General features: G+C 51.2%; 6 protein-coding genes across 8 annotated transcripts; 2 read left to right on the top strand and 4 right to left on the bottom strand.

Annotated features, from left to right (window-relative positions):
• Positions 1-6,605: 6,605 nt before the first annotated feature.
• Positions 6,606-17,046, bottom strand: TOB2 (transducer of ERBB2, 2). 2 transcript variants are annotated; one of them, XM_060113498.1, is made up of 2 exons: positions 16,617-17,046; positions 6,606-10,585 (listed from the first exon to the last, which is right to left on the bottom strand). In XM_060113498.1, exon 2 carries the CDS (start codon positions 10,487-10,489, stop codon positions 9,458-9,460), a length of 1,032 nt encoding a protein of 343 aa, XP_059969481.1. In that variant the 5' UTR covers positions 10,490-10,585; positions 16,617-17,046; the 3' UTR covers positions 6,606-9,457. The 2 variants fall into 2 exon arrangements, with proteins under 2 accessions (XP_059969481.1, XP_059969480.1); XM_060113497.1 differs by having other exon boundaries at positions 16,621-17,043.
• Positions 17,047-24,347: 7,301 nt separating this feature from the next.
• Positions 24,348-34,290, bottom strand: PHF5A (PHD finger protein 5A). The gene is made up of 4 exons (XM_060111665.1): positions 33,878-34,290; positions 33,425-33,448; positions 32,759-32,925; positions 24,348-25,093 (listed from the first exon to the last, which is right to left on the bottom strand). The coding sequence occupies exons 1-4, from the start codon at positions 33,927-33,929 to the stop codon at positions 25,004-25,006; spliced, it is 333 nt and encodes a 110-aa protein (XP_059967648.1). The 5' UTR covers positions 33,930-34,290; the 3' UTR covers positions 24,348-25,003.
• Positions 34,291-34,408: 118 nt separating this feature from the next.
• Positions 34,409-88,332, top strand: ACO2 (aconitase 2). Its single transcript, XM_060111663.1, has 18 exons — positions 34,409-34,500; positions 64,025-64,161; positions 68,687-68,945; positions 72,249-72,341; positions 76,191-76,349; positions 76,574-76,724; positions 78,064-78,168; positions 79,118-79,209; positions 80,260-80,365; positions 82,470-82,627; positions 82,837-82,910; positions 83,437-83,548; positions 84,445-84,567; positions 84,796-84,951; positions 85,882-86,073; positions 86,534-86,666; positions 87,168-87,289; positions 87,789-88,332. The coding sequence occupies exons 1-18, from the start codon at positions 34,465-34,467 to the stop codon at positions 87,924-87,926; spliced, it is 2,346 nt and encodes a 781-aa protein (XP_059967646.1). The 5' UTR covers positions 34,409-34,464; the 3' UTR covers positions 87,927-88,332.
• POLR3H (RNA polymerase III subunit H) lies at positions 88,204-102,526 on the bottom strand. Its single transcript, XM_060111664.1, has 6 exons — positions 102,096-102,526; positions 99,305-99,401; positions 93,132-93,218; positions 92,598-92,661; positions 90,986-91,187; positions 88,204-89,744 (listed from the first exon to the last, which is right to left on the bottom strand). The coding sequence occupies exons 1-6, from the start codon at positions 102,204-102,206 to the stop codon at positions 89,691-89,693; spliced, it is 615 nt and encodes a 204-aa protein (XP_059967647.1). The 5' UTR covers positions 102,207-102,526; the 3' UTR covers positions 88,204-89,690.
• Positions 102,527-111,270: 8,744 nt separating this feature from the next.
• On the top strand, positions 111,271-123,447 carry CSDC2 (cold shock domain containing C2). The gene is made up of 4 exons (XM_060112729.1): positions 111,271-111,418; positions 120,438-120,736; positions 121,998-122,120; positions 122,709-123,447. Exons 2-4 carry the CDS (start codon positions 120,561-120,563, stop codon positions 122,869-122,871), a joined length of 462 nt encoding a protein of 153 aa, XP_059968712.1. The 5' UTR covers positions 111,271-111,418; positions 120,438-120,560; the 3' UTR covers positions 122,872-123,447.
• PMM1 (phosphomannomutase 1) lies at positions 115,935-133,091 on the bottom strand. 2 transcript variants are annotated; one of them, XM_060112728.1, is made up of 8 exons: positions 132,957-133,091; positions 130,729-130,846; positions 129,504-129,580; positions 129,278-129,369; positions 128,983-129,082; positions 126,772-126,847; positions 125,846-125,961; positions 115,935-116,190 (listed from the first exon to the last, which is right to left on the bottom strand). In XM_060112728.1, exons 1-8 carry the CDS (start codon positions 133,041-133,043, stop codon positions 116,089-116,091), a joined length of 768 nt encoding a protein of 255 aa, XP_059968711.1. In that variant the 5' UTR covers positions 133,044-133,091; the 3' UTR covers positions 115,935-116,088. The 2 variants fall into 2 exon arrangements, with proteins under 2 accessions (XP_059968711.1, XP_059968710.1); XM_060112727.1 differs by lacking the exon at positions 115,935-116,190 and adding an exon at positions 124,942-125,472.
• Positions 133,092-139,295: the final 6,204 nt, after the last annotated feature.

Below are 139,295 nucleotides of genomic sequence, written 5' to 3'. Positions count from 1 at the left end.
TGGTTGAGAGTCCGCCTGCTGACGCGGGGGACACGGGTTCGTGCCTCGGTCCAGGAGGATCCCATGTGCCGTGGAGCGGCTGGGCCCGTGAGGCATGGCCGCTGAGCCTGCGCGTCCGGAGCCTGTGCTCCGCAACGGGAGAGGCCATGCAGGGAGAGGCCCGCGTACCGCAAAAAAAAAAAAAAAAAAAAAAAAAATCATTTATTATTTTTCCAAATGTTCAATTTGATTTAACTTTTTTTAAAAAATTTATTTATTTATTTTTGCGGTACGTGGACCTCTCACTGTTGTGGCCTCTCCCATTGTGGAGCACAGGCCCCGGACGCACAGGCTCAGCGGCCACGGCTCACGGGCCCAGCTGCTCCGCGGCATGTGGGATCTTCACAGACCAGGTCACGAACCCGTGTCCCCTGCACTGGCAGGCGGACTCTCAACCACTGCGCCACCAGGGAAGCCCCTGATTTAACTTAAAAAAAAAAAAAAAGTCTGTTTATTTATTTATTTGGCTGCAGCAGGTCTTAGTTGCGACATATGGACTCTTAGTTGCAGCATGCAGGCAGGATCTAGTTCTCTGACCTGGGATTGAAACCAGGCCCCCTGCATTGGGAGCGCGGAGTCTTACCCACTGGACCACCAAGGAAGTCCCTTAATTGTAGCTGTTTTAATAGGTGTGCTCATTGTGGCTTTAGTTTGCATTTTCCTAATGATTAACGACGTTGAACATCTTTTCATGTGCTTATTTGCCATCGATATATCTTCTTTTGATATAGTCAAATCTTTTCCCAATTTTGTACTGGGTTGTTTGTTTTCTTTCTTTCTTTTTGGCTGTGTTGGGTCTTCGTTGCTGCGCACAGGCTTTCTCTAGTTGCGGCGAGCGGGGGCTACTCTTCGTTGCGGTGCGCGGGCTTCTCATCGTGGTGGCTTCTCTTGTTGCGGAGCACAGGCTCTAGGTGCACGGGCTTCAGTAGTTGTGGCACGTGGGCTCAGTAGTTGTGGCTCGCGGGCTCTAGAGTGCAGGCTCAGTAGTTGTGGCACACGGGCTTAGTTGCTCTGCGGCATGTGGGATCTTCCCGGGCCAGGGCTCGAACCTATGTTCCTTGCATTGGCAGGCAGATTCTTAACCACTGTGCCACCAGGGATGTGCTGCTTGTTTTCTTATAATTGAGGATTTAAAAAAATTGAGATATAACTGACTTTTTTATGATTTATTTATTTATTTTATTTATTTTTGGCTGCATCGGGGCTTAGTTGCAGCATGTGGGATCTTTGTTGAGGCATGCGGGATCTTTCGTTGTGGCGCACGGGCTTCTCTCTAGTTGTGGTGTTTGAGTTTTCTCTTCTCTAGTTGTGGCATGCAGGCCCCAGGGCGCATGAGCTCTGTCGTTGTGGTGCACAGGTTCCAGAGCATGTGGACTCTGTAGTTTGCCGCACACAGGCTCTCCAGTTGAGGCACAAGAGCTCAGTAGTTGTAGCACGTGGGCTTAGTTGCCCCGGGACATGTGGGATCTTCGTTCCCTGACCAGGGATTGAACCTACATTGTAAGGCAGATTCTTTACCACTGGACCACAAGGGAAGTCCCGAGATATAACTGACTTTCAAAATTATATTAGTTTCAGGTGTACAGTGTAGTGATTTGATATTTGTATACACTGTAAAATGGTATAATTGAGTTTTGAAAGTTCTTCATAGATTCTCTATAAAAGCTCTTTTACAAAGACTGTATTTTGCCTACATTTTCTCCCAGTCTATAGCTTGTCTTTTTATTCTCTTAACAGTATCTAAGGGAAGTTTTTAATTTTGATGAAGTCCAATTTATCAGTCTTTTCTTTTATGGATCATTCTTTTTTTTTTTTTTTTTTTTTTTTTTTTTTTTTTTTTTTTTGCGTTACGCGGGCCTCTCACTGTTGTGGCCTCTCCCGTTGCGGGGCACAGGCTCCGGACGCGCAGGCTCAGCGGCCATGGCTCACGGGCCCAGCCGCTCCGCGGCATGTGGGATCTTCCCTGACCGGGGCACGAACCCGCGTCCCCTGCATCGGAAGGCGGACTCTCAACCACTGCGCCACCAGGGAAGCCCTGGATCATTCTTTTGAAGTCATATCTAAGAAATCTTTGCATAACTAAAGATCACAAATATTTTCTCTTGTTGTTGTTTTTTTTTCTTCTATTTTTTGGCTGTGCAGCATGCAGGACTTTAGTTCCCAGACCAAGGATCGAACCCGCACCCCCTGAAGTGGGAGCACTGCATCTTAACCACGGGACCACCAGGGAAACCCTCTTTTGTTTTCTTTTAAACATTTTATAGTTTTAGTTTTACATTTCTGCCCTCTGGATATCTCTGTGGCTCCGTGAAGGGGGTCATCTGCACTTGCTGTGCCCATGGCTTTACCCCCTCGCTCCTCCGCTCAGGAGTCTTGTTTCTTTTCCCATCTCCGTGCCCACCGCCTGGAGCCCCTCAGTGTAGAGTCCAGGTGCCATCGTACCAGCCCAGCCTGAAGTACTTGGCATGTGTACTGGACCATAGCTCCTACCCCAGGAGCTTCTATCAACCCTCCGAAGAGCCTTCCGGGGCTGGATAGGTGCCTCCCGCGGCTCGCTGACCTTCCTTCTACCGTGGATCTGATCAAGGTGTTGAAGTCATAATGACCTGGGTCTGTCTTCCACTCCACTTTTCTACCACTAGAAGTCTCCCTATCCTCCAGCAGGCCCGTGCCCAGGGTCCAGGTCAGGACCTCGCACAGAGGAGGGGCTCTGGGGGAGGTTTGCTGATTGAATGTGTGAGGGAACTCTCACTATCTCTGCTCCTAGCCACAGATGCGGCAACCTGGGCATGAGAGACTTAACTCTCACATTGGAGCTTAGATCCCAGCTTGCCATCTGGGCTGTGGGGCCCATGATGTGGCCTTGAGGACTTCTTCCACCTCATCTTGTGCTGCTTGCCTGTCTCTCTCTCTGTTTTTTTTTTTTTTTTTGCTGTACGTGGGCCCCTCACTGCTGTGGCCTCTCCCGTTGCAGAGCACAGGCTCCGGACGCGCAGGCTCAGCGACCATGGCTCACGGGCCCAGCCGCTCCACGGCATGTGGGATCTTCCCGGACTGGGGCACGAACCCATGTCCCCTGCATCAGCAGGCAGACTCTCAACTGCTGTGCCACCAGGGAAGCCCCCATCACCAGTTTTGATTGTTTTAGTGGAACATCCTCACCATCTGACAAATTCTTCACTTATTTGTTTGTGGTTCCTAGAGCATCACTTCAGGAAGATGCCTGGAACAGTGTCCAGCACTTATGGGGCCTCCATGTTGAATGGTAAACGTTGAATGTTGAGTAATTTACTAGAGTCAGTTAGGTCAGAGCCAGCCTCAGGACCCAGATGTCCAGGTGGCGGGACCAGGCCTCTTCTCCTGCTTGGCCTCACCAACCCTGCCACAGGTCAACAGTATTCTGATCAGGTCCTCATGCCTGCGGGGGTCTCGGCTGGTAGCCCTATGGTCGCACCCAGCGATCAGCCCATCACTCTTTTCTCCCCTCCCTGGGGAAGGTGCCACAGCACAGGGTCCTCCAGGGCCCTCACCAGGGCTCAGGAGCCAGTGGGGCAGGAAGAGGTGCTGACCCAGGCACCAGCCCAAATGGCCTAGCTGGACAGGTGCCTAGCCTCACTGCCTCTTGTACAAATGGGACAGATGTCAAGAGGGGAGAGAGAGGGGGCTTCCCTGGTGGCGCAGTTAGTTGAGAGTCTGCCTGCCGATGCAGGGGACACGGGTTCGTGCCCCGGTCTGGGAAGATCCCACATGCCGCGGAGCGGCTGGGCCCGTGAGCCACGGCCGCTGGGCCTGTGCGTCCGGAGCCTGTGCTCCACAACGGGAGAGGCCACAACAGTGAGAGGCCCGCGTACCGCAAAAAAAAAAAAAAAAAAAAAAGAGGGGAGAGAGATATTTGAGGTTACACAGAGTCGGCAGCTGTGAGGACCCACTTCTCTCGCTGGCAGTGAAATTCCCCAAATTAAAACCCAGTAAATCAGCAGGTTCCTGTCGCCCAGGGCCTTAGAGACTTCCTGGCTGGTCCCAGCCTGTCCTTAGGCCCTGCCCACTCAGTACTTGGCTGAAGTGGCCAGACCCAGGGAAAGGAGGAGGGAGGGCAAGAGTGTGCCCCTCCACCCCATGACTCACTTGGGGGAGGTGGCAGTGAGGGGACCAGACAGTGGCATCCCCTTGGCCCAAGGGCGGACGCTGACTCAGGCAAGCAGTGATGAATGGAGCAGGGTTCTCCTGCCACCATGACTCACCCCTACCCACCCATCTGTTCTCCAGGAGAAACTATTTTGAGGGTGATTAGTATACGTCCCAGGATGCTGCCTTGCTGGGGGACAAGCAGCTTCCCACTCTTGCAGAGGGCAGACTGGGGACCAGCCTAGTGTCTGCTTCGAGAATGGAGTTTCCTTTTCCACCCCAGCCTGGTCCTGCTGTTGGCAGGGTTGGGTTTCGACCTGTTTGCTGATTCAAGGAAGCATCCTGGACTGGGTTGGCTGCTGGTGTTTGAGGATGAATGATTATGGCCCTGATGATGAAATGGTATTTGTCATTTATTCTGGGCCAGCTACGGTGCTCAGCATTTTCCACTCACTGTTTCATTTAATCTTCACAAGTAGGTGTAATTATTATACCCACTTTAGAGGTGAGGGAACTGAGATGCCTGAGTAGGTGGAGTGGTTGCTTGAGGTCACCCAGCTCAGGAGTGGCAGGGCTGGGATTGGAATCCTTGTTTTCTCAGGGAGCAGAGTCTAGACTGTTCCCTGATGGGCGCCCTCCTGACACGTTCCCTGGGGAGGGGACTTGGTCTTGCTTTTCTCCTTCCTGGCTCTTCTTCACCTCCTGATCCCTGGGCTCCCAGGCCCCCTGTGTACACCTCTCCTGTAACTGCTGTCCCACCTGTGCTCCCAGGGCAGGCAGTGGGTGCTCATGGAGTGTTCATGAATAAATGAGCCTTTTTTCCAAGAAACTCTGAGTCTACCAGAATGTTCTTTCTCCCCTTACCCCCAGGTCTCCCGCTGCACCTTTTCAGAGCCAGCAATTGGTGAATAAATGGAGGCAAGAACGTACAAATGAATCATTTCTGTGCCTGAGCCATGGAGAATTTGGAGGTTTGTTCAAACCTGGACTCTCTGTTCTTTCAGCTGGAGGGGCTGGCCGGGAGGGCGATCTCGGCACCTGAGCTGAGCCTCCCCCAGGCCTGTCGGCTCCCTGGCACGTGCACAGGGAGTGGGAATGAGTGAGTGGGTATGGGTGAGTGGGAGTGGGTATGGGCCCCTACTCTAGTAGAACCTGTGCTAGGTGTTTTATTTATATTAACATAAATAGAATGAGTATGTGAGGGGACCTGGGGCCCACAGGCAATGGGCAACCTGTGCATAGGGACACTGAGACAGGCTGGGCTTCTCCCTGCCAGGGCAGAGGAAAGGGAGACCTCTGCCAGGGCCTGGGCATCCTGGACTGGGGCCTCTGTCTCCGCGACAGGCTCTGTTGGAGGAAGCGGCCCATGGAGGGGCCAGACATCAAGGGCTCCTGGGACCTTGTGCAGATGTGGGATGTCTGGCCCAAGAGCTTCTAGGCCCAGTTCACACACTTGGGTGGGGAGGGATTGGTGTTGGCCTGTTTGGGGGGTGAGGGGCCTGAGGAAATGCCGGTCCTTTTATGCCCCAGAAGAGCTGCTTGCCCCCTGCTCCAGCCTGGATGGAGGTGGCATCCCCCAGGCCTGTCACCTCTCCCATACCCAGTTGCAGCCCCCCACCCCAGTGGCACTCTTCCATAGCAGTTACCACAGTTTTATACATGAAAAGGTCACACATGGGGCAAAATCTCAGCTTCCCCACTTACTAGTTTTATGAATTTTGCAGGTAATCTAACTTGGAGCCCATTTCTCAGTTGTACCATGAAGATAATACCTGTTATCACCAGGTTGTTGTGAGGGTAAAATAAGATTCAACAAATACCTAGCTGACATCTTCAACCCGTGGGCCTTGCGAGGCTGATGTACATCACTGCTGGGGAGGGGGCACCAGGTACCAAGGAAGAGGGAGGAGACGCTGATTTCCTCCCTAGCCCCGGGCTCAGGCAGGCCACGTCACCCCTGAAACAGCTCCAGAATTGCCAAGAGAAGGGTCGAGAATCTAAGCACCAGGTTTTTGGACGGAACCTGACCTAGGTAGGCTCTTCTCACCCTTGCCCACTCCTGAGGGTCTAGTGGTCTCTGATGGCCAAATACCAGACGGAGAGCAGGCTGGAGGCTGATCCCTCCCTGGCTGCGATTCCATGGAGAGGTGTGTCCTGTTCTCGCCACCTGTCAGCAGAGGGAGCGGGGGCCGTTCACAACCTCGTGGAACCTGCTTCCGTGTGGAAAAGGCCCCGTGGGAGTGGGCACCTGGAAGTGTCCTGTGCCGAGGGGAGAGGTAAAAGGGGCCTGTGACACTGTGCCCACCCAGGGGTCAGGTGAGGATGACCAATCGTTTCGTGAAGTTAACGGGGGCTGGGTCACTCCAACTCTCCCTATCCCAAAAGGGGCCCCAGAAACAAAACAAGCAGGGAGCAAGCAGAAGGTTATTATATATCATGCTTTTAATACAAACTTAAAAAAATCTGGAACAATATAAACTGTACAGATTTGATCAATCTTTTTGTTTTGTTTTTAAACTAAATCTCTAAACACACCAATGTTCCATTCCAAAATATTGCACAACATTCTGAATACAAAACGCTTGATTGTATTCCTCCTTCACTAAAGAAAACAAATTCATTACCCTGCTCCCCCGAGCTCCTCAGTGCCCCCCCTTCCCATCCCCAGGGGTCAAACTAGAGAACCTACAGCTCACTGCATTGGAAAAAAGACATCATTCTGGACTAAAAGTTTACTTTCTTTACAAGACGATCCACCTTTTGACTTGTTCCTGGGAAAGAGGGGTAGACAGAGAGAGGATGGGGAAAGGGGAGAAATAGGTTTTATTCTCCTCTTTTTTTATTTTAAAGTTTGTTTTTCCTGAAAAAATATCTTTCTCTCCTCTTAAGAAAAAATCTTGAAAAGAAAAAAATTACTTTTACGTTAGAAATATACATATATTATATATACCTCTTACATTTTACAAATGTAGCAAATTATTCAATACAAACGGACACCAAAAAATGTAAAAAATAAAAAAAAAGTTTTCCTACGAAACCAGGTAAATTAGTGCAGATTTTTGTTTTGTTTTCTTAAAAAAAAAAGTTGAAGCAAAAACGCCTAGATTTGAGACAGACAGACTGAAGTGGGCCCAAGAGCCCAGCACAGGAGACATGCTCCTGGTCACACATTTTTCTTCGTATTTCAAAAGACACTAAGGGGTTGGTCTCCCCCTCCCTGTATGTGGTGAGGAACAAGCCGCCCAGGGTGTGGTGGGTGCCTGTGTGCATGAGTGGGGGAAGAGGGGCCGGGAAGGGGGCATAAGGCAGCATCCAACCTTTCCCAGAGAGCAGCCTGGGCCTGTCACCTGTGCGGGAGCTGAGGGCTCGGGAGAGGGTGGCCCAGACGGGGCCGGCCCCTGAGAAGTCTAGGGCGGACAGACGGTGCCGGGCCGAGGAGCCAGGGCATTGCCCTGCGCGGGGGAGGTAGAGCTGGTGCCCACTGCAGGGAGAGGAGGCCAGCTGGCAGTGTCCGTCTGGGCCGGACCTGCTGCCACAGCAGTTGCCCACTTAGGGTCGCTGGGGAGGAGAGGGTGGGGTGCCAAAGGCTTTGGTACTTTCTGGTGACGGGGGCCCTGATGCTACGTGCCCACTTGCCAAAGCGTCATGGCGTGGAAGCTAGCCCACTAGGGTTGGGTCAAGGTAAATTCTCTCCAGCAGAGGTGGGGAGGGCTCTTCAAGAATCCAGACACACCACCTGCCGTGGCCAAGCGCCTGTCCAGCCCAGCCTGCTTGAGATCAGCATTGGGCCCAGTGGGCCTGGGTCAGGCAGTGAGGGGATGGCAAGAGGTTCTCAAGCAGGCAGGGAAAGAATGTATTAAAGCAACATCTACAGCCAAAAGACCAAAGTCTCAACTCAAGGCTTCGGACTGCCCACTCCAGGCACTGACCCAAAACTCCCCCCCACCCCGCACCAGGGCGCTCAGGTAAGCGTTTCCCACCCCAGGGCTAAGGTCACACAATAGGAGGGTCCGAGTCCAGGGACTTCTCTTAGGTATCAGAGGCTGCGTATTCCCTCAGCCCCTCACTGCTAACCTTTTTTTTTTTTTTTTTTTTTTTTTTGGTCAAAAACAAACGAAAGTGCAGATCCCTCCGCAGTCTGGAAACCAGTTCCTTCTGCAGTGCTTTCCTCTGGGAGCGTCAGGTTCAGCCAGTCTTGCGCCACCACGTGAAGCACCCCACAAAAGGACTGACAACCCACCCCCAGTGCATTCCTCACCCTCACACGTAAATAAACACTTGCTGCAACCCGGAATCACACCCAGAGGGGAAGTTTCACATGGCTCGGAATCCTTTAAAACAGGAGAGCAAATCACGCACGCACGCACGCATGCACAAGCACACCTGCACTCACCCCACCTCCCTACCCACGAACTCAGGCCCAGGAAAGAAGGGGCTACATGAGAGAGGCCACATGTGCCAATGGCTGGGTCTCCAGGGCCTCGGTGATGGTCTGGGCCAGGTGGGAATGGTGGCACGGGGCAACAGGACAGAGGTGAAAGGGATACCAGACAGTGCTAACCTCCCTGGAGTCACAAACTTCAGCTCTAGGGGGAGGGTGTCAAGTGGCCAGCTGGCAGCTCCCTAGGGCCCAGGCCTGAGAGAAAGCGGGGGCTGGAGTCAGACCTATCTGGGTGGCAGGGCCCGAGAAGGCCTGCTGAGGTTGGATGGCTTTGAGTGAGAGGACAGCTGGGTGATGAAGGCAGTGACACGGGGCAGTCTCTCCCTATTCTGAAGAGGGCCAGGCCCCAGCCGCGGTTCTTCCTTCCCTGTGAGCTGGGACACACCAACCCTAAACCAGGCGTGTGAAGGAGGGAGGAAGAGAGAGAGAGAGAGAGAGAGAGAGGGAGAGGGAGAGGGAGAGGGAGAGGGAGAGGGAGGGAGGGAGGGAGGGAGGGAGCAGGGAGCAGCAATTCACATCTGGACCATTCTTAGCACAGGAAGCCACTAATTAAAGATGTTATATAGAAAACTACATGTAAAAAAGAAAATAAGAAAAAGAAATATAAAACCCAAACCAACCGAATAAATCAGAGGCAGGCAGGAGAACAGCAGGGGGCTGAGCTAAGCACGATTCGGTGCTTCAGGAGCCCCCTCCCACTCCATGCCTGGGCTGGATCTTGTTTCTAGAAGTTAGAGTGAGAAAATTGGAAATATTTTTGTGTATTTTTCTTTTCCTCTTTTTTTTGGCCTTTCCTTTCCTTTCTCTTTTCTGTGGTCTTGGGTGCTCCTGGCCCCACGGGCAGGTGGGCGGTCAGTTGGCCAGCACAACGGGCTGAAATGGCTGGCTGGGATACTGCATGGTGTTCAGGTTGTAGCTGAGGCCTTCCACGAAGGGCGCCTTCTCCAAGAAGAGGCTGTTGGCACCACCTCCAAATACCTGGGCCATGTCGAAGCTGCTGCTGTTGCAGGTGCCAGCCCCACCGCCCCCGAAGGGGGCCGGGGTGCCACTGCCCTGGCCATCGGCCCCATCACAGAAGAGGCTGGGAGAGCCACCGCCGTTGTACACAAATTCCTTGGCATTGGGTGAGAGCTGGGACTGAGGGGCCGGGTTGGTGGCGATGAAGTTCAGTGAATGCAGAGACAGAGAGAGGCTCTTCTGCTTCAGCAGGCTGTTGGTGGGAGAGCGGGCCATGCGGGGCTGCTGCTGGGGGATCTGCTGGCCACTTGCCCCGCCCCCGGCCCCCCCACCCGCTGCCCCGCCCCCCTTCTTCATCTTGGTGGAGCCAAACTTGGTGGCTGCGAAGGAGGCGGTGGTAAAAGTGATGGGCTGAGCGGAGCGGGGCATGAAGGTGGGGCTGGGTGACTGGCCAAAGGACGGTGACGGGGAGTTGGACAGGGAGCTGTCCTGGCTGCCGATGGGCACAAACACCTGGGCATCGGGATTGAAGCTGCTCTTGATCTCCTTGTCCAGCTCTGGGGCGACACAGCCCTCGCTGTCATCCAGGTAGAGCACTTTCACAGCCCCCTTCTCACCGATCTGGTAGGACACCTCGAAAGGGTCGATCCAGACGCTCAGCTCCCCGGGCACGTTGGCCCGCACATCCTCCACCGCCAGCCCGCTCCGCTTGGCGGCCAGCTCCACCACGGGGTCTACTATCTCCCCGATGTGGACACAGCGGAAGCCAGAGCCCTTCAGTGGCTTGTCAGGGTACCAGTGGCCTTCATATTTCTTTTTCAAGAGTCGCTCTAGCTCTTCACCAAACAGGTCTGCCCGGCGCCGGGGCAGCTTGTTGTACAGGTAGGAAATGATGAAGTTCAGGGCCACTTTGATCTCCAGCTGCATCGTCCTCTCCCAGGCAGAGAATCAGCACAGGCACGTGCACAAGCCAAGGACAGTGGTAGGAGATGTAAGGTGGGCAGGCTTGGGCTCCAGACAACGCTGAAAAATGAGAAAGAAAGGCTTCATGAGTAGATATGCAGAAAGCCAGCGGGGATCAGACAGAAAAGCACCAAGTTTGGATCACATAGCCTCAGGGTTCCAGTTCTGCTCCCCTAGTGACAGGTTTGTATGTGTGACTGTGGGCAAGTCACTTTTTTCTGAGCCTTAGTTTCATCAGTAACATGATATTTTAGTCGGCACTTGATAAGTATTTTTAAGTACTTCTAAAGAAATAGGGGTACTGTGGTTTCCACTATTTTGAGAATTCAGGTCACTTTATGAGTGACACCAAAAAAACTGAGTTCCTAAATCAGATGGAGAATGGAAGGCTCTTGCTAACTTGTCTCTGCAATATCTCGGTGAAGTCCCACTCCCAAACTGTCACAGGCCAAGACAGGAGTTTAAAATCTTTAGTTTCAACCCCTTAAATGGAAAGGGATACAGGTCACTGAACAGGAAGCAGCACTGCCAACTTTTCACGGGAGGCCGGGACTCCAATCACATCCAATTTGTTATCCTGAGCTCCCTGGGTATGCGTGTGCTCTGGCTCACTCTGGGTTTGCAGAGCTGATTCTTTTGCAGGACAGTGTAACCAACATGAGCATTTCCATCCAGACAGCCTCCAAGAATGGAGACTGGGGCATGATCCCCAGGAAAAAGTCAAGACCTATCACAATCAGAGGCATGGACCAACAAGGAAACTACTGACTAGGGGCTGCCCTAGGGAAGCAGAGGAAAGGAGAGGGAAGCGGGCCCTGTAGGCCAACAAAGCCTTAAGAGCAGTACTGGTATGGCCTGAGGGAAATCTCTATAGTTTCTGGCTAGAGTGTAGGTGATGAGGCGGGCAGAGAGAAGAAATTTTCCATCACCCTACAGCCTCCAGCTGGGGACCCATCATCACTCAGTCTCCCAGGGACTGTCTGACCACCTGTCCTTGGCACAAGACCAGACTTATCACGTGTTTGGAGATCCCTGGAGAGGAGGCAGCCCAACATAAACACTCAGCTTGTTATTTTGGGATTCTCTCACAGCCAGATCCACAGAGGTCAAAAAGGTTTATTCCTGAGGTCTGGGCCAGCCTCATTTCTCAGGAAGATGATCTGTGAGGTCCTGAGAGCCAGGGATCCTAATTGCCTCACTTTCTTCAAAAGGGCAGATCCAGGCTCATGCCATGGCAGAACTGAACTGCAAAGGGCCATCTTGGAGGGCCGACAGAGCCAGAACATGTTCCTAACCACACATCTGGGTGAGAATGTGCTGCTGAGCTCAGCACAGAGACAGGACTGATCCACTATCCGTCAAGGGCATCTTTTGTCCCTGGAGCTGGATTTTGATTAAAATCCCTTCTGGGTCCAGCACACAGTATCCAGGTGCTAATTCTAGGCTTGAGGATCTTGAGCTTTCTGAACACCTGACCCAACTGGCTACACTGTAATTCTAAGGCCTGGGACCATGGCTCCCCAGGGCGTTTTAAGGACAGAACCCTCAGGCAAAGCTCTCCGGGGTGAGTATCAGAGAAAACTGCACTGGGTTAATGTGGAGTATCTGATGACACTGGCCATGTCTAGCCCCACCCTCACTTCACGTCTGAGTAGACAAAGGGTCACGTGGGGCATCAAAAGAAGTGCCACGAGCATGGCCTCTCCTGAGCCCTCCACAGGGAGGCTCAGGATTCAGATGACTCTTTTCTCCCCCATCTATCCCAGCCTCGAATACAGACAATCTCCACGTGTTTTCACATGTCTATTCCTGGTGGCCAAAGATCAATTCCAGGGTCCTTCTAGGTTTAAAGAGAAGAAGAATGATAAAGATAAGGAGCTTTCTGTTTATGAGGATTGGATTCATCATCAGATGCAAAGATAGCTACCAGGACCATGGGCCTCCCCTCAGGAACAAAGGTCTGTAAGGGCCACAGTGGCCCACTAGAAGTGTCCAACACACAGGAGACTAAAAAGCTGTAAAGAAAGCTGGCACTGGTTCCCGAGAACGGGCCTGGAGTTAAATACAGTGTCTTCAAAGTATTTTTGAAAAGTAGAACTTGAACATGACATATGACCCTTCTCCCAAGGCACCACATGGCCTCTTGGCATGTTACACAGTCCAAAGGGCTCCTGCACCCTGCTATGCCTTCTCAAACTCTGCTGCGTAACTGCCTTCTAAATCACCTCCCCTGAACAGTTCAGCCTCAAAATGGGAGCATTTTAAATGCAGGCCAAAGTCATTGGGAAATAAGCCTCCCACCCCAAAATACAATAGAATCACTGTCATCAGCCCTGCCTAGCTAACCATTTTCTGCAGCATTAGCAACTAAAGCTGCACGCCAGGGGCTTCCCTGGTGGTGCAGTGGTTGAGGATCCGCCTGCCAATGCACGGGATATGGGTTCGAGCCCTGGTCCGGGAAGATCTCACATGCCACGGAGCAACTAAGCCCATGCACCACAACTACTGAGCCTGCACTCTAGAGCCCACAAGCCTCAAATACTGAGCCTGCGTGCCACAACTACTGAAGCCCATGAGCCTAGAGCCTGTGCTCCACAACGAGAGAAGCCACCGCAATGAGAAGCCCACACACTGCAACGAAGAGTAGTCCCCGCTCGCCGCAACTAGAGAAAGCCTGCGTGCAGCAACGAAGACCCAACGCAGCCAAAAATAAATAAGTAATAAATAAATTTATTTTTTAAAAAAAGCGGCACACCAATTTATACCTCAGTGCTGCTGCTGCACAAATCAGAAGTAGATAATGCCACCTTCACTTCTTCAACTGGAGAACAGGCCAGGCCAGATGGCTGTGAGGTGGAACCTTACAAAATCGCCGGACAACCAGAATGAGATTTTCTGCTCTAGCAGCTCAGGCTCTAATTTTGACTTCAAGAAGCTTACGGAACAGAGGATTAAAGCACTGGTGCTGTCTTTAACTAAAGATAGGAGTGACCACTCACATCAGTTTGTTCATTTTTTTAAGGCTATTGGACAAATTCTAGAGCTTATATATTAAATATTCATACAATGTGGTAAAATTAGATAGCTTAAAAATAACCACCCTTCAATAAAAGGAACAAGTAGATTCAAGTTAAGTCGCAGGAGAGGACTCAAAGACTTTCTCCAACCCTGACTCAGGCACAAAAGGCCAGAAATGTGGCAAAAAGAAAAAAAAAAGCTAAATGCTTAACAACAGCAAAATCTACCTTTTGTCAATATATTAAAAAGTTGCAAATATGAGAGTAAAATTCTGTCCCCTTTTATTTAGAATCTTATCCTCCTTCATTTGCTTTACATCCAGCAACAAAGTTCATCCTGGATTCAGATCTGTGTTGCGTTTTAAAGGAGTAAGTGCTCAAGAGAATGTCAAAAAGGGGGGAAAAAAGAAGCTGGAAGGAGGCTGCAAGTCAATGATATGGTAAATGGAGACGCCATAGAACTTCTGACAAAAACTCGAAGGACAGTTTTTAGGAAGAAAAAATTGTTTTAAAGGGGAAAAGGAGGGACAGTGAGGGAACCCACTGGGCCCCCAAACCCTGAGCACCTGTAAAATATTCAGGCACCTCCAGCCTTAACATCCAAATCATAGGACAATCAAGCACTACCAGATTCAAATGAGTGTGGAAAGAGGACTCAGGGTCCTCAATTTTGACAAGGCCAGTAGGTGTCACAGACCGGGTGCTGGGCAGTGGGAGCCCGGCTCTGGCGGGACAGGGGGTGGCCCCACCACACTGGTCCCGGAGGCAGACGGGTGGGTGTGGTTGAAAGGCTACCAGGACTTGTGCCAACTGACTGCACCACCCCGCCCAGTGTCCCACACCATCTCCCCGAAACATGGACTATGCAAACCCAAGTCTGACTACAAGACTCCTTCCGACTAAGAGGACCCTTTTGGGAATTCCCTGGCAGTCCAGTGGTTAGGACTCCATGCTCTGACTGCCGACGTCCTGGGTTCCATCCCCAGTCGGGAACTAAGATCCCACAAAACCCCGATGGGCGGCCAAAAAAAAAAAAGGGGCCCTTTCTAGGGCTCTCCAGGTTCCTCTGAAGCCAGGAAGACTTGACTGAACCCCAACATACACGGGGAGACCAGGGGCAAAGGTGCGCTCTGCGCTCTGGGAATTGTAGTCTTCAGAAACCTCACACTCAGGTTGGAGCAAACGACCTACTTTCTCTGCACACTACACTTCCCTGCGTACTTTGCGAAGACTCAGCCGGGGAACTACGCATGCCCGGTAAGGGGAGCTGGCGGAGGGTGGTAGAACCGAGGAAAAGTTTCCGATGCACATGCGCACTGTGGCAGACTGGCGCCCCCCCCCCCTCCCCCGCCCACCGCCTAATACATTTTATATAAATTCTACCCATAAGGCCTACTCCCCGTATTGTGTCGCCCACCATATCCATGTCTCGGCTTCCCGAAAAACTGAACTTTTCTTTCTTCCTTTCTCTTCACTGCCTAGCAAGACCGTTGAATTAACGAACAGCTTCTAATGAGTTTTTTCTGGGTGAAGGCGGTAGGCCGGGATAGATAGGAGTCACATCCCTCCCCCTCCCCAAACCCCTGCCACTTAATCTGTATTCCTTGGGCTGGGTGGTTTCCCTTTGGAGTTGCTGCAGGGACGGTGGATTCAAAGAGAAAAGAGCCTTTTCACTTAACGCCCAGCGGGCTCCGCTGTAGCCCCTACAACCAGCAATGGAACAGCAGGAATAAACCCAGTTCTCCCGTCCTCTCGGCCAAAGAAATTCCCAGTTTTAAGCTGCGGGGAGGCGCCGGGCCGACAATCAGAAGGCCCGACGCCAGCAGGGCCCAAGCCTCACCCCTCTTCTAATCCAAGTCCGAGTAACCAGACCCGGCTAGGTAATGGGAAAGAGTTCCCGGGCAGGGAAGGAAAAACTGTACATCTGACAACATTTTCTAATACTTAAAATTGTTTGTGAGTCTCCTCCCACTGCAAGGCCTGCTCTATTGACCAGACTTACCAGATCCTCGGCAAAGCTCCCCTGCAGGGTGTTAAACCTCCCTAATCCTTCCTCCCACACAAGCTTCTCTCCCCCTCCGCTTAAGAGGGGGATGGGGGCAGGCACCCAAGAAAGCAATAGGGGTGTTTTTCTGCTGTTAAATCAAAGATGAGGGACCCACTCCCAGGGTAGGGTGGGTAGGAAGAAGAAAGGTTAGATACTGAGCAGACACCCGGGACCCCCCTCGGCTAGCCCACGAGTTGACGCCTACTGTGTGGGGTTCTGGTTCCTCTAGGGGGTGGGAAAGGGCTGCCAGCTGCCCCTCCTCTCTCTGTTCCCTCCTCCTCCCCCTCCCTTTCTGGTCAAGGGCACAGTCCATCCTCTGGACAGGAGCTTAGGAGTAAGGCTCTTCCTCCCAGGCACCTCACCAGGGTCACCCAGAATCCACTCACTGATACTGCTGTAAGGGTACTTTTTTCCGCCCAGTTTTCCCTTAAAACACTAACGAGGATAAAGAGCTCAAGCCAAATGGTAAATTCTGGCTCGGCGGCCAGAGGACAGTCACCACTGACCGGTCCAAAAGGGGGGTGTCCCCCCTCCATCCCTCAGGCTCCACAGGGCCAAAAATAAACCCTATTAATTATTACCACCCTCCTTCCCCGCAAACGGGAAAAGCAGAAAAACAAGGCCTGGATCCCCTTCCTTCTTCTGATTTTATTTAATGGTGGTGGGAGTTATGTTTTCGCGGGGAACGAGGAAAATCTAGCGACTCTCTAGGATATGAAGAACGGAGGGAAAAGGGAGGAAATGCACCGCACCCAGGAGGTGGCCACACTTGGAACAGGGAAAGAAAGGGGCTCTGGGATACCCCAGTATGAGAGCAAACGTGAGGGAAAGAAGAGCACGGGGCAAAGGTGGGGTCCAGTGGGGAGGTGGAAGGGGAAAGGAAAATGTTGGCCAGGTGTAAGGGGGGGGGGTGACAGCAACGTGGAGCGTCCACCAAAGCGGAGAGCGGGAGTGGGGCGGGGGTGGGGGAAGGCGTCGGGCCTGTTGGGTCTCGGGGGGGCCCCCCGCCCGCACGCCCCCCACTCACTCACTCGGATCTCCGCGGCGGCGGGGCGGTGTGCCGGCCGCGGGGCGGCTTCTTCCTCCAGGGTGGTCCTGGGCGCGAGGCGGAGGTCGCTCTCCCTTCCCGGAAGCCGATGTGTCCTTTTCTTCGTTGAGGATGGGGGAGCGAGTGAGGGGGGTATGGGCTATGACTCTCAATAATAATTCTTTCAGCTTTTTGGAGGTCGGGCTCAGCGGCGGGGGACAGAGGGCGGGCGGGCCGGCCAGCGGCGACGGCGCGGGGATGGAGGACCGGAGGGTTGCTCGTGCCGCGGGGCGGAAGACGGTCCCGGCTGTGGCCGGCGGACGGTCTTGCCCTTGTGGCCCCGCGTCGCCCGAGCCACTCGCTTCTCTCCGCCGACGACCCACACCTTCCCGCGCCCCTGCTCGAAGTGAGCAAAGTCAATGAAAAGTTTCACCCTTAGCAACCCTGCGCACGGATCCGGCTTCCCCACCCCTGCGTGATGCGTCCCTCCGCCCTGCAGGGGCGGGGCCGAGCGCCGGGCCGGGACTACTTCCCAGCCGGCTGACTGCTTAACCCCTCAGGGCTCGCGGCGCGCGGCTCCGAATGGAATCCGGGGGTCCCCGGCCACCGTCCTCGCGTCCCACCCTCGGTCGGCCGGCCTGTTTGTCTCATCACTCAGATCCCGGCTCAAACGTCTGCTGCTTCTGGCCGGCCTGTGTAACGCGGTCCGCCTTCCCTCCCCATCACGACGCTGCTTCGCAGTTATTTTATTCATGTCCCAAACCACTCAAATCGTGCTTATAGTGTTAGGTGTTTCCCTAGGTAGACAGCGAGCTCGGGAGGGCAGGGGCCTGGCCTGGGACTCAGTTGCTCACTTTAGGTGTGTTGGCTGAATGGATGTCGCGGGGAAGGGAGCTTCCCCGCTGTGTCTTCGGCCCTGCACCTGCCCCGGCGCCGACGGTTCGTATGCTCGTCCGAACCGTACCCGCAGGCCACCTCGGCGAGTCGCTCCAGCTCTGGAACCTGACCGTCCGACTTTCCCCGTGGCGCTTGCACCGGCCCAGATACGGTCTCTTCGCGGGTGGGGGAGCTGAGGGGACGACTCGAACTCTGTAAAGGTTTCGGACCTTTATCAACGCGGCTTAACCCGAATCTTCCGAGCTCCTGGTGCCTCGTCGGGGGACGCGTAACGTCGAGGGAAGGGTGAGGGGGAAACCTGGGCCCGGGCAGAGCGGGAGGAAGAGGGGGCGAGGAGAGGCCGAACGGCCAGGAAAAGGAGCTGAGCGACACATTAACCTTCCGCGTGCCGCCTCTGGCGCCAGTTAACCTCGCGGCGCGGACGGGGCCAGCGCCGGTTCCGCTCAGGCGCGCGAGCCCGTCCCCTGCCCGCTCCGGGCGGGGCTCAACCCCTCTGCGGACGCACCCGTAGTTTCTCCCAGGTCGGCGACCCCCCCTAAGGGGCACCGGAGCCACATTTCTTCTAGTAACAGCCCCCGCCGGCGGGGGTGGCGCCTGCCCGTGCCAGAGGCCCCTCGCTTGCGCACCCGACGGTCCCTCGGGCGGCTGACCCAGGTTCGCCGAACCCGGCACCCTCGCGCGCTCGGCGCCCCCGGCCCGGGCTATGGCCACGCGGGCCACTCGGCTACTTTGTGACTGTGCGGGGCGCGGAGTTGGGGATAGGGAGGCCTGTGCCCAGTGAAGTCATAGGGGGACTGGACTGCCAGGTGGTAAAGCCCGGGGCCGCTGGGAGCTTGCGCCTGAAGTCTTCCCATCCCTTCTTCTATCGCCCATTCCCCAACTCTCCCCACCCCCGGCCTTTATTTTCATTCCAGACGGTTCCAGCCCAACAGCCGCCAAACCCACGTGGGATGGCGAGATGCGAAAGTTTCCAGCTACGAATGGTTTGCAGTTTTTTTTTTTTCCTTGATCACTTTTTTTGGCAAGGGCAGAGAGCAATGGTAGCGTGCGGGTTTAAATGCGCTTTCTTTGACTGCTGTAGAGAAACGCTGGACTGGAGGGCAAACTCCAAGGGGACAGAAAAGGGGATGGAGCCTGAGCCCGAGAGCTCCCATCCCCCACACTCTGAGCGCTTCAGCCCCTGGGGCACCTCAAGGGACTACTTGCTTGTGCGTCAGCGAGTGCCAGAGCGTCACACACACGCCCCCTCCGCCTAGCCCCACTCCGCCCCTCCTCTTCTTTTTCCTCCTTCACCTTGTTCCCCTCCCCTCCCCTCCCCTCTCCTCCCCTCTCCTCCCCTCCCCTCCCCTCCCCTCCCCTCCCCTCCCCTCCTCTCCCCTCCCCTCCCCCCGCGTCGCGAGTTCCAACCGGGCAGCGAGACCCGGCCGACTCAGGGTGCCAGAGTACTGGAGAGCTAAAAATATAACCGGTACGTTAGCAACAACCTTCCCATTGGTGGGGAAGAGGGAGCGGCAGCATCTGATTGGGTGTTCGATCCAACCTCTAGGACGGGGAAGTGGGGGCCGAGAGCCAAGGAGCCTGGCCCTTGGGGAGAGTGCGTCTGCGCATTGGGGCATTGCAAGGGTTGCTGGTATTTGTAGTCATTTATTAGAGGCAGCTGTGGAAATAGGTGGGTTTGAATCCCAGTTCCGCCACCAACTGTTTTATCTTGATTTAACGGCAACAAATCTCTTTACATCATCAAACTTGTTTTCTCATCCTTAAAATGGAGATCGTGCGGGGATTAAATATGATACTGTATGTAAAGCCTGTCTCAAATAGGTACTATTCTTAATTTAAAGGTCACCGTTCTGTCCAAATTGCATCCTACATGTGCTGTGCTCAGTTCATTGTGTATTTCCCAATAGGAAACCTTACAAGACAGGATGAGAAAGGTGAGAGTGAGTTGAAACGAATTCTCCTAGGGTATCACAGGAAGGAGGGATGGAGTCCATATAAGTAGATAAAGGGTATACATTTCCTACCGTTCACTGCAGGCTGTGGGAGAGCGGAGTGAATCCCTGGAAGGAAGGTGTTGAATTTTTGCGCGTTCCTATATTTATTCGAATCTCCCCTGCAGTGCTGAAAACACACCAGCCTTGAGCAATATCACTGAAACAAAACTGAGAAATCTAGCTTCCTTGGTAAATGGGATCCCTGGGTAAAGGGTTAGCATATAAATAGGAAAAAATAAAATAGAGGGGAAAAAGGCAATCACCACTCTTAACTGCTGATGTCTCCTTTTATCATGTGGTGAGGAGGACGTTTTTTCTCTCCCCAGCGTGTGATTTCATCTTGCCCGGGCTTAATTGTGAGTTGAATTCCTACTCAAGCATTCGAGAGTCCCCTCCCATTTGGAATAATCATATGTTGACAGGCATACGCTTTGTTTTCAAAATGGTGAGCTTCAGGAGTAAGCGTGTGCTTGGGGAGAGGGTGGAGGCAGCTCCCTTGTCTGAGAGTAAGCAAGTTATGCCAGATGTTTTGTTGTGACAAGTCAGGCTAGTCATAATTAGCCCCAATTAACTCTCAGGGGTGAGTCACTCTCTCATATACACATGTTGGAGTGAGAAATTTTGTAGTTTAAGTTATCCAAGAAAATAGTTCCTCAGTTTGATTCTTCAGATCCACTCCTCCAACTGGGCAGGAGCAAAGACAGCCACAACAGAAATTAGCTTTGGAGAAGAATGATTGGATGGATGCCAAGAGCAAATGATTTTCTATGTATTGACCTGATGTGAGTGAATTCCAGTAAACAAGGTAAATGAACAAACCTGTCTTTGGCTAAGACACTAAAACTACCGTGTTCAAAGAAAGTATCATTGTAGCCTTGGTGGTGGCAGAGAGACCACTTGGGGATAGAGTTGATAAGGAACTGAATAACTGGGAAAAGATGGGAACTGGAGTCCCTTTTTTTTTTTAAGGCAGGAAAATTCCAACCAAGGCAAAGAATCTTTCACCTTTATGTCCTTGCTTCAAACTATAAGGAGCTACAGGTCAAAATACAGTGACATACAATCTCTTGGAAATTTAGTCAGTTGAATCTGATTCCCTGGGAAGTTCATTTTCTTAATTTAGAAGCTGCTATTTGGCAGGCCAAGGTCCACATCTGGTGGATGTATTGCCTTGGCATATACTGACACATTAAATTTCAAAAATGAGTTGACAGGGACTTCCCTGGTGGTCCAGTGGTTAAGACTTCACCTTTCAATGCAGGGGGTGTGTGTTCGATCCCTGGTGGGGGAGCTAAGATCCCACAAGGCTCGGGGCCAAAAAACCAAAACATTAAAAAAAAAAACAAGCAATATTGTAACAAGTTCAAAAAAGACTTTAAAAATGGTCCTCATCCAAAAAAAAAAAAAAAAAAAAGAGTTGACAACACTTAAAACTTGGGAGATTGCACAAAAATATCTTAATTTGCCACTTGTCCTAAATTCGGAAGATCTGTTAACACTAGGTATTCAAGCTAGCAATTGTCTGGACTTGAACAGCAACTGTCTTCTTTAGACAGGGCCTGTGCTCTCTGGTTCCAAGGTCCCTACCACTCCCTATTGTCCCCCAGACACTGAGGCCCAGTGCCACATACCGTTGATCATCATGCTATTTTTTTTTCTTGGTGGCAATGCTTGGCATGTGGGATCTTAGTTCCCTAACCAGGGGTGGAACCCGTGACCCCTGCAATGGAAGGGCAGAGTCTTAACCACTGGGCAGCCAGGGAAGTCCCACCCCTCCCTTTTAATCACTTATATTACTCACCCAGACTTTTGACCCCTTTTTCTAATAAGTGTTTTTGTTTTAAGAACAGAATAAATTGAAAATACTGTACACACAGTAAATGTTTCATGAATTTTTCTGTTATATGTACTAGGCATGAGAGATTGTTGTGGGGTATGGTGCATCTGGAAGCATTCATGAGATGTTAGGAGCTTAGAAGGAAAGGTACAGACTTGGCTGGATGATGTGACGGTGGTGGAATGGTATTTCAAACAAAGGAAATAGCCAAGAAGATGGGCTGTGTGTGAGGAATTCCCTTCAGCTGCCTCATGAACAGCAGAGAATGAATAGAGAAAAACCTGAGGGGTTGGGAAAAGAGGGAACCCTATGGAGGATCTTCAATGCTAGAACTTAAATGTTAATCTACGAAGTAAAGGCCCACTGTAAAATAGCTACAATTTATGATGTAAAGCCTTCCCAGTAAGGGTCAGGCACTTATGAGGTTACATTTAATCCTTACAACCCAAAGAGGGAGGCATTAATATCCTTATTTAATAGATAAGAAAAAAAAAAAGCACCGAAAACCTCACTAAAGGTCAATAGATTAGAATTCAAATATAGGACCGATTATAAAGCCCACACATTTCTCTTTATACTTTTTTTTTTTTTAGCAACAGCACATGTAAAGTGCAATGTTTAAAGGAGATTAAATTACCATATGTGTACAGAGTATATCTGAGAAGCTGGAAGACACCCATCCTTTTTAGAGCCTAGAAATCAATGTATCAAACACTGAATACTTAATAGTAATAATCATAAACCTAGGAAATGGAACCACTTTCTTAGACTGACTATGATGAGTTCAGTTATTTCAACTAGACCTGTGTAGGTAGTGCTTATTTCAACAATGGAGAAAAGCAGTAATTTTTAAGCCCATTCTGATTTTTTGTGGCCATACAGTTGGCTGAGATCATTATTCTAATTCTTTTCACAGAACTATATACTACTAGAGGTTAAAATTCAGCTTGTAAGCAATGTTTTCCCAATAGAGAATTCAGTATTATCATTATTCTAATTTTTAAAACTGAAAAGGACTTATTCTAAAGTCCAAGGTAGACGATAACTAAGGTTTTGAACTTGAATGTTGTTTATCTAAGGCGTTTTTAACTTATTCGTTGTATTGTATCATTCTCTTGGCCTCAGAGAACAAACAAATGGAGAATGGGATTATAAAATTAGGTGACAGAGGAACAGAGTTCAGCAGAATTCACTGGACTGAGGTTGAACTTGTCCTGTTGCAGATCAGTGTGGAAATCCTACCGGGCATTAAATTTTAAGCTCCCTTTCAAGAACTTTTAGAGGCATATACACTAAGACTCACAGAGCACAGTTAAGGTGGTGTTTTGCTGAAAGTAAGGAGTAGCTTTTCAAACATCTGGAGATGGAAGATGTTATGTAGACCAAGGTGGTTAATAAACAAATGTTTTTTTTGGCGGGGGGACCACACCACGCGGCATGTGGGATCTTAGTTCTCCCACCAGGGATTGAACCTGTGCCCCCTGCATTGGAAGCACAGAGTCTGAACCACTGCCAGGGAAGTCCCAATAAACAAATTTTAGAAATTGATTTGTTTAGCAAAACAAAACATTTTGACTTATATTACACATTAAAACTAAAGTTATTATAGAATCAAATGACAGATTCTAGTTATAATCTGAAAATTACCTGGTTTCTGCAACTCATTTGATACCATAACCCTCACCTGATGCTTTAGAACTGCTCAGAGCTCCCCAAACACATCACCCCATTCAAACTGTTTCCCCCACACAAATATCTTTATCTGCAGACACTACCCCCTTTGCCTGTAGGTTCCACCATGGCCTTCAAAGCCCAGTTTATTATCTGGTTTCTATGACTTCAGTTATTAATTCAATACTGAGAACCTGCTACCTGCTGGGCAGAACAGACTTGCTTCCTGCCATCATGGAACACAGCCTAGTAGATGACAGTCAATATTACCAAATGCTATAAACAAAATGCTTATGGTGCTATGTGGGAGTATAACAAGAGGAATTTAGATTGGGGGGTTGGATGAGGCATCTTTTAGGAAATACTTAGCTAAGGTCTGAAGGATGAGTAGGAGTTAGCTGAGCAGAAGGGAAACAGAGCTTTAGATGTAAAAAACAGGTAAAAAGCATTGCGGCAGGAAGGAAAAGGGCAGTCTGAGGAACTGAAAGGAGCCCTCATGGCAGCCCTATGGCTGTGGCCTTCCCCTAGCTTTCCCGAGGTACCCCATGCGAGGCCCAGAACCCTTCCTTTGTGCGTCCCGTTACACTGAGCTGTTTCTGGCAAGCTCAATTATTAAATTCCTTAAAGGCAGAGATTATCTTAATTCTATTTTGGACACTCAATACATTACAAATAACCAAGTTTTATTGATCCAAGATAAAACCCTGATAGGAAGTCAGAAGGCTCTCATCTCAACTTGGATCATTGGGCCAGGCCCCTGGATTCTGCAGGACTCAAAACCTTTTTCAAATTCATGGGTGTCAAAGACCTACTTGACTGGAAGTCTCCAATTATGAATGTGGCTCCTTAGGTTAACTTGCTTATTGCCTCTAGCAGACAAAAAGTACAGGTAGTTGAGTTAGGGTAAAGGATGCGTCTGAATTTGAATTTACTTAAACCAACCTCCCATATCCTTTTTTTTTTTTCTGGTGGGGGGTGCTGCACTGAGAGGCGTGTGGGATCTTAGTTCCCCGACCAGGGACTGAACCCATGCCCCCTGCATTGGAAGTGCGTAGTCTTAACCACTGCACCACCGGGGAAATCCCTCCCCTCATATCCTTAATGTGAGTATATATGCACTTTGTGAAACAAATCAACCAAGTTCAGTTCTCCTAACTCATTCGAGTACATTTTGTCTCATTCCTTCACCATTACTGGAAGCCATCTCTTCAGGTCAAAATTCAAGTTGGACAGGAAGGGGAAACAGCAAAGTTTCTAAAAATAACTTTGGTTTACCTATCATAAAAGGCATGGGTGGTTTTGAATTCCAGTAGTAATAAGAGAACAAGGTGCTTAATGAATCCCAGTACCTTTATTTTGAATCACAAATTCCTGGGTGACTAAAATTCCTAGAGTTAAAATTAAATTGGGAAGGGGCTGACTACCAGAAAATAAACACCTACTTTATGAATACAATAGCAACAGAAAGGGTTTCCAATTTTTAGAAGAAAAATACCATGAAGCAGCACCACCTGGTGGGTGTTACAAGATGAAATGCCCACATTGACTGTTCTGAGAGCCCCCACCGCACTGCAGATGTTTCATCAAGGACAGCTGCCATCAGAGCTGCTGCAAGCCCATGCTTCTCACTGCAGCTAGCCTCACAGTCAGCTCCTCAAACAGAAGACTGAAATGATATATCATTCCTGTTTTAGAAGCTTTTGGTGTACAGAACTTCTCGATGTGGATTAACACAGCCTTGCTTCTTGAATTGAAGGAACGCCATGAACCAATTTATTAATTTTTCTGTGGTACAGCCTGCCAGAGTGCTCTGCAAAGACTTTTTTTCCATTCCTACCATGGCTGGGTGAGAGGAGAGGAAAGGGTGGAAAGGTGCCACTGTACTAATAGGCAATTCAGGTGATGCTCTGGGCTCCATTTCCTTTCTGTAGGCATTTCTTTTGGCAGCTGCAGCAGCTTGATGGGGGGAGGAAGAGGCAGCCCACCAATCACCTCTTCTTGAAGCCATATTTTTTGCGTTCATAGAAGAGATCTGTCTTAGAGCTCCCCAAATTGACAATCTTTGGGCAACCATCTCTCTGGAAAACAGAATAGATAAGTTGTTAAAAGTCTCTGAGCTTGAACTGAGAGGGATTTAAGATAAAAATAACTTTTGGATTAATGGTTTAGCCATTCATCTTACCAGTTCAGTTATCCTATTTGATCAATCAAGTATTTACTAAACACCTAGAATGTGCCCAGGGCCTGTCCACCATTTATCCAGTGGCCTACACTTATAATGTTGGATTCTTAGCCCACTTCGGTTACTAATATGATATAGTGGAGGTAGAATCTAAAACTCTTTAAGATATTCAAAGGATTTTCTCCAAGTCAGAGGTAAGAAATGGTAATAATCATCTACAGATCAAGCTTCCTAGCTCTCTTTCACTATCCCAAGAAAGGAGAAAATACCAAGGGAAAAAAAACTAAAGACTTCAGGAAATAGTACCTTACATTTTAAATATCATAAGACAATACTGAGTTTGATGTGTCCATATTAATTCACTTAACCGGACACATGGTCTTGGGGGAAGAGTGCTCCTGTGCCAGAGATAGCTGTTGACGGCTCATACTCTGATGTGTAGTGACACCCTCCCCTGGCCGTTTTGTGAGCTTGAGTGGTTTCAGTGAAGCCCTTGGGAAGCTGTGTTTTGCAGGAATGATGACTCCATCAGTTGATTTGGGATGATGGGAGGAAAATTGGGGGAACTGCTACTGGAAGAAACCTTCTTAGATCTCATGAATTTATTAAACACCCATGTCAAAGGCAGCTGTTTCCTGTGACACTGGGCTATAGAATGAATGAATGAATCAAGTCCTTAGGCATCTCATTTCTAATTCAGCTGATTTCTCTTTTTGGGCACTGATATAACACTGTACAAAAATCTCTGAAACCACACAAAGCCAACACTAACATTTCATTATTTTCTAGAAAACATGTACCATGCATTACACTGAGAACTACTATCTGTGGAGTTTGGTGTGCTAAGCAAGCCAGGTTGTGGACCCAGCCCCACCAATGGCTTGCTGGGTGAACTCAAGTAAGCCACGTAATCTGTACTGAAAGTCCTGGTACAAATGTGGGAAGAGCTGCCTCTCCCGGCCCCAGGTAGCCTGCTATTAAACACAACAGTGCTTTAAGCCCTTTAGGGATGCTTTGAAATTTTATGGTATTATGATAGCCTGTTCAGGCTTACTCTGCCTCACTGATTTGTGTGACTGTGGGCAAACCACTTCTGTCTGGATTTGTATCCAACTATAAAATAAGATGACTGGATCAGGTCAATGTATATAAACTGTATTTATAGGGCCCTAGAGAGTCCTGAGAGGTGCCAGGTGACAGTAGGACTCACCCCCCCCAATCTGTGCAGCTGTGTTCTCACTCATATTAAGATTGTAGGGACTTCCCTGGCGCAGTGGTTAAGAATCCACCTGCCAATGCAGGGGACACGGGTTCAAGCCCCCGTCCGGGAAGATCCCACATGCCTCAGAGCAACTAAGCCCATGCACCACAACTACTGAGCCCGCGCACCTAGAGCCTGTGCTCTGCAATGGGAAGCCACTGCAATGAGAAGCCTGTGCACCGCAACGAAGAGTAGCCCCTGCTCGCCACAACTTGAGAAAGCCCACGCTCAGCAACGAAGACCCAACATAGCCAAAACAAACAAACAAACAAACAAAAAAGGTTGTAGGCTCTGGAGATAGGTCACCTGAATTTTGAGAAGTTATTAACCTCCTTGTCTCTCTTTTTGTCACATATTAAATTACTACAATGGTAGAACAGACCTTACAGAATTAAGAATCAATATACTTAGAACAATGCCTAGCATATAGCCAGCCTTTAATACATTATAAGAAATTGCCAAAAATAAATATCAGCAATTTCATGATGGTTCAACCTAACACACAGACACACACATACGCACGTGGCTTCTGTGTAAGATACTTTTTGAAGATGGGACTCTACATGTTAAAAAGTTGAAAAAAAAATCGGAAAACTAACGCATTGGATTATTAGCTCTTTGGCTTTTATGGCATTTTCTCTCACTGACTTATAAGTTTCCTGTTTTCTTTCCTAAACTCCTGTTTTTTATTTTCTACACATCTCCCATGGGTCTCGTGGTTGTTCCCAAATTCCACTAATGCTGTGAAGAGGTGACAATGTGTGCATCGGAACTGGCTGGCTTTTGTGAATATGCCTGTGAATGGAAAGCATGAAAAGGAAGATGGAAGAGCTGTTAAGAAAACTCGAGGGCTTCCCTGGTGGTGCAGTGGTTAAGAATCTGCCTGCCAATGCAAGGGACACAGGTTCGTGCCCTGGCCCGGGAAGATCCCACATGCCGCGGAGCAACTAAGCCCGTGCGCCGCAACTACTGAGCCTGAGCTCTAGAGCCCGCAAGCCACAACTACTGAGCCCACGTGCCACAACTACTGAAGCCTGCACGCCTACAGCCCGTGCTCTGCAACAAGAGAAGCCACCGCAATGAAAAGCCCACCTGCTGCAACGAAGAGTAGCCCCACTGGCCACAACTAGAGAAAGCCCGCACACAGCGATGAAGACCCAATGCAGCCAAAAATAAATAAAATAAATTAATTAATTAAAAAAAATGCTAATCACGTACCAAAATATAACATACAACAGGGAAATACATACAGAACCAAAGGCAATTTAAAAATTTTGAGATCAGTAAAACATGATTACAGAAAATGCGTCCACATCTCCATTTCTTACAATTGGTAGCAAAGAATTATGAACAGCAGGCAAGACCTGCCTTATTAACAGAAACTACAAGATGAAACGTTCATTCTTTCAGCAACTGTTCAATGAGTACCTACAATGTAAAAACCAGACTGTACACTGGTTTGAGACCTTAACAAGAGTATATTGTTTTCTATTTGAAACTTTAATTTTAAAGGCTTTTAAGCTCTCAGTAAATGTATCCATGAGGTAACAGGGATTATTATTCAATACTTCTTTTGGTGGAGATTTCCCCATAGCCACACACAGCATGTTAGTAGCAAAGCCAAGACCTGAACCTGGGCTCTCTACCTCCCAGTCTGGCGTTTTTCTCTAACAGGCCTTCCCAGAGGCAAGAACCAAAACTTTCCCGTGGTTTAGGAAGCTGCAGAGCATGGTAAACTTGTGAATTAGATTTGAAAAGTATCAAATAACTTTTGCATATATTTGACTGCTCTGCTGTTTACTTAAATGGGGAGAAGAGAATGGTAGAAGTAGCAAGAGAGGGAGGGGCACATCCTTACACACCCTGAGAAGACCAAGACCGTGAGGCGGTCAGACTAAGTGCTCTGAGTCAGACCGTGCACCCTCAGTGGGGATGAAAACATCTTCGCTATTATAGTGGTTTGTGATCTGAAGCTTGTTCTTACCCAACAAAATCTTACTCCTTAGCATTCAGTTCCTCTTTTTGTGGAGAAAATGTAATTAATTAATTAATTAATCAATCAATTTTTAGGCCATGCCGGGCGGCATGCAGGATCTTAGTTCCCTAATCAGGGATCAAACCCGTGTCCCCTACAGTGGAAGCGTGGAGTCCTAACCACTGGACTGCCAGGGAATTCCCAAGAAAATTTAATTTAAATTAGATTTTAACTTTTCTCCTTTGGGGGGACAATAATGGGGGAGAAAAGGGTTGAGAAACTCTGGTTAGATAGACCTGGGTTCTAATCCCGTATCTGCCACTTATTAGTCATGTGACCTTGGGCTAAGATGCTTAACACCTTTAAGCCATTCGTTTCCTCATCTGTATCATACAGAACTTTTGGAAAAGAATGTCCAGCACAGTACCTGGTACACAGCAAGTGCTCCAAAAATATTAGCTACTATTTTTCTTGTTTTCTTGTTGGGAGAGTTAAAGAAAATGGTTAAGTAAAAGGTGTAAAGGAGTCTAGGGCGAAGGGAGATCCAATATGATGCCACACATAAGAAACTACAAATTGGGACTTCCCTGGTGGTGCAGTGCTTAAGAATCTGCCTGCCAACGCAGGGGACACAGGTTCGATCTCTGGCCTGGGAAGATCCCACATGCCGCAGAGCAACTAAGCCTGTGCGCCACAACTACTGAGCCTGCATTCTAGAGCCCACAAGCCACAACTACTGAGCCTGCATGCCATAACTACTGAAGCCCATGCGCCTAGAGCCCATGCTCTGCAACAAGAGAAGCCATTGCAATAAGAAGCCCATGCACCGCAACAAAGAGTAGGCCCCACTCGCTGCAGCTAGAGAAAGCCGGTGCGCAGCAATGTAGACCCAATGCAGCCAAAAATAAATAAATAAACTTATATTTTTAAAAAAAGTGTCCTTTGGGACACAAAGCCTCACTTTATTATTTATTTATTTATTTATTTTTGGCTGAGTTGGGTCTTTTGTTGCTGCGCACGGGCTTTCTCTAGTTGCAGCGAGCGGGGGCTACTCTTCATTGCGGTGTGTGGGCTTCTCATTGCAATGGCTTCTCTTGTTGCAGAGCATGGGCTCTAGGCGCGTGGACTTCAGTAGTTGTGGCACATGGGCTCAGTAGTTGTGGCTCACGGGCTGTAGAGTGCAGGCTCAGTAGTTGTGGCCCATGGACTTAGTTGCTCCGCGGCATGTGGGATCTTCCCGGAGCAGGGTTCGAACCCGTGTCCCCTGCACTGGCAGGTGGATTCTTTTTTTTTTTTTTTTTTTTTTTTTTTGCGGTATGCGGGCCTCTCACTGTTGTGGCCTCCCCCGTTGCGGAGCACAGGCTCCGGACGCGCAGGCTCCGGACGCGCAGGCTCAGCGGCCATGGCTCACGGGCCCAGCCGCTCCGCGGCATATGGGATCCTCCCAGACCGGGGCACGAACCCGTATCCCCTGCATCGGCAGGCGGACTCTCAACCACTTGCGCCACCAGGGAGGCCCTGGCAGGTGGATTCTTAACCACTGAGCCACCAGGGAAGCCCAAAGCTTCACTTTAGATAGGACAAAGTATTTCTTTCAAAAAAAAAAAAAGGGACTTCGCTGGTGATGAAGTGGTTGGGAGTCCGCCTGCCAACGCAGGAGAGACTGGTTTGAGCCCTGGTCTGGGGGGATCCAGCATGCCATGGGGCAGCAAAGCCCGCAAGCCACAATTACTGAAGCCCACGTGCCTAGAGCCCGTGCTCCGCAGCAAGAGAAATCACCGTGATGAGAGGCCTGCACACCGCAACAAAGAGTAGCAGCCAAAAATAAATAAATAAATAAATTTATTAAAAAAAAAAAAAGCAAAGAAACAAATGGTCCTCTGGCAGCAATGCCCACAGATATTGTCCCCCAAATCCTGAGTATTCTTGAAGCTTTGAAAAACTATGGAGAACACCCAGCTTAGTTTACTGGTCTAATTCCCTTATAAATTATGGAGGTTGCAGGAAGAGAACAATAACAGGGGTTGCTTTGGTTGCAGGAAGATTTCTGCATAGGAAAGTCTTAGGTACTTAATCTACATGATGATCTGTAAGGCTGAGAGGCTGGATCATATCACTGGACTGTTCTGTGTTCCTTGGAAACTATTGCTGAGTAAATGTGAGCTAGATACCATCTCAGATATCCTCAGAACATTCCTGTACACGTGAAGTAGAGGAAGTGGTGACATCTAGAATAATTCTCAGGGACAGAATGAGGCACAAGGATCCAGAGAGAACAGGTCACATACCGCATGCAGAGGAATCAGACAGCAATTAACATTTATTAAGCACTCTCTGGTTGCCAAGCATATGTCAGATAAGAACTCCAGCTACAACCGTGGAAAAGTTCAAGAAAATGTTGTCCTTAATGGACTCTTTAGCTAGTTTTAGCTAGTTTAAGAATTGTTTGTACTTTCTCTTCACTGATATTGTCTCACCGTGGTATACAGGCTATAAATAATTACCAAACACCTACTATATACCAGACACTCTGTAGCGGGAACCCTATGGATGATTTACAGAGGTAGCAACAAAAATGTGGACCATACTTACAGTACATGCCAGGGACTATACCAAGAACTAGGGAAAAGGGGAGACAAATACACAAACCAAGGTCCTTTCTATAAAGGGAGTGTAACCTAGCTGGTGGATCAGATCAAGCAGGATATGATTTGACAGTCAAAGGGAAATGCAGGGCTTCCCTGGTGGCGCAGTGGTTGAGAGTCCGCCTGCCGATGCACGGGACACGGGTTCATGCCCCGGTCCGGGAGGATCCCACATGCCGCGGAGCAGCTGGGCCCGTGGACCATGGCCGCTGAGCCTGCGTGTCTGGAGCCTGTGCTCCGCAACGGGAGAGGCCACAACAGTGAGAGGCCCACGTACCACAAAAAAAAAAAAAAAAAAAAAATTTTCTTATTTTTAAAGATTTTATTTATTTATCTATCTATTTATTTGGTTGCATTGGGTCTTAGTTGCCGCACGCGGGATCTTCGTTGCCATCTGCTGGATCTTCATTGGGGCATGCAGCATCTTTTAGTTGCAGGCTCTTTTAATTGCAGCATGCAAACTCTTAGTTGTGGCAAGTAGGATCTAGGATCTAGTTCCCTGAGCAGGGATCAAACCTGGGTCCCCTGCATTAGGAAAGCAGAGTCTTAGCCACTGGACCACCAGTGAAGTTCCAAGAATTATTTATCTTTTGCCTTATGCCTTATCCTAGATTAGGTAACCAGATACCTTATACTAGCCTATTGGGAATGCATCACACTTCCTTTTATTGTGTCATAAGAAGAATAAAAGCTGATTCATGGGTTTCCCACCCCTCTCCCCAAGAAGCCTACTTTTGGTATAGACCTACAGCCCTCTACCCTGGCATCTGGCTCAAGAAGTTGAATAACTAGCCACTGCCACCACACAATGTCAAGGGGCAAAAATGTCATAAGAAGAATTGCAATCAATTCTGCAAAATCAAACCAAAAGCATTCTCTAGCCACTTAGAGCTGAGATCAGCTTGAATTGTCCCAAGTTCAGAAGTCATCACAGCCACCCAAATAGTCCTTAATGATAGTTAAGAGAATTACGGAGTGGCTATTACACACCATGCACTGTGCTAGGACTTAAAAATGCAGGATATTGGGAATTCCCTGGTGGCCTAGTGGTTAGGATTCTGGGCTTTCACTGCCGTGGCCTGGGTTCAATCCCTGGTTGGGGAACTAAGATCCCACAAGCCATGAGGGGGGCAGCCAAAAAAAAAAAAAAGGATATTATTTCTGAATAAAAATAATGAGAGAGGGCCTCCCTGGTGGCGCAGTGGTTGAGAGTCCGCCTGCCGATGCAGGGGATGCGGGTTCGTGCCCCGGTCTGGGAGGATCCCATATGCCGCGGAGCGGCTGGGCCCGTGAGCCATGGCCGCTGGGCCTGCGCATCCGGAGCCTGTGCTCCGCAACAGGAGAGGCCACAACAGTGAGAGGCCCGCATACCGCAAAAAAAAGAAAAAAAAAGAAAAAAAAATAATGAGAGAAAAAAAGATAACAAGAGAGAGAAACATCAAAGGAAGAGAGGGCTTTCCAAATTGCTAGTGTTGACAAACATTTGCTTCTCTTGCATTTTTGTCCTTGATGCAAAATAAGTGCATTTTGTTGGACTACATTCAGTTTGGCTCACAGACCTTGAAGAAGTGATAACCTAGATGACTAGATGAACATAGTCATATACAGACCATAGGAGTGGATGGCAAAGTGTTACTAAATACAGGGAAGGATCAGATGAAAAGCTTAGTATATACTCACATCTTTCTCCTGGATGGTGCACTCCTTACAATAATAAGCATCCGAAACCCCGGGGCCTCCACAGATCACACAGCGTCCCTGGTAAGAGCCATAGTTACATTCATCACATATGCGCACCAGGGTGCAGGGACGCACATAGGAGTCACAGATCACACACTTGCCATCACCTGTGAGGAAAAGAGAATGGAGTTATGCCCACTTGCAAGTACTTCAAGTCCTTTGCCCTCCTCCTGTTAATGGGGAAATACACTGGTCTTCTGATGGTGATTTTAGGGCCTGCTGCTTTGGCATCACAAAACTTGGCTTACCTAGTGTCCAGCTCAATCTCCAAAACACACAGGAAAAGTCAATCAACTAATGGGTAAAGAGCTTAGAATAGCACCTGGTAGATAAGTCTATATGATTAACTGGCAGAACGCTGTGTGTGCTGAGGACAGGGTCATGCTACTCTGGTCCACAGCTAGAGATTTTTCTCAAATTAGTGTCTAAAATGTGCAAGTTGGAGTAGGGTGGTGGCCTTTAGTTGTAGCCTGGCATTGTGTTAACATGCTTGCAGTCACATATACTCAAAGCCCTCTTAGTGGCACCGCTGGAAATGCCCGTTGGCTAGCTCCACGGAAACTGAGTGGGACGGGTGGGCTGTCTGGGGAGGCGTGTTCCACTCACATTTTTCACACAGTCTTCCAATGGCTGCAAGATGAAAGACGGTAAAGAGTACAATTAGGATTAAGGTTTTGACGAAGAGGGGACAAACATCCTCGAGCTTGAGGTGGGGAGAGGAGCAGGGACGACAGTGAGCCCTAAGGAAGTCTTTCCATCTTATCCTCATAAACTTCAATCCGAACCAAATCCACACCCTCCCGAAGTCCCTCCCAGGTCCTGGGCAAACTGAGAATTTCTCCGGACCCCATCCCGGCAGCCCGCCTCCGGCTCCCAGCACGCACGCCCCGCCCTCTTTTCATCAGAGACTACAAACCCACGCGCTCCTACACTACCGACCGTGAAGCGGGAAACGTGGCGCCCCCGAAGCAAGACCCTAAGGAAGTGATGGGAACCCCAGACTCCTCAGGTTCTAATACCATCCCCACCGAGACAGTCGGGGGCAGGAGGCCGTCTCACCAACACCAGCCTGCTTGCGGCAAAAGATCAAGTCCGGATGATGTTTAGCCATAGCTCCCTCTATGCCACCGGAAACTTAGGGAGCTTCCGGTCGACCCTTAACCTCCATTGTTCCTGCCTCCTGGTCGCCGTGATTGGTTCTCTAGGCTTCCATCAGCGTTTATAATCTTTGCACCAAGCCCCGGTCGTTCTCGCGCGATCACATTTCAAAGACAAGTTTCCGTCCTAACTGGGGAGTCAGGTCCTTGCAGGTGCATGAAAGTCATCAAAAAAACCAAAAAACAAAAACTTTCGAGATCTGAATGGAAGATACAAATTGCGAAGTGCAAAGATGAAGCTTGCACTTCGATAAGAATCTTCGTTCCCGGTATTTACTTCCGCAAGTGTTTTTATGCAGCTTTGTCCTCTCCCCTCTAGGTTCCCCACACGGGAGCTCCGCCCAAGGCGCTCGCAGGACTCGGCGCCTCTGGGGAGGCCCAGCCTTCACTGTGTTGCGTTTCTATTCAGGCCACGCCCCCTACCCGAAGGCTTTAAGTACGCCGTGTTCACGTCATTTTCAAGCGACCTCATCTTTGTCAGTGCACAAAATGGCGCCTTACAGCCTGCTGGTGACCCGGCTGCAGGTGAGAGCAAACTGAGGGCCCTGTGGGTTCACGGGGGCGGGGTGCCTCCTCCTGTGCTTGCGGCTGTGGGCGAGGCAAGGCGAGGCGAGGCGGGCCTGACGTCCGGCCGGCTTTTCGTGTACCTGTCCCTGCCGCGGGCCCGGCGCCCGAGGTCAAGGCGTCCCCGGCTCAGTAAGCTCTCCCAGCCTTGTCTCCGCCCCGCTGGAAGCGTGGGTCTCAGAAGCGGCGGCCAGGTGAAGGGTGGAGGCACCTCTTTTGAGGGCCGCACTTTCTCCCCTGTAGGATTTTTTTTTTCTTCTGCTGTTCCTCAAGGTGAGGACAAGGTGACTGGGGGGCGCGGTGGTTGTTGAGCCCGCTAGGTCCAGAGCCCGAAGGCCTCACTTCTCATCTCTCAGCAGCAGACCCTTGCTAGCCAGCTGCATCCGTGGTTGCCAAACCTGAAGTTTGGAGGAAAAAAACTATTACCAATTCCATCTTGTGGGGATCCTGCGGAACATATAGCCAGGAGTTCGAGGGGGCCTTCCGTACCCAGACGTAGTAATTAGTAACCATAACTGTAGTCTCTCACCTTTGCACAAGATTGCAAGACTTAATTCCTCATCATATCATTTGGTTCATATAATCATTTGGTGAGATGACTATTCTCATTTGATAGATGATGAAACTGCTAGAAAGTAGGTAAAAGTTCCTGCTCTCTCTGAGTGTTACCTAAGTGCTTTGGCCTAAGCATCTGCCCTACTACCCCTCTGTTCTCTGTTCTTGTTCATGTCAGCCTGCCCTCAGAACTTTCTGAGCCCGAGTGTGATCCTGGAGCTGACATTTGTATTTGTGAGAGTACCAGAATGGAGTATTTTGAGCTCATAATTAGTTGCTTTTCAGTTACTAGATGGGAGGGTAAAAGAGACTCAACAATTTGACCTTGACTGTCCTGTTATGAACCATCTAGAAAATTGACTGTGACTGCCAGATGTTTTTTCACTCCTAACTTGACAATCCTAGGAAGGTGGTGTTATACTCAGATTCAATGTCAGGCATGTATTTCATTAATAAAAATAAAGCGAGCAAGCATTTATAGATATTCTCTGACAACCTTTTACATTTAACTTTGTGGTTCTACTTTGGATCAAGTAGCACAACTCTGATTACAGAATTGAAAGAGAAGTTTTGTACTGTACTCTCAAAAAGTATTGTGTTACTAGAAGTTTTTTATTTTTATTTTTTTTAAGTCACATTGCTTAAATTTAAACCATATGGTTTAAAGCAAAATCATCATTTATTTTATGATCTCTAAATTCTGGGCAAAAAAAGGGATTTGCTAATTATCTCTTTAGATCTTTTGATTCTCCAGGTTAACAAAGTGGAAATAGTGTTTCTTTCTGATCCTCCTGACCCATGATGTAGTGAAGTTAGGCAAGATTATTTGATAAGATAAATTATTACAGATTTATTGAGCTTGGAAGAGAGGACTGATATCACAAAGGATCTTGGAATGCATGAGTGTTAGACCTGTGTAGGAAGAGATCTGGACTATAGTTCATATTCTACCCAGTGCAAGTGACCTTGAACTTGAGAACTGAATCCCAGTTTCCTCATCTGTCAGTCGGGGATTATGTTCATTGACAAACATTTATTGAGTTTTTGGTGGTCGGCTTCCATTCATATTGTTATGATGATTGTTATAAAGTGATGAGAAAGTAGAATATATTTGTTTATGATCATCATGTTGTCCAACTTCCTCTTTTACAGATAGACAATCCAAGACCTTGAGAACCTGAGTCTCCTTGTTTGTTCATTTAGCTAAGATGAATGAACAGCATTATACCACACTGTCTCCTAATAGCCAGGCTGTCTTAAGTAACGACCAGCTACCACTATGCTCTGAAAACCTTGTAAATTTATCTCTTTTGTGTTTAGCTTCATTTGAGAAGTGATGGTACTACTTTAGTTGTTGTGTCTACAGAACCCTGTCTGTGCATTCAATTTATTACTACCTTATTCACCACATATTTACTGAGTACCCACTGCTTCCTCTGGATACAATGCAGCAAAAAAAGCAGACAATTTTTGTTCTTGTGAAACTTCAGTATATTCTAATGTATTCTACTGCAGAGGACCTTGGAGTTCTTTCTCAGCTAAAGTATTTTGGGCAGAAGACCAAAGGTCTTGGTTGGACCTTGGCTGGACCAAAGGTGAAGGTAGATGATAGAATGATGGCAATTACTACTACCACTAAGAGTAGCTAACATTTACCTTAGTGTGCCGGTAGTCTCACATGATCCTGTGAGATACGGCAGATTTATTAGCCCTGTCTTATAGATGAAGAAACAGGATTAGAGCAGAAACATAGTGTAATGGCTAAGAGCATGGATTCTGGCATCACACACTCTTATTTGAATGCTGACTCTAATATTCACTCGCTGTGACTTTGGGCAAGTTACTTCACCTCTCTATGCCTGTTTCTTCACCTGTAAGATACGGATAATAGTATATCTGACTTATCTAATATTCTTAGTTGCAAAGTATTTAGAACCCTGCTGGCATCTAGTAAGTGCTATATAATTGTTTGTTAATTAAATTACAGTAGACTTGTCTAGGGCCTTATCACTAGTTGTTAGCGGATGTGATTTGAATCTGCTCCTTTCTGACTCCCAAGGCTGAGGTCCCAGCACCTGCACTATAGTACTGCTTCCCTTTGGCATCAAGACTCAGCCTGTCAACCAGGGTACCATTAATGGTCCATAACCAGAAAACACTGCTCTTTAAAGTGTTCTATTGTTTGATAGTACCTGCTACCAGGTAGGAAGATAGAAACAGAGTGAAGAAAATGGAGGTGAAATTTTTGAAAAGCCACATTTACTCTCTGGTTTTTTAAATTAACTTTTGTGTAAATGAACACGGATGGTAAATAAAAGTGGTTGGGCACTTCCAGATACATTTTAGATTTTGGTTTTGCCTTGAGGTACTGGGATGCTGAGTTCATCCTGTGACCTTGGGGAAGTCACGTAACCTCTTGCATGTAAATCTGAAACAGCAGTTAACTACAAAGAAGTCTGACACATTTGCAGAAGTTATAAGTGCCTGTATAAAGTGCCATGTTTAAAAAAAAAATCTTGCTTTGAATTGGGAAACAGGTCATCCCTATTCACTGTGGTACCTTCTCAGGTGTCCTATAGTCAGCTATTGATTTGAACTGAATGAATGAATGAATGATTGAATGGATGAGTAAACAAACTTACAATCTTAAATTTGGACAGAGGAAGAGGGGAGCACACCATTGCCTTTTTAAAAAATAAATTAATTAATTAATTTTCGGCTGCGTTGGGTCTTTGTTGCTGCACGCGAGCTTTCTCTAGTTGCGGTGAGCGGGGGCTGCTCTTCGTTGTGGTGTGCGGGCTTCTCATTGCGGTGGCTTCTCTTGTTGCGGAGCACAGGCTCTAGGCACACGGGCTTCCGTAGTTGTGGCACGTGGGCTTAGTAATTGTGGCGCACGGGTTCTAGAGCACAGGCTCGGTAGTTGCGGTGCACGGGCTTAGTTGGTCTGCGGCATGTGGGATCTTCCTGGACCAGGGATTGAACCTGTGTCCCTGCATTGGCAGGCAGATTCTTTGTTTTTTGTTTTTTTTGCAGTACGCGGGCCTCTCACTGTTGTGGCCTCTCCCATTGCGGAGCACAGGCTCCGGATGCGCAGGCTCAGCGGCCATGGCTCACGGGCCCAGCCACTCTGCGGCATGTGGGATCTTTCCGGACCGGGGCACGAACCCGTGTCCCTGCATTGGCAGGCAGATTCTTAACCACTGCGCCACCAGGGAAGTCCCACCATTGCCTTTTGAACCAACTGTTCCTAAAATGTTTATTGAAAGCTTACTATGTGCCTAGCACTGTTCTACACACTGAGAGTGTAATAATGAACAGGAGTAGTGGAGCTTGTATTGTAGTTCTGGGGAGACAAAATAAACAAGTAGACAAGAAAATTGTAGCTATGAAGTGGGACAAGGAAGATAAAACAGGATAGTGTGGTAGAGAGAATAGGCGTGAGGATGTGGCATGGCTTTAACTGGAGTGGTTGGGGAAGGCCTCTCAGAAGAGGTGACATTAAATGATAAGAAGGCGGCCCTTCAGCATTTTGGGAGGGGAGACTTGAAGCAGAAGGAGCAGTATGTGCAAAGCACCTGAGATGGTCTGAGGGTAAGAAGTAAGGCCAGTGTGGCTGAGGTGATGAGAGGAAGGTCTGAGCAAGAGCTAGGAGCCAGGGTCATGTCGGCTCTGGTAAGGAAATTGGCTTCTACTCCAAGTGTAATGAAAATCCACTGGAAGGTTTTAAACTGTGAAGTGACAGGATCTGATTTATAACTGAGAAGAATCAGGCTGCTGCGTGGATGATGAACCACAGAGGGACGAAGGACCACAGAAGGACAAAAGAGGAGGCAGGGAGACCAATGGGGCCTGTTGGAATTATCCAAGGAGTGGTGAAGGTGTCTGGGACTAGGGTTCTGGTAGTGAAGGTATTTTGGAGGCAGATGGGTTGGATGTGGAGTGTGAGGGACAGGGAACAGTTAAGGATGACTTTTAGGTTTGGGGCCTGAGTAACCGAACGATGGGTGAACTTGAATTCAGTAGTCATGTGTTTGCATAGTACTTGCAAAACTTAGTCAGGAGCCAAAGCTCCTTTATAAATTCAACAAGTATCTGTATTTCACAGGTGAGGAAGCTGGATGGGGTCAAGTGTCTTGCCGCAGGGTCCCTCACTTGAGTATGAGCTTCATGTCTGAAGTGAGCCCTGTTCATCTTGGGCATTATTCTGCTACCTGGTGTCTCCAAGAGGGTCATCTGGGAAGTATTTAGAATGAGGGTTGGGGCTTGAGCCATCTGTCTTCATTGGCTCAGTTTTCTTTGACACACCTTGTTTTCCAAGCAGGTGGTTTGGAAGGCTCTGGGCTTCTCAGCATAAAGGAGGGCAGGGACTGCAGGGAGGCTGCTTTGTGGGGCAGGGAGGACTTGGATGAAGTTTGTCAAAAGGTACAATCTTCTGGTTATAAGATAATTAAGTACTAGGGATGTCATGTACAACATGATAAATATAATTAACACTGCTGTATGTTATATATGAAAATTGTTAAGAGAGTAAATCCTAGGGGTTTGCATCACAAGGAAAAAATTATTTTTCTATTTATTTGATTTTGTATCTATATGAGATGATGGATGTTCACTAAACTTATTGTGGTAATTATTTCATGATGTAAGTGAAATCATTATGCTGTACACTTTAAAACTTATACAGCTATGTCAATTATATCTCAATAAAACCGGAAGAAAAAAATTTTTTAATAAAAATAAACCAAAAAAAATAGGCAGCACATAGAATATCAGGAACCTTAGGAGACTTCCTCCACCACATACTTACCGTGTGGCTTCGAGCAAGGTCTCTACCCTCTGCCCTCTGTGGCTCTCAAGTTACACATCTGCAAAATGGGACAATTCATAGCTACCCTCCAATTAAGAAGGGTCCTGAAGGCCTAATAATATTTGGAAAGTTCTTTTTTTAAAATATTTATTTTATTATTTTTTTATTTTGGCTGCCCCGGGTCTTAGTTGTGGCACGTGGGATCTTTAGTTGCGGCATGCGGACTTCTTAGTTGCTCATGCATTCTGGATCTAGCTCCCCCACCAGGGATCGAACTTGGGCCCCCTGCATTGGGAGCACGGAGTCTTACCCACTGGACCACGAGGGAAGTCCCTGGAAAGTTCTTTGAATTCTAATACACTATAAAAATTTGTGAATAGTTTCTAATGTTATTTTAGGAATAGGCCTTTTCTCATACTGAGACAAAGGACAGACTTTTTCCTTAGATTGTTCCAGAATGAACCTGTAGAAGCCTTTCTTTATTTAAGGGATCCTAAAAGGCATGGAGAATGATTTCCTTGGATTCATTCTGCAAAGCTTGGGCCAAAGGAAAGGGCACCAGCTTTGCTGTGTGGCCCTGGGCAAAATAGTTACATTCCAGAGCCTCAGTATCCTCACAGTATCTTCTGGACACAGTATCTTCTGCCTCTGAGTATTAAATGGGATTGTGTATATAAAGTACTTGGGGGAAATCTGATGCAGGGTATGGGCACTTGGTGAAAGTTAGTCTGTGTCTTCAGTCCTGGAGATGGTCTGCAGCCTCCCTTGCCACAGCATTTATCCTCAAGACTGGTTCTTGGGATTTCCCTGGCAGTCCAGTGGTTAAGACTCGGCACTTTCACTGCTGTGGGCCCAGGTTCGATCCTTGGTCAGGGAACTAAGATCCCGCAGGCCGTGAAGTGCAGCCAAAAAATAAATAAATAAATAAATAAATAAATAAAAATAAAAAAGACTGGCTCTGGGGAAACTGCTTGCTCCTCCCGTGCTGTCCGTGGATATCAGGTATGTAGTAGTTGTGCAGGAAAATCTTTTGGGTACTGTCCTAAGAGAGTTGGGAGAAGAGGCACAAATGAATCCACTGGCTTCCTGTTTTCTAATTCTCTAAATTGAAGGGCAGCATTGAGAAGATGCGCTCTAGAATTACATTTGCATTATCACCATCATTAAATATGAAGCTCCTTGGGGAATTTAGGCCCCGTTAGGAGGATTTCTGCCTTCACCCTGCAGAGGGCGAGGCAGTTTCCGGGTGGGAGCTTCGATCCTGTGGCCAGTTGTGGGGGTCTGCAGAGAGGCCTCGGGGATTCCTGTAACTGCCACACTTCAGTGCTGCGTAGCTGGGCTCCATCACTTTCAGCTGGACGTGTGTGTTGTTACTGTTTTGTTGTTGCTGCTCGCCAAGAGCTGCAGAGCTGATTTAAGACCAGGGCCTGGCCTGTGAAAGAGCTTCGGTGCTGATGAGGAAGAAGTCACGGCTTAGCAACTATGATACACTGGACTGAAGCAAGAAGGGGAGGGGGCGAGCTGGGTGGAGCTAAATTCAGGCCAGACCATCCAGGAACTTGCATGTGTGGTGGCATGTTTAGTCTGCCCCGTGGCACCGTTGGCATTAGAGATACTGATAATGAGCTGTCAGCCCCGCTGTGACCGTCACCAGACTAGGTCTTGGCCAAACACTGCTTCACTTGATATTCACAGCAACCCTAAGATGTGGGTGTCATTAGCCTGTTTTCACCATGATGAAATAGACCCCCATTGGTTAAACGGCTTGCCCGAGGTCACAACCGGCGTGCAGCGGAGCCAGATTTTGAATGCAGGTTTGTTTGACTGCAGAACTCAGGCTTTTTACCAGTCAAGCTGTTCCCCCAGAGAACTCCCCTGGGCATAAAGAGTAGAAACTAGATCTCTGCAGAGTAGTCTGGATAGAGGGGATACAGTTCGGTTGGCTCCGTGCCCTGTTTGCATATGGATCTATTTGAGGCCATGATTGCCTCCTGCCCCAAATACCAGCAGAGCTTGAGAGGGAGAGGCCAGAGCTGTGGGTCAGCCTCACAGGCTGCCTATTGAGCTTACAGAGGATGCCCTTTGTAAGTATTCAAAGGGCTGCTGCCCCGGGGGCCCAGAGCAGGGTTTGGGATTTGTATGCGGTTCACAGTGTGCCTAGAGTCTCTGCTCCAGACAGCAGCAAAGGAGAATTAGGCAGATGAGTGAATCTATCAACTCATTTCTTAAAGGAACCCCCTACTGCCTTGGAGCCCATTTAGAGGCTGTGTCTTGGAGAGACATGGCTCCCTGCCCCCTTTCCAAGCCTCCGAAAAGGATTGTTCATGGCTCTGTGAACAGGCACTAATGGCTCAGCACAGCCTCTGCCGGAGGCACTCACAACTTGAATTTGAAAGCAAGATGAAGAGACTAGTGTTCAAATCATTGTTCTTCCTTCAATGTCCTAGGCTCTGAGTATATAGTGGTGATCAGATTAGACAAGTTTTCTGCCTTCATAGAACTTACACTTTTTTTTTTTTTTTTTTTTTTTTTGCGGTACGCGGGCCTCTCACTGCTGTGGCCTCTCCCGTTGCGGAGCACAGGCTCCGGACGCGCAGGCTCAGCGGCCACGGCTCACGGGCCTAGCCGCTCCGCGGCACATGGGATCCTCCCGGACTGGGGCACGAACCCGTGTCCCCTGCATTGGCAGGCGGACTCTCAACCACTGCGCCACCAGGGGAGCCCCAAAGAGCTTATATTTTAGTGCAATTATTTACCTTCTTATCTGTCTGAGTCTCCATTTTCTCATTAAAACAGAAGACAGAATGACCTATAACAATCCCACTTGGCACAGTTGTTGGGAAGATGACATAAGATAACCTTTGTGATCTTGCTTGGCACAGTTTTGTTTGTTTCTTTTCATTTTATTTCTTACCAGACTCCCTGGTGGGTCCACTTTGGTTGTATTCCTTCCTTCAGAGTTTGTTCTGTGTCAGTAAATGCAGGATCAGGAGAGCCTCCCTTACTCCTTGGAAGCCCTAGAGATTTGTATCCCATCCAGCAAGGGAAGGGACTCTATCGAACCAAGAAGCCAGATTCCACCAGAGCGTTGAAAAGTTGGGACTGAGCCCCCATGGAGCACTAAGCCCACCTGGCTGCTGGGCCTGTGGAGGTTGGGAGACACTGTCTGTAGCATAGTGAGAAGGGCATGGACTCAGCAGGTGCCTAGCTGTGTGACCTTGGGCAGGCCACTTCCTGTGTCTGAGCCTCTCCATCTTCAGGGCAGTTAGGGAGGCTGAGCTCTGTCCAGCAAGGTTTATAAGAGTGGCTGGCATGGAGCAGTGTGTTAGCTACTGCGATTTACTCCAAAACAGATCTGAGGGCACCTGGCTGTTGGTCACCCTGATGGGAGACTCCCACCCAAGTAGAGGGAGTTTTGTAGCGAGGAAGTACTATAGGAATGCTTAGAATGGAGAAGACATGATTATGGTTTTTGGTGATTTGAAGGGCTGAAGTGTGGAGGAGTGATTAAGCTCATTTGATCTGGTTCCAGAGGATGGGGCTAGGAAGCGTGCTGGGTACTTTCACGTGGGTACTCTCCTTTAATCCTCACTACAGCCTGTGAAGGTGTTATTCCCACTCACAGATGAAAAAAACTGTGTTTAGAAGGCTTAAATAAAAACACACAAGTTTACACAGCTTGTTGCAGGTAGAGCTGGGATTTGAGCCCACGTTTCCATTGCTAGAACCTGTGCCTGATTTAATGGAGGTGTGTTTCAGTTCAGAAGCATTTGTTGTTGTTGTAAAGTATTAGAATTGTCTAGTAGTGGAACAGACTTTCTGGAAGAAAATGAGCTTCCTGGATTGATAATGTTGAATCAGGGGCTTGTAGAGGTTGCTGAAGAGAGGTTTTCTGCCTTGAGGCTGCCCTTGGCCCCCTAGTTCCTGAGAAAATGGAGGCTGAGGGCTTAGTGGCAGTATCTGTTCTAGATAAGGGCCTGCTATTTACTCATGAGAATTTCACAAGCCCCGAGACTCGGGCTCCAAGCATGGGGGAAAATTTTCCCATTTCGTAGTTGTTGTGACATCTGTGTGGATGGCTTATGGATGATCTCTGGAATGTCTCTGGGCCCTGGGGCCAGGTTGAACCAAACATTGAGTATGTTTTACTTTTGGACTTAGGAAATAAAAACAAAACCCCAATAAGTTTTTTTTTTTTCGGTATGCGGGCCTCTCACTGTTGTGGCCTCCCCCGTTGCGGAGCACAGGCTCCGGACGCCCAGGCTCCGGACGCGCAGGCTCAGCGGCCATGGCTCACGGGCCAAGCCGCTCCGCGGCATATGGGATCCTCCCAGACCGGGGCACGAACCCGTATCCCCTGCATCGGCAGGCGGACTCTCAACCACTTGCGCCACCAGGGAGGCCCAAGTTATTTTTTTAAAAATACGCCCAAGTCATCATCCTTTAAATAATACTGATGTGGACTACTCATACTCCAACCACAGTAGTCAGATATTATAAGACTCAGTAATATCTATTTTTAAGGTAAAATTAATTTCTTACTTTTTTTCATATTTGTAAAGGTACCCCTTGTAGGAAACTTGGAAAATATAGAAGTATAAAGAATACCATAAAAATTACCTATAATTATTCGTAAAACCCAGAGATAACCCACCCCCACCCAGAGATAACTACCATTAACATTGTAGTATATTTCCATCTAGTATTTTTTAAATGTAATAATCCAAATTAAAAATATGTTTAATAATACATGTATTTATAATTTATATTTCTTAAAAATTTTTTCTGATTCTCAAAGTTCAAATTAAATACATATAAAAAGTAAAAAATTGTCCATAATTTCACCCTCCAGGGATAGCTACTGTTAACAGTTTGGCATCTATTCCATTTTGATTTTATCTGATTTCTTTAATTCATTTGTATCCAAATCAATACTTAGAATTGCGAGGGTTCACTTGGTGCTTGGAAGGCTCAGTGTTTCGGCTTAGAGCCAGGCTGTCTTTGAGTGCTGGTGTATCTGTGAGACCTTGGGTGAGTTACTGTGCTTCTCCTGCCCTCAATTTCCTCATCTGTTAAATGGAGCTCGAATACAGTAGGGCTGTTCATCCATGTAAAGTGCTTATAACTTGGCACTCAATAGAAAGTATTAAATATCACTATTACTACTACTACTAGTAATTATTATTATTATCATTGTCTTTGCTTAGAAACCTCAGCCCTACCACCTGTTCAGTTTGGGTTCAGTAGGTATCCTGGTGCCAGGGACTATGGGGAGGTGTAGATTCAGCACAGACTGGTGTTTAGTGCCTCTCTTGGAGTCACTGTTAAATACCACAGGGTACCTGGCATCAGGCCAGGGGGTCTGGTGGAGGGGTCTTGGGGTAAGTACTCCTGGATGGGCTCTGGGGAGTTGTAAAATTGTGTTGTTTAATGTGTTGTCTAAATTTTCTCCATGAAATCTGTCCTCCTTTTTTGAATGGGAGGAAAAACCCTAGTAAAGGCTATTTAAAAAACAAAAAACAATCTGCTTTGTAGCATTTTACATAATAATTGCTATTATTTGGGAGCTCATTCACATAATTTCAGACCTCACTTAATACTGTGGGTATTTATTCCCTTTTTCCAAGTGAAGAAACTGGGTTCATATATAAAATAGATAACTAATAAGGACCTACTGTATAGCACAGGGAAGTCTATCTACTCAATACTCTATAATGGCCTATATGGGAAAAGAATCTAAAAAAGAGTGGAGGTATGTATATGTATAACTGAGTCACTTTGCTGTACACCTGAAAGTAACACAACATTGTAAATCAACTGTACTCCAATAAAAATTAAAAAAAAAAAAAAGAGTAAGAAACTGGGTTCAAAGATGAAACCTCCTTGACACCACACAACTAATAAATGGTAGAGCTGGGCCTTGGAGCTATATCTAAGTTCTTTTCACTGTGTAAATAAACCACAGGTCATAATTCAGCCTCCTGAATCAAACCTGCTGGGTTTCTAGCCTGACCTTCCACCATTTCCTGCTTTGTCTTTTACCTCGCACCATTTTGAGTGACTTGTAGCTCCTGCACACTTCACTTGATGATTCTGTATCTTTTTATGTACTATCTGTCCTCTGAGTGCCTTGCAAACCCTTGTTTATCCTCCACGGCCCTGGTCAGTGAAGTCTTGCCTGGGCATTCCAAGCAGAGCTAATTTTTCGCTCTCCTGTACTCCTGCCCCTTGTGTGTGTTTCCTTCCTCAAGCAGGTCACAGTGGGTTACATTTACTGCTGATTGTGGCCAGACTAAGGTATATAAGTGTAGGGACTGTCTTATTCTTCTTGGTATCTGTGTCCTGTTGCTTGGCACAGAATAGGTGTTCAAGTGTTAAAATACAAATGTGCTTATAGGAAATAGGTTACATGATAAGCCACCATCAACCTATTCCATTGAATACTTTTACCCTTCTTGAATGCATTATCTACATGGCAGCCACAGTGACTTTTTTTTTTAATGCAGATATAATCCTGCTTCAGTGGCTTCCCATTGCTTTTATTTTTTTAAAATTTTATTTATTTATTTATTTATTTGTTTGTTTGTTTGTTTGTTTGTTTGTTTATGGCTGCATTGGGTCTTTGTTGCTGTACACGGGCTTTCTCTAGTTGCGGCGAGTGGGGCTGCTCTTCATTGCGGTGCACGGGCTTCTCATTGTGGTGGCTTCTCTTGTGGAGCACGGGCTCTAGGCGCGCGGGCTTCAGTAGTTGTGTCACGTGGGCTCAGTAGTTGTGGCTCGTGGGCTCTAGAATGCAGGCTCAGTAGTTGTGGCGCACGGGCTTAGTTGTTCCGTGGCATGTGGATCATCCCGGACCAGGGATTGAACCCATGTCCCTTGCACTGTCAGGCAGATTCTTAACCACTGTGCCACCAGGGAAGTTCTTCCCATTGCTTTTAGAATCAAGATAAACATTTAACATGTCCTACTGTAAAGCTCATACTTATATGAAAAAATCAAAGCCTGACCAATTGATTGGTAAAGGTACAATGAACCACTTTCTTATTCTGATGGTTCATTACTTATATACAGACTGAGAAGAGTAAGCCGAAGTTGCCAGCTCCTTGGGTCCTAGTTGCATACACCGAAAAGGGTGGCACCAAAACAAAAGGAGCTGATGACTGCACTGAAAGTTGTGGCAGCCATGATGCCACTAAGCAGGTTTATATCCTGCAGCTCTAGTCTGAAGAGTCCAAGGCAGAAATCTCCATACCTCATCAGATCCTGGGAGGCGAGGAGAAACTGTCTCATGACTGCCTCCCAGGGAGATAAGGAGCAAGTGGGAGATGGCCTCACAACTCCTTTAGAGGCCTTCTACTGTCTGGTGTTCCGAGGTATTCTGCCATGACTCAGGTAAACTATAGTTCAAGGTTGCTACGGTGCTTTTCTCATACACCTACAAGGTCCGTCACAATACCTGGCTCCATTTTACCTCTTAGCCTTATTTTCTGCCGTTTCTACTGCCCTTTGCTCACTTTGCTCTATCCAAGCTGGCTTTTTCTTTCTTCTTTCAACTACAGGTGCTTCCCTGCCACAGGGCCTTTGCACATGCTGTTCTCTCCGCCTGCCAGATTCCCTGGATTCCTTTTCCTAAACTGCACTTTCTTTGCCTGGCTAACTCCTAGTCAGGTTTCAGTTCTCAGATTAAATATCACTTTCTTGGAAAAGCCCATCCCCTAGTCTAGATTAGGTTCTCCAGCTTTATACTGTTATAGCGTTATAGCTGCTTAACCTTGCTTTCATAGCACTTCTCATATCGTTGCTTCCATAGTCTCTTTAGTGATTACTTGATATCTGTCTTCTTCACCAGATTATAAGTTCAGCAATGGGAGGGACTGTGTCCGTCTTGCTTATCTCACTAATTCTGGCACCACAGCACAAAGTCTGGGGCTGGATAAATATTTGTTTAATGAATCAGTACTACTTAAGGTTTTTTTTTTTTTAAGAGTAACTTTATTTATTTTTAATATTTATTTATTTATTTGGTTGCATGGGGTCTTAGTTGCAGCAGGCGGGCTCCTTAGTTGTGGCTGCAGGGCTCCTTAGTTGCGGCTCGCCAACTCCTTAGTTGTGCCACACAGGCTCCTTAGTTGTGGCATGTGAACTCTTAGCTGCAGCATGCCTGTGGGATCTACTTCCCTGACCAGGGATCGAATGCAGACTGCCTATATTGGGAGCATGGGGTTTTATCCACTGCGCCACCAGGGAAGTCCCTGCTTCAGTTTTAATTAGGGTGGTAGTGTGGTGGAAAAAGTGTTGACTTGAGAATTAAGTGACTTGAGTTCTGCTCCAAACTGCTGTTAACTAGGTATGTGACCTGGGGCACTCTTCATCTGTCACGTGAAGAAAAGATATCTGGTGATCTGGGGTCACTTTGGGTTTTGATAATCTATGATTCTAGATGAACCATTTAATTAGCCAAGTTCTAGAGGAATGGGACTTAGGATGAGACTCCAACTGCCTACTTGACATCTCCACTTGGGTGTCAGACAGAAAAACTCCCGATCTCACCCCCAAGCCTGCTCTTCCTATTGCCTTCCCCATTTCAGTTTATAGCAACTCCATTCTTCCAGTTACTCAGACCCAAAACCTCAGTGGTATTCTTGACTTTCCTCTCATGCCTCTTGGCCAGTTTGTTAGCAAATCCTATTGTTAGTGCTTTCAGAGAATATCCAGACTCCAACCCCTTCTCACCACCTCCACCATTACCACTCTGGTCCAAATCACCACCATCTTTGACTGGGGTATTGTGTTGGCCTCCTATCTGGTTTCCCTGCTTCCTTCTATTCTATGTACAGCAGCCAGAATGGTCCTTATAAGTAAGTTGGACCATGTAATTCTCACTCAGAATTCTCTATTAGCTTCTCTTCTCACTCAGAGTAAAGTCCAGAATCTTTACTGTATTCTACAAGGTCCTATGCAACCTTTTCTTTTTTTAAAAGATTTGTTTATTATTTATTTGTTTTATTTATTTTTGGCTGTGTCAGATCTTAGTTGTGGCACGTGGATCTTCGTTGAGGCATGCAGGATCTTTGTGGTGCGTGGGCTTCTCTCTAGTTGTGGCATGAGGGTTTTCTCTTCTCTCGTGGCGTGTAGACTGGGCGGGTGGGCTCTGTAGTTTGCGGCACGCAGGCTGTGTAGTTGAGGTGCACGAGCTCAGTAGTTGTGGCGCATGGGCTTAGTTGCCCCATGGCATGTGGGATCTTAGTTCCCTGAGCAGGGATCGAACCCGTGTCCTCTGCATTGCAAGGTGGATTCTTTGCCACTGGACCACCAGGGAAGTCCCTAGGTCCTATGCAATCTTGGTCTTACCTCTTACTGTACTCCTCTTTGTTTATTCTGCTCTGGCCATACTGGCTTCCTTGCTGTTCCTTTTTTTCCCCCCTATATATTTTTTACTTTTAAATATTTACCATTTTAAGAATTTTAAGTGTACAGTTCAATAGCATCAAGTACATTCACATTGTTGCACAACTATCACCACCAGTCATCTCCAGAACTTTTTCATCTTCCCAAACTGAGACTGTACCCATTAGACACTGACTCCCCATTTCCCCCTCCCCCCAACCCCTGGCACCCACTATTCTGCTTTCTGTCTCTATGAACTTAATTACTGCAGGTACCTCATAACTAATCACACAGTATTTGTCCTTTTGTGACTGGCTTATTTCACTTAGTATAATGTCTTCACGGTTCATCTGTGTTGTAGCATGTGTCAGATTCTTTTTTAGGCTTTTACAAATCCTTTGTTAAGTCTAACTAATATTCCATTGTATGTACCACATTCTGTTTCTCCATCATCCATCAACAGACACTTGGGTGGGTTGCTTTTCCACTTTTTGGCTATTGCGAATAATGCTGCTATCAATGTGGGTATACAGATGTCTCTTCTTGTTCTTTGAACACAACGGGCACTACCTCACTTTGGAGGATCCTTACACTTTCTGTCTAGAATACTCTTCCTTCAGATACCTGTAGGTTGGCCTTTTGTCAGGTCGTTGTTCAATGTCACCTTCTCACTGAAGCCCTTCCCAACTCTCCTACTTTAAATTGCACCTCCCCCTACTTCCCTGGCTCCCTCTCCCAGGGCTCCTGCTTCATTCTCTCATGACACTTACCGACGTCTGACTGAGGTTTTACTTGTTTCTCTGTCTCTACTTGTCTGTCCCCTCCCCGCCCTTAACCTCCCGGAATGTCAGTCCCAAGAGGGCAGGGAGTATTGGACCATTTTGTTCATTGCTGTATCCTCAGTGCCTCGAACAGTGTCTGGCACCCGTAGTCACTCAGTAACTAGTTGATAGATGGACAGACGAATGAGTAAACAAAAGGGTAAGGTTTGGTGGTAGGAGGGAGGGGAGACAGACAGAATGACAGTGAAGATAGATGTTTTCCACCAGAGTCAACCCTGCTTATCATTTCTCATATTTCTGGCTGCTACTGAGATTATAAAGTTAATATTAAAACCTAGCTTTTTCTTCATCCTCGTATCTTACTTCTCCAGTGACTGCTACTTTTCCCCAAAGACAGTCTTGTTCTGGGAAAGTTGCATGATAGAGGGCACCAGCGTGTACACACAGAATTGAGAGGATCAGTGTGAGGTTGCAGGTTTTACATTTTTTGAAGTAAGGACACCAAAACAACAACCAAAACCAAAACACCACTATATCATTCTCTGTTATCACCATTATTTCTTAAAAGGGCCTTTTTAACATCAAAGGTATAGGAAGGAAAGACTCAGAACAAAGAACATGTTTTAAATGTAATAAATTTGACTTTTTTAAAAAACTTGCTACATTGTCTTTATTTTCCCCATTTTCCTGGTGGATAGTTGTGTGCAGGCAGGTGTCAAGTGGGTGGGCTGAGGTTTGGGGTCCTCTGGTACAGTAGGCGGAATGCCGCAGAGAGCCTGGTGATGCTCTGCAAACGCCTCCGGTGACTGTCATTCATTGTCGCTGTTTGCCTTTGATGTTTGTAAGTAATTTTTTTTAAAATTGAGTTATAATTGACATACAACATTGTATTAGTTTCAGGTACACAGCATAATGATTATATATTTGTATGTATTGCAAAGCGATCACCACAATAAGACTAGTTAATGTCCATCACCATACATTTTATGTAACTAATATTTTTTTTTTTATTTTACAAATTTAATCAGTTATACATATACATATGTTCCCATATCCCCTCCCTTTTGCGTCTCCCTCCCACCCTCCCTATCCCACCCCTCCAGGCAGTCACAAAGAACCGAGCTGATCTCCCTGTGCTATGTGGCTGCTTCCCACTAGCTATCTACCTTACGTTTGGTAGTGTATATATGTCCATGCCGCTCTTTCGCTTTGTCACAGCTTACCCTTCCCCCTCCCCATATCCTCAAGTCCATGCTCTAGTAGGTCTGTGTCTTTATTCCTGTCTTACTCCTAGGTTCTTGATGACATTTTTTTTTCTTAAATTCCATATATATGTGTCAGCATACGGTATTTGTCTTTCTCTTTCTGACTTACTTCACTCTGTATGATAGACTCTAGGTCCATCCACCTCATTACAAATAGCTCAATTTCATTTCTTTTTATGGCTGAGTAATATTCCATTGTATATATGTGCCACATCTTCTTTATCCATTCATCCGATGATGGACACTTAGGTTGTTTCCATCTCCGGGCTATTGTAAATAGGGCTGCTATGAACATTTTGGTACATGTCTCTTTTTGAATTATGGTTTTCTCAGGGTATATGCCCAGTAGTGGGATTGCTGGGTCATATGGTAGTTCTATTTGTAGTTTTTTAAGGAACCTCCATACCGTTCTCCATAGTGGCTGTACCAATTCACATTCCCACCAGCAGTGCAAGAGTGTTCCCTTTTTTCCACACCCTCTCCAGCATTTATTGTTTCTAGATTTTTTGATGATGGCCATTCTGACTGGTGTGAGATGATATCTCATTGTAGTTTTGATTGTAACTAATATTTTTAATTGGAAGTTCTCTAAGATAGTCTTCAGACTGCCTATGTCGACCTGTTATTGGATCATGAAATTAATGGGGTGCAAGTGGCCTTAAAAAAAGATAATATAGAATGCTAAATGAAAAAAGCCAGACACAGAAGGCCACCTATTGTATTGTATGATTTCATTTACATGAAATATCTAGAATAGACAAATCCATAGAAACAGAAAGCAGATCAGTGATTGCCAGCGGCTGGGACAGGGAGGGTGAAAAGAAAAAGGAGCAGCTGCTCAGTGTGTCCGGGGCTTGCTTTGGGTGATGGAGAGGTTCTGGAACTAGATAGTGGTGGTGGTTGCACAGCATTGTGAATGTACTGAATTGTATGTTTAATAGTTACAATGGTAGATTTTACCTATGTGTATTTTACCACAATGAAAATAATAATAGAGAATAAAAAGTATCAGTGTACATTGCACATGTCAGGTATTGTTTAGTGAAACTTCGTGTGAATTACACACACTCTCAGTACCTGCTGCTGGGTCGCAACATAAAATGTGTTTTGTGCCTGTGTGTTTTCAGTCAAAATTTGGAAGTCCCCTCTCAAAGGCTCCTCAACATCCTGTGGCCAGTATATGGATGTTGCTAGGATACAGTGGACTTTGAATGACTTCCTCCTTCCCTGATGACTCTCCACAAATGCCATGTGATTTTGAGCAGATCACTCATTCTCTCTGGTTTTTGCATCTGTAGCCAATGTTTTTGATTTGAACCCAAACATGATCTTGTTTGAGCCCTGAGGATGCCTTAGCCTCTTTTTCACTCGACCACTCATATTTCCCTGCCTTCACTGACCCCTGTACCTAACGCATACAATAGCCACTCTAACACACTACCACACCTTCTGTTTTCATGTTTGTCTTATCCCACCATACTGTGGTCTTGAGGGCAGGGAGAGCGTGGTGGTCTTCTAGAGTCTGGTGTGGTACAGCTAGACTTTCCCCAGGTGTGCTGTAGCAAATAACATACAGGTGTGCAGGGATAATGACCCCCCCCCCATCCCCCAGCAGCTAAGGCTGCCAGTTGCCTTCCAGCAGCAACCTGGTCTGTTTACCAAAAAGAATTATTTTGTTCGTGGGCCTTAACTTGAAAAAGTTTGGGGGCCATGTGGAAACAATTTCTGGCATTATTTGTTAAATGACAGGGATTATTCTCCATATTTTATGAGTATTTTAAAATAAACAGTTTGACCATGCAGGGAGCTAATAATGGGTAGCGTTCTGAATCTGGTGTGCTTTCTGTGACACCACACTGGGTTGCATTTGACGTGTGCACATAATGCATACCTTTACATCCACATCTGTGTGTAAATGAAGGCGAAGGCTGTGGCTACTCCAGAAAGACCTGAGCTCTGGGGGTTTTCTTCCTTGGTACAGATTAATCTGTTCGGACGTTGCTATGCTTTCCCCTAGGCCTTTGGGAATAAGTGGGTTTATCTGATGCCTGCTTACTGGGGAGGAATATTTATAGAATCTCTGAGCTGGAAGGAACTTTGGAGAACGTCTAGTCTGGTGGTTCCCAGATATGGCTGTATCAGAGTAACCTGTAATCTTTATTGATGCTTAAGGCTCCACCCCAGGTGATTCTGATTGAGAGGTCTGGGAGCCCTTAGGGCCTAGAAGCTGTTTCAGTGAAGCCTCCCAGCTGATTTTGATGCAGCCAGAATGATCTGCTGCTCCCATTTTATAGAAATGGAGGGACTTCCCTGGTGATCCAGTGGCTAAGACTCCTCGTTGCCAATGCAGGGGGCCCAGGTTCGATCCCTGGTCAGGGAACTAGATCCCATGTGCTGCAACTAAGAGTTCGCATGCCGCAACTAAACATCCCACGTGCTGCAACTAAAGATTCTGCACGCGGCAACGAAGATCCCACGAGCTGCAACTGAGACCTGGCGCAGCCAAATAAGTAAATAAATATCTTTTTTTAAAAAAGAAAGAAATGAAAAAGAAGGCACAGAAAGGCTAGATTATTTGTACAGGGGTGCATTGTGACCGAACTCAGAGGACAGATCTCTGGACTCCCAACCCCTGAATGTTCCTTCTTGGCCCCCACCACCTCCTGTCATGGCGAATCTCACTGTCCACCATACTGCACACAGGGAAATGACCCATGGGGTGGGCACTCTGAGCTTGATACCTTCACCCGAATGTTGGATTTCAAATTTGGGGTTCAAGGAGAAACCTATAGTGATACTAGGGAACTTTGGTTTTCTCTACACCAGCTAAAAACAGCTTGCTGTCAGTCTCTTTCCATCCACACAGTATCACCTTAATACAAATTTGGGGAATTATAGGAGAAAATAAGTTTCTGTCTTAACCCAAACCATTTTTTATAATGTTCATTTCCTTTACATATTTAGAGTTATTTCTTGAAGATAGAGTCTCAGATATGGAATTACTGAGTCAAAGGTATGGATGTTCCTGTGGACATCTTATTGACAAGCTGCTTTATGAAAAGATTGCATTATTTTGCTTTTAGTCCACAGCAGACAGTCTGCAAGGATATTTATCTTTGGTTCCGAGCATTTAATTTTTAATTAAAAACTAATGTTGGTTACATTCTTTCTAATTATAAGAAGTATTATAATGATTCATTTGTAGAAAATTTAGAAAAAGTCAAGAAGGAAATTTAAGCCATTATGTCTAGTGCATGGATTTAACCATACTTGATGCCTTACTTTAAAGATTTTTTGTCATGAATTTTTACACATAAGGAAAAGTAGAAAATAGTACAAAGAACACCCATATACCTACCATCTAGAGTCAACAGTTATCAACATTTTGCCTTATTTGCTTCATCTATATATATATATATTTAAATTTTTATTGGAGTATAGTTGCTTTACAATATTGTGTTAGTTTCTACTGTAGAGCAAAGTGAATCAGCTTATACGTTTATATATGTATATCTCTTTTTTGGATTTCCTTCCCATTTAGGTCCCCACAGAGCATTGAGTACAGTTCCCTGTGCTATACAATAGGTTCTCATTAGTTATCTTTTTTTTTTTAGTTATCTATTTTATACATAGTATCAATAGTGTATATGTGTCAATCCCAGTCTCACAATTCATCCCACCCCACCATCTATATATTTTTTATTATTTTTTTTTCTGGACCATTTCAGAAGAAATTAAAGACATTGTGACACCTCATTCCTAAAAGCTTCAACATTCATCTCTTAAAACTAAGTCAATTAGCTATATAACTACAGTATCATTTTCTTAACTTCCCCACTTCTCCCAAGAATGTCTTTGGTAGCTATCTCTTTTCAAATCAAGACCTAATAAAAAATTTGCATGCTGGGCTTCCCTGGTGGCGCAGTGGTTGAGAGTCCGCCTGCCGATGCAGGGGACGCGGGTTCGTGCCCCGGTCCGGGAAGATCCCACATGCCGCGGAGCGGCTTGGCCCGTGAGCCATGGCCGCTGAGCCTGCGCGTCTGGAGCCTGTGCTCCGCAATGGGAGAGGCCACAACAGTGAGAGGCCCGCGTACTGCAAAAATTTGCATGCTGCACTGATTTTACTTTTTTAGTCTCTTAATCTAGAACAGCACCTCCCCACTCCCACCCTGTCGCACACACACTGTTTTCCCCCATGACATTGACTTGGAAGGGACTAGCCCAGATTCTCGTAGACTGTTCGCATTCTGGATGTAATTGATTATTCTTTTATTCCTTGCATTTTCCTTAAACTGGAAGTAAGGTCCCAAAGCTTTCTTAGATTCAGGTTAAACATTTTTTGACAAGAATTCTTCATAGGTGATGCTGTCCCATCGGGAGGCACGAATGTAAGGTAGTCTTGCTGTTGGTGATGCTCTTTGATCTCTGGGTTGAGGTGGTGGTAACCAGATTCCTCTAGTGCGAAGGTACATTTTTTTCCTTTTACGTAGTCCTGATAAATTCCTGTAAGTTAACTTGCTGAAACAAAGGGTTTGCACATTTTAAAAAAACAGAACACTTGATTATTGTCTAAGTGCTCCTGACCGATCCTGCCATGTATGCTACACTACAGTCAGCATGCTTTTCTGCACCAATTTGTCTTGTTCATTCTTTTTTTTTCCCCAATTACAAAAGAAACTTGCATATATCATGCAGCATTTAAAAGTTACAGAAATACTTAGCCTAGAACATAAAAGTGCCCATAATTCTAATCTCTAGAGATAATTGCTGTGAACAGTTTAGGCATATCGTTTCAATTTTTCCTAAACATATTTACATTTGTTAATTACTGTTATTATACAGAAATGGGCCCGTACCATGGCACTATTTTGCTGTTTCTTATTTTCATTGAATGTGTCATGAAATTTTTTTCCTGCCAGTAAAGGTAGATATACTTCTTTTTAATTTTTTTTATTTTTTAAATATTCTTTTTTTAAAAAAAATTATTTATGTATGTATTTGGTTGCACCGGGTCTTAGTTGTGGCAGGTGGGCTCCTTCGTTGCGGCATGCGAACTCTTAGTTGCAGCATGCATGTGCGATCTAGTTCCCTGACCAGGGATCGAACCAGGGCCCCCTGCATTGGGAGCTCAGAGTCTTATCCACTGCGCCACAAGGGAAGTCCCCTCTACTTCTTTTTTTAAATCATGGTAAAATACATATAACATAAAGTTTGACATTTTAACCATTTTTAACTCTTCACTTCAGTGACGTTAACTACGTTCACAATGTTGTTAAACCACCACCATCTTATTCTTTTTTTTTTTTTTTTTGCGGTACGCGGGCCTCTCACTGTTGTGGCCTCTCCCGTTGCGGAGCACAGGCTCCGGACGCGCAGGCTCAGCGGCCGTGGCTCACGGGCCCAGCCGCTCTGTGGCACGTGGGATCCTCCTGGCCCGGGGCACAAACCCGTGTCCCCTGCATCGGCAGGCGGACTCTCAACCACTGCGCCACCAGGGAAGCCCCATCATCTTATTCTTGAATATTTAAAAAGCTGTAGAATGGCATTCCTTCGTGGATGAACCAGAATTTATTCAATCAGTGCCCTATTTATGGACAATTGTGTTGTTCTTTTAAAAACAGTGATGGGGACTTCCCTGGTGGCACAGTAGTTAAGAATCCACCTGCCAGTGCAGGGGACACAGGTTTGAACCCTGGTCTGGGAAGATCCATGTGCCGGGGAAATAAGCCCGTGCGCCGCAACTGCTGAGCCTGCCCTCTAGAGCCCGTGAGCCACAACTACTGAAGCCTGCGTGCCTAGAGCCCGTGCTCCGCAACAAGAGAAGCCACCGCAATGAGAAGCCCACACACCGCAACAAAGAGTAGCCCTGCTCGCCGCAACTAGAGAAAGCCCGCACGTGGCAACGAAGACCATCAATCCAAATGTGAAGCTAGATAAAGAACAGTTGTCTAAATAAATAAATAAATAAAAACAGTGATGTAGAGAGCGTCTTTGCCAGTCTCTACGCTCATTTAAGTGAGTATTTTTATAAGATAGCTCCCTGAAAGAGGGAAAGCTAGTCAAAAGGTACAAATGTTTTACATTTTAATAGGTATTGCCTAATTGTCTTTCAAAAATGTTCAACCTGTTTACAGTCTAACCACAAGCATCTGAGCCTGGCAAATTATTGATTTGTCCTGTTAACTATTTGCTCTTACAAGGTTAACCAAACTTGCTCTGTATTTAACCTTGCTCAATAAGGAAGAACTGGTTGGTAAAGTAAAAGCAACATTCATTGGTTTAATTAACTGATATTTATGTAGCACCTCCTGTGTATCAGACCTGGTGTTCAGGCATGGGAAATTTTATTATGAATGAACAGACACAGTCCCTCCCTTAGTGGATCTTACAAACTAGTGGAGACAGATATCATCTCACAAATGAACGTTAAGAAGTAGTAAAGGGGCATAGATGATAGGAGGCTCTGCTTGGGCTGAGAGTTCAAGGAAGGTTCCCTAAGAAAGTGAAATTAATTTGGAACTTGAAGGATCAATGGGAATTACCTACACAAATGGTAGATTGAGAAGGGGGTGGGCAGAGAACTTTCTAAGCAGAAGAAATGGCATGTGCAAAGGCCCAGTGGCAGATCCCTTTAGACTTCGTACTGGCTACAGAAGTTCAGCATGTTTGGTGCCCTGGAGGAAAGCAAGTTTCTGAATTATTCAGAGACCAAATAGATGAGGTCTCTCTGCCAGGATCCCGTAAGCAGAAGGGGTTTCAGAGGGATGGGAGGTTTTCCAAGGCAAATTCTAACAAATTGCAAGTATGAAGGAGAGACAGAAGAGATGCCACTACAGACCTCAGCTTAGATTTTTAGAATCTCTTAGCCAGAGTTGGAAGGAGGGCAAGTAACTAAGGAGAAACACTGTGGCAGCTGGAATACATCAGAAAGGGGTCAAGAATGTCAAAGGCCCAGATGAGCTAAGGCTTCTGAAAAATGCTGATCAGCCAAAAGCTATGTTTGCAGTAAGCAAAATAAGAGGCATACCCCTTCTGCCAGAATCCAGAAAAGGAGCACAACCTCATCACATCTAATTGTGTGTCTGTCTCCTCCATGAAAATAACACAATATAACGTACATTGAGGGCTTGCCTGGAGGCGCAGTGGTTAAGAATCCGCCTGCCAATGCGGGGGACATGGGTTCGATCCCTGGCCCGGGAAGATCCCACATGCCGCGGAGCAACTAAGCCTGTGCACCAGAACTACTGAAGCCCATGCATCTAGAGCCCATGCTCCGCAACAAGAGAAGCCACGACACTGGGAAGCCTGCGCACCATAATGAAGAGTAGACCCCGCTCGCCACAACTAGAGAAAGCCTGCGCACAGCAGCAAAGACCCAACACAGCCAAAAATAAAAACAAATAAATTAATTTAAAAAAAAACATACATCGAGCACATATGAACCCGCTCTGTGCCAAGCACTTATAAAGTAGACTATTTCATTTACTGTTAGCACTGACGTTTATCTCCATTTTCTCTGTGGGGAAGCTAAGGCTTGGCGAGGCTAAATAACTTCTCTAGGGCCACAGCAGCTTAGTGATGCTGCTGGGTTGGGCAATCTGACTACAGGTCTTCAATCTGAACCATCACACCATGCTACCTTCCAATGGGAAAGGATGGGCTATGTGGGGTTAGGGGGTAGCAGAATGCAGGGGAACTGGCTCATCCTAGAAAGAGACAGGTCTGCACTTGCATCCTGGATTCACTGTTTGTCACATGTAAGATTTCTGACTTAACCTCTCTGATCTTCAGTTTCCAAATCTGTAAGATGGGAATAACAATTACCTTGTACCACTATGGAATTCAAAATTAGGCACAGAAAATGCTTGGCATGGAGCAGGTACTTAATAAGTAAGGCTGTTTTATTTTTATTCTAAGACTACCCATAGCCTAGTCTTCATTTTATATGTGAGAGATATGTGGTCCTGAATGAATGATACACGGCATCCTTGCCCTTGAGGTCAGTCTTTGGGGTAACCATATTAGTATGATCAGCCTCTTCAGAGTTAATACATGACATTTCATACACTTTAAACCTCTCACAGTTCGGCTCTGAAGCAGGGAACAAGGCTGAGATTTCACCCTTTACAGCTGTGAAAAACTCAGGCCTGGAGGAACAAAGTGAATTGCTTAAGGTCTCACAGCCAGGCTAACATCTTACTTTTTTGTTGCGATTAGTAGATTAGTGAAACAGGGAGTGTGAGTGTTGATTTCTGTAGGGCAACTGACGGGTCAGTCAGGCTGTCCCTAGTCGTGAAACAAGCGATGGCTTAGTGGCATTTCAGTCAGGTGGTTATTGTTGTGGGTTGAAGACCCGGACCAGGGGATTGTCTCTAAATCGATCACTGTTGGGTTGACCAGACGTCCACCCTGGGGAGCCTGGCCTGGAATGGGTCACATTTGTACTGAGACTTGAATGAACAGCCTGAGAGTTGTGCTTAGTGCGTGCATGGCTGACACGCTCTGGGAAGGCCAGCCTGTCAGGACCTGGGGTGACTGACCCGGACTCCTGTAGAACACAGAGGGCTGGAGGTAGACAGAAACTGGTGCTGAAATTAAACCAAGATTAAGGTAGAGCTCTGCACAGAAAACCAAGTCTGTAGTACAGTGTGGCTTGAACGGTCAGTGAGGAAGGTGGCTATTGAGGGGTTAGGAGGAAGGGAGTGATGCATGTGTCAGCAGTGAGGTGGACAGCCACAAGCTTAGCAAAGGAGGTGACTGTCCCTTTGCCCTCAGCACAGGGCATGGTTGGGCTATTGCAGGATTTAGAAACATGCCACGTAAAGGAAAAGTTGAAAAAACTCAGGGCTACCCTTGGCCTAGAGAAGAGGGGGTTTAGAGAGGATGGTAAGTCAGATAGTTGAGGGACCCCCGCCCTCAGCTGAGTTGACCTGGGTAGGGTTTAGGGTTACGTTGTTTTGGGCCATATCTCGTGGCTTGCGGGACCTCAGTTCCCCGACCAGGGATTGAACCCAGGCCCATGCAGTGAAGGTGCCGAGTCCTAACCACTGGACCGCCAGGGAAGTCCCAGGATTGTGTATTTTTAACAAACTCAGGAGATTCTGTTGCACCTCAGGTCTGGGAAGCAATATCCTGAGGAAGATGGTTGTGTTTATTTCATACCGTCCAGAGGGCAGACACCCCCGCCACCTGAAAAAGCAGACTGTGCAAGGAAACAGAGAGAGGGAGAATATTTTGAAATTTTTCAGAAATGGATTGGTGGTCATGTGGGATGATGAACTCCTGGCATGGGATGGGGTCCAAATAGCTTTTTAGAAAAATTGACTTGATGAACATTCAGGTTGTTCAGGCTTCCTAAAAACTCTTTCCATCCTTATTAATGTATAAACCTGAGCCGTCCCTTGTGGCAACTTAACTTTAATTAAAATTGAGTAACATTAAAAATTCCACTCCTCAGTCAACCTCAGCACACTTCAGGTGCCCTGCAGCCACGCGTGGTGGGTGGCTACTGTATTGAACAGTGAGGATCTAGGACGTGTCCATCCTGGCAGGAAGTCCTCTTGGGCAGCGCTAGCTGCTGTGAACAGACATTTGCACATAGTTGGTAAGTAGAGCAGTATTGCGATTAAGGACTGAGCGTGTAGCGGGTTGATTTGTTATTAACACTACTGAGTTCATCTCCATTTTAGGGGCAGAGCTTCGGGTGAGGGCCTGGGGCAATAGCAGAAAGTGGGCCTGTCAGGCTGGATTGGGTCCTGGTTGCTGCTCTGTGGCCTTGGTCACTCCATGAGGGCCTCAGTTGCCTCACTTGGAAAATAGGCTAATCATAGGTGCCGCTTCACTGGGTGGCTGTGAGGATGAGATGCTTAGCACGGTGCTCGTCTCACACTAGGCACTAATAAATATTCTTGTTTTATCCCAAAGTTGTATTCTGTATGAACATATTATTTTGTCCATTTTTTTCCAATCAGCATTATTACTTAAATCTATTTTTAAGTATTATGTGTCCATAGGTGGCTTAATTGTCCCGTTACTGTTAGGAATTTGCTACTTTACCTTTTCTCTACACTATAATTATGATTACAGTTATTTGTTTTGCTTACTGGGCCAGACACTAGGTATTGTTCTACTCATTTTTATTTCTAAGGAAACTGAAGTTAAGGGCAATTAAAGAGAGCGATAGATCTGTGTATAAACATTGGAAAGATGTCAAAGATGTGTTGATAAATGAAAAAAGCAAGTTGCAGAACAATTTGTATAGCTTCTCATTTGTGTGAAAAACACAGAGGAGGCTGAATGCACAGGGGTAATAATAGAAACCGTGCCAAGTACTTTCTGTTACCTCCTAGCCCTCACAATAGCACTGTGTGGAAATGAGTACTTAGGGTAAATTGTCCTAGATGGCTCAGGTAGTAAATGGCATGCCAGGTTGAAGTCCAGGTCCCCCCGACTGCCGCTGTGCACTGGGCATCCCACTGTAATGGCAGCAGCAGGCAGCAGTGGCCATACCTGCAGCTACAGTGTCCCACATTCCTCCTCTGCACAGGCTGTTGAAAGTCCTTTGGGACTCCCCTGGCGGTCCAGTGGTTAAGACTCCATGCTTCCAGGGCTTCCCTGGTGGCGCAGTGGTTGAGAGTCCGCCTGCCGATGCAGGGGACACGGGTTCGTGCCCTGGTCCGGGAAGATCCCACATGCCGCGGAGCAGCTGGGCCCGTGAGCCATGGCCGCTGGGCCTGCGCCTCCGGAGCCTGTGCTCCGCAACGGGAGAGGCCACAACAGTGAGAGGCCCACGTACCGCAAAAAACAAAAAAGAAAAAAGACTCCATACTTCCACTGCAGGGGGCACGGGTTTGTTCCCTGGTTGGGGAACTAAGATCCCACATGCTGCGAGGCCAAAAAAAAAAAAAAAAAGGAAAGTCCTTTGATTGGTGAGTTCTTCACCCCTACCCAGTAGGGCAGAGAGTGAGGGTCCCCTGGTGGAGTTTTAGCTGGAGGGCAGGTGGATCTGCAGTCTGCAATGGGAGGTCACTCCTGCTGTGGCGGGTCGGTGGGGGGGTGGCGGGTGGGGTGCTGTTTGCTGATGGGGTCTGCCCTCCTTGCCGGCCACCTGAACAGCGAGTGGCAGCTGTGCATTTGTATTGGTTCAGATGCTGAGGTCGGCAGGGTTTGGCTTTAAATGTCCTGGTGACATATAAAAGGGAGCCTGGGTCAGTGGCTTGAGCTTTGCCTCTTTCCTTGCCCAAGGGTATGACTTCCTAGACGGGGAACACCACTGTTCTTTCCCTCTGTTGGTTCTTTGGGTTCATCTGTTCCTCCTTGGTCAAAATGGACCCTGTGAATTTTGTCATCCACAGTTTAAAATGAACTAATACAGACCCCTTCATAACAGTTGCTTATCTGTTGCTGCATAAGAAGTCGTTGCTCCCAAACTTAGAGGATTAAAACAACAATACACATTTCTCGCTCACAGTTCCTGTGGGCCCGGAATTTGGGAGCGTCTTGGCTGGTGGTTCTGGCTCAGAGTCGCTCAAGAACTTGCAGTCCAGGTTGTCGGCCAGGGCCTTGGTGATCTGAGGGCTTAGGCTGAGGCTGGAGCACTGGCTTGCAAGATGGCGTGCTTACACGCCTAGCAAGGTGGTGCTGGTTTTTGGCAAGAGGCCTCAGTTCATCTCTAGGTGGGCCTCTCTCAGGACTGCTGAACTGTTTTTTGGGGGGGTTTTTTTGTGGTTTTTTTGCGGTACACGGGCCTCTCACTGTTGTGGCCTCTCCCATTGCAGAGCACAGGCTCCGGAGGCGCAGGCCCAGCAGCCATGGCTCACGGGCCCAGCCGCTCTGCTGCATGTGGGATCTTCCTGGACCGGGGCACAAACCCGTGTCCCCTGCATCGGCAGGTGGACTCTCAACCACTGCGCCACCAGGGAAGCCCTGCTGAAATGTTTTAACAGCGTGGTGACTGTCTTCCTCCAGAGCCATCAAAGAAAGAGAGAGCCAGGCAGAAGCAATCCTTTTTGTGACCTAGCCTCAGAGGTCCCGTAGTATCACTGTGCCACATTCTGTCCAGTCAGTCGGTGAGTCTGCTGCACATTCCAGGGGAGCAGGATTAGGCACCACCTTTTCATGGGATGAGGAAACATCCAAAGCTTATGCATCGGTTTTCCTCACTAATTTTTCCATCTATTCAACCATTAGTTATTAAATCTCTAATATGTGCCAGGTAGTCCAGATACAGATGAATAAGACAAACAAAGCTTGATCCCAAGCCTCAAGGAACTTATAGGGCAGGCAGGATAGCAGCTACCATTTGGGTGGTGCTTTAGAGCTTAATGAGAACATCCACATATTTGCTCCTTCAACCTTCCCCGTAACTATGTGATCGCTACAGCTGGTTGTACCCCCATTGCCCACCTTTTCTGGCCCTCAGATGATGGAGGATTTTCTTAAGTGGACAGAATTTGACTTTGATGCAGAAATTCTGACTGTAAATCCCTTGCACTTTCCTGCTCCCACGGGCTGTGTTTCTTGTGGCTTCTGCCTCATCCCTGTGCCTCAGGTGAGGAAACGGAGGCTGCAGTCACTGAATAGCTCTTGACACTTGAATTCTTTGCTTTTTTCACCATTCCGTGCTTTCTCTCAGGGGTGGACCGCCCTAAATCCTCCACTGACAGTCACTGCTGTCCTTCTTCTTGCAGAAAGCCCTGGGTGTGCGGCAGTACCATGTGGCCTCAGTCCTGTGCCAGCGGGCCGAGGTGGCCATGAGCCACTTTGAGCCCAGTGAGTATATCCGCTACGACCTGCTCGAGAAGAACATTAACGTCGTCCGCAAACGGTAAGGCTGCAGGGCGAGCTGCGGAGGCTGCGAGAGGGTGTTGGTGCTTCTGGTGCCACCTGCCCCTTTCGGGCAGCGTAGGAGGTGCTTGGTGAAGGATGGCTGGTCGTGGTGGTGGCAGGATCGAGTCGTTCAGGATACAGCGGTCCCTGCTGAGGAAGGGTGTTCCAGGTCAGTGGTGGACCTTCTGTCCTCTCTGCCAAGGAAAAGTCTGTTAGCAAGACGCCTGGAGATGTGGGCCCTAGGGAAGGTCTGAGGCACTCTTCGGTGCTGTGGCCCGAACCTTCCACCCACCCTTTCCAGGACAGACAACTTATCCCTGGGCCATTTCTCTGGGATCTGCCAGGCCCAGTGACTTCAGAAATACATATATTTCCTCTTCAGTGCATAAGCCCAGGGGAGAGCTCAGCCTTGAGACTCAGAAGGAATCTCAGGTGGGATCTTGAGCATATTTTTTGGGGGACCTCTCTTTGCTCATTTGGTAAAATGGCAGCTGTCTTTGCACTGCTGTTCTGTGTGCCAGGTTCTGGGCTAGGTGCTGGCACAGGAGGGATGAATAAGGTACCACAAGAGGATGAGGAGTGGGGGCTGGTAGCGCCAATCAGCACTGCTCCTGAAACTTGAATGACTGCAGACAGAGCTGCGCGCTTGCCTATCTGGTGACATGGCCCCGGGAGTACAAGAGAACCAGTATGAGTACACAGTGTCCCCATCCCCATTAACAGCTGACGAATGGGCTCAGGTGGAGAAAGCCACCCTGTGAGTGAGTGATGGGACCTGGTCTCCAGGCTCTCGTCCAGTGCTCTGGCCAGTGTCCCACACTTGCTCTCTGTTGCCACTTTACTTCCTCTTTACTGGTATCCTCACTTCAGTTTTACAGGTAGGGACTATCTTAGTCTTTATCTCCAGTAGCCTGCAACATGGCATCATCTAATTATAGTAAAGACCTCTTAATGTACATCAAGGATGTTCATCTGATTCCGGTGGTACATGTAGGCCTTATTGATCAAAATGTGGCCCGTGGGTCAGCAGCACCGGCATCAGCAAGCAGCGCTGGGAGCTTGTTAGAAACGCAGGAGCTCAGGCTTCACCCCAGACCCACTGAGCCAGAATCCGCAGCTTTTTTTTTTTTTTTTTGCGGTACGCGGGCCTCTCACTGTTGTGGCCTCTCCTGTTGTGGAGCACAGGTTCCGGACGCGCAGGCTCAGCGGCCATGGCTCTCGGGCCCAGCCGCTCTGCGGTATGTGGGATCTTCCCGGACCGGGGCACGAACCCGTGTCCCCTGCATCGGCAGGCGGACTCTCAACCACTGCGCCACCAGGGAAGCCCCAGAATCCACAGCTTTAACGGGAGCCCCAGGTGACTGGCGTGCACGTCAAAATGTGAGAAGTGCTGGCCAGTTTCCCAGCTGGTTCTAATATGTAGTCAGGGTTGAAACCACTGTCCTCATCACTGTGCAACCTTATACAAATACTTTTTCCCCAGAAAACACTATTTATTCTTAGAGCTCTCAGATCACAGCTCAGTGGAAAAATAATAGATTTTGCTTTAGTCTGCAAAACACTTCCCCCCTGCTCTTTATCATGCTTAGAAGGAGAGTTAACATAGAAGCTTGCTTTGAGATAACTTGACAAAAAAGTGTTCATCATTTTGTCTTTGCTTTAAAAAAATTAATCAAAAAAACTGCCCTTTGGTTTTAATTTTTATGAGCAAAATTAACCCTCCCCCTAAAAGTTTTCCTTTGCCTTCTTATTCCAACTCTGCACTAACCAGAAAAGTCCAAGCAATAACTTTTAGCATTTTCCAGATTAGTACAGGCAAGAGATGTTCCATTTTCATTGTTGCCATAGAAGAGTGGTTCTCGCTGGAGGTGGGGTGAGGGGTCGATTTGTCCCCTAGGGGAATTCCCCTGGGGAATGTCTAGAGACACTGTAAGTTGTCATAACCTGGGGTGGGGTGTGGTTTACTGTTACCTAGTGGGTAGAGGCCAAGAAAATGGTCACACATCCTACAGTGTAGAAGACAGCCTCCACACTAAAGAATCATCTGGCCCAAACTGTCAGTCCTGCCATAGTTGAGAAACCCTTCCATAGAGAAAGAAAGCAGAAGTGAGGCTGTTCTAAAAAGATGCTAGTGGATTAAAATAGATGTAAGAGTGTTTTAGAGGGCCGGGGGATTTGCAGGGGGACGATTCCTCCACCCTGTGACAGAGAGGCCTGATTCTGTTCCTGGGAACTGGGTCTCTGTCATCCAGTGAAGTGGGGGGACAGATGGACATAGAGGACCCATTTTGCCATCCTCAGTTAATCCTCAAGGAAATGTGATGACGAACTCGTCCTTAGGCTTTTGTCATTGTCAGGCTTTTTTATACAACTTCAGGCATTTGCTGTCAAGGTCTTTGGTTTTAAAGCTCATGTGCTATTTTTCACCTCCCCTGGACGCAGAAGGAGGGGCTGTGCAGTGAGGCACTGCCTGTACACCAACCTTGGAGTTGCTGCCACAAAAGGGACAGCTGTGCTTCAGGCCAGTGCTATTTTGATTCAAGGTTCTCATGACAGCAGAACTGAGAGATTTTTAGAATTGCCAGTTGCTCTGCTGTTGCCCACAGAGCCAGCACCCTAGGAAACTCTTGCTCTCAAGGGGTTAGGTAAACTTGGGAGTGAGGGGCTAGAACCCAGACTAGCAGAAGGACATTTCTCTGCTTTCCCAGCAGAGTCGTATTGGTAATAGCAACAGCAATAATGATAGTAATTGAACACAACTGCAGGCTGGGCCCCGTTCTGAGTTTCCAGATGTTACCGAGAGACAGTATAAAGCCACAATGGCTCCTTGCATTCTAGCTCTTCCACTCAGTAACTAGCTCATGACCAGCGAGGGTCAAGTTACTTCACCTCACTGTGCTTCAGTTTGCTCATCTGTGTTGTGAGGATAAAGTGAGTTATATACATCAGAGTGCTCTGGGCTAAAAGTAAGTGCTAAGATAAAACTATAATGACAGAAAGCAGATGAGTGGTTGCTTGGGGATGGGGGCAGGAGGGAGGGATTATAAAAGGGGACAAGGAGACTTTTGGGTGATGGATGTGTGCATTATCTTGACTGTGCTGATGATTTCACAGGTGTATTCATATGTCAAAACTTACCAGTTGTGGGCTTCCCTGGTGGCGCAGTGGTTGAGAGTCCGCCTGCCGATGCAGGGGACACGGGTTCGTGCCCCGGTCCGGGAAGATCCCACATGCTGCGGAGCGGCTGGGCCCGTGAACCATGGCCACTGGGCCTGCACGTCCGTAGCCTGTGCTCCGCAACGGGAGAGGCCACAACAGTGAGAGGCCCACATACTGAAGAAAAAAAAAAAAAAAACACTTACCAGTTGTATACTTTAAATATGTGTGGTTAATTACACACCAATTATATCTCAATAAAACTGTTTAAAAACAAGTATGTGCTATATAAGTGCTATCTGTTATCTCTTTCCAATACGAACCCTGGACTTTAGAGACGGACTGGGAGCTCCCTGGGAGGGACAGTGGCTTATCTGGTTACACGGTGGGTTTAGTACTAGGGTCAGGTCTAAACTCAGAGCCTCTGACTCCTCGTCCCATGTATTTTTTTTTTTGTGGCTCGTTGGGGGTGAGTGGAACTGTGCCCATCCCGAGGAGCCTTCAGGTTTGGCCTAAGCTTTGAGAACGGCGGGAGGCAGAGTGTGAGGTCCAGGCACGTGGGGTGGCGGCAGCAGGGAGCCTCAAGGTAGCGGGGGAGAGTTGGTCCACGCCCACCTCAGTCTGCGCGGGGGAGGCTGTGCTGAGGAGGCAGCTGAGTCCTGGCGGGGGCGGCATCTCCCCGGGGGCTCTGACGAGGAAATAGGGTCTAGGAAGAGGGGCTCGTGAGAGGCCAGAGGCAGCTTCTGTTCTTGAGAGCTGACAGCCACACCTGTCTTCACGGGGTGAGAGCGAGTGGAACCAGCAGGAAAGGCTTTAGTGTAATAGGGTAACAAGGCCTCCAGCACCTGAGGCGGGTTGGGTGAGGGGTGCTGGTGTGGAGTCTCTGTGTCTCAATGGGGCTGAGTGCATGGGGGAGATGGCCGTGGACAGAGAGAAGTAGAGCATCCAAGGTGAGACTCTGGCTGTGAACTTGAGCTTCGAACATCACTCTGCTGGGTCTCTGTTACCTCTTGGTCGTTTTACTAAATGACAAGGATACAGTAAGGATTAAAAGATGAGACATACATGGAATAGGTGCCCGTCAGATAATAGCAATTAATATGCTGGAAAAGCAAATATACTTCAGGGAGAAATAAACCCCTGCCGCCTCTTGTGATGCTGTCATTCCTCAAGTGGTTTTGGACCTAGCGAGTGCCAGGCGCTGTGCCATGTGCCGGGGCTGCCACAGTGAGCACACCGATTCGTCTCCACCCTCGTGGGGTGCAGGGTCCCCTCTCCCTGCCCGCCGTGTGTGCGGAGAGGGAATGGCTGTGGCGGACAGGGGACCGTGCAGCTGGTCCCAGGCCATCCCTCCCTTCTCCCGCCAGGTTGAACCGGCCTCTGACCCTCTCAGAGAAGATCGTGTATGGACACCTGGATGACCCAGCCCACCAGGAGATCGAGCGAGGCAAGACCTACCTGCGGCTGCGGCCTGACCGCGTGGCCATGCAGGATGCCACGGCCCAGATGGCCATGTTGCAGTTCATCAGCAGTGGACTGCCCAAGGTGGCTGTGCCGTCCACCATCCACTGTGACCATCTGATCGAGGCCCAGCTCGGGGGTGAGAAAGACCTGCGTCGGGCCAAGGTGAGCTGAAGTTGGCGTGGGAGGGGCGTGGAGGGGACCAGTGGGTGTGACATGGGATGAGAGACAAAACCCTTGAACTAGGGCATTACCCCCAAATTCTAATGGACTCTTTGGTTTAGTCTTCTTTTTTTAAATTTATTTTTGCTCTCTTCTACTTTGAAAAATACCATTTGCCCTTTGTGAAGCTGTTAGAAAATACTGAGAAAACCTAAAGAAAACAAAAATCATCCTTAATCTTACCATACTAAAGGTATTCTTTTCAGGTCCTTTTTCTGTAATAAAACAGAATACTTTATAAGAAAAATGATGCAGATGTCGGGTTCTGATACCTATCACCACTTGCTCTGGAGAAGGGACTTTAAAGTTCCCTTGCTGCCACCATCACATGTGATCACTCGTGCTCTTGCCTGGCCCCTGGGGACCTTGTCGGGGAGGTAGGCGAATAGTGTCACTGTTGGTAAATTTGAGGCGGCCAAGGCGCATGCATCAAGTCCCACAACTGCATGGGGGCGAAGTTAGGACCAGACCCATATCCCTTCTCCCACTCAGGGCCCTCTCTTATTGATTGACCCGCTTTGTGGGCTTTCTTCTGTGAGTTTCGCTTAACAAGGTAGAAGGGGCTGGATGCCACGCTGAAGAGTTTTTCCCCTTGGATTCCTCTCACTCTTATGAAACCAAATTTGTGCTCCTTCCTCCAGGCTCTGCTTGTGGTGCCTTTGTGTGTGTCTACTCTTGGCAACAGCAGGTCTCTCCCAGCTCTGGGCCTCCACCCTCCCCCCGCCCCCATCCCTCGCAATGGAAGTGGGCACTGCTCTTGGGGGGCCATTGGCAGGAGCTGAATGCTGGCAGGGCTGCAGCCTGGCTGGGCACAGAGCAGAGCACGCAATTGAAAGTGCTTCGGCTCCCAGGGTCAGCACGGCTCAGAGAGCCTCTCAGACCCATGGGAAACGCTCAGGGCAGCTTTCCCATTCAAGCCCCTTCTTCCTACCTTGGCCTGCTTGTTTGTGTCCTGGTGGCACAGCAGCTCCACTCAGCTGAAAGAGCCCAGCCTTCTGACTGGTGGTTTCCATGTTAGCGGCAGCGGCGGTGGTAACTGGTAACATTGCAGGGGATCCTTCAGTGCTGTGAACTGGGTCCTCTTCAGCCCTAGGGGTGAATGACTGCCCGCAGCAGGGCTACCACCTTCAGGGTCTGGCCCTCCCCTTACTTTATAGTTTTAAAATCTACCTTCTGGAGGTGAGATTCACAGAATCATAGGATTTCAGGACCCATTCCCTCATTTATTTAACAAATGTTCATTGAACATTAATGATGTGCCAGGCACTGTGCTAGGTGCTGGGACTCAGTGTGAACATGACAGACAGGGGCTCTGCCTTCTGCCCTCATGGATCTTAGAGTCCAGTAGGGAGACAGAAGCTAAACAATCACACAAATTGGTAACTGCCAATTTGGGAGAGTGTGGAACTCTGAAAGTATAAGAAAGATGTCTGATTTAGACTTTGGCGGGGAAAGGACAGCCTCTTTTGAGCATGTAACATGTAAGCTGAGACGTGAACAGATAAGCAAGAACATTCTAGACAGAACAGACGACCTAAAGACCTTGAGGAGGAAGAAACCTGGTACTTTTGTGGAGCTGGAAGGGGGCCTGTGGGCCTGGAGCTCTGAGGTGGGTGGGGGCAGGTACAGGCAGGGCCTTGAGGACTATGGGCGCCCTCCTAGGAGTCGCTGAGGGGTTTACACAGGAGAGGGATATGGTCAGATTTACATGTATTTGCAAAGGGTCCCTCTGGTTGGAGTTCAGAGAGGCAGAGTGACCTGTCCAGGGTCACACAGACCACTGGAGAGGTATCTAGGCTGAGTTCCGGTCGAGACTCTGCCACACCACTCTGGCCACTGCGCTGCCTCTTCTCCCACATGCAGACACACGAGCAAATGCATCCACACAACCAGCTGCCTCCTGCCCTCGGGACCAATTTTACAAGTGACTGATTTATAAACGAAGAACCCAATATATTAATTATTAATCAGAAAGAGACCGCTGTGGGGACCTAAGTTCTTTGTCTGCCATTCTTTCACTTGGGGGAACTACACGGGCCCTCAGAAGGATGCATGGTTGGTCTGGAGTTTAAATGAAGGGGGCTGCACGGTATTGAGAGTGTTTTATGGAGGGCCCAGCGGCGCCCACAGTGAGTCCCTCCTCTGCCTTGGAGCGCGGCTCTCCCACACCCAGAGGCTAGCAGGTCTCTATTCCTACTTCCTCCTTTGCAGCTCTGTGCTGTCCGCTATGTTCCCATCCCTTTAGTCCCTGGGGTCTCACCTATCCAGGGACATGCCATGTCTTCCAGATAAACTCTGGCCTCACATCCATGTGGTGGGAAGCCTTCCCTTCCCCCCGAGGAAGTTGTCCCTGAATTATAGGTATAGTGGGTACCATCCTGTTTTTTATTTTGTTTGTTCAGAACATGGTCCATTTGACGGTCTTTCATTTGGGGCCCATCAAACACATTACCAAGTGTTGAGCACCTACCACATGCCAGACAATGGTCTAGGTGTTCTGAGATGTAGTCTCTGTAAGGGAGGTAGCCTTATTTCTATTACAACGTAGCCCTCAGCTCTGTGGTTGGACAGGCCTCGGTTCAAACACTGGCTCCTCTGTTTAACCCTGGGATCTCCAGCAAGTTATTTCACCTCTGAGTTTCTGTTTTTGCATCTGTAAAATGGGCTTGGTGACAATACTTCCCCTGGGTTGTGAGGATGTTTAGCGTGGTGCCATTTCCGTAGTGGGTATTCAGTAAATGTCAGCCAGGATTACAGACGAGGCATCCGAGGCTCCAGTGGAGAAACAACACCCAACATGAGGCGTGGTGGGACCGGGCTGTCCACTCTGTCCCACTGCTTCCCTTTGACAGTTCCCCTCCCCGACACCATGTCCCAGTTAGTCCTGTAGTCCCATGCTTCCCCCTCACTGCCGGCCTTGGCTGAGGACTTGAGTGCCAGAGGGACCCTTCTACAAACAAGGAAACTGAGACCCAGGGCAGGGAAGGGATTTGTTTTGGACCCACTCCCTGGCCAGGTGTCACAGAACTGGGCTTTGTCTCTGTTCCCTGGTCTCTCTCCTGGGCCTGCCAGCTGAGACTATGGGCCAGCATCCAAGCCCTTTTGGAATTATTTGTAGACGGCCTCCAGGAGAGGGCCTGTCTTCACAGTGCCAGCATTTCAGAGTCAGAGGGGAGGGGAGGGGGAGGGGGGAAACCATGAGCAAACTGTGTTACTAATGCCCTGGTTATTGATTTGTCTCAATAGGACATAAACCAGGAAGTGTATAATTTCCTGGCAACTGCAGGTGCCAAGTACGGCGTGGGCTTTTGGAGGCCTGGCTCTGGAATCATTCACCAGGTAAAGCAGGGCCTGGCCTGCCTTTGTGGGTGGGCAGGGGAGTGGGCTGCCCTTAGGGAACCAGGGAACACCTCCAGGCCTGTGGGAGCCTGGGGCTCAGGCGGGCAATTGGATGACATTTTCATCAGCCCTTAGACTCCTCCGCTTTCATTTTAAATTTAATTTTCTTTTTTCAAAATTAATTAATGAATTAATTAGTTATTTTTTGGCCGAGTTGGGTCTTCATTGCTGCATGCAGGCTTTCTCTAGTTGTGGTGAGCGGGGCTACTCTTCATTGCAGTGTGCGGGTTTCTCATTGCGGTGGCTTCTCTTGTTGCGGAGCACGGGCTCTAGGCATACAGGCTTCAGTAGTTATGGCATGCAGGCTCGGTAGTTGTGGCTCATGGGCTCTAGAGCGCAGGCTCAGTAGTTGTGGTGCACGGGCTTAGTTGGTCTGCGGCACGTGGGATCTTCCCAGACCAGGGCTCAAACCCATGTCCCCTGCATTGGCAGGCGGATTCTTAACCACTGCGCCACCAGGGAAGTCCCTAAAATTAATTTTCACTGTGTCAAGTTATACATTCTCCCTCTCCGTGTGAGAAATTAAAATAGTCCCTTCTGACCAGCTTTTTAATGTTGACATGTTTTGTGCTACACCTTCTTCTAAGTATTGTGGTATTATATTGTTTTTTGTTTTGCTTTTTTCCACAAGCGTTATACCTTGTTGCGTGGATAGCTAACACTTGATGAGCACATTCCGTGTGCCAGGCACTCTGCAGATAGTAACTTACTGGGTGCTCGCCGTGACCCTATGAGATTGGTGGTTTTATTGTCCACACCTTACAGATGAGGAAACTGAGGCACGGAGAAGTTGATCTCCTTGCCCAGGGCACCCAGTTGGCCGATTGTGGGGCCAGGCTTTGCATCCAGGCAGCCTGGCCCTGGAGCCAGTGCTCCACGCTGCTGTGCTGCTTCCCGGTCTCCCGTCACACCGGGAACTCTCCCGCTCTCAGTGCACAGAGTGCTCCTTGGAGCCTTTTGGCCCGTTGCGGGTGTCCTGGAGGATGGAGGGGCCAAAGGTCACATGGCCACATCAGTCAGGAGTTCTCCTGGGGTTTCCCCAACGATGGATTTTCTCTTGATAGGCAGTTCTGTCTATCGGGGGGTGGGGTGGGGTGTGTGTGTGTGTGTCTGTGTGTCTGTGTGTCTGTGTGTCTGTGTTTCTGGGGAGATGGGTGATTAGCTTTCATCAAAGGTGTCTGTTCAGGGCTTCTGACTGGTTTGTGGGGTGTGTGCCGGTTTGTGTCCGTTTACCATCCATCTTGGATGTGAAACCTGCCTCTTTGTACCTTCTCAAGGTGACCTTTCTCCCCACCTCCATCCCAGGGCTCACTTCCAGGCCTTCCTTCAAGATGAGCTGAGTCAGGCTGTAATGCGACCCTGCATGGGTTCCCAGCACTGCCCCACTCTGAAACCAGAGCCACAGATCACTGCTCTGCCCTTTCAAACCATCGCCCTTGCCAGGAAGGGGCTCCCCGGGTATGGCATGTCACATTGGTCTGCAGGGGCCAGAAAGCCTCTCTCAGCAGCAGGGTGAGGGAGTCAGGTGGACCCAACCTTGACCTTTTGTCGTCAAGGGGACCCCAATCCAAGTGTCCTCCATTCCACCTTAGTACAAATGCCGAGGCCATTTTGGCAGCTTCTGGGCCAAAGTTCGGGGTCGTGAGTGATGGCAGCTCACACCTGCCACTGGCCACCAGCTAAGTGTACAGCCTGATAGATTTCTTTAGAAAGAAAGTTCCCAGGAGTCATGTGATCTCTGTGCAGCTTTTCTTTCCTCTCCCCCTTGACAGTAGGCAGCTTTAATCTGCCATGTCCAGATTAAATCTTAATCCCTTTCCCTCTGCCTTGAGTCCCCTGGCAGACCCTTCCTCCTCTGCAGTTCTGCTTTCTGGTCCCCTCTGAAGTCCTGGCCCTCTGGTCCCCAGCATTGGGGATCTTGTGATCCTGTGTGGGACCCTTCACATTACGGCCACAGTGTGTGCTGAGTGTGCCCTGTGGGGACAGGGACTATGGCTTATTTATTCCTCTCTAGCTCTGGGCCTGGTGCCAGGTCAGTATAGAATAGGTCCTCAGTGTACGTGTGTCATGCAGATAGATGGCTGAATTTCTAGTTTTATGTTCTAGATGTTAGTCCAGCCTAAAAATACACTTCTCCACCACACCGCCGTCTGCCTAACCGTATGCAGCCGACCACTGAGGTCACTGTCACAACCAGCTTCTTTGTGATGCTTTCTGCAGTCCTTGGGTCTGCACTGACCACTCCCTTCTGGACATGGACCACACTGACAGTCTACATGGTGTGACCACACTGAATTCTGTGTATCTGGTCTTCATGGATCAGACTTTCACAACCTTGAGGAGCTTTAGAGATTAACTAGTTTTAAATCTTTGTATGTGGCCGAGGAAAAGGAGGGCTGGAGAAATGAAGCAGTTAAACGGCGTTCTCTCCAACAGTTGTTTTTTGTTAGGGATTTCTTCTGTGTTGGCCTATTCTCCCAGCCAGCTGCCTCGTTTCTGGAGAAGGAACCAGGTCTTCTAACTTTCTGTGTTCCCAGGAGGCGAGACCCCTCGACCCTTGCTGAGTCTGCTGAGCAGATGCCTAGCCTGAGGCAGAGGCCCTGGGGTTTCTGTAATATTCTGGGGACACATTCCGTCAGTCGTGACAGTTCATAGAGCCTTTCCCATCTCTGATCTCATTTATCCTCCCCAGCATCCCTATGTGTGGGTTGGGCCATAATTGCCTCTGACAGTGAGCAGCAGAACCTCAGGTGAAGGATCTTGCTGCAAAATAATAAATAAAAATAATGCCTCTCTCAGGCATTATTACAGCTTGACGGACATGTTCCTATCAAGTGCTCACAATGATCCAGTGAGGGGGCCACTGTTATCAGCTACTTTTTACAGATGGGAAACTGAGGCTTGGAGGGGTGAAGTGACTACTGGTAGGTGGTAGGGCCAGACCGCAGACCCAGGCGTGGCCCTTTGGCCGCAGTTTCCTCAAGCAGCCCCGCTGCAGCCTCAGCGTGTCCAGCACCTCAGCTGTCAGGAAGGTGGGTGGGGCTGCACTGGGGTAGCTGCCCCTGTAGCTCCTTTAAATATCCTGGGGAGAAATGCTCACCGCCAGCTCCTAGCCTGGACGAAGGGAACACTGAACTCGGAGAGGTAATGCGGCAAGTCATCCTCTTCCTTAAGCAAGTCGCTTCTGTTCTCAGAGCCACCTCCAGGCCACTGAGGCTAGGGAGGCGTTGTCTATACTTCTTTTTAGTTCAGTGGTGGAAAAACTCCTGGCCTGTGCTCCCGTAGGCTCCCCGGTACTTCCTTGTGGGTGCTGGAGCCAGGCCATGAAAGGTTGTCTGCCCTCTTGAGAAGCCAGATGAACACACTCCACGTGTCCACCACGTGAGGCAGGGCGTGTCGTAGGGGAGCACCTTTCAGGGGGCAGCACTTGTCCCCAGGCCTGTCACACGACACACCCTTGTACCCAGTTCATCTGGTTCTCGCCACAATCCTGGAGTCGAGGTGGTGTGGCCGTTCTTAACAAATGAGGAAACTGAGGTGCGGAGAGGCACTGACAAGCCCAAGTCATACAGTCAGGAACTGTCAGAGCAGTTTGTGAGCCCAGGCCGCCGGTCTCCCAGGTCTCTGGCTCGTCCAGGCCACACTGGAGAGGCCCCATTCTGGAGGGGGTGCCTGCGAATGGCCCAGTGGCCCAGTGTCGGTAGGGGGCAGTTTTGCAGACCCCTTTGGAGCCCTACCTCCATTCTCTCCTGAGGGCTTTTAAGCTTAAGATCTTGTATTCTTTTTCAGATCATTCTGGAAAACTATGCATACCCTGGGGTTCTTCTCATTGGCACTGATTCCCACACCCCCAATGGTGGTGGCCTGGGGGGCATCTGCATTGGAGTTGGGGGCGCTGATGCAGTGGACGTCATGGCTGGGATCCCCTGGGAGCTGAAGTGCCCCAAGGTGAGGGGTAGGGAAGGGCTCATTTTGGGGTGACAGCAGAGGGGTGGTTGGTGGGGGTGAATGGGAGATGTGGGACCCAAAAGGGGTGAGAGAATAGGTCAGGCTCAGATCTCTTTGGGAAGGAGGCAAGGATAAATAAGCTGAATTCCAGCAGGTAGTTTCCTGGGTGGAACACGGCACATGATACACAGGCCTGTCACTTCTTCCTTGCCCCACCTACTCAGGTGATCGGCGTGAAGCTGACAGGCTCACTCTCCGGTTGGACCTCACCCAAAGATGTGATCCTAAAGGTGGCAGGCATCCTCACAGTAAAAGGCGGCACGGGCGCAATTGTGGAGTACCACGGGCCTGGCGTAGACTCCATCTCCTGCACTGGTGAGGAAGGCAGCCACGTGGCATGGCTCTCAGCCTGTGCTGGGCCCAATGGGGCCTGTAGTTGAGCCGTAGAAGCAGTGAATGGCCTTCCCCTGAGGATCTGTCCAGTCAATTTGGGGACTTGGGATGGACACTTAGAGGTCGAGGGGAGACCTCATTGTCTAGTCCAGGTCCCTCATTAAACGGGAGACTGGGGCCCCTCAAGGACGGCAGGTAACCTCCCTGTGGCCACACAGATTTAGGGGCTGAGCCAACTTGGCTGGGCCTGGGCTGCCTTGGGTGATCCAGAAGAAGAACCTACAGAGGGTGGAGGTGGTGGTGGGAAGGGGAATCAGAGCCAGGGCTTCTGTCTCAAAGCAGCCGCATTCTCACATCTTCCCTTGGCTGGAGTTAGAACCTCACTCTCTTCCTTTGGATTAGAGACCGTCACCTGCTAGTCTCCAAGACCAGGTGGGAGCCAGCCCCTTCCTACTCATCACTCCTGGTGATCTGGCCCCAATGCCTGGGCCCTCGGAAATCCAGGTAGACTTGGAATGAACGTTAGAGATGGTTCAGTCCAGACTTCCCTAGGGGCCTGCCTCAGCTCCACAGCAGCCCCACAGAGCTACAGTTCAGCTGGCCCTTGCGTCCCTCCAGTGAGGCGGGGCTCACTCTTACAAGTAGCCCTTACTACTGTTGGACAGCTCAGTTAGGAAGTTGGCAACAAGCCCAGACCCATGTCCCAGCAACCCCATGAGGCTGGAGTCCTGAATAGCAGTCAGGGCATCTGTAGCCTCTCCAGTTCTGTGGGCGGTCTGTGGTCCAGGCAGTGGACGTCATTCCAGTCTTATTGCTGGAAAACTGCGGACCCAGAAACATTTCCACCGTGTTGTAGCTGAAACAGTGCAGGCCTGCACACCAGGCAGTCAGACCAAGACCTGCAGGCCACGCCGCATTTGCTCTGTGGCATGACCTTGGGCCTCTCTGAGCCAGTTCCCTCACCTGCAAATGGACACAGTAACAACTGGGTGGTCTGGCCAGGTCAGCGTTCATTACATGGGGGCTGTCTAGTCTGCTGAGCGGGACAGCCAGGCCTAGAACTGGAACTTGGCTTGTAGGAGCTGAATCTTATGTCCCCTTCACTCTACCCAGCAGCCACCCTGAGAGCCGGGACACTGAGCTCTGGCCCCGTGGCCTCTCTTCACTGGGCCTCATTTTAACCCTGGGCCACAGGGGCAGTGAGAGTGAGGGAAGAAATGATGCCAGCTCCCCGGTGTGAAGACGTGTGTGCACCTCTAGCAGGTGTGGGGGACCCTCACCTAGCTGCACAGCCAGCCCCGCGGGCTCTGTTTCTCTACAGGCATGGCGACAATCTGCAACATGGGTGCAGAAATTGGGGCCACCACTTCGGTGTTTCCATACAACCACAGGATGAAGAAGTACCTGAGCAAGACAGGCCGGACAGGTAAGCCAGTGGGCGTCCTAAGTCCTAAGCCTGGTGTCTCTGGACTGGCTTCAGAGGCTCTGAGAAGCCTCTGACGGTCTGTGAGAGGTTATGTGTGTTACTGTTCCTGAGTGGGGTGTCTGTAGCTCGCATCAGCTTCTCAATGGGTCTGGCATCTAAGTGTGAGATATCCCTGCCTCAGGATTGGAATTTAGTTTCCCCTGAAAGGGTGTTTGAATTCCGGTTCTTCTTGGCCTGGTCCCTGGTGCCCTCTGTGGGAGGCTCTGGAAATGACATGGATCTGCTTCTGTTTGTAATTCCTCTCCTAGCAGGGGGAGGAGGAAAAACGTCTGGAACAAGAACCACTTTGTAGGCCTCCCTCAGCAACTTCCCTCAGGTTCTAGCTTGGCTTCTTTGAAACCCAGAGTTGGAAATGGGTCCTGGGGGAGGAATTGTTGGAGCCTCTGAAGGGAGGTGAGCGAGGGTGATTGGTGGAGCCAGAGGCCAGGGGCCTGGCGGGGAGTTTCTCACTTTGTTCCCAAGCTCTCTGCACACAGAGTCCTACCTGAAAGGCCCTTCCCTCGCTTTTATTATCAAGTAACTTCTCCTTCTTTAAAAAGTCAGTGCTTCTCATCTCCAGGAAGCCTTCCCTGACTCTGAGCCTCAGTCACTACTTCTCCCCTGTGTCCCCGTGTTCCTGCTTGCCTCTGTTGTATTATGTTGTGACTTCCGGCTCACTGATAGCTCCTTCGCTAGACGTGAGCTCCTTGAGGGCAGGAACTGTGTCCTGTGCTGTTTGTTTTGTTCCTTTGTTTGCCCAGTCAGTGTCCAGGCCCTGGTGTTTGACAGGTGCCTGGTAACTGTAGTTCATAATGGATGGATGGGTGGGTGGGTGGATGGATGGATGGATGGAGTCTCATGGCCAATTTCTGTTTTACATGCTTCAGTCTCCCTCCTTTGTTGATTTCAGACATTGCCAACCTTGCTGATGAATTCAAGGATCACTTGGTACCTGACACTGGCTGCCATTATGACCAACTGATTGAAATTAACCTCAGCGAGGTGAGGAAGGGAGCTGGTTCCAGGAATTTCTGAGGGTGGGGGGTTCAGGCCCCGTCTGGGGACTTCTGGTGGGCCCTGGGGAGAGCCAGAGCAGGTCTCTGGCTGCACACCCAGCAGGGCTCTTGGGCTTTTGGTTCCCCAGTGTCCCTGCAAACTGCTGCCTGAATCAGTGGGGTGGTAGGGGCAGCAGGAAGGCTGTATGGCCAAGGGGAGAGTGGAGGTGGCTATGGCTGGTGATTCAGAAACGTTCAATTGGCCCCCACCTCAGCTTTAGGAGAAGCCAAGATTTTGCCCTAGAGTTGTGAGAGTTCAGAGGGCAAAGCCCAAGATTCCCAAGCCTGAGCCTGGCACCCTGAGACCTGTAGGCCAGGGTGGCGTTTGGAAGGCCAGAGAAAGGGCAGTCTGGAGGAGCAGAAGCAGCAGAGCACAGCAGCCAAGGGTTTAGGCCCTGAAGCCAACCTTCATGAGTTCACATCTTGACTCTGCCACTTAGGCTTACTGTGACCTTGGGCAAGTTACTCAAGCACTGTGGGCCTCACTTCACGGTGTGTGAAACCCGAGGCGGTCATGGGAACTGAATGAGCTAATCCATGTAATAACAGTTGCTAACATTTATTGAGTGCTTACTGTGTGCCAGGCACTTCGTTAAGTGCTTCACGTTGATTGATAAGTATCGTCACATGTAAAGCATCTGGCCTTAAGATTCCAGAAGCACCATAGTATGGGAGGTAATGGGCTTAGGAAGCTGGCAACCTTGATTCATCCCATGCCTCTGCTATCGCCGAGCTATGTGACCTTGGGCAAGGCAGGCGCTCTGCCGTCTGCAGGCTGGAGATGACGAGCCTTGCGGGGTTGGAGAGATCTCATGAGCTGCAGCACATACGGTGCCTGTTGCTCGGGCGTTTCCTGGGTTGAGGTGTGAGCCGTGAGAACAGTAGTTGGCCTCCCAGGCCCACCGTGACTTGGTGAGCCGGAGTGAGGCCGCCTCTGAAGAAGAGAGGCTGTCCACGCGCCAAGCTGGGTTCCCTCCCCGTGCCTTTTCTTCCTCAGCTGAAGCCGCACATCAATGGGCCCTTCACCCCTGACCTGGCTCACCCTGTGGCAGAAGTGGGCAGTGTGGCAGAGAAGGAGGGGTGGCCCCTGGACATCCGAGTAGGTGAGCCACCCCTGCCCCCCGCCTCAGGGCCAGCAGTCCACCCAGGGCTGTGGGCTGTGGCCTGTGGCCTGTGCTTACCGCGGGGCCCTTCCTGAATGGACCAGGCACTTTCTGAAGTAGTTGGTTTTTTTCTTATGGCTTTTTAAGGAAATTACTTTTTCTCGGTATAAAAGAAATAGAGGGATTTCCTGCTGGTCCAGTGGTTAAGACTTCGCCTTCCAGTGCAGAGGGTGCAGGTCCGATCCCTGGTTGGGGAGCTAAGATCCCACGTGTCTCGCGGCCAAAAAAAACAAAACATGGGGGCTTCCCTGGTGGCGCAGTGGTTGGGAGTCCGCCTGCCGATGCAGGGGGTGTGGGTTTGTGCCCCGGTCTGGAAAGATCCCACATGCCGCGGAGCGGCTGGGCCCATGAGCCATGGCCGCTGGGCCTGTGCGTCCAGAGCCTGTGCTCTGCAACGGGAGAGGCCACAACAGTGAGGTCCGCGTGCCGCAAAAGGGGAAAAACAAAACAAAACAAAACAAAATAAAACATAAAACAGAAGCAGTATTGTAACAAATTCAGTAAAGACTTCAAAAATTGTCCACATCAAGAAAATCTTCATAGAGTCTGTCATACAGAGTGAAGTAAGTCAGAAAGAGAAAAACAAATACCGTGTGTTAACACATATATATGGAACCTAAAAAAAAAAAGAAATATATATCAGTGTAGAGAATATTGACAAATAATAAGAATTTTAAAACACCCCTAATCTCCACCCTCAGCCAGAACCAGCTCTAGAATCTCTTTGACAGGAATACTGTATTTCTGTGTACATGCACATACTGATGTGTGTAATTTTCTGTTTTACAAACACTTCCTCTTACCAACCATGACGAGTGATTTTACTTTACATGCTTTACATATACGGACACACTGGCATGGTATCACTGTTGTCACAGTTTAGTGTGGCTGTGAAGCATATGAACCCAGGTGGCCTGGGTATGAATCTGACTCTGCCACTTCACAGCTGGGTGACTGAGAGCAAATCTCTTCACCTCCTGTGCCTCGGTTCCCCAGGTGTAAAACGAGGGTGATACTGTACTTACCCGCTAAAATTGCCAGGAAGTGGGACGAGTTAATGTGTGGCAAGAGCTTTCGATGGTGCCTGGCATGAAGTGCTGTACAATATGTTCAGCCTTAGGAGTTGAAGTAAATAAAAACGAATCTTTGGTGGCTTAAAATTAGAAACTAAATTGCTGAGCTGGTGAGAGAGACTGTCTCTGTCTATAGACAATGTGATGTCATCCAGTCTTTGACTTCTTGAATAACTGTGATAGACTTTCCTTTTTCTGATTTATTTATTTAATTAATTTACTTATTTGGCTGTGTTGGGTCTTTGTTGCTGCGTGCGGGCTTTCTCTAGTTGCGGTGAGCAGGGGCTACTCTTCGTTGCAGTGCGTGGGCTTCTCATTGCAGTGGCTTCTCTTGTGGAGCACGGGCTCTAGGTGCGTGGGCCTTAGTAGTTGTAGCATGCGGGCTTCAGTAGTTGTGGCTCGTGGGCTGTAGAGCGCAGGCTCAGTAGTTGTGGCACACGGGCTTAGTTGCTCCGCGGCATATGGAATCTTCCCGGACCAGGGCTCGAACCTATGTCCCCTGCATTGGCAGGCGGATTCTTAACCACTACCAGGGAAGCCCACTACGATAGACTTTTTAAAAAGAATTATTTTTCCCCTGATTATAAACCAACTAGAAAGCCAGAGAATACTACAAAGTATAAGAGAAGAAAATTGGCCTATAGGCCCTCACCCAGCAGCAGTCATGTAAGTGTTTCAGTGTGGGCCTGCTGATGTGCATACACATGCAGACTGTATTACTGTAAGAGTGGCTTGTACTGCTTCCACGCGTGTTCAGTGTCGTGTTCACTGGCCACATCTTCTCTTAAATGGCTGCGTCAAGAGGAGCTTATCCTTTACTCTTAAACAGCTAGGTAGGCTGCTTCCAACATGTCTCTGTTGGAAGCAGAGTTGGTGAACTCTTGACCAGACCTGGCTCATTTGCGGTCAGGTGGAGAGCTCTGGTCACTCTCTCCTCCTGACTCCCGGCCTCACCACCTATGATGCACCAGGTCTGATCGGCAGCTGTACCAACTCCAGCTACGAGGACATGGGGCGCTCAGCTGCTGTGGCCAAGCAGGCGCTGGCTCATGGACTCAAGTGCAAGTCCCAGTTCACCATCACGCCAGGCTCTGAGCAGATCCGCGCCACCATTGAGCGGGACGGCTACGTGAGTGCCCACGCATCCCGCCCCGGCTCCCCCACCCCACTGCTGAGTAACGTGGCTTCAGGGCAGAACCAACCGCAGCCTTGTAGGTAGGGGCTGGTACAGGCCCCAGGGTTCCCATCAGATCTTCATCCCTCAGGCTGCTGAACCACCCTTTCCCATCAGCTGCCAGCCTGCCCCTGACCACTCCCTGTCCTCTGTCCCTGCTGCAGGCACAGATCCTGAGGGACGTGGGTGGCATCGTCCTAGCCAATGCCTGTGGTCCCTGCATTGGCCAGTGGGACAGGTGAGAAGCACGATTTTGATAGAATGGCCCTTGATGTCCTGGGATACAGAGCCGCAGATGTTGAGGGGAGATGTTATTGAAGTGAAAACTCTCAGCCCAAGGCCTCTAGCTTTGGGGCTGTTGCACATTAGAAGACTTTTCCAGGAAGGACTGGAGGGTTGGGCTGGAAGTAAAGAGGGAAGAGCCCCCAGCAGCACTGAGTGGCCACCTGGACAGAGCCTGGGGTGGCAGGAAGAAGCCAGGGGGGCCTCATCGTAATGCACACAGTGGTGACCTCTGATGCAGCCTCTTGAAGGAAGCAGTGCTCGGGTCAGGAAACTCTGGCCTTGGTCTGGCCTCTGTCTTACGTGTGGTCTCAAGCAAACCTCAGTGATGCCTGAGGTACCCTCTTGCTCTGTGTGTGAGTTCTGGGAGGAGGTGACCCTTTCAGGGTCTTTCCAGTTCCCCCTCCTCTGCCATGAGCTAGGCAGGATGGGCCAGGTGACAAGGCCAGACATCCCTAACTCTGTCCCCTCTGACCTGGCAGAAAGGACATCAAGAAGGGGGAGAAGAACACCATCGTCACCTCCTACAACAGGAACTTCACAGGCCGCAATGATGCGAACCCTGAGACCCATGCCTTCGTCACATCCCCTGAGGTGAGACTCTGCCAGGCCCAGCCCTAACCTGGGACGGCCTCTCGGGGCCCTGCTGCTGGCCGGTCAGGGGAGTAGGGGCACTGGGGAAGGCTGTCTGACCCCGCAGGGCTGCTGAGGGAGGCTTGGCATCACAGGGCAAGGGATTGTCAGGGCAGAAACCAAGAGCCACACACCTTGCCGGCCCCAGGCATCAAGCTCCCTTGGTGCCCCCCACCTGGCTTCGCTCAGTCCCAGGAGCCTGAGGTCTCATTTAGCACAGTTGCGATGGTGAGCAGGGCTTTGGCATCACCACCGGGGACAGAAGGCAGCCCACCTCCACCCAGCGCTACGGGCTTGGCCCTGTCACTCCCCTCCTCTGTGCCCCAGGGTCCTGTCGGCAGCCCAGGAGCAGCGCAGGGGATGCTCGCACTGTCCCTGAGCCGGGAGGGAGGCCACGCTGTCACGGTGAACAGCCACTGAGCCGCGTGCTCCGGGCACTTAGTGGTTGTCTGCACCTGGCCAGTCTTTTGTAACTTGGTTTTTTAAATGAGTGTTCCAGAAATACTTTTGTGAAGAAATGGCCCTTTCCACGTTTGCAGTGCCCATTAAGGAACATTTTCATTGCAGCCGCATTTCTGGCCTCTCTGGGTCCAGCGCTGACCCTGGTCGAGGGGGCTCTGAGGTCAGGCCCCACTGGGGGTGGTAGAGGCCAGATTACCCTTGGGTTCATGAGTCCCCTGCAGGCCCAGTGGCCCTGGTCCCAGGGAGAGTCCTGCAGCTCCCGCCTCTGAGGGGAAGAGTGGTCTGTGGAGAATCTGGAAATTTCCTGGGCTCCATCTCAGTTTTGGTCTCTGCTGAGGTGGAGGAACGGGAGTGGAGTTTGGTGCTAACTGACAAACTGGCCGCCTCCATTGCAGATTGTCACAGCCCTGGCCATTGCTGGCACCCTCAAGTTCAACCCAGATACTGACTTCCTGACGGGCAAGGATGGCAAGAAGTTCAAGCTGGAGGCTCCAGACGCAGATGAGCTTCCCCAAGCGGTGAGCACCACCACTGCTGCGTGTCCTGCACGCCCGCCTAGGCCTGGGCCTCAGGGCCGCTGTGTGGCTGAGACACTTCCTGCCCAGGAGGGACGCTCACTGATTGTGAAGCAGCCGTGTTCACCGGGAGAGAGCGGCTTGGTGCTCGGGGGAGCTTGCCTTCCGTGAGAGCCTTTCCGAATGGGGGCTGAGGGGTTGGCACCCAATGTGCCCTGTCCCCTGCTGCAGGAGTTCGATCCTGGACAGGACACCTACCAGCACCCCCCTAAGGACAGCAGCGGGCAGCGGGTGGATGTGAGTCCCACCAGCCAGCGTCTGCAGCTCCTGGAGCCTTTTGACAAGTGGGACGGCAAAGACCTGGAGGACCTGCAAATCCTCATCAAGGTCAGAGGTGTGGGGACAGGGAGGACAGCCCTGCTGCCAGGGCACCCTCCCTTGATTGGTAGGAAGGGCCGTGAAACCACGCATTCTCCCATGGACCCTGGTGGAGGACACAGTCAAGGTTAGGGTGGGGGCAGGAAGGGAGGTTTGGCTGCAGAGGCGTGAGGGCATCTGTGTCCCCTCTTCCACTGCCCCGTGCCGGGCAGAACTGAGTCTGGCCAGCTGCTGTCTGAGGCCCTCAGCAATCCTGCTCCAGCTGGTGAGGGCCACCTCCAGTGGGTGTGGGTAGTGAATGCAGCACAGGGAGGGCAAGATGGGCACATGTGACCCTGCACAGCCAGGCCTCCACACGTCTGGCTTGACCAGACAAGCTCCGGAAGACGTCATTTCCTCTGTTCCCACAGTTGAGCATCGGGGGTATGGCCTGTGTTTGGGAGCTGAGCAGACAAGCTCTTGTGGTACAGCCAGAGGCCTCAGACCCATGTCACACGTGCATTCTGCTGTTAACTGTGGGGTCTCTAGGCAGTGTCACAGCCAATATTAGGCCCACGTGGTAGATGAAACTGATCAGTCACTAGCCAGAACCCAGGCACATCCCTGGGCTCCTCTCTTGTGTCTGGCATGAGATCTGTAGCTGGTCTTCCAGCCTGGGCATCTCCTACCTGGGGGCCTAGGTCTAAAGGGCGAGTGAGCAGACATACGTGTCCTCCATGTCCAGCCTCCTCTACCCCCTCTGAGGGGTGGGTGACAGCCTTGCCTAAGCCCTCTTGGCCAGAGTGGTGACACCAAAACTGTAGACCCTCTGTCACAGCGCGACATCCTTCTCGTGTCCCCATCCCCGGGTCCCGCTGCCTGCCTCGAGAGGGCCTCTCCCTTCATCTGCCACTCAGAGGCCCTGCCACGACCTCTCTTCTCTCTGCTCACCCACCCCAGGTCAAAGGGAAGTGTACCACTGACCACATCTCGGCTGCTGGCCCCTGGCTCAAGTTCCGTGGGCACCTGGACAACATCTCCAATAATCTGCTCATCGGTGCTGTCAACATCGAAAATGGCAAGGCCAACTCCGTGCGCAATGCCGTCACCCAGGAGTTTGGTCCCGTCCCTGACACCGCCCGCTACTACAAGGTGGGTTGGTGGGGGTAGGGATGGGGGTCCTCTGGCACCTGCTGGTGGCTGCGTGGGGCGATGGGTGGTTCAGGGACGGCGGGGAGTCCACACCAGCAACTCTGCAGTTGAATAGTGTCCCAGTGCCACAGAGGCCGTCCCATGTCTGTCACCCCCACTGCCCTGGGCTTTCCCCGACACTGTGCCCCCCACTCACATCTGCCTCCAGGCTGAGCACTGATGGGGAGGTCGCACCTTCCCAGGCCCACCGCGGACAGCCAGGGCCCGTGTCTCATCACATGTCTTTCCAGGGCCTGGTTTGGGCCGGATTCACCTCTAACTTCACCTGTCCTGGGGGAGCAGGTGAGGAGGGGACTCTCTAGCTCCTTGACCTGTGAGCCTTAGGAAGCCCGAGGACTGTACAGGAGGGGGGCCAGTGCCCTCCTCTCCCTCATAAACTCGCTCCTTACTTTCCTGACAGGCACATGGCATCCGGTGGGTGGTGATCGGAGATGAGAACTACGGCGAGGGCTCGAGCCGGGAGCACGCGGCACTGGAGCCTCGCCACCTCGGGGGCCGGGCCATCATCACCAAGAGCTTCGCCAGGATCCACGGTGAGCTGAAGCCCCATCCCAGCCCCATCCACCTCCCCTCGCTGGCAGCCCAAGGTCACCCAACCTGCCAGTGGCCCAGTGGGGCCTGGAGCCACGTGCCTGGGTCCTAGGGCGTGTCGGCAGCTCGTTATCCCACCATCACCAGCCTCCAGCCTCTGCCCCTTCAGATTTGTGTGGATTCTGACACTCACAGCTTCCCATCTCCAGCATATACTGGTCTTGCTTCCAAACTTGTAGCAGTTGAAATCCAGGGCACGTGGTCAAAGGATTGTCTCTGATTGTCAGAGGCCTCAGGAAACACAGGCACCAAAGCACACTTGCATAGGGCCCCACGTCACTGGGAGTGCCGCCAACTTGGTCCTCGTAGTCGATGCCCCAGGTTTGTCCCCATGTGGTAGGACTAGGGGTGTCTCTCCCAGAGCCTTAACTAGACTTGGTTGGGGAGGTTCCTCACAAAGGGAACCTGCCGCGTATGGACTGAGTGTGCCCTCTGCCTTCTAGAAACCAACCTGAAGAAGCAGGGTCTGCTGCCCCTCACCTTCGCTGACCCAGCCGACTACAACAAGATTCACCCTGTGGACAAGCTGACCATCCAGGGCCTGAAGGACTTTGCCCCTGGCAAGGTAGGGGACCAGGGAAGGAGGTGGACCAGCCAGCCCATTTCCCCCAAGGCCCTCCTAAGAGGGGAGGGGAATGGAGGGGCAGCCACCTTGGTTCCCCTCCTTCTACACCTGGCCCCACCTGCACCTCCTCCCATGAGCCTCTGTTCCAGCTAGAAGGGCCCCTACATTCTCCAGGTAACCCCCCTAGATAGGGAAGGAAATGCCTTCCCAGAGATGAGGGTAGAGCCAGCTCAAGCCCTCCTACTGTCCACTCAGTAGCCCAGGCTTGGCACTCAGAGGCCAACAGCCCATGCCTGGCGGGACCCTCTTGGCCCCAGGAGTTAAGCCATCTAGGTCTTACCATGGCCACTGAGGCCCAGACCTGGCCTAGGATTTGGTTCGCCTTGCTGGCCCCAAGGCCCCAGAGCAGTGACCCACTCTCCTGACCCTCTACCAGAACCGAGGGCCGTGTTCCCAAGAGCCAGTCCACCCACACCTGCCTCCCTCCTCCTCCTCCCAGCCCCTGAAATGCATCATCAAGCACCCCAACGGGACCCAGGAGACCATCCTCCTGAACCACACCTTCAACGAGACCCAGATCGAGTGGTTCCGCGCTGGCAGTGCTCTGAACAGAATGAAGGAGCTGCAGCAGAAGTAAGGTCCTGCTCTGCCACCAGCGCCCGCCCGCCCTGCTCCTCGGACCCAGCTCCGGTGTCACGAGTGCAGTTCTGCATCACCAGGACCGGATCTGATCCCATCCAGCCGTGGCTTCGCTCACCACCGAGATGGTGTGGCCAGGCCTCCTGCTCTCTCTTCCCTCCGCCCATGGAGTGACCCATGACCCACAGGTGGGGGTGGGGAGGTTCTTAAAATAACGTATCAACCCCCCACCTTCCTGTTTTTAGTTTGATTCAGATCTTGAGCAGCTTTGGGCAACTGTATTTATTTTTAATGACAGACTCCCATCTAAAGTTTTTCTCCTGCATGATCATTTCACTGGTGGCTGAAGGGTTTGAGAGATCCTTTTGCTTTTCTAAGGAAAATAAGAATCCAGATTCAGTGAGTGTTCCTTTGTGAGTGGTGGTGTCTGTGCTGTTACCAACTCCAGCCTGTGGGGCAGGGGGTCCTTCACAGCCAGAGTCAGTGGACGCCGACAGCCATGCCACAGCCGGACCCGTCACCAGACTTCCCACTTTCCTTCCCGCCCTGCCTCTGCCTGCAGCCTCCCCTCCCCATGCCCACACATTCCGGTAGTTTCCCCGATGGGCCGCGGGGTGGGGGTTGGCCCAAGATGCAGCCCCCACTTCCCCTGGGCATCGAGTTGCCTTTCAAACGCCCAGAGAGTGTTTTACAGACAGACCACCATGTGCAGGGTCACAGCTAGTCCATGTGTGTCCTGCTCCCTAGTTTTTAGTACAGGGCGGCCGCAGGCACTGCTCTGCAACTGGTCCTCTTCCTGGAGCACCGTCCACTGGCACTACCCATACCTCCATGGCCCTGTGTCCACGTGAGCAGAAAGGCCAGGGCAGGAGGCAGGCTCCACGGAGATTCCTTCGTCAGGACAAGACTTGCCTGACAGAAACACAGTGTTGGGTGGGTGCTACAAAACGATGTCCTGGTCCCGGCAAAAATCCCTGGCAGAAATGAATGAAGGGACAGGAGGACTCTGGCAAAGCCATTCTGTTGAGTAGATGATGGGGTGCTTGCCCTGGTGCCAGGACCTCGCATCACAAGCAGACAGACCCACAGGGTGTTTGTTCCTAGCGTGGCCAAGGTCGGAAAGTGACAGCTGGCTCAAGGCTTCCTGCTGTACTGCTGGTGGGGGAATAACAACAGCAGGTCACCAGTCCTCTCCCCCTTGGGCCAGCAAAATCCACAGCATCCACTTTCCTGATGGAGCTGGTCAGCTGAGTCCAGGCCGCCCCACCTTCCACAGGCTGGTGGGAAGAAGATGTTTTTTCCCTTAAAGGTCAGACTCTGATCAGCAACTGGCAGCTGCCCCAGGCCAGCCTCCTGCTCTCTGTGTTTCTTTATGGAGCCCGCCAAGCTCAGCTGGCCCAGAGCACAGCCTGAGGAGCCTGGATCTCTCAAACCCCAAGTCCTGCCATGGAGTCATCTCCAGAAGTGATCCGGGGTGAGGAACTGTCCCAGCTGTGGCAACTCGGTAACCTTAGAACACTGAGACAAGGGTGGCTGTCCCAACTGATGCAGCCATCATTTATTTATCTTTGTTGTTGTCACTGACAGGCAGAAGTCCATGTGGACGGTGGGACTTAGCGGGGTAGGTCTGGGAGGAGGAGGGGAGGGGACAGCCTGGCAGGGCACAGGCTGCTCCTCGGCATCTGCAGAACCACTGTTGTCTTCAGGACCCGCTGCACCACCTTCCCGAGGGCTGGGCAGGGTCCAGCGTCAAGCCCCAGTGCTAGCTGCTAGTCCACCAGGAGAGAAGGCCCAGGCCCGGCTCACTGATGGATCCCTGCCAGGGGTAGAGAGAGAACAGGCATGTTTCATCTACCTTTAGAGCTGGAGCCAACCTGGACAGGAGGCAAAGGGGGCCCGCCCTTTTAGGCGCCCAGCACAGGCCAAAAGGAGGGTGGGGCACACCCCAGCCAGGAGGCTCTGGGGACATGCCGGAGCTGCAGCGGCACTCCCCGCTGGTCCACACTCCCCTCTCCTGCTCCAAACTCTCCTGAGGCGTGTAAGGAAAGTGCTGGTTTACGAAGGGTACAGCCCCTCACCCCTCGCCTCCAGGCCTGGCCCACACAGGCAGCAGCTGACCAGTCCTGGGCCTGGCTTCTGAGCCACTCGTGGTCTAGTTCTGCCAGAAAGGCCTAGTAACCTTGAGCCCCAGCCTCCAAACACAGGCAGAGGGGAAGCCTTGGGCCACCCACAATCCTGACAAAGACACAGCTGCCCTAAAAGTGAACCCCCACGTTATACCAGAAAACCCTACCAGCAGGCCCCTGAAATCCCACTTTTGTCATGTGTCGCTGACTGCCTGGCTTCATGAGGGTAAAAGACAAAAGGGACCCAAGTCAGATCTGGCCGGTTGCAGCTTCCCTGCCACCTCAGGCCGTGTGGGTTTGTAGTGGGAGCAGCCCTGGGAGTCACCACCCCTCCCTTGGTTTCTTCCTTTCTCAGCCCCTTGACCCACAGCCTTGTTGTCCAGCTGGTGTCATCCCTCTGTGGGCAGGGGTCTGACTCCCCTGCCCTCCCCAACAGCCATGGCAGCTTTACGACCTCGCTGCAAGAATTACTGCTGCCTTGGGCTTCCCTGGAGGCGCAGTGGTTAAGAATCCACCTGCCAATGCAGGGAACACGGGTTTGAGCCCTGATCCGGGAAGATCCCACATGCCGCAGAGCAACTAAGCCTGTGAGCCACAACTACTGAGCTTGTGCTCTAGAGCCCACGTGCCACAACTACTGAAGCCCGTGTGCCTAGAGCCCGTGCTCCGCAACAGGAGAAGCCACCGCACCACAACCAAGAGTAGCCCCCGCTTGCTGCAACTAGAGAAAGCCCGTGCACAGCAACAAAGACCCGATGCAGCCAAAAACTAAATTTATAAGGAAAAAAAAGAATTACCGCTGCCCTGGCCTGCAGAAATGGGGCTCCCCGGGGAGAAGGGGCCGCCCAAGACCCCACAACAGGGACCTGCACCCTGACCTGCTGGGTCCTCCCACCCCGCGGTTCCCCACAGTCTTATCAGGGCAGCTCACCACAAGCGTGTACGGAGCCTCCTTCTTTGGCAGCTCCTCGCTGGAAGAGGCGACATCGGCCGAGCTGGGCCCGGTGGGGGACGTGTCCACAAAGCTCTCGTCCACCACCCGGAAGCGGATCTCCTCGCCGGTGTCCATGTACAGGTCGTGCGCTCCTTCCTCCGTCTCGTACTCCCACACCCACACCTGCTCCGCCTCGTCGCTGGGCGGGGCGCAGGGTCAAGGCAACAACCAGGCCATGGGGGAGCCCCGAGCGCTGGGGAGTCCTCCCACGGCACGCCCCAGGAAAATCCAATCCCAGGCTGAGACGCTTTGGGAAGTCACAGGAAAAGCAGGCCCGGCGCCGTGTGCGAGAGGCAGGGTCGGGCCGGGCCCAGTGAGTGGCTGGATCTCCTGGGCACCAGAATCCAGGCTGGGAACACGGACCCCGGGTAGGCACCACGGGACATCAGAGCAGGAAGGAGCTCCAGAGCACAGCGTGAGCTCCGCCTCAATATGGAATGACCACAGCCCCTCGGTGCCTAGGGTCTGACTCTGCCCGTGCGTCCTCTCAGAGGCCAACTGCCAAGTTCAAACCTCAGCTCCACCACCCGCCAGGGGCCAGGCCCAAGCTCCCAGTGCCTCAGGGTCCACATCTGTAAAGCACAGATTACAGTAAGGCCTGCCCTCCAGGGCTGTGGTGGGGAGGTAATTAAACAGCACACGTGGAGAGTGCTTTCCACAGGACCCTCAGTCGGCCCGAGCGCTCACTGAAGCCGGCCAGCGTTCTCCACAGTGCAATTCCACATCCCTCCCCGTGACTCAGGATGCCCTTGACAGCAGGCAGCCCAAGGACTTGCCCAGCTTCCAAGAGGACACGACAGGATGGGAGGTCACCAGGCTGAGGGACAGGCCAGCCTGGGCCAGGTTTTCTGACAAGTTCCAGAGCCACACACAGACCCTGCCCCCGCCCTGCCCATGCACGCACACGCACACACAAGCACCCCGGCTCCCTACTGCCGGCTCTGCTGGATGGCCCCCTCCAATCAGCAGAGCCCACACCGAAGAGACATGCTGCTCTCTAGTGGCAGCCCCGCAGATGGGTCCTGCCCCTCCTCTGCGCCAGGTCCCATGCTGGGCACTGCGGGTACAGTCGGGACAAGATGGGGTCCCTCCTGGTGAGCGGTCTCGGTGAGCACCCACAGAAACAGCAACCCCGGTGCAGCAGGCAAGGGCCGGGACAGGGACAATGGGAGAGCCAGCAACAGGAATCTTCAACTAGCCTAGGACCTGCAGAGCCAAGCCCTCAAATGTTAGCTGAGGGGGGATGGTGGGCCAGTCAGGCAGGCCTCTAGAGGGAGGTGACCTTTGAGGTGACTCCTGAAGGGACAACCTAAGCGAAGTGAGCTGGAACCAGGCCTGACAGTCCAGATGGAGGCGCAGGTGTGCAGACGCCACGGTCAGTGTGAGAAGCACAGGCAGGTCAGTGCTTCTAGAGCAAAATGCAAGCTGGAGGGGTGGGCAGAGGCCAACAGCATCAGGTCACAGGACCCAAGGCCACCTTGAAGCGTGAGGACCTTCCTTTGGAGAGGCCCGAGCTCCTCCAAGACCCACTCTAACCTTGGGAGGATACAACTTGGCGGGCTGCTGCAGCGACTCTGGAGGGATGAGAATGTCATCGAAGAACCCTAGAGACACTGGAAGACATGCAGGTGACAGCATGAGACGGGGCTCAGAATGGACAAGCAAGCCCTTACCCTGTGCTGCCCATGGAACCCTGGGCCCTGTCCCCACCCCAGAGCCCCACACCTCTGCCACAGCCTGAGCAGCCACCCAAACCCGAGGTGGATACTGCACAACAGGGACCAGCGGATGCCGAGGGCCCCGAGTCACCTCTGCAAGCTCCAGTGCCTGCCCTGAGGTCCTGACTCACGGCCTCGCAGTGAAGGCCCCCAGCTGGCCTAGGTCCTCACAGTTACAGCATGGGGGGCTGAGTATCCCCCTTGCACACAAGCTGCTCGGACAGCTCGGGAAGGTTCTCTTTCCCTATGTGACCCCTCCCCTGACCATGCGGCCCAGCACAGAAGCTGAAGGGAGGCGGGCTAGCCCCAACATCTGCCCCCAGCGTGCTCCTGAGTCTCATGTGAGGACTCAGGGCCAACATTACCGTGCACTCCCTCCGGGCTGCAGCCTTTGATGTTTCCAATCAGAATCTCGTCCAGGAACGGATGGAACACCACATAGCGAAAGTGAACTGGAAATAAGAAAGCATGTCGGTGATGAGCAGGCCATGAGCAGCTGGGGTGGCCTGTGCTTTCCAGTGTCCACTCTCACTCACCGGCACACTGACCCCGTGGCGGCACCAAGAAGCCACACAGCAGTCCACGCCAGGCGCCTGTGGGCCTAGACCTGTTAGCTAAGCCGGAGGGACCCTCGGCCCCGTCCCCGGCAAGGCCGGGGCCCCTGTTGTGAGAGGCCGGCAGCACTGGCCCTGGAACTGAGGCTCAGTTCCCAAATCCATCGGTCACACCGGAGCTCAGATTCTGGGCCAGCAATGACTCCAAAGTCAATTCCAGCCTTCCCCCAGGCTCTCTCCTTTATTTTTTTATTTAAAAAATTACCGGGCTGCTGTTCTTTCTTAAAAAAATTTATTTATTTTTATTTTTGGCTGCGTTGGGTTCTCGTTGCTGCTCGCGGGCTTTCTCCAGTTGCGGTGAGCGGGGGCTACTCTTCATTGCGGTGCGCAGGCTTCTCATTGTGGTGGCTTCTCTTGTTGTGGAGCACGGGCTCTAGGCGTGTGGGCTTCAGTAGTTGTGGCTCGTGGGTTCAGTAGTTGTGGCTTGCGGGCTCTAGAGAACAGGCTCAGTAGTTGTGGCACATGGGCTTAGTTGCTCCGCGGCATGTGGGATCTTCCCGGACCAGGGCTCGAACCCATGTCCCCTGCATTGGCAGGCGGATTCATAACCACTGTGCCACCAGGGAAGCCCAGGCTCTCTCCTTAAATTCTAACAAGGGCAGAAGCAACTGGCAAAGAGAACCAGGTTTGAAAACAAGTTCCCCCATCTCCTGCTGATTGGCAAAGTTTGCCCCAGGCATAGCTCTGACCTGGAACAGGATGCTAAAAATGCTCTGGAATTTGGGGTGGGGGAAGAGCCAATAAACCAGCAAAAATGCCTCTGTGGGTTCTCAGGTCCTGTCCTACGTGGTCCCTACTCACTTGACCCCAAGAAAAATATCAGGTAAGGTCTGTGCCCACATCACAGACTCTGACTCCACAGCCTGGCAGAAGCCGTCACTCCATCACTGCTGCCCCTTGGTGAGCGCCCCAAAGGGGGTGTCCACCGAGCCCCAAAGGTGGTACCTAGGGCCTGAATTCCGCCAGGGCTAGTAAATAACCATAAGGCTGCCCCCTGGCAGTCGCCCAGTGCCCATCACGATCCACCTGTGTCAGATGTCATGCTTCCCCCGTGTGAGCATGCACAAATGGCTCAGAGAGGCTGAGTTACCCGCTCACAGTCACACAGCTGTTCTGCCAAGGGGCAACTCCAAGTCTTTCTGAACCATGAGACAGGACCACTGGGTTGACTCTGCCTTCCTCAGAAAGGTTTAATCCCCAAACACAGGCTTCTGCTACCAGTGCCCTCCGCTGCCTGGTCTGGCAGCCTCACCCCAAGGACAGCAGGGTCCACCCGGCCCCCAGCTCCCCACCAGGCTGCTTCCCCATGGCTCCACCAGGCAGGAAAGCGTGGGAAAAGGAGAGGAGGCAGCTGGTGCCCCCTCCCTCCCTGGGAGGAGACAAATACAAGCCGTCTGAGCCTTCTCAAGATGGGAGAGCTGCATGCTGACCTCGGAGAGAGCAGATGAGGGCAGATGTCACTTACGCACAGTATGGAAAAATCCTGTCCCCTGTATGACCCAACGTCAGTTCATTTTAATAAATCCCCACGGAGCCTATGCCAGGTCTGTGCCAGGCCCGATTTGGGCACTGGGCTTGCAGGGGCAGGAGACACATGATCCTGTGCCCAGGGAGCTCAAGGCTGGAACAATTACATCCAGAAGCAAATGGTGAGCCACCCAGGTGTCCGACAACAGATCAATGTATAAACAAAATGTGATATATCCATACAATGGAAGAATATTCAGCCTCAAAAAGAAATAAAGTACTGACACATGCAACAACATGGAAGAACCCTGAGGACATTATGCTACATGAAATAAACCAATCACAAAAGGCCACGTATTTTATGATTCTATTCATATGAAACGTCCAGAATAGGCAAATCCAGAGACAGAAAGCAGATTAATGGTTGTCCGGGGCTGGCAGAGCGGGGAGTAACTGCTAATGAGTATATGCTGTTTCTTCTGGGGGTGATGAAAATGTTCTGGAATTAGCCAGTGGTGACAGTCACACAGCCTGGTGAATATACTAAAAGCCACTGTACTGTATGCTTTAAAAGGGTGAATTTCATGGTATGTGACTTATATCTCAATTAAAAAACAAAAAGGAAGGAACTTCCCTGGCAGTCCAGTGGTTAGGACTCCGCACTTCCACTGCAGGGAGCACACGTTCGATCTCTGGCCGGGGAACTAAGATCCCACATGCCACATGGCCCAAAAAAATAATAAATAAAATAAAATAGGAGGCCACAGACCAGCTGGAGGGCCAGCTGAAGTTCTAGGGATGTTTAGCCTGCAGGTGGGAAGACTGGAAAGTAAAAAGGATGGGTCTGAAGGACCAATAAGAAGAGGAAGACCCGTTCTTAGTTGTAGACTCGAGCAAACTTTGTCCCAGGATAAGTAGGGCTGCCTCAGGATATGGTGAGTTTCAACAAAGGACAAATACTGTGATTCCACTCACATAGGTACCTGGAGTAGTCAAATTCATAGAGACAGAAAGTAGAATGGTGGTGGACAGGGGATGGGGGGCGGGGGATGGGGAACTGTTTAGTGGAGACAGAAATTCAGTTTCAGAAGACAATAAAGGGACTTCCCTGGTGGTGCACTGGTTAGGAATCCGCCTGCCAATGCGGGGGACATGGGTTCGATCCCTGGTCCGGGAGGATCCCACATGCCACGGAGCAACTAAGCCCGTGAGCCACAACTGCTGAGCCTGCGCTCTAGAGCCCACGAGCCACAACTACTGAGCCTGTGTGCTGCAGCTACTGAGCCTGTGCTCTAGAGCCCACGTGCCACTACTACTGAAGCCCACGTGCCTAGAGCCCATGATCCAGAACAAGGGAAGCCACTGCAATGAAAAGCCCGCACACCGCAACGAAGAGCAGCCCCCGCTCACCGCAACAAGAGGAAGCCTGCACACAGCAACAAAGACCCAACGCAGCCCAAAATAAATAAATAATAAATAAATAAATAAAATAAAATTTTAAAAAATAGGAAGTTTAAAAAAAAAAGAAGACAATAAAGTTCTGGAGATGGATGGTGGTGATGGCCACACAACAATGTAAATGCACTGAATGCCACCGAACTATACACTAAAAATGGTAAATTTTATGTTATATGCGTTTTATCACAACTTAAAAAACAAGGGAAAAGAGCAAAGCAAACGGTGGGCACAAAGACGGGCTGCTCCAGAGCCCAGAGCGGGGCCCCAGTTCAGCCAGAGGCCGGGGAAGGAGGCAGGTCCAGCTGGCCTGGCGGCTATGGAGAACACAGGGCTGGTGCCAAGGAAAGGTACCCTAAGTGACAAAGGGATAAGGCTGGCCAGTCGGGGCCAGTGTCACCAGTCACAAAGGCTAACATGTCGTGAGCGCCTACTATGTGCCAGGCACCAGACCAAAGGCCTCTCGTGTTTTTTCTCGTTTATTCCTCACAAGGGCCGTGTGAGGCGGGTACCATTATCATTACACCGTTTTTCCAGAAGTGAGTCTCAGAGAGACAGGTAGAGTAATCTGGCCTGGGTAGAAGGAGAAATAGAAAGAAGTAGAAGGCAACTGGCAAATGAATAATCCTCTAAGCGAAGGCAGAGGCCCGGTGCGGAGCCCCGCTCAGCACACCCTTGGCCACAGCCCCGGCGAGGCAGTGGCGGGAGGGGGGCCTGGCCACCGATCCCCACCACAGACCAACGACTCACCCTGCGCGATGCTCGATGGGCCCTGAGGAGCCTTGTAGCCGCGAGTGTTAACCCCATTTTACAGATGAGGAAAGTGCGGCTGAGGAAGGTAGTCATATGTCTGAGGTCCCCACGAAAGGGGGCCAGAACCAGAATTCAACTCCGGGTCTGTGTGACAGGCCTAACCCTGGGCTCTACTCCTGTACCTTGTTCCCAAGAACGCAGGGGACCCAGGGTGGCTAAGAAAACCAGCAGTGAAGTCCTACACCAAGCAGCAGACACAACCAAATGAATGGACAGAATTTCCTCATATTTAACTTTTTTCTCTGAGTTTTTCTTTTTTTTTAAATTTATTTATTTATTTATTTTTGGCTGCGTTGGGTCTTTGTTGCTGCACGCGGGCTTTCTCTAGTTGTGGTGAGCGGGGGCTACTCTTCGTTGTGGTGTGCAGGCCTCTCATTACGGTGCCCTCTTGTTGCGGAGCACGGGCTCTAGGCGTGCGGGCCTCAGTAGTTGTAGCACGTGGGCTCAGTAGTTGTGGGTTACAGGCTCTAGAGCGCAGGCTCAGTAGTTGTGGCTCACGGGCTAAGTTGCTCCACGGCATGTGGGATTCTCCCGGACCAGGGATTGAACCCGTGTCCCCCGCATTGGCAGGTGGATTCCTAACCAGTGCACCACCAGGGAAGTCCCTCTGAGTTTTTCTTGAAGTTCTGGCCCCCTGACCACTTGTCTCCTGGACAGCAAGGCCCCTGTCCCATGAAAGAGACTGGGCTCAGAGCCCTCGTGGCCTTGTGTCCACATCACCGACTGGTCTTTCTGCTAACGAAACCATCCTGGTCCCCACACGCAGCTCTCCACAGAGTTCAACGGCATCTGTGAGAACTAATTAAGTCTCTGGATTCCTGGACACACAACCAGGCAGCCTCACGGCACATTCTGGAATGCTCGGACATCTCTGTGCTGAGGCTGACCCCCCCCAGTACGGGCCAGGGCAGGGCTCCTGAAACGCGGTCTCGTGTGAGAATTCCTGCAGGCCCCTCCCCAGAGATTCTGGCTCAGAGGGTCTGGGGCAGGCGGGTGAGCGCCCAGCGGACGGCGAGAGGCATGCCTGCACCCCGACTAGCCCCCGGACCACCTCAATGGCGCCCTTGCCGTCTGCTTCTGATGTGGTTTGTCCAGGCAGGGGAGAGAAGAACACCCCGCTTCCTCCCTGAGCCCCCTCCTCAAGGTGACCCGCCCTCTACTCCTCCTTCCCATCTGGGGTGCACATCCCTTGCCAATGTGACTGCAGCCCCTCCCATCCAGAGGAAGCCCTTCTCCATCCCTGGACTCTGGCCTTGGCCACGTGACCTGCTCTGGCCAATGGGATATAAGCAGAGGCCTGAAAAGCATCTGTGCTTTGGTGCCCAGTCTACCTACTGAAAGGGGACACCACACCGAGCAGAGACATTAAACCCAGTCGAAGCCCCCAATCCAACCAGTCTGCCAACCACTAGACACATGAGACCACCCTATACCATCCAGCCCTGGCCAAGCCAGCCCAGAAGACCACCACCGAGCTGACCCACAGAATCAGAGAAACAATTCAAATCAATGAGCCGTCAAGCACTCGCTCTGTGCCAAGGTCCTGTCCTGAGAGCTTTGCACATATTAACTTAGTAATTCTCACAACAATAAAGTCTACTGTTAAAAAATAAAAAAAATAAAGTCTGTTAACTGCATTTTACTGAAGAGGAAACAGAGGCACAGAGAAGTTACATGTTCCGCTCAGGACACACAGCAAATAAGTAGCAGAGTTGGGATTTAAACCTAGAGGCCACACTTTTAACCATTATGTCTTGGTGTCCCTCAAAGTCTCCCACCCCCAACCAGCCACCTCCCCAAGAGGGGCAGCTGTGCTCCCCTCCGCTCTCCCCACTTTTAAGCCAGCAATGCCTACTCCAATTGTCTTCCACTATCTGTCCAACCCCCACCCCCCGCCACCTGAGCAGCCTGAGAGCCAGGCAGAGCAGGGCTCGTATAACACACGAGACCAAAGGGGACACAGACACAGAGCCACAATCTCAGAGCTGGAGAAGCCTTGAGAATCACCTTGTCTACCTCCCCTTCTTATAGATAGGAAACCGAGGCCCAGAAAGGGGAAGATTCTGATCACCCAGTAAATTCCTGGCATAGTCAGGACCAGGTCCCAGGTCTCCCAACACCCTGACCAGGACTCCCCCTACAGAAAACTGAGCCCCAAGAAACCCAACGCCCAGAAGGAGGGCACCCACCTTTGGTGTGTGATGCACCGTCCCCCGGGAACACATAGGCGTCCTCCAGCTTGGTGATGTCAAACAGGCAGATGCAGAGCCCCACGTTGTACACGACCTGTGGGCATCCGTGTACACAGCCCGTGACCTCGAGGCCCAGCTGCCCATGCAGCCTCTCCCGAGATCCACCCCCCACCCCCCACCCCCCGCCGGGCAGGTTGATTATCCCTGTTTTACAGCTGGAAATGCACTGGGGCACTGCCTGAGGTAAGGAACTCGGGGAGGATGCTGAGCTCTGGAAAGAACAAGGTCTTTGGTGACATGACAAATGCAGGTTACAACGCCAGCTCCACCACTCCCTGTGTGACCTCCAAGGTCACTTCTCTGAGCCTCAGTTTCCCCATCTGCAAAAATGGACATACCAGGCTGTGGGGTTGTTAAATCAAGAGAACAGGGCTTCCCTGGTGGCGCAGTGGTTGAGAGTCCGCCTGCCGATGCAGGGGACACGGGTTCGTGCCCCGGTCCGGGAGGATCCCACATGCCGCGGAGCGGCTGGGCCCGTGAGCCATGGCCGCTGAGCCTGCGTGTCCGGAGCCTGTGCTCCACAACGGGAGGGGCCACAACAGTGAGAGGCCCGCGTACCGCAAAAAGAAAAAAAAAAAAAAAAGAACAGCTGCGAAGCACCTAGCTCAGCAGCGGGCTCACACCTGCTAGAAATAACAATCACCAATCAAGGCTCATAATCATCTCTAATAAGGAGCAGTGATGGGGAAGCCCTGGTTAAACCCACACTTTCCAAGGCCCCAGCTCCATACTAGAGCTCACAGTTTAAAGTGTCAGACCACAGCTAGTCGCTGTTCTGCTCACAAAGTCTCAGACACACAGATGGGGCCACAGGGACTGAGGCTGGCAGAGTGACACATGGGAAGCCCTGAAACTGGGCAGAGAACAGGCAGAGGACATCCCATGACCCATCTCCACTCCATGATGCTGCAAAGGACAAGCCAGCCTGGTGTCTGTTTATCTGACACCAGCGTCATCACCTCCCAGTTAGAGACCTTGCAGGACTGTTCAAGGCTTAGCAAGAAGCTCAGAGAACTCAGAGTCCTGGCCAGACCTCAGGGCAATGAGGCAGAGTCGGCTGGCTTTGGAAGCACAAGGAGATGTGTGCCCTTGGCTGGACCTTGGACCTCTTCTGTGTGGCCGCCTCTCAAATGACTCAATAATTCAAATACAGAAATACTTGTCTGGGAATTCCCTGGCAGTCCAGCTCTTTCACTGCTAAGGGCCCGGGTTCGATCCCTGGTCAGGGAACTAAAATCCTGCAACCCTCGCTGCGTGGCCAAAAAAAAAGAAGAAATACTTGTCTGAACAGGTCAGAGAAGGACCTGCATCACAGAAGGACTACATACCCTTCTTGTAATTTTCACACCTTTTCTCTTTGTCCTTTAGAGGCCCCTTCTCCTTTTACCTCACAAAGTAATCAGACACCATCCACTAAGGACTCCATGAGTTCTCTCCACCAACAACAAATCCCCAGGTCTGTACACTCCACCTTCTGTGATTTCAGGCTCTATGAAAGGGACCTGCCTCCTGCCTAGAGCCAGCCAATCTTCCTCCGGCGCTCTCCTTCTCAGCCTACCACCTCCTGCTGTTCTACAGATGAAGACCATTATTCGATGAAGTCCTGCAGGCCCTGTATGACCTGGCTCCTACCACCTTCCAGCCTGACCTCTCCTCTCTCCGTCCGCCCAGGCCACACCAGCCCCTCCATGCCATGATAGGTGCAATATTCCCTCTTGCCACAGGGCCTTTGCACATGCTGTTTCTGCTTCCTGCACAGCTCTACTCTGTGTCCAGAACCTACCCCCACAAAAAAAAACTAAGCCCCTATGTTAGTTCTTCCTCACCACCAGATCTCAGCTCAAGCACCACCTCCCTAGCAAACCCTCTCGTCTCCCTCATTGTAGGTGAAGTTCCTTCATTCCACAGGTTTGTGAACACCTGTTCTCATAACATTTACCTCAACTTCTCACCACACACTCAACTGTGGGAGTCTCTCATCCATATCAGCTTTCCCCAACACACTACAGAGTAGAAGCTTGTCTGTTTTATTCATTTAATAAACAATTATGGAACACCTACTCTGTGCCAGACTCTGGCTAAATATGGGGGATACCATGGGGAAGAAGACAACAGTCACTTGCCCTCATGGAGACGGAAACAGAAAAACAGTAACCAAGTAAACAAATAAGAAAAGAGTGGTAAGTGCTAAGAAGGAAAGAGTGATATGGCACAGAATAACTGCGGAGGCAGGGCTGCTTCAGAAAAGGCCATGGGAAGGCCTCTGAGGACCCAGCACTAAGGCATGCTAGCCTGGCACATAAAAGGTGCACAAACATTTTTTTGCAGGAATGAATGGATAAACCTCCTTACAGCTAAACTACCATCCATCTTCACAGAAACAATGCATGGTTGGACAGCAATTATTATTTCCATTTTACAAATGGAAACTGAGGCCCAGAGGAGGTAAAGGACTCGCCCTAGATTGCAAAGTAATTTGGAAGTGGGGACGCCAGTAATTCCCAGTTACAAGGCCTTTTTCAAACCCAGTTTTCCTTTCGATTCCTGCCAACATCCTAGTGGGTTAAGGATTACCCCCATCCCATGCACAGGCTTAGAAACCGAATTCTGAGACGTTAAGCTATTTGCCCAACTCCAAGGCTTGGCATGGCCAGGCCGGCAGCGGGAGTGTAGGCAGTGCTGGGCCCTCCCGTGCCAAGGCCTGCCCGCGACCCCGTGGACCCAGTACCTTGTTGGCCAACTTCTTGTTCAACTCCTCGGCAATGGAGTCGTTGAGCTTCCTCTCAAACTGCCACGGGGGGATCCGCACGGTGTCTACCATCTCCACCAGGACGAACATCCCGGCCTGCGCGGGGCGCTCTGGGAACGGGTGGGTCAGTCACGCACCGGGGCCTGGGGCGGTGGGGATCCCCGAGCTCGCTCCGTCCCGTCCCAATAGCTGCGACCAGCCCCCCGGCCAGCAATGGGGCTGCACCGTAGGGGTGCCCGTGCGGGGCGTGCTCCGCTACTACAAAGAGGAAAATGAGGCTCAGCCGCAGGGTCTCGGGGTCGAGCGGGAGGGGTGCGCGGCCAGCCACACACAGCCCTCGCCAAGCGCCACCACCACGCACCGCGAAACCACACGCAGCCGGCGGCCGCAAGACTTTGCGCGAGATCCCGAATCCGGTAGCTTCCGGAGGGCCGACCAATAAGAATCCTCGGCCCGCCCCCCGACGCGGGGCGGAGCTGCCTACCGGCTCGTGCGCGGGGCGGGGCGGGGGAGGGGCCTGGGTGGGGTGGGGTGGGGTGGGGTGGGGTGGGACCTTCCCTGCCGCAGGCGCAGCTGTCAACCCTCCGACAACGCTCTCAGGTTGCTAGGCGACCTCGGTGCAATCCAGTCATCTCTCGCCCAGCCGGTAAGTACTCTCCTTGCTGGCCTCGGGCCGCACTCTGCGCTGCAGCCAGTGATCCTTTCAAAACGCAAACACAGTATGCTTAGACCCTACAGTACTCTGGAAACGGAGAGAATTGACTGGCGGGACCTTTCTCGGATGATAGAAATGTTCTGTATCTTCTTTTAGCGTCTGGTTACAGAGATGTATATAATTGTATATATTTGTATATAATTGTCAAAACCCATCCAGCTCAACACTTAAGATCTTTGCATTTAATTGTAGGCAGATTGAAACTCAACTGAAAAGTGATAATATATTGGGACAAACAAAAAAAAAAAACAAAAACCTCAGTGACGGGACTTCCCTGGTGGCGCAGTGGTTAAGAATCCACCTGCCAATGCAGGGCACACGGGTCGAGCCCTGGTCCACATGCCGTGGAGCAACTAAGCCCGTGTGCCACAACTACTGAGCCTGCACTCTGGAGCCCGCGTGCCACAACTACTGAGCCCGCGGGTCACAACTACTGAAGCCTGCGCGCCTAGAGCCCGTGCTCCGCAACAGGAGAAGCCACCGCAATGAGAAGCCCGCGCACCGCAAGGGAGAGTAGCCCCCGCTCTGCGCAACTAGAGAAAGCCCACACGCGGCAACGAAGACCCAGTGCAGCCAAAAATAAATAAATAAATAAAATTTAAAAAAGTGTTTAGCAGATCATTATTTCTTCCTCTCAAATATCTCTCAAATTTTCCTTCTTCGTTCCATTCCCACAGCTACTGCCCTGAAGGCCTTTTCATTGCTGCCCTGGAGCTTAGCCACCACACATCCCAGCTCCTGCCCTCAAGTCCTTCCTGCAACTGACCCCCACACGGTCACAAAAGCCTTCCCTTCATGAATATCTTTTGTCCACGCAGAAATTCTGGACTAAACCCACCTTCCTCTCCAGCCTCACCTCCCTTCTGTCCTGGCACTGGGAGTTTCCAGCCCGAAGGGTGGAGCAAGCCCTTTTATATAGCCCAGCCTTGAACACTTCTTTACCTGAAAAACTCCTACTCATCCATTGGAACCCAAATGCAATACCTTTCTCATTCATTCATCCAACACACTATGTTACAGCTGTTAGAGATCAAGTGGGGAAGAAGAACTGGTTCCCAGGCCCAGCTTCAGCTCAGAGGGGCTGCAGGGAGGAGAGGGAGGGCGGGGCCAGAGGATTTGATGCTCTCTCAGGAATCCAAAAGTTTATAGGGGAGATGAAAACTGGTGAGACTGGAGACCTAGTCAGGGTCCAGATCACAAGGGCCTTATTATTATACTATCCATTAACTTTTAATCCTCATGACAGCTGTATAAGGTAGGAGCTATTACCGTTGTTATCTAATTTATCTCATTATCATTTATCTCATCTCATTTGGCTTCACCTAAGGCAAAGAGGGGTTAAGTGGGTCATTCTAGGTCACACAGCTAATAAGTGGCGGAGCTGGGATTCAGGCTCCAGAGCCCATGATCATCCTAACTACTGGGCTATGCCGCCACCACATTAGCCCAAGGGCAGCACCTTCCAGGTCAGAACCAGGAAATGACATAGTGACACATCAGCTGGAGGGACAGAGGATGGGAAGGGACTGGTGTGGAGACAAGAATACCAGGGGGGAAATTACTGGGTGGCCCCTGAAAGAGAAGGCCCAAGCAAGCTGGTAGTCATGGAGAGCAAAGTTGGGCCGAGTCCAGAGGTCTTCAGGGGGTGCTCTCAGAGATAGGGTGGAGGACCTGTGGATGGAAGTGGGAGGAGCCAACGCCTAAGGCCTTTCATTGAGATGGGAAACTGGAGGAGGGCCAGGCTCAGGGGATGAGGTCAGAATTGCAGAGTTCCCAGGCCTTTTTTTAATGGTATTCAGCTCATAGGATTGCAACAGTGATTTGTTGGCACGATTGCTTTCCTCATTAGTTAAAACAAGGACCAGGCTTCCTTATTAATTCTCTGCATCCTTCCACAGAAGCTTTGAGGTAGCTTACAAAAACACACAAAGACTCAGTTGCAAGCTCCTCGACAGCAGAGGACTTCTCTGTCCTGTCCCTCCGCATCCTCAGGGCCTAGCCCTGTGCCTGGCACAAGGTCAGCGCTTGTAAATATGTGCTATTTGAATGAACAAAAGGATAGCAAAATGATTGCTAAGAGTGTAGGAGTGAAGGAGAAATAGGGTTGGAAACTAATCCAGGAGGATGAGGAGAAAGCAGTGGTGGTTAAGGGCATGGCGTTCCCACGCCGCAGCGCACTAGCCAGCAACCTTGGTGGAGCCGGCGAACCTCTCAGCGCCTCCTTGCCTCTCTGTAAAATGGAGATAATGATAGAACCCATCTCAAATGATTGTCCATTGGTGGAAGACTGGATGAAAAAATATACACGGTGTACCATAGAGGGAAATAATGCAAAGCCATAAGAAAGGATGCGAATGCTCTCTGTGTCTTGAGATAGAATGATATTCAGAATATATTGTTAAAAAAACAAGGCACAGAGCGGTCTATATGGGATGTTACTATTCATAAAAAAGGAGAAAAACAATACTGCGTGTGTGTGTGCACGCGCGCGCACGTGCACAAGTATGTGCTCTAGGAATAATTACGCTGGCTGTCTCCAGGGCAAGGAACTGAATGCCTAAGGGGTGTGGGAGAGTGACAGGGGTAGGAAGGAGAATTTTTTTTTCAGATGCCCTTCAGAATCTTTGGTGTTTGGGATCGTAGGAACATATTACCTATTCAAATTCAAAACTGAATAAAATTCAAATTTTAAAAAGCAATTAAGATTTTTTTCACTTCTTAAAAAAAAACCCTCTCAGCCCCCTTTCCCTCCAGCTACTGCCCCATTTTCTGCTCCCTTTAACCAGCAAAACCCCTTGAAGGGGTCATCTGCATTTGCTGTTTCCAAATCCTCTCTTCTTGTCCTCTCTTCAATCTGCTCCCCTCAGGTTTTTGGCCCTACCTCTCAACCCAAGCTGCTTTTTCAAGGTCAACAATGGCCTTACTTTGGCAAAACAAGTGGTAATTCTCAGTCCTCAAGGGCAGGGTTTACCCCAGCTGATCACTCCCTCCTCCTTCACACACCCGGATCCTCTTCTCATCTCCCAGGTTCCTCTACCCACCTCTAAACTGGCGGGCTCCCCTGCGCAATCTACAAACCTACCTGCTCACATGCCCATTTGGCAACTCAAGCTTAACCTGGGCCAAAATGGCGCTCCTGGTCGTCTCTCCCCCGCAAACCTGCTCCTATCCGACTTCCCATCTTCAAAAAGGACTTTGTGGGCTTCCCTGGTGGCGCAGTGGTTGGGAGTCCACCTGCCGATGTGGGGGACGCGGGTTCGTGCCCCGATACAGGAAGATCCCACATGCCGCGGAGCGGCTGGGCCTGTGAGCCATGACCGCTGAGCCTGTGCGTCCGGAGCCTGTGCTCCCGCAGCAGGAGAGGCCACAACAGTGAGAGGCCCGCGTACCGCAAAAAAAAAAAAAAAAAAAAAAAAAAAAGGACTTTGTCCTTGGGCTTCCCTGATGGCTCAGTGGTTAAGAATCCGCCTGCCAATGCAGGAGACACAGGTTCCAGCCCTGTTCAGGGAAGATCCCACATTCCGCGGAGCAACTAGCCCGTGTGCCGAGCCCATGCTCTGCAACAAGAGAAGCCACTGCAATGAGAAGCCTGCACACAGCAACGAAGAGCAGCTCCCCCAGTCGCCGCAACTAGAGAAAGCCCGCACGCAGCAACAAAGACCCAACGCAGCCAAAATACATAAATAAATAAATTTATTTTTAAAAAAATAAATAAATATGTTAAAAAAGAAACGTCCTCCATGGAGGCAGAGGCATAGCTGAGGACCACCGGGAACGGTGATTCTAGAAGGGACCTAAACAAAGCATCCCAGGACATTGCTCTCTGTTCTGGTTTGAGCCAGAAGCAAAGCATAGAAAGTCAATAGATACTTGTTAGGGCTGCTGTGCATGAGGGCTAGTGCTGCAGCAAGGGGGACCAACAGGAAATGGGGAAACAGATACAGATCACCTCAGGCACTGCTGTGGAGAAAGGTCACATGCATAATGTGATAGCAAGTGAGTGAGAACTGCTCCTCTGGCCAAGGCGGTCAGAGACAGCCTGGCTCAGAAGGTAAGAGCGGAGGTGAGCACTAAGGGTTGAGAAGGCTGGAGGCCCAAGGTCCAGGAGCGCACATCTGTGGACAGATGGCTGATAGAGGCCTGGCTCACGGCCCATCCCAGACCTAGGTCAGCTGGGGGTCAGCCTGGCTGCTCCAGCCCCAGGTCCTCAGGGAAGGGTGCAAGGGAGGCCGGCTGTGGGTCAGGGACCCCCTCAACCCATCACAGCTTCTCCTAGTGACTGGAGAGGATCCAAGCAGCTACAGCAGAAGGAGACCCTCACCCACCAACCTAAGGGTAGGCTCCAGGTTAGGGGCAAGACCAGGAGGGCCTCCCATACCCCCATCCTCCTGCCTACCCTGACCATTACCCTGGATAAGGCTGCGAGGCTGCCAGCGACACTGTCTCATCTCAGATGAGGAGTGGGCCTCTTGGCAGGTCCCCCAAACCTTACACAATGTGGCCTCTGCTCCAGCCACATTGCTGACCTTAAGCTCCTTGAACATGCAGCGTCCTTTCCTGCCTCTGGGAGTTCTCCCTTGCTGTTCTCTCTTTGGGAAACACTCTTCCCTGCTTTTGACCAGGCTGGCTCCTTCTCACGCCATGGGCTCAGCTTACGGGGCCCCTTCCCAGCCCTCTGTCTCAGCAGGTAGACTTGGCCCTATTAGTCTCCTTCATCTCACCCTGCTTGTTTGTTGTCTTCATAATTTGTGACTATACATTTATTTGCTTGTGCACTTTGTGTTAAGTCTCTTCCTAGATGAAACAGGAACTTTGTAAACTCAAGGCATATACCTGTCTCGTTCATTGCAGTCTTCCAGCCTGGACCATCTGACACATAGTAAGTTGTCAGTAAATATTTGTCGAATGTATGAGTGAATGAACAAATGATGTGGTCAGAACTGCAGGAAAAGATCTTCTCTGGCAGAAGGGCAGTAGTTGAATTAGAGAAGATGACTGGGGCATAGCCAGAGAGGAGGGAAGGACCACTCTGCTTTACTGGTAAAATCGTTAGTAGAGGCTGGAGATGAGTCTCACAGTGGAGGAGAAGGGCATCCAGGGAACTGAAGACATTGCAAAGGCAGTGTGGTGTAGCAGAAAGAACAAGAATATAATGAAGTCATAATTCCTGCCTTTTTTTTTTTTTTGCAATACGAGGGCCTTTCACTGTTGTGGTCTCTCCCGTTGTGGAGCACAGGCTCCGGACGCACAGGCTCAGCAGCCACAGCTCACGGGCCCAGCCGCTCCGTGGCATGTGGGATCTTCCCAGACCAGGGCATGAACCCGTGTCCTCTGCATCGGCAGGCGGACTCTCAACCACTGCGCCACCAGGGAAGCCCAGAATTCCTGTGTTTTAATTCCAGCTCTATCACCAGCTGTGTGGTGCTGGGTAAGTTTCTTATCCTCTCTGTGCCTAAGTTTCAGCATCTGTCAAGCGGCACCAACACTTTAGGAGTGTATGTACCTTAAAGGGTTATGTGGATTCAAGGCCACGTAAGCCCAGAACTGGCCCCCACTTGTGGGCTGAGAGTCAACAACAAAATGGGGATTATAATTCGATTGGAATCAATAAGACTAAGGCTGCTCTGCCTTGACCCACCTCTACAGTCTCTCCAAGGCGAGGGAGGCTTTCGAGGAGATGAGCTTCTGAATGCTTGGTTTCCACAGAAATAGCCTCCATGGTGGAGCCCCTGGCTTTCAGCAGATGATTTCTTTGTAACTCAGCTGCTGGTGGGTAGGTGGGTGGTGCCACGGGCTGCTCTTTTCCTGAATGAACAGCTGTGCCCTCTCGTCTTTGTCGAGAATAATCATAACACTACTTCAAACCTCAGCCCAGCCTCCTTCATTCACGGCTCCCTGGCTGCCTGGCAATCACAGCACATGTTCGCCAGCTGGCAGGGCGGGGAGGGCCTCAGAGACTGGAGGCTGGATGTGAAGGGACAGGTCAGGCCCTTGGCCCTTGCCTTGGCCTTGTCCGCAGCACGCCAAGACGCAGCCCCCTCAGAACTGGCCTTTGAGGCCCTGCCTCCCAGCCTCCAGGCTCATACCCTACCTCCCCCTTCCCTCACCCCTTCCAGCCACACCAGCCTCCTTCCCAGTCCTCTGTCACGCCAAAGCTCACTCCCACCTGAGGGCCTTCTAACACACCGTCCCCATTTCCCACAATTCTCTCTAGATCGTGGCAAGACCAGATACTTCTTGTCACTTGGGGCTCAGCTTAAACATCAGCACCTCAGAGAGGTCCTCCCTGGCCACTCCCCTCTGCTGGATTGTAATCCACTGCCCAGCCACCAACAGCCCAAGGCCGAAACTCTACCAACTCAGGAGCCACGGGAGAAGAGCCTGCCGGGCATTCCAGCCCAAGGCCTGACTCTGGTTCTGATTGGCCCGGCCTGGGCCAGGGGTCCTGTGGACCAAGACAGGGGAGAGAAGTGTCCCCAGGTGAAAGCAGGGAGGCATTTCCCCCCAGAAGGGACAGTGGATGGTGGGCAGGGAAAATCACAGGTGTCTACCCTGGCCCCAGCCCTTCTCCGGAAAAACAAGTGGGTGAGTGTGAAAATCATGGGTCTAGAGCCTGGGGCCCAGGCCCATCTGTCCAACCTGTTTCCTCACGCAGGTAAACCTCACAGAGTTGTTATAAGAAACAGGTGGGATGATGGCTGGGAGGGCACTCTGGAAACTATTATTATCTTTGGAAGAGATGGAGGCAGAGAGGAAGAGGAGGAGTTAAAGGGGGGGATGGGTTCCTCTGCGCAGGGTCCTCAGACTGGGTGGAATAGAATCAGAACTCCGGGCCTCAGGTAACAACAGCTGACGTGTGTCACCATCTCTCTTGCAGAATCAGAAACCTGATTGTTCTGGGACGTTCTGGAAGGGCAAGGATAAGTGGTCACATTGGTTCAAATACCCCTCTGACCAGATAAGGAATGCAGGCAAGTCACTCATCCTACCCGAGCCACTCCTTCCTCACCAGCAAAATCCAGATGATGATAATATATTGCTGATTGTCCTGAGCTTTTTTTTTTTTTTTTTTTTTTTTTTTTGCGTTACGCGGGCCTTTCACTGCTGTGGCCTCTCCTGTTGCGGAGCACAGGCTCTGGATGCGCAGGCCCAGCGGCCATGGCTCACAGGCCCAGCCGCTCCACGGCATGTGGGATCCTCCCGGACCGGGGCACGAACCTGTGTCCCCTGCATCGGCAGGCGGACTCTCAACCACTGCGCCACCAGGGAAGCCCTGTCCTGAGCTTTAAATGAGGGCAAAGCAGGTTGCCTGACAGGTGGGGTGCCCTCAATGCCTCTTACTAGCTATTTTTATTAGGTATTTATATCTTTCTTAATTGTCTCCTTTAAAACTCCCCACTCCTTGTTTTTTTTAATAAGGCTTCTTTTGAAAATGCCATGCTGCGTCAGCAGTACTAAAGATATGTGAGGGACAGACTTTGTTCTTTCCAAGCCGAGTCTGAGGAGAAGGGACGGGAAGAGGGAAGAGGAACCAGTGTGTAGGGGCCTCCTGCAGCCAGGCCGGAGCTTCTACACAGGCTGCACTGGAGCCTCCGACAGCCCCCTCAGAAAGGGCCTCCTTCCTTACTTTACAGAGTGTGTGGAGGACCAGAGTCATAAGAGACTTGCCCAAGGTCACCCAGCTTGGAAGCACTGGGGCTGAGACTCACATCCAGGGCATCTGGAGAGCTTCCCAGGCTGTGGTGCTTGTGTGTGTGTGTGTGTGTGTGTGTGTGTGTGTGTGAAGCAAACGTTCACTCCTCTTCAGTTCAATTCACTAGAAATAGCTCAAGGGCCTGCTGTGGGCCAGACAGAGGAAGAGATGGGTTCCTGCGACCTACCCACGTGGGTTTCACGAGGATCTCAGAGCCAAGTGAGGGACAGACCAGTGGAGGGCAGGAGACACGAGAGGGTGCAGAGGGGAGAGGGAGGTCTGAGAGTCCCTGGGACCCTGCCGTGGCCTCCATTCTCCCAGACTCACCCCCCACCCCGCGGCCCACCACACACACACATACACACACACACACTCACCACCCCACTGTCTCCCTCACTGCCAGGAATGCAGGCTGTCCCCAGCTCTTCCTCCTCTGCATTCCTCAGCAACGGCTCCCACCTGGCAGGGCAAATTATACCCTGGCCTGGCAATAAAAGCCACTTTCCAGAAAAAGAAGCTTTAGGGCCCTGAGAGACGCAGCTAACTCTCTTGCACTGCCTGCGTCTGACTCAGGAGGTGGTGCCGGGGCCAGAGGAGAAGGGGCCCTGTGTCCCTTTAAGCAGGGAGTACAAATTCCCATCCCAGCCCCTCCCTCCTGCTCTTCCTGACGTCAGGAGGAAGGCGTGTGTGAGTGAGTGAGGGGCCTGAGGTGCTGCATGCTCTCTCTCTCTCTCTCTCTCTCTCTCTCTCACACACACACACACACACACACACACACGGAGTCATACACACAGCACATCTTTCAGACCATCCCCGGCTCATCAACTCCAACCGCGCGAGGGAGGCCAAGCCGGCTGCAGGAGGCAGTGCCAGGACCTCAGCTGCCAGGGAGAGGTAAGGGGCCAGACCGTGCGGGCACACTGGAAACTGGCTCTGGCAGGGGCGAAGGAGGGAGGCGTGACTTGGGGGCGCTGGGAAGGTGGGCACCTCCCCTGGGGCTGGTTCAGCCCCGTTCAGTTTACAGAAGAGGGGCAGGCGGCTGAGCACATGAGCCCACCCGGCCATCTCGCCGCCTGCGCTCCCTCTCCTGGGCCCGCAGGGGAAGCTGAGGCTGTGTGGCTCCCCGTGAGAGGGTGTGTGTGTGTGTGTGTGTGTCTGGGACTTGCGTCTGGCTCAAGAAGCAGAGAGCAGCAGACACCTGCCAAGCCACAGCCTCCTGTCTGGGAACCAGGGGGAGAGAAATGACTGGAGAAATCACTGTGCTCCTACCAGACACTGAAAAGAGAGTGCAGCAGGGAGAAAAATAAGTCTTTCCCCTTGGAATCCGGGGCTGGGGGTCGGGAGGGACCGTCTGGGGCAGGCAGACAGCTGGACCTGGAGCAGCTGTCTCATCCTGACTCTATTTCTTCCCCCATGTGATGGGGGATAATGGTGTTAATTGGATGGAGAGGTGGCTCCATGTTAGTATTTTCCCCTTCGCCTCAGAGCCAACCCCACCAGGAGCTCTTGCCTCTCCTAAGGCCACTCCTCTCCTTTGCCCACTGGTCTGGCTCTAACCTCCACCCTTGCCAGGACGCAGCCCCTGGAAGGCAGGGGTGATAAGCCAGGGGCTGCTGGGTCCCCTGCCGTGGGTTTCAGGGACTTGGGCAGGCTTGGTTAGTGCCAAGTCCCTCAGTGGCTTGACCCTGGCACAAGGAGTCCAGGCGGAGATAAGGGGTGATGCTGGCACCCAGAAGGGGGACAGCAGGTTCCTGCCAATCTGCCAGCCCGCAGACTCTTCCCAGGCAGAGGGGAGGGAGACGCGGAGCGAGAACAATAATAAATACAGAGTGTGAACTGCTGCATCCGCTGGGGCTGGGGGAGGGGAAGAGGAAGTGCGCCCGGATGGAGGGTGGGCAACCTCTCTGAGAGCCTGGCATCATGCCCGCCTGGATGTGCTCCAGTGGAGACCTCTCCCTGGGAAGGGGCTGTCTCCAGCCCCCTGGGGGATGGGGAGCCAGTTCCCCAAAACTGACTCCATCCCAGAGGCCTCTGGGTCCTCCAAATTCTGGATATTTCCTCCTCCCAGCCTCCTACCCCACTTCCCCCCACCATTTCTTTTAAGTCTTTTCCAAAAACATCTATTTCCCCGTATCTGCCCCACTCCTCTGGATCTGACACCCCTCCAAAAAAAAAAAAACAAAGACAGGTGTAAGCAGGAACCAGCTCACAGGGGACTGGGAGAGGTCAGGGGACAATCTTGGCCACAGAGGTTTCTCCCAGGCCTGGAGAGAGATGGATGGGCAATGTTCACAGAAGTCCACTGGCCATGGAGGGGGCCTCCCTAGGGGGGAATGGGGGGTCCCACACAGCTGGCTGGTGGGGAGGGGACACCTGCAGGCTGGTCTAGAGGCAAGTCCCTGAGAGTGGCGCCAGCAGAGGGAGCTCAGGGCTTAGCTAAGCTGGTCACATCCACTGGTAACAACCAGCAAAACCAGGACCCAGAGCCTGGTGGGAAGAGGGCTTGGGGCAATTCAGACCTTTGTCCATGCAGAGCATTAAGATGGGAGGCAAAAAGCAATGGGAGCGGGGAGCTCTTCCCCTGCCCCAAAGCCAGTGAAACGATGGTCACCAGGATGAGTGGCATGGCACGCTGGAAAGCTCATGGGCTTTGGGGTTATGTTGATTTGAATGCAAGCTCGGCCAGTCTAAATGTCACTTTGACCAGTCCATACGTCTTTCTAGGGGGACTCAGGATGGGAAAGCAACTTGCCCAGGGTCACACAGCCCAGCGGAGCTGGGATGTGAGCATGGATCTTGTGGTGCCCATCCTGGCATCCCTACCCCCACTAATGCCAAGGAAGCCCAAAGGGCTTAATCATAGCAGCCCCCCAGGGCAGCTTGGGGACATGACAAGGAGGAGAGTTAAAGGGTCTCAATTAAGCTCAAGTATTGGCCGGGGCAGCGCCACCCACCCCTCCCCGCAATACATACACACACACACACACACACACACACACACACACAAACACGCTGTGGGAGAGGGAAAGAACCAGGTTTAATTAGGTCACCTCCAGCTGCTAGAGCAGCTTTGGCACTGATGTATTTTAAGGAGTGTCTGGGAGGCTGGGAGAGGGGGACGGGCTGGGGAAGTGCCAGCTTCTCTCTGGTGGTTCTGAGGCTGTTTCCTCACCCTCCTCTGGCCCATCACAGACAAGACCTCAAAGTTCAGAAAGCCCTTCCACCATCACCCTGTGTTCCCTGCCCTTCCCCTTTCTAAGCCACCATACCCATTCCTCCCCCTCTCTGTTCCTCCACAATGGGGGCTCGGGCTGGGATGTTTTTATTGAGGGAGTTGCTTTTAAGCTTGCTGTCGTTGACAAGTGACTCACCCAAGGTCATGGTCTGAGTCAGCACAAAGCCAGAAATAGAACCCCAGGCCCTGCTCTTCCCTCTCCAGGGGAGGCAGGAGCTTTCAGGGACCTGCCGCGCCTCCCTCCCTGCCTCCCTCCCCGCCTCCCACCCGAGGCCTTTCGGCACCGCCCCCCAAAACATCTCCAGGGTGCGGAAGTGCTGCCCCACCGGCTGTGTGACCCCAGCAGGACTCTTCACGTCTCTGGGCCTCGGTTTCCTCCTCTGAGGAACAGGGTTAATAACAGTAATTATCATGTAGGTGTGTTGTGAGGAGTAAATGAGGAAACAGGGCAAAGGGTTTGACATACCACTCGGCACACGGTTAATAGTCAATCGATGGTGGCTGTGATCTTTTTCTTTCTTAAACTCACTACTTGAATTTTGTTTTGTTTTCTTTTTTTAAAAATAAATTTATTAATTTATTATTTATTTATTTTTGGCTGCGTTGGGTCTTCGTTGCTGCACGCGGGCTTTCTCTAGTTGCGGCGAGCAGGGTCTACTCTTTGTTGCGGTGCACGGGCTTCTCATTGCGGTGGCTTCTCTTGTTGCGGAGCACGGGCTCTAGGAGCATGGGCTTCAGTAGTTGCGGCACGCGGGCTCAGTAGCTGTGGCTCGTGGGCTCAGGAGCATAGGCTCAGTAGTTGAGGAGCACGGGCTCAGTTGCTCCGCGGCATGTGGGATCTTCCCGGACCAGGGATCAAATCCGTGTCCCCTGCATTGGCAGGCAGATTCTTAACCACTGCGCGCCCAGGGAAGTCCCGGTGGCTGTGATCTTGTCGTATCAGGACTAACCACCCTGTGTTCTACTTGTCTATCTGCTACCCCCAGTGGACTGGGGCCCTCTACGGGCAGGGCTGTCTCCTCTCCTATTTGTTGTCCCAGAGCCTGGCAATCATATTCAGTGACGTATGTGTTTCTGGCAACCTCAGAGGAGAGTTGGAGTGACCCTCATGAGTCATCTGGACCAATGATGATTCATGTAGCTGAGGAGAAAATTGAGGCCCAGAGAAGGGCAGGTGCTTGCCCCAGGTCACACAGCCCTGGGTGGTTGAGCCAGCTTGCTTTCCCTGATTGGCCCAGAAGGAGAGGGATTCGCTTGGTCAATAGAGGACTCTGAGGGCCATCTCCTGCCCAGTTCTTTTTGGGGGAGCTGATAATTGGAGGAGCCCCAACACCAGGTTGATGGCCACCTGCTGTCAGGGCTGAGTCACCATTCACAGCCCCGTGAAGCTGTATCACGACCTTGCCTGGGGTTATCTCCGAACAGCCCTGATGTTTTGTTTTCAGCTCCCCTGGCCCTTTTGTTTGTGGAATTGCTGGGGTTTGATCTTCTTGCAGGGAAATGAAGAGGACCTTGGCTGGCAGGGTCAGAACCAGAACACTCACAGGGGGACCATTGACACAGCTCCCAGATCCTCTCATAACCTGGACAGGGTGGTACGATTTGCCCTATTGGACAGATGGGGAAACTGAGGCTCAAAGAGGGAGGGTCACTCAGCTAGGACACTGTAGAGCCAGGATTCAGCCCTGGGCCCTCTGGGTCCTGAACTGTCCTCTTGCCCTCCAACTGCTAGTTCTGAAGGGCATTATTCCAGGCCAGAGATGCCCCCAGATGGGCACAGCGAATTCCTCAGGAGCTAGGGTTTAGCTCTGTTTGAGTTGAAACACATGTTCTACAGACACATCTATTTCTCTGCTCTCAGAGTTTATTTCCCCTTTCTCAGGGAAAGTTCTTTTGGGAGAAGTTCAGCCTTGTCTTGGCTGAACCAGGAACAGAATTTATCCTCGCAAGAAAAGCACCATTTGCTTTCAGACAAATCTGGCCTCTGTCACTTACCTGCTGTGTGACTTTGGGCAAGTCACTTAACCTCTCTGAGCTTCAGCTTCCTCATTTGTAAAATGGAAACAATTGTAATTTCAACCTTTGAGGGCAACTGGGAAATTTAAAAATGGAAAATAATTTCTGTAAAGACTTTAAAAAATTTATTTATTTATTTATTTTTTGATCTGTTGGGTCTTCGTTGCTGTGCGCAGGCTTCTCATTGCGGTGGCTTCTCTTGTTGCAGAGCACAGGCTCTAGGCGCATGGGCTTTAGTAGTTGCAGCACGCAGTCTCAGTAGTTGTGGCTCACGGGCTCTAGAGCGCAGGCTCAGTAGTTGTAGTCCACAGGCTTAGCTGCTCCGCGGCATGTGGGATCTTCCCAGACCAGGGCTCGAACCCATGTCCCCTGCGTTGGCAGGCTGATTCTTAACCACTGCACCACCAGGGAAGTCCTGTAAAGACTTTTTGTAAAGACTGTGTATAGCATGCAGACAATAAAAGCCCTGTCTTCACTTGCCCCCTTCTGTGGTAATACTCTGGAGAAAGGGTCTGAACTGGAGGCTTGCTCTGCACCCCCTTGTTCCATTCTCCCTGGTCTCCCAGGCTGCCCTGCACTGTGCAGTTCCTTCAAGTCCAGGGCTCTGGCAGGGACCAGAGAGGGAAACACTCTGTCCAAGGTCACACAGCAAGTCAGTAGCAATGCAGGGGCTGAACCCAGGACTCCTGACTTCCCACTTCAAGGCTCCAGAGTCAGATTCCCCTGGTTCAAGTCCTGGCTCAGACATTAATTGCTGTGTGGCCTTGAGTGAGTGACAGCCTCTCTGAGCCTCAGTTTCCTCATCTGCAAAATGGGGTCATAATAGCACCAGCCTTAAAGGACTATTGCAGGAACTAAATGAAAGGAGAAGCTATGAGGGGCAGCGCAGGGACCTAGTGTGTGGGTGAGTCCTTGGGGAAACAGGGAAGACGAGCATAAGGGGCGGCTTTGGCTGGCGGGTCTCTCCTTCTGCCCACTCCCTCTCCCCTCCATGCCCAACTTAGCCACCCGGTCCAGAAGGAGCAACCCCTCACCCAGCACCTACCCAGTGCTTCCCCCATTCCATCCCATGTCATCCTCACTGAAGCTCTTGGAGGAGGGATTCTTGTAATCCCCATTTTCCAGAAGAGGAAGGAGAGAGGGGAGATTGCAGAGCAGTGCTCTTGGCACTTGTGGGGGCTACTTCGTCTGCCCCTCCAGCCCCAACTTCTGCCCGAAGGTCAACTCCCCCCCTTCTCCCTGGGAGCCCCTCTGGGTAGGTGGGGTTGTGGACTGGGAGCTAGAGGGGATGAATGTCTATTGCTGCTGTTATTCCATCCCCTTCTCCTCCCCCTCTGCTGCCTGGCCCATTTGGGGGAAGGGAAGGAGGGGGGCTGCCCTCAATCCTAACCCTGGAAAATCAGTGCCTCTTTCCCCTTCCCCACTGCCTGCTTTGCATGAGACCTGGGAGCCACGCTCACTCAGTCTTGGGTCCGAAGGCCTGGCTGGTCAGAGCAGGGCCCAGCTCAGCTGCATCTCCCTGGTAACCACTGTGGGCTGCCTCTGCCCCTCTCCCACCTCCTTCCCTCCCCTCCACCCGCCATGACCTCCCAGCACAGGCTGTCACCGCCAAGCACAATACCAGGCCTGGGAAAACTGTGCAGTGGGCAGGCCGCGCCACCCTGCTTCCTGGAGAAAGGGAGGCTGAGCTTCTCTCCCTGCCACCGGCCACTCTCACCCAGTTAGGGAAGCAGGCACCCAGGGCTGTGATGCAGGGCCCATCATCTCCTGCTTTCCTGGCTGTGTCATCTTGGGTAGCTTTGTTGCCTGTCTTCCTTTTTGGTAACAGCTTTATTAGATATCATTCCCACACCATATAATTCATCCGCTTAAGATGGACAAGTCAACGGCTTTTAATATATTTACAGAGTTGTGCAACATCACTGTAGTCAATTTTAGGACATTTTCATCACCCCCAAAAGAAACCCTGTACCCATTAGCAGTCACTACTCATTCTCCTTCCCCCTCCCCAAAACCTGGAACCACTAATCTACTTCCTGTCTCTATGGGTCTGCCTATTCTGGACGTTTCACATGCATGGAATCATGTAATACATGGTCGTTTGTGACTGGCTTCTTCCACTTAGCATCATGATTTCAAGGTTCACGGTTTCAAGGTTCAGCTGTATCACTACTTCATTTCTTCTTATGACTGAATAATACTCTACTTTATGGTTAACCACATTTTGTTTATCCATTTATCTGTTGTTGGACCCTTGGGTGGTTCCCACTCTGGGGCTTTTATGAATAATGCTGCCATGGACATTCATGTGCAAGTTTTTCTGTGACTGCTTCAGTTTTCTTCTCTCTAAAATGGGGACATGGGAATTCCCTGGCAGTCCAGTGGTTAGGACTCCACGCTTTCACTGCCGAGGGCCCGGGTTCGATCCCTGGTTGGGGAACTAAGATCCCACAAGCCGCGGGGCGGCACAGCCAATAAATATATAAATAAATAAATAAAATAGGGATAAAAATGCTAAACCTGGCCCATCCCTGCCATCTCAAGTGGACTCAGAGAGAAAAACTTCATGTCAGCATGAGGGGCTGTGAGGGGCAATTCTCACCCCACCCCTGGCAGTTCTTTTGGCTGGAAGGGATGTGTTGGGGGCTTGCTGGGGAGGAGGGAGGCTGCATCTCCGCCCCCAGGGATGGCAGAGCCAGCTCATCACCTTGACCCAGAAAAGTCCCACTTGCTATGTGATCTTGAACAGTGGCCAGGAGACCTGCTCCAATGACGGGGGTTGAATGGGGTGACTCCTTGGCTCTTCTAGTCCACGCAGGGCTCTGGAGTCCTCAGGAGTCCTAAACTCTTCCCTGGGGGGCGGGGCAGGGTGGAGATGGAGGCCAGAAAGAGACTTAGTTCAGGGATTCACCTCTGGCCCCAAGGCCTTTGGGTGAAGTGGGGGGAGGAGTGAAGGAATGGGGGTGAGGAGGTGGAGAACTCGTCACCCTCACTCTTATATGACCATGGACAATGGGCACTTCTTTGTATCCCCCCGCCTTAGCCAAGCCTCACCATAGCCTGTGAGGCAGGGCTTATCAGCTCCATTATACAGATGAGGAAGCTGAGGCCAGTGGAAGTGCTACCCAAGTCCACGGCTAACACGCAGTGGCGCTGGAGCTCTCCTGGTCCAGGCGTCCTGTCTGGCCCCACTGTGGCAGGCTGCCCGCCCCAGGCTCAATCAACAGCTAGCGTCTCTTGGAGCCCAAGACTTTCCAACCCCTGGGGAGGGGGTGTGTGTGAGTGCATGGGTGGGGGAACTACATTCTCTTCTTCTGTAGAGGAAAATATAGGATGAATTTTTTTAAGGTCATCCAGGCACTGAGCTGTTGACAGGGGAATTTCTATTGATTAGCACTGATAATGGTAATTTATTGGGTACCTACAAGATGCCAGATGCCGTCACACACACTAAATCATTGAATCCTCAGCAACCAGGGTAATTCCCCTGGTGGTCCAGTGATTAGGACACGGGTTTTCACTGCTGTGGACCTGGGTGCAATCCCTGGTCTGGGAACTAAGATCCCACAAGCTGTGTGGTGTGACCAAAAAACAAAAACCTCAGCAGCCTTGCATGGTAAGCATTCTCAACCTCATTTTAGAGAGGGGGAACCTGGGGCTAAGGAAAAATCTCCAACATTCCTAAGAGCTCACCATGCCTTGGTCCTGTTCCAAGCATGTAGAAAGTCATTTAATCCTCACAGCAACCTCTCTGTGAAGTAAGAACCAACATTATCCCCAGTTTACAGAGCAGGAAACCAAGTCAAAGGTTATGAGTGTTGACCGAGGCTGCACAGCTGGTAGGTAGAGGAGCCAGGATTCAAACCCAGACCTTTTGGGTCCACATTTGCCCACATTCCCACCTGCCATGTTGGAACTATTGAGTGGCTTGCTTGAGGTCACCAAGTTACAGGTGACAAAGCTGAGATTCAGAACCAGGTCTGTGGATTTGAAACTGCTAGCATTTGTGCCACACTGTGTCCCGGATCATTGGCTACTTTACCCATCCCACCTCTTAGGGCCCCAAGTTAAAGAATTGAACTTCAAGCTGGAAGGACTTTTGGTTAGTCTCAGTCAGCTTGGATCACCATTAACAAAATACCCCAGACTGGGGGCTTAAACATGACATTTACTTCTTACAGCTCTGGAGACTAGAAGTCTGAGATCAGTGTGCCAGCATGGTCTGGCTCTGTCTGGGGAGAGCTCTTGTCCTAACTTGTAGACCGCCCCCTTCTGGCTGTGTCCTCACAAGGCAGGGAGAAAGGAGGCAAGCTCTGGGTCGGGGGGTGTCTGTCCTTGTAAGGACACTAATCCCATCATGGGGGCCCCACCCTCCTGACCTCATCTAAACCTAGTTACCTCCCAAATGCCCCATCTCCAAATACTATCACATTGGAGGGGTTAGGATTTCAACATGTGAATTTTAGGGGAACACAATTCAGCCCACAGCAAGGTTGTATGACCATTTTGTCTTTCTGGGGAGGACACTGAGTCAGGTAGGGGCTGTGAGTGGCCTGAACTCACTCTGTCAGGAGTAGCAGGCAGGCCCAGCCCTCCAGACTTGTGTCCAGAAGCTGCCCACCCTGGACCACACTCACCTATACCTCTCTCTCCCCCTTCCAGACGGAGCCTGTGGCTGGTGAGGCCGCCGAGCAGGGCCAGGCCGGGCCCTGCCCGCAAGGACGCCCAAGCCCTTCACCGGCCCCTGTGCCTGGGAGCCCACCAGGCTCTCCCACTGGCTCCGCCATGACTTCGGAGCCCACGCCAGCCCCGGTCGTGCCCCCACTCCACTCCCCCAAGTCCCCTGTCTGGCCCACCTTCCCATTCCACCGGGAGGGCAGCAGGGTCTGGGAGCGAGGCTGTGTCTCATCTCGGGACCTGCCCAGTCCCCTGCCCACCAAACGGACCAGGACGTATTCAGCGTGAGTACCTGCCCCTCACCCAGGCTCTGGTGGTCCTTCCCCAGGACAGGGCTCCAGTCGGGGCTGCCCAGCTCCCATCCTCCTCCATCCCCTCTTGTCTTCACCCGAGGACAGGGGAGCTGTGTAAGGACCTTCCAGTAACTGCTAGCATTCATTCATTCCACAAAGTTGTATTGAGCTCCCGACCAGGGGATCCAGCGATGAATAAGGCAAAGTCTCAGCCTGCAAGGTGCTTACAATCCAGAGGGAATTTGTCCACCATTCACTACACCTGGCTGGGTTGGGCATGAGGACCAAATGTTGGGCATCAGGGAAGATGTCCTAGCTGGGTTTGGAAGATGTATCAGGTGAAGAAGGAAGCTGGGTGCTCCCGGTGGATGAAACAGCCTGGGCAAAAGCAGAGGCATGGGGTGGACCTTTGGAGAGAGGCAGGCAGGCTGGACAGAGACCAGCCCTGGGTTTTTGGGGTAGGTCACGGGGTGGAGTCAAATTGGGGAAGGGTTTTGTGGGAGCCACAGGGAGGCTGACTTGGTTTGGTCAAAGGAGGGGTTTGTTTTTTTTTTGCGGTACGTGGGCCTCTCACTGTTGTGGCCTCTCCCGCTGCGGAGCACAGGCTCCGGACGCGCAGGCTCAGTGGCCATGGCTCACGGGCCCAGCCGCTCCACGGCATGTGGGATCCTCCAGGACAGGGGCATGAACCCGCATCCCCTGCATCGGCAGGCGGACTCTTAACCACTGCGCCACCAGGGAAGCCCCAAAGGAGGGGTTTTTGATGGCAAGCGCTGATTGTCCCATGTCCAACCCAAGACCAGGCACAGAGCAGATGCTTAATGATGAATGAATGGATGAATGACAAATAAGTGAACAGGATGGATACTGCTGCTTCAGGAGATAGTGAGCTCCTCGTTCTGGGAGTTATTCAAGCCTAGGCTGTACATTCTTCACTTCGAAATCTTACAACAGGAATCCATGTAAGCTCAGGAGGGGAGGGTCTTGTACAGAGAGAGGGGCACTGGCTGGGAGTCAAGAGACCCACTTGCTGTGCACCCTGGGAGAGCCAGTTTCCCTCTCTGGGCCTCAGTCTCCTTATTGTCCAATGGGATGATGAGAGGACTGAACTAGTCTCTATGGGTGGTTTCTGGCCTGGGGAGGGTTCTCCACAGCACTGAGGCAGGCCCCACAGATGGGCCCCTGGAGAGCTGTGGGGGTCCAGGGAGGGGGTCCCCAGCCCACAGTTCCAATACCCCTACCCTATCTTCAGGACAGCCCGTGCCTCGGCTGGCCCCGTGTTCAAGGGTGTCTGTAAGCAGTTCTCACGCTCACAGGGCCACGGCTTCATCACCCCGGAGAACGGGTCAGAGGACATCTTCGTGCATGTGTCTGAGTGAGTCCCTCCCCCTTCCCCGCTGTTGGCTGGGCCCCTGCTGCAGTATCCTAGCAGTGCCTCCAGAATGCTCCCTAGGCCTCTCCCCTCACTGGCTGAAGTCTGTGTTCCTGGCACCTTTCTCCTCTCATAGGGCCTCCAGGGGCATGGGTGGAGGAGGGCTGGGGCCAGATGGAGAGGGGGCACTCAGACCCCAGAAGCCCTGGGAACCACTGCCTGAGTCCTGGGATCCTGTTCCCGCATCACCGGGGCCGAGAGGGCTGGGTCCTTCAGCCTGGAAGGAAGCTAGGAGGTGGGAGGTGGTCTAGGCCTGGCCCCCAGCCCTAATGCCAGGCGTGACCTGTGGAGTCACTGAGCCCTAAGCCTTGGGAACCTCCCTGAGCCCTTTTGCATCTCACTTTGTAGCATAGCGAGGGGCTGTTTATGATTCCCATTTTACAGATTAGAGAACTGAGGCTCTGAGAAGGGAGGCTGGCTCAGGCTCCCTGGCCTAACTAGGCCCAGGGCTAGGCTGCCCTCAGGCCAGACCACAGGGGGCATCCAGGGAGGGGGCCTGCTCCTGGGCTGACACCCCCTCCCCCCCACCAGCATCGAGGGGGAGTACGTGCCAGTGGAAGGCGACGAGGTGACCTACAAGATGTGCCCTATCCCGCCCAAGAACCAGAAGTTCCAAGCCGTGGAGGTGGTGCTCACCCAGCTGGCTCCACACACCCCCCACGAGACGTGGTCCGGCCAGGTCGTGGGCTCCTAGGCTGCTGGCCCCTGTGCCAGCCGCCAGGCGTGGGGGGAGCCACACAGGGTAGATGGGCAGCAGCCAGCTCCACGCCCCACGGCACTGGCTGAGCCAGTCCCCCGGGCGGCCTCGGTGTGCCCGTCTGTCTGTGCTTGTGGACGTGAGTGTGTGCCTCCATCCACCCCGTGACTGTTGTGTGAGTTGGACCGAGGGGGAGGCCGCCAGACCTGCCTTCCCTGCTTTCCACTCTCTCTCCTTCCTCCCCTCCTGCCACACACGCACAGGACCCTCTTGCCCTCCTAACACCCATCTGCGTGTCCACTGAGCCTCTGAGGGCCTGCGTCAGGCCTGGGCTGGGAGTCGGGGCAGCAGTGGGCCCTGCCCCGCCCCCGTACAAGCTTGCTCCCCTTGCTTCTGCTCCAGGCCTGGCCCCGGGGGCCAGACTCTGCTTGTGCTACTCACACACACACCCCCTTCCCCCTGGGCTGGGGTCTCCCACGGTGACCTCGATCCCTCCTCTCAGAAGCCAGGCCACTGAGTGCTTTGGGGGAGCCTCCCGGTCTCTTGCCGGGGAAGAGGGTGAAACCTGGGAGCAGAAGGGCCACCCCCTCACGCCCCCCATGGCCAAGGCCCAGTCTTCCCTCCTTCCTGCTCTCTCTCGGCACACTTGAGACAGGAAAGAGGGGCCTGGGGGCAGAAGGCAGTTTGGGGGGCTCCTGTTTTGCTGGCCAGCCCCTCCTCCTCAGCCTGGCAGTGGCTTTGGGAACCCCAAACTGAGGCTGTGTCCACTTCCCTGGGCCTCGCTGAGCCTTGCTGCCTCCACTCCCCCCTGGGGAGGCAAAGGTCTACAGAGGGGTGGGAGCACGGCTCCCCCAGGTTGGACGGAGCCCCCCCTTTGCCCTGACTCTCAAACCCCACTGATGCTCTGCCCGTGCCCAGCCATCATGGCCGCTGAGGACCCAGCGATGGACGAACACACATGCCCTCAGGCGCGCCAGCCACAAGAAGAGCTCTCATCCTGGGAGACCACCAGCCCTGCCACCCCCCTTGCTTGACCCTCTTCCCAAAGCCATGGGATAGTGGCTCCCACTGGCCACCAACAGGCCAGTGGCTGAGGTGTGGTCCCTGTCTTGTCCATCCCTTAAGATGTGTGGTATCCCTCTTCCTTTTGGGCCAGGGTGTGTTTGTGTGCATTCACTCCTGGGCGGGGGGTTGGCCTGGCCTGGGAGGTCAGGAAGGAGGGGCTCTACCTCCATCCCCCCCCACCTTCCGATCACACTCCCCTCCAGAGAACACATCACCTGATGGGGGAAGAAATGGGGTTCAAGGGAGCACCTGCCAGGGAGTGATCCTTATGAAACCCAGTCTGAGTAAAACAGATGCCAAGGATGCGGGGGTCAGTGACTGTCTAGGAGGATCCCCGGTCCTGTAGGTGCCCCAAGGCCCCCAGGGGAGACACCAGCTGAGGTATGTGTATCTCACCCCTGTCCCCAGCACAGAGGCTGGAAGACCAGAGCTGCTAAGATGCGCTGGCCAGCCCCCTAAAACTCAGAATGGCCCAGCCTGACCCCCACGTTGAGCTGGGGCTACTCTAGCAAGGCCTGAGGACTTTCCCCTGAGGAACAAGGCTCCCTGGCTTCCTAGGCGGAAGGTTAACTCTTGGGAACCCCCAAGACACCCTCCCCACACACACACTAGGAGTAGGCCCCCGCTTTAGGCACCAACCAGGAAGCAGGCTGTGGTAACGTCAGCCCTGGGGCCGCCCCCCAGGGTCCAGTCCGACCTCCTTAGACCCCCAGCCACCTGGACTCCCCCACCCTTCCTCACACTGGCAATAAACCCTCAACTGTGACTCAGCTTGGCCCACAGCTGCCTGTCTGTCTGGGTCCCAGGGGAAGGGGCTGGGGGAGGACACCCCAAACAGCCCTTGTTTGGGGCTTCAATGGCCCACCCTCCTCGACTGCATCAGATTCCCTGTGTGACCTGGGGCAAGTCCCTGCCATCTGTGCCTGTTTTCGCATCTGCAAAGGCAGGGCTGTAACAGCGTCTGTGACTGGGGCCAAATAGCCATTCAGACTCCACACCTCGTTCCACGAAGTTTAGTATCTGTGAGACAAAGTTCTCACAAGTATGCACCTTCCCCACTGCTCCGTGCCCCATCTAGGGCAGGGAAGCAGCGCGGGCTCTATCTCGTACCAACACTCGCACACGCTTCCCGCATAGACAGAAACCTGTTCTGTCCAGAAGTATGAGCAGCAGCTGCAGCCAGGGCCATCGGGCTGGAGGACGGGAGTCAGGCCCACCAAGAGCTGACCAGCTGGGGGTGGCTGTCCACATAGGCCCTGGGCCCACTGAGGTGGGCCTTTGGCAGGTAACATGAGGCAGGTGTCCTGGGCCAGAGGAGGGGCCCTGGCGCCCCCCAACACCAGGGCCAGGGGCTGTCTTAGGCCTGGGCAGAGCTCTCTGGAAGTCCCAAGGGGCAGGTGTGGGCCCTGGTCACGCCTCATGGGCTGTCTCTGGGAAAAAGATCTCACGGCATCGCTGCACCGTGTCCTGCGGGGACACCACACTGTGGCCAACAGTCCGGGGGTCTGTGTAGATCTCAAAGTCGTTCCCACCCTGCACACAGAGGAAGGGCAGTGAAGGCATATGTACGCACGTGGTGCCTGGAGGAGGTTCCCAGGTTTGGAGCCCAACACCCACTCTGGCACGGGGTCCCCTCCCCACACCGGCTCCTACACAGCTGCCCCTCCTCCTGCTGCCTCAGAACCGTCAGAAGGCCCACCTCCTCCATCAGATCTTACTGTGTGACATGGGGCAAGTGTCCAGCCAGCTCTGGGCCCCAGCCTTTCGATCTGTGTAATGGGGCTGGTGAGCACTGGCTGTTCTCTGGGAGTTTCCCAGGAGGTCTGTTCTGTCACCCCGTGTTCTGGCCTCGATCTGGAGGTGACTTGGGGTGGGGGGACCTGGGCTGAGCCTGAGCCACACTTACGGGGCTGGTCTCATTCCCAAAGAAGTGGATGGTGTCGAAGCAGTCCTGGTCCAGGCTGTCCAGGCAGTAGCGCTTGTCCCAGCCCTCAGGGAAGACGTCAAAACTGATCATGCCTCCTGTAGGGGTGGGAGTGAGGGTGGCAGATGAGGCTAGCAGAGGGGCAGCTAGCAGAGGGGACCTTGGGCAAGGCCCTTCGTTCATTCATTCATTCATTCAACAACCCTAGAGTGCCTACTGAGCACCAGGCACAGGGCATGGACAGACTCAGGATCCTCACAGGAGTTATGATCCAGGTGGGAGAAACGGGTGGTAAGTGGCCAGACCACCTTTCAGATCATGTAAGTCAATGAAGGGGGCAGGGCGCGGGGGAGGGAAGCTCCCCAGACGGTGTGATCAGGGGAGAGCTGTCCAAGAAGCTGTCCAAGACCTGAGCCAGAGTGGCAGCTGCCAGGGAATGATACAATCCCCAAGGCAGGAAAGGGCGTGGAGTGTCCCAGTGACACAGAAAGCTGGGAAAGGGCAGCGGCACAGGCGTGTGGGCCCTGGGGTGCAGGGAGGGGGCCTGGGTTTCATGAGGAGTGAGAAGGAGCCTCTGAAGGGCTCTAAGCAGGGGTATGACAGGGTCTGTTTTTCCGTAAGGATCCCTCTGGCCACTGTAGGGGACGGACTGTAGCGGGAGGTGGTGGTGGGAGACCTTTGGTTTTTGACCTGAGCAACTGGGTGGGAGGTGTAGGTTGCCTGGGTTTAGGTGGGGAAGCCTCGGGGGCTGGAGTTCCTGCCTGTTTTGGCTCAGCTTGCCCTTGCTGTGCCCAGAGAGCTGGGAGGGGTTTCTAAAGATGCTGGGGGGTGCAGCCTGGCCTTGGGAGTGAGGCCCTGGGGTAGGCTCACGTACCAGACCTTTCAGGCTCTCCAAGGGGTTGACGTACCTCGGGAGAACCTCAGTCCTTTGCCGGCAAACTCTGTTTTCAGGGCTTCCACAAACTTCTCCCGGATCTTCTCCTTCTGCAGAAGGGGAGAGAGCAGACTGAGGTTCAGAGGGCTGCTGTGGGCCAGGCCCTGGGCTGGGTACACAATGCATGTGAGCTCACTGAGTCTTCCAGGTGGATATCATGCCCCACCCGCCCACTTTACAGATGAGGAAACTGAGGCTCAGAGAGGGGCTATGCCTTGTTCAAGGTCACCCAGCCTCAGTGGCAGAGCCAGGGCCTGAATCCCAAAGGCCTGTAACTGAACTCAATGCCATATCCTGGAGTGGGGTACGGGCAGGGTATCCTGAAGGAGGCCTTGGAGCAGAGGCTCGAGGAGGAAGGCTGAAGGGATGGGACAGTCTGAGTCCCAAGTCACAGTGTCCACCTCAGGGCAGGACTCAGCCCTGTCAGCTCTGCCCAGTCCGCAGGGCTGAAGGGGAGTAAACCATTTATACTAGATCTGCACTCGTGAAGGGTACACAGGAGATCAGAAGGTTCACCTCCCTCTCCAATATCAGAAGAGCGCAAAACAAGACCCAAAAGACAAGAGAAGACCCTGGGGGCTGTGGGAAGAGTCAGTGTGTCCTGTCTCATCACAGCTCATGAGATGGGAACTGTGATTATCCCCACTTTACGGATGAGAAAACAGAGGCACATAGTAGTGAAGCCACTTTTCCAGGTAACTGGGCAAGTAGGAGGTGGAACTGGGATTAGAACCCCAGGTGGCCTGAGAAAGGGCCGCCTCTCAATATGTGCGTGGGAGGAGGTTCTCGGCCAGTGGTCAGTCTTAACCACTCTATAAGAAAAGTCTCCATGCCTGCGGGCATTGCCTACCCGAAGCCTTGGGGCACAGGGTGGGAATGGGGATGAGCTAGGACATCATTGCAAGTCCCACCCAGCCTCAGGGAAACATCAGAGGGCAGCAGGCGGAGGCCCAAGTTCAAATCTTTGGGCTGCAACTAATTCTCTATGTGACCTTGGGCAAGCCACTTCCTCTCTCTGAGCCTCAGTTTCCTCATTCATAACATGGGTATAATATCATCTATTTCATTCATTCAGAAAGTATTTCTCAAGCACTTCTGTCAGGCATGTGCTGGGCCTGGTGGATCCAGCAGTGAACAGCCACAGAAACCCCAGCCCTTAAGGAGCTTACAGCTTCAGCTGGGGAGACAGACAATAACCAAGATTTAAAAATAGGTGATACAGTAGATTAGAGGGTGGTGATGGCTGTTTGGGAAGAAATAAAACGGAAGAGAAGATCAGCAGGTACAAGGGGGTGCAATGTTTCGTGTAATGCTCGGGGAAGGTGACACTGAGAAGGTGACACTTGAGCGGATGTGAAGGAGGTGAGAAGGCACAGCCCTGAAGTAGGAAAACTGTCTGCTATCTCTAGACTCAGCAAGGAGGACATGGCCGGAGCAGAGAGAGCAGGGGGAGAGCAGAAGGACAGGTCAGTGGGAAGGACAGAGATGGGCAGGCGTCAAAAGGCTTGGTGGACTGGCTCCATCCCTGAAAGGGAGGGGGTACATGGTGGGGATAATGAGCAAAATGCAGGTCAAGGATTAGCGGGGGTAGCACATCCAAAGGCGACAGGGTCCTTGGTGTGTTCCAAGAACAGAGGCACAGGGAGAAGGCTGAAGAGGGAGCCCTGAGCCAGGTAGACCCCTCGGGGCTCAGGACACCACGGGAGGCAGCTGGGACATTGTCCCATTGGCAAACTGACCCATGGAAGGACTGTAAGCAGGGACTGGATGGGGGCAGAGAGATGTGCTTCAGAAGCTTCTCAATGGCATTGCTGGAGAATGACTGGCAGGGCTTTATGGCAGGGGGTGGAGGCACACACATAGGTGATCTGAGACCAACTCTGGAGGCTGAAATCCTAGACATTACTTCTGGACTTGATGGGGGTGGGCAGGTGGAAATGATGCCCTAGGTGTTGCTAAGGTAAGTAGGTGGCTGGTGGTGCTGGTCACCAAGGGAGGGAAGCCAGCAGTACTGGAAAGACGCAGAAGTGCCTACAACCATGGCGCATGGTAGGTATCTAAAAGGGTACTGGTTGAATCAGAACGCCCATCCACCCCCCAATCCTTTTCAATGATGAGAAAATAAAGGCTCAGAGAGGCTGAGTGACTGAGGTCCTATAGCCTAAGGTTGCACAGTTGGTGGCACCTTGTCCAGTTCGGAGAACTCGATTCGCTCCTCCAGGGTGCAGCTCCGGCCAATGGGCGAGATGTTCAGCATGCCGTTCCGGAACTCGATGAAGGTTCCACTAGTGGGGAGGGGGCGGGTGGGAGGGCGGAGAGCCAGAGAGAAGGAGAAGGGCGCTGAATTCAAATCCAGCCCCACCTGGACATCAGTGGGGACAAGAATCCACCCACAGGCAAGTCAGGGCCCATCTGAGAGACCCGCCCCTTTCCTCACTCAGGCCCAGGAGGGGCAGGACACAGGCTGGGTGGGACCTCACCGCTTCTTGGGCAGTCTGAGCAGGGCCATGTAGCGGAGGCAGAAGTTGATCAAGTCCTGCAGGAGTTCCTCCCCCAGGTGGTTCTGGATTGTCTGGGCAAGGGACACAGGGCTCTGAGTGTGGTGGGCACAGCGCTGCTCCCCGCCCCCGCCCAGGACAGAAGCCACCAAGGGGATGTTCCACTGTGGAAAGGGGTCCTAAGGCCCCAGGGAAGCGGGGCACTGACCTGCTTGGAGAGCAGTCGTCCATGCTTATACTGCACCGTCCCATTCTCAGCAAACACATAATCAAACTTCTCAATGACTTCAGGGCCATGTAGAGGCCAGGTGGGGAAGAAAGAGCGTGAGACCAGGTACCCAGAGCCCAGCAGAGAGATGAAACCCACACCCCTTGGTCTGGCATTCAAAGCTCACTTGTTATATCCACAACCTGCTTTTCCAGCTTCCTTGCCTTCTGCAACTTGGTTTTTTCCGAACAAGCACACAAGCCAGTGTGCTTCGCTCTGGGCCTTCGCTCATGCAGCTCCTTCTGCCTGGGATGCCCTCCCCCTTCACTTCTCCAAGATCCAGCTCCCTCCTCTGGAAGCCCTCCAGGACTTCCTGGCAGAGGACATCATTTCCGCTCTGTGCTCTCACAGCCCCTCTGTATGGGGACTTGCCTTTCGTTTTACAACTTCCATCACTGTGCTATCAAGGCCGGCTGCAAGGGGAGTTTTCGGCTCTGACTGCCACAAGAAGTGGCTGGAGCACAGCCAGGAGGCTGCTGCAGGGTCAGGTGGGAGGTGACCACCTGGACTATGGTGGGGCGATGGAGATGGAGACGTGGACACAGGGAGACATTTTGGACTTGCTGATGGAATAAACGAGGAGGAGGGGAAAAGGGAAAAGTCAAGGAAGTCTCTGGTTTGAGGAACTGGAGGCATTTGCCTCAACTGAGCTGAAACCGGGAACTCAGCTGAGAAAAGGGGCTCTGGGTCCACACAACTTCCTGGGTGACTTCAGAATCCTCCTCTGTTAAATGGAGTAATCATACCCACCCTAAAGCACGGTTGTGAGGATTAAATGAAAAGAAGTTAATACAAGGTCATTTTGAACAAATGGTAGCCATTACTGATTAGGCCCATTTTAAAGATGAGGAAATCAAGACTCAGCAGGGAGAACTGAGAACATAAACTATGTAAGGTCAGGATTCTGTCTGCTTTGCTCCCTGCTGTTTCTCTGCTGAGAAACACAGTGCCAGCACAGTGCCAGCACAGTGCCGGGCACACAGTAGGTGCTCACCAAATGTTTGCTGAATCACTGAAGGAAACACCTGGCTGTTCACTCTGCTTCCTTTGCCCCACAGAAGCAGGACTGGGTCTTTGAAGGCACATTGCTCCGGGGATCTCACGAACTCCTCACTCCCTCCACCCCCACCCCGAATGTGGAACGGGCTCCGGTTGCTCCTCTTACCTTCATCCCCCTCTCCCAGCTGCTCAGCAATCTTAGAGTAGTCAGAGCCGCCCACCACACCGATCTGCACCCTTCTTCGCAGCTTCTGCAGGAAGGCAGCCACCTCAGGGTCGATTTTCTGCAGCGGGGCAGGGAAGCACAGCATTCTGTCAGCACGTCTGGGACCTCCACTTAGACATTACTCAGTGCTCAGAATCCCGGGAGCCCATGTTCCACCTAGATCTGAGGCAGGTCAAGGTTCAGAACCCACGTCTCCACATTAGATGCACTTGGGTTCAAACTCTGGCTCAAGTCCCTCAATACCAGGATGACCTGAGCAAATGGCTTTGCCTTTCTTTGCCTTAGTTGTCCCATCTATGAAATGGGGATCATAAAAACCACCATGTGGAGTAGCAGCCACGTCACTGTTAAGGATTAAATGAGATAGTGCTTGGAAATGAATTAACAATTAGCTAGTGACTAATCACTTGAAAAGATTCCCCACTAAGGAAATGTAAACTAATGAGTTATAATCCATGTTTTCAAACATTCAGATATTCAAAGCTGACAATATCTAGGGTGGACATAGGGGAAACAGGCACTCTCATATGTTGCTGGTGAGAGTGTAAACTGGTACAGTCACTTTGGAGGGTAATTTGGCAAAATCTATTAAAACTTTAAATGCAAATACCCTGTCACACAGAATTGCCCAGGTGTATATGGATGTTCATTGGGATGGTTTATAACAGTGAAAAACTGCAAATTAGCTAGTCAATTGGAGCATGGCACACACCTGCTCTGAAATTCTATACTGTGGTTACACAGAATAAAGCAGGGCTGTGCTTCCAACATGAGAGAGCCCCAAGACATGCTGTTAATTGTCAAAAGCAAGTTGCAGAAAGGCACACACAGTATGATGCCACTTACTAAAAACAAACGCACACAAAAAACCTTAGAGCTTTGGGGATGGGGCTGGGCCTGGGATCCTGACTAGTCAGAGGGGACTTTACCCTCCTCTGTTATGTTTCCATTCTTTACAAGAGAATGTCTTCGTAAATACGTGTACAATTAAAAATTAACTTTTAAAAAGTGTTAGGGACAGATCCAGGTGGGTGGACAGCATTGACATTCTGTTCTTGTTTAGGCTATTAGGTTAGGGGAGCTAAGGGTCAGAGGGAGGTGTAGGGGCTGTTCCTAGACTCTGCTATCCTCCCTCCACTGTCGTCTTCCTCCCAGCCCTGAGGACCCTGAGAGCTGCTGGAAGGCCAGGTGGCCTGATTGCTGCCTGTGCCCCCAGGGCCCTCACATAGGGGAGGGGAGGCCAAGACCTGGGTTCCTATCAGCCTCTGCCCTGCAACCTAGACCTGCTGGCTCCCTGCTTTAGAGATCCTTCAGTAGGTTCTGGTGGACCCAGACTGGAGGGCAAGAAAGAGGCCTGCTTATCCATGCACCCAGCTGGTGAGGGTGGGTCTGGGGGTTCATCCTGAGTGAGATCCAAAGGGAGAAAAACAGTGTGTGGAGCAGAGGTTGGAGCATCAACAACCCACTGAAATGTTTTTAGAAGGAAAACTGCACTCCCACTCACCCTGTACCACAACATCCCCATGGAACCAGACTAGCCATCGCCCCCATCTCCTGGTGGAAGGAGCCCCAAAACAGCCTGGATGGTACAGAAGCCCGCCATCCTTCCCTCGGAGAGGAGGGGGATGGGGACGGAAGGGAGGGAAAGTAGGGGACGGGTTTGAGAAACTAAACGCAGGCCCAATCTTGCAAAGGTCAGGTGGGATGGCTCCGAGACCCCCTTGTCCCCCACCGATGGGGACCTAACGCTTGGGTGCGCTGAGCCTTGTATGGAACCCTAGGTTCAGACTCCAGCTTCGCGCTACCGGTGCGTCCTAGGGCTGAAATGGGGTGGGAGCCACGGCTGGGGAGGCGGGGGCGCCCCGGAGCCAGGCCTGGTAAGGTGGGGAGGAGACTAGGCCCCTGCTCGCAGCTTCCTCCCTCCAGAATCCGACCCACTCCTCTCGCTCCCGAGCAGAACGTGGGCGCGGTCGCTCGCGGGCTCTGACGTGGGGAACCGGGTTCCCATCACTCCCAGCAGAAGGCCCGGGGGTGTCAGGGGCCGGGTGTTGCCGCATCCCACACACGGTCCCGGGGGGTCTGGGGTCACGCCGCTGCAGGCCACACATTCGGCCTCCGGGTGTGCGCGTGACACTCCCGACGGGAGCTTCTGAACTTCGGGGCCCTACCTGGCGAGCGGGCGTGAGGGTGCCGTCCACGTCAAACAGGCAGAGGACGCGCTCCTTCCTGCGGGCGCCCTCAGCGGTGACCGCCATGGGTGCAGCTCCCGGCGCCCAGCTGAGTCGAAGGAGGCGGCGGCAGTTTTGGGAAGAGTCTAGACGGGGCGGGGCCTGGGAGGGGCGGGGCCAGCAGGCCAGCCCGACCTCGCCAAACGAAGAAGGGGCGTGGTCAGGGCTTGATCTCGGAGGCAGGGGGTGGCACGGACGGGGCAGGGGCGGGGCCTGAGCTGACACGAGAGGATAATTCTGAATGCACCAGACGGAGAAGGGGCGCGGCATAGGGAGGAGCAGAGCCCAGCAGGTTCCGTCGGATTGTTCCAAACCAGAGGGAGGCGGGGCGTGGGCCTGGGACCGGAAGGGATAGAACCCGGAAGGGAGGGGCGGGGTCAGAATTGGCCCTTGGCTAGATGAGTCCGATTGCTGCTGACCGAGAAGTGGTTGGACTGGGGCGGGGTCTCGAGCTCTCAGTGCCTAGTCCCCGGGGGGAGGGCGGAACTCACCGTCAACTGTCTCAGCGGCCATCAATCGCTCTAGGACTTACCGCCTCCCTGCTAATGCCTTTGACCTAGAAATCTTGAGCTTTAAGAAATCTCCTGATGGCCTTATCTCAAGGCTCTGGACTTTGCCAAATGGCCTGCCCCGACTCTTACTCCTCCCGCTGTCATTCTGTCCACCACATGAAGCGCAGCTAACGGTTTACTTCCTTTAAGAAACCATTCTGGGACTTCCCTGGTGGTGCAGTGATTAAGAATACTCTTGCCAAAAAAAAAAAAAAAAAAAAAAAAAAAGAATCCACCTGCCAATGCAGAGGATATGGGTTAGAGACCTAGTCCAGGAAGATCCCACAAGCCGCGGAGCAACTAAGCCCTTGCACCACAAATACTGAGCCCTTGCGCCACAACTACTGAAGCCCATGCGCCTAGAGCCCGTGCTCTGCAAGAAGAGAAGCCACCGCAATGAGAAGCCCACGCACTGCAAGGAAGAGTAGCCCCGCTCTCCCCAACTAGAGAAAGCCCGCGCACAGCAAGGAAGACCCAACGCAGCCAAAAATAAATAAATAAATAAATAAATAAATAAAAAAGAAGCCTTTCTGGACACCTCTCTATTCACAACTACTTAACCATCACGTTGACTTTGGAGTCAGTTCTAGGTGTCTTCCCAGCTTCCCCAACCATGTGACTTTGGACAAGTCACTTCATCTCTCTGAGGCTTTGTGTCCCCATCTGTAAAATGGGAAGAACACCACCTACTTTGTAGGGTTGCTTTACGCATGAAAAGAAATAATATAAAAAAGCCCACATAGCAGGCCCTCTCCAAAGAAGAATTTGTATAGATGTGCTTGATACTGTTACTAATTAAACGGCTATTTCATGTCAACAGCCTTAAAAATGTGCAGACCCTTTGAGCCAGCAATTCAACTTTTAAAAAAATTAATTAATTAATTTGTCTGCATTGGGTCTTCGTTGCTGTGCGCGGGCTTTCTCTAGTTGTGGCAAGCAGGGGCTACTCTTCATTGCAGTGTGCGGGCTTCTCATTGTGGTGGCTTCTCTTGTTGTGGAGCATGGGCTCTAGGTGCATGGGCTTCAGTAGTTGTGGCTCATGGGCTCAGTAGTTGTGCCCCACGGGCTCTAGAACGCAGGCTCAGTAGTTGTGGTGCACGGGCTTAGTTGCTCCACGGCATGTGGGATCTTCCCGGACCAGGGCTCGAACCCGTGTTCCCTACATTGGCAGGCGGATTCTTAACCACTGCACCACCAGGGAAGTCCTCAACTTTTAGAAAATAAGAAAAGGAAAAGAATTGGGGATTGGTTAAATTAATTATGATCGATCCATCAGTAAGATGAATTGCTGTGAAGCCTTGAAAATCTGTGTTGTAGAATATTTAACATGGAAAAAGCATAATCCCATTTTTCTAATGGAAAAGGAGCAGACTGTCTCTGGATACTGGTATTATGGCAAATTTCAAAGTCCTTTCCCCCCTTGGAAATGCATTAGCCGCAGCTTCGTCTTCTCTAAGATTCTCTATTTCTTCCTCCAGAAGCCAGATCCTAAGGCCCACCTCCACTCCCCTCTGTATTTGTGTGGGTTGCCCTCCAGCTTGCCAGCATGTCTGGGTAGGCAGGTGTTTTTGCTACATCCACCGTCTTTGCCCTGATGCCTGTGATCAACTCTGGCAGTTTTGGTCATACACACACTCCACACATCTATGAGTGGCACTGATGTGCACAATACTTTTGATAGGCCTGTTTGTTTTTCTGTCTTGGTAGCTTCTGTACCCTGAGGAGATAACTGGAGGCAAAGTCAGGAGAACCACAGTGAGGTCCCTGATAACCATAGGGACTTGCACAGGTCACCTTCCTTTGCTGGGCCTCAGTTTCTTTATCTATACAAATGGGGATGTAATCTCCACCTGTGGACAGTGACTGTTGCCTGCCATTCCAATAAACGAAGAATGTTGACTGCCATTTCAGTCCTAGAAAGATCAAGTCGTCAGCCACTGCAGATGCCCCCACGCCTCACACCATGGTGGGCCCTGAGGGGAATTCAGGGATGGAGGAAAACAGGAAGCATTATGTACTTTGGAGACTGGCCCTAGATAATAAAGATGCATATCTAGGGAATGATTTCAATGAGCCCAGACTCCTTCATCTTCCCACATATAGAAAAGCACTAAAATAACTGAGATGTCTGTTTTTGTGATTAACAATAATCTTTTTTTTTTTTTTTTTTTTTCCGGTACGCGGGCTTCTCACTGCTGTGGCCTCTCCCGTTGCGGAGCACAGGCTCTGGACACGCAGGCTCAGCGGCCATGGCTCACGGGCCCAGCCGCTCCGTGGCATGTGGGATCTTCCCGGACCGGGGCATGAACCCGCGTCCCCTGCATCGGCAGGCGGACTCTCAACCATTGCGCCACCAGGGAAGCCCCAGCAATAATCTTTTGATGTTTCTTCCAGCAAACAACTCCTATATATCCTGGCACCTCCCTTACCTCTTTGGAGCAGGTCCTCAGAGCTGTCTGAGAGGCTGTCTCCCCATCTATAGGCCTCAGTAAGTTCCCCAAATAAAACATAACTTGCAGTTTTTAGGTTGTGTGTTTTTCTTTAGTGGACATAGTAATAACTGATATTTATTGATCCCTTACTATGTGCCAGCCCCCATACTGGACACTTGATCACATACCTTCATTCACTCTGACAGCATCTCTAGGAGATGTTACTGTCTCCACTTGGTGCAGAAAAAGGAAAGGGATGCACTGCACGGAGCACCTGAGTGAGGTACTTTCCGCAGGCACAAAATTTAAGAGGGCACCAAAAAGCTCAGTAACCAAAACAAATAGAATTTTAAAAAATTATTGAAGTATAGTTGATTTACAACAAATAGCATTTTAATGTAATTCTTTATAAAATCAAAATTAGATGATGAACAAAATATCAAGAAAAAAATCTTAAGGACAGGATGAATAACTGTCCAGCTCAGGAGCCATGCTGGAGAGGCAAAAGGAAAAATCTGTCTTTCTTTCCAGGCCCTGTGACACTTTGGTTCAGTCATTAAACGATTGTTGTGCCAGACACTGTGTTCTGGGTCCCAGGAACACTGTAGGGAACAAAACAAGAACCCTGCCCTCAAGAAGCTTTTGTTTTCTGTAGGATGCAGATAGCAAATGGAACCATCTCCATGGGAGGGAAGACTGAACTCTTTTTCCTGCACCTCCTGTTCTATCTAGATCTGGTTTCTATGACTCTTGAGTGCTGGCAGGGCCCAAGACCCCTCCCAGGGTCCACCTCATCTAGAGCCTGTTGGTGGGGCTGCAACTGCCTAGATTAATCTCTGATATCTCACAGTAAATACCTGGTCCTTTGCTTAAGAATTCCTAGGTTTTGTGACCACCTAGAGGGGTGGAATAGGGAGGGTGGGAGGGAGGGAGATGCAAGAGGGAAGAGATATGGGAACATATGTATATGTATAACTGATTCACTTTGTTATAAAGCAGAAACTAACATGCCATTGTAAAGCAATTATACTCCAATAAAGTTGTAAAAAAAAAAAAAAAGAATTCCTAGGGAACTGGGTAAATGCAGCTACCTGGGTCCCACCCCTGGTTCTGGGATCTGGAAGCTGTAGGGTGGGGCCCACAGGGCAGGGCAGGTTTTTTCCTCCTAGGGTGCCATCCGCCTTTCCAAAGACAAACAAAGACAAGCTCCGTGACAGTAGCACGCCAGTGCCGTAGATCTGTAGTGAACTGGTTTCCTTACAAGTACCTTTCACAGTCTCACCCTGGATTTTCACCACAACCCATTTCACAGATGAGGCCTCTGAAACTCCGAGGGGGACGAGTGAATTGCCCTGAGGCACAGACTCAGGAAGACCAGGTGGGGTAGTCCTTATGGCCATCAGTGTGTCCCTTTAAGAGGGAGGCTCATCCCTGGCAGCTGGTGCTCAGGGAGGCCCCAGGGAGAGGGAGGGGCAGGACTGGGGAACTGGGACTGGGAGGTCTGTCCAGAAGGATGTTTCCAGAGCACCAAAGGAAGCCAGGCCTGAAAGCAGGGGGCCTGAGACCCCAGCCTGGCAGAATCCTGATCAGAAAGGAAGACTCTTGGCTCCTCTGGGTCAGACAGTGGCTGAGGTTTGGAGGTTAGTGACTCTGTGTTTGCTTTGGGCAGTGTAGCTCTTCCCTGGCGCGTTTCACTTACTTTTGTTAAGAACCCTCTGAGGTGAGTACCCTTACACTGTACAGTCAGTTTCCAGAGGTAGGTACTGACACTAGAGATATGAAGTGGTTCTCTCAGATTCACAGCAGAGCCAGGATTCTCATTCAGTTCTGTTCCCCCAAAGCCCACACTTTTCCCTGACCCTGGCTGTTGGTAGAAGGCCAAGTGTCCACATGTTGCTGAGTGAATGAATATAGGAGGTGTTGACCCGCTTTTTCCCTACCTGGAGTGTGGCCTTCTGAGGGTATGCAGTCCCAGCCCCAGGGGCAGCTTCGGTATAGTGGGGGTAGAGTCAGACCGACAGTTCCTAGGGCTGCCCCTCCACAGCCAGGTGACCTTGGACAGGTGCCTCCCACTCTGAGCCTGTTTCACATTTATAAATGGGGCCACCACTGCCAGCCTCTCTGAGCTGTCAGGAAGACGAGGGGTGCAGGGAAGGAGAAGTGCTTAAAGAGGCTCTGCAAAGAACAGGTTAGGGCTGGTTGCTGGTTTTAATTCCATCTCGGTTCAGGGGCAGTGGGAAGTTGGAGAGACTGTGGATGTGGGCTGTTTTTTTCTCCATTTTTCAAAATGCCAGCAGTGCTTACACTGTTTTCACAATAAATAAGTCCATTGAACTTACGCTGAAGGGCACATGCTCAAAGGTGGTGTTTGTGGAGGGGTGGAGTCTGTTGCTGGGTTGACATAGGCCCCCTTGGGGCTCCCTTAGCCAAAGACAGTGGAGACAGGGATGGCACTGCCCCACCTGGGGCTGGGGGGCAGGGGCAGCAGCCCCCCCAAAACCTGGTGTTAGTGACCTCTGCAGATCAGAACTCAGCCCCAGGACTGTGAGAACTTGGGCAAGTCACTCCTCACCTTTCAAACTTCACTTGGGGGATGAGGCTGGTGGGGCAGAGTCTCCCTGGAAGGGGCCTTTAAGGCTATCTGATCCAGAAACTGCCAGATGCAGAAACAGGCCCAGAGAAGGGATGGGTTTTGATCAAGGTCTCTGAGGCAGAGGCTCCATCCAGGTTGGTCTGTGTCCAAGTTCAGGGTTTTTATGATCTGCCCTCCCCTGAAATGTCAGCCCTACCAGGACTGAACTGGTGGATTGGTTCACTCAGAGAAGCCTGCTCTGTGCTGGGCACTCAGGTAATCAGAGGCAGGCCCTGCCCTTGGAGAGCCCCAGCTGGGGAGAGTGTGCTGGGAGGCACCTACTGGGTGGGGAGAGGTCGACCCTGGGCTAGGGAGAGGTCAGGAAGGTTCTGTAGAGGAAACGCTGGTGCCGCTTTAGCGCTAAGGGGTTGCTCTGAGGACAGGTGAGGTAAACCAAAGCTGGAGGTGGAAACTGCCTGCCTGCCATGATAGGCACCCACATATGTAGCAGGGAGTGCGGGTTGGAGAGGTCTGGGGACAAGTTTGAGGAGAGCCTTGATCCATGAGCACAGGGAGCTTGGCTGTTGCCCCGTGGACTCTAGGGGGCGTCACGGAGAAGTTGAGATGTGTGGGGAGCAGGGCACGCTCAGGTGACCTGGGATACCCAAGACTTGCCGAGTTTGGCAGTGGGCTGGGCCGCCTGGGTCCACAGCGCCACCTGGTG

Source organism: Mesoplodon densirostris, chromosome 11, assembly GCF_025265405.1.
Source record: "Mesoplodon densirostris isolate mMesDen1 chromosome 11, mMesDen1 primary haplotype, whole genome shotgun sequence".
Lineage (NCBI taxonomy): Eukaryota > Metazoa > Chordata > Mammalia > Artiodactyla > Ziphiidae > Mesoplodon > Mesoplodon densirostris.
This window is presented reverse-complemented; position numbering and strand designations above follow the sequence as displayed.

Coding starts and splice junctions, on each gene's coding strand:
- TOB2 (XM_060113498.1), bottom strand. CDS start 10,489: ATGCAGCTGGAGATCAAAGTGGCCCTGAACTTCATCATTTCCTACCTG.
- PHF5A (XM_060111665.1), bottom strand. CDS start 33,929: ATGGCTAAACATCATCCGGACTTGATCTTTTGCCGCAAGCAGGCTGGT. Junction 33,449..33,877: donor CCGCAAGCAGGCTGGTGTTG/GTGAGACGGCCT, acceptor TTCATCTTGCAG/CCATTGGAAGACTGTGTGAA. Junction 25,094..32,758: donor GCACCATCCAGGAGAAAGAT/GTGAGTATATAC, acceptor TCTGTTTTCCAG/AGAGATGGTTGCCCAAAGAT.
- ACO2 (XM_060111663.1), top strand. CDS start 34,465: ATGGCGCCTTACAGCCTGCTGGTGACCCGGCTGCAG. Junction 72,342..76,190: donor GCTCTGGAATCATTCACCAG/GTAAAGCAGGGC, acceptor ATTCTTTTTCAG/ATCATTCTGGAAAACTATGC. Junction 82,628..82,836: donor CCATTGAGCGGGACGGCTAC/GTGAGTGCCCAC, acceptor TCCCTGCTGCAG/GCACAGATCCTGAGGGACGT.
- POLR3H (XM_060111664.1), bottom strand. CDS start 102,206: ATGTTCGTCCTGGTGGAGATGGTAGACACCGTGCGGATCCCCCCGTGG. Junction 91,188..92,597: donor CTGCAGCAGCCCGCCAAGTT/GTATCCTCCCAA, acceptor CGCCCCGCCCAG/CGACGAGGCGGAGCAGGTGT. Junction 89,745..90,985: donor AGGCTCCGTACACGCTTGTG/GTGAGCTGCCCT, acceptor TACCCCTGGCAG/GGATCCATCAGTGAGCCGGG.
- CSDC2 (XM_060112729.1), top strand. CDS start 120,561: ATGACTTCGGAGCCCACGCCAGCCCCGGTCGTGCCCCCACTCCACTCC. Junction 120,737..121,997: donor CGGACCAGGACGTATTCAGC/GTGAGTACCTGC, acceptor CCCTATCTTCAG/GACAGCCCGTGCCTCGGCTG. Junction 122,121..122,708: donor ATCTTCGTGCATGTGTCTGA/GTGAGTCCCTCC, acceptor CCCCCCCACCAG/CATCGAGGGGGAGTACGTGC.
- PMM1 (XM_060112727.1), bottom strand. CDS start 133,043: ATGGCGGTCACCGCTGAGGGCGCCCGCAGGAAGGAGCGCGTCCTCTGC. Junction 130,847..132,956: donor CCCTCACGCCCGCTCGCCAG/GTAGGGCCCCGA, acceptor GCCCCGCTGCAG/AAAATCGACCCTGAGGTGGC. Junction 129,370..129,503: donor GACGACTGCTCTCCAAGCAG/GTCAGTGCCCCG, acceptor TCCCTTGCCCAG/ACAATCCAGAACCACCTGGG.